Source organism: Lampetra fluviatilis, chromosome 5 (genome assembly GCF_964198595.1).
Source record: "Lampetra fluviatilis chromosome 5, kcLamFluv1.1, whole genome shotgun sequence".
Classification (NCBI taxonomy): Eukaryota; Metazoa; Chordata; class Hyperoartia; order Petromyzontiformes; family Petromyzontidae; genus Lampetra; species Lampetra fluviatilis.
Window position 1 is genome coordinate 13,575,055 of NC_136279.1, and position 121,896 is coordinate 13,696,950.

General features: G+C 47.6%; 5 protein-coding genes across 15 annotated transcripts; 3 read left to right on the top strand and 2 right to left on the bottom strand.

The window, feature by feature from the left end:
* The first annotated feature begins 6,566 nt into the window (after positions 1 to 6,566).
* LOC144932328 (NXPE family member 3-like) lies at positions 6,567 to 8,526 on the top strand. The gene is made up of 2 exons (XM_078856268.1): positions 6,567 to 7,234; positions 8,342 to 8,526. The coding sequence occupies exons 1-2, from the start codon at positions 6,901 to 6,903 to the stop codon at positions 8,524 to 8,526; spliced, it is 519 nt and encodes a 172-aa protein (XP_078712394.1). The 5' UTR covers positions 6,567 to 6,900.
* Positions 8,527 to 17,197: 8,671 nt separating this feature from the next.
* LOC144932593 (NXPE family member 3-like) lies at positions 17,198 to 20,430 on the top strand. Its single transcript, XM_078856811.1, has 3 exons — positions 17,198 to 17,214; positions 19,282 to 19,494; positions 19,768 to 20,430. The coding sequence occupies exons 2-3, from the start codon at positions 19,320 to 19,322 to the stop codon at positions 20,313 to 20,315; spliced, it is 723 nt and encodes a 240-aa protein (XP_078712937.1). The 5' UTR covers positions 17,198 to 17,214; positions 19,282 to 19,319; the 3' UTR covers positions 20,316 to 20,430.
* A 28,773-nt stretch (positions 20,431 to 49,203) lies between these two features.
* On the bottom strand, positions 49,204 to 77,594 carry LOC144932594 (uncharacterized). 9 transcript variants are annotated; one of them, XM_078856813.1, is made up of 27 exons: positions 77,106 to 77,594; positions 76,103 to 76,183; positions 75,276 to 75,493; positions 73,365 to 73,484; positions 73,104 to 73,226; positions 72,407 to 72,526; positions 71,623 to 71,718; positions 70,994 to 71,095; positions 70,630 to 70,743; positions 69,778 to 70,021; positions 69,119 to 69,234; positions 68,007 to 68,100; positions 66,538 to 66,629; positions 65,328 to 65,400; positions 64,109 to 64,281; positions 63,380 to 63,485; positions 61,512 to 61,583; positions 60,457 to 60,587; positions 59,992 to 60,101; positions 59,479 to 59,647; positions 58,853 to 58,957; positions 58,134 to 58,256; positions 57,607 to 57,876; positions 54,773 to 56,011; positions 53,494 to 53,597; positions 51,860 to 52,028; positions 49,204 to 51,587 (listed from the first exon to the last, which is right to left on the bottom strand). In XM_078856813.1, exons 3-27 carry the CDS (start codon positions 75,438 to 75,440, stop codon positions 51,441 to 51,443), a joined length of 4,377 nt encoding a protein of 1,458 aa, XP_078712939.1. In that variant the 5' UTR covers positions 75,441 to 75,493; positions 76,103 to 76,183; positions 77,106 to 77,594; the 3' UTR covers positions 49,204 to 51,440. The 9 variants fall into 9 exon arrangements, 8 of the variants coding, with proteins under 8 accessions (XP_078712939.1, XP_078712940.1, XP_078712941.1 ...); XM_078856814.1 differs by lacking the exon at positions 76,103 to 76,183 and having other exon boundaries at positions 75,276 to 75,460; positions 77,497 to 77,594; XM_078856815.1 differs by lacking the exon at positions 76,103 to 76,183 and having other exon boundaries at positions 73,365 to 73,481.
* A 2,426-nt stretch (positions 77,595 to 80,020) lies between these two features.
* Positions 80,021 to 89,811, top strand: MRPS22 (mitochondrial ribosomal protein S22). Of its 2 annotated transcripts, none has more exons than XM_078856821.1 (8): positions 80,021 to 80,166; positions 80,842 to 80,990; positions 81,971 to 82,135; positions 83,451 to 83,594; positions 84,913 to 84,996; positions 86,584 to 86,729; positions 87,297 to 87,405; positions 88,428 to 89,811. In XM_078856821.1, the coding sequence occupies exons 1-8, from the start codon at positions 80,037 to 80,039 to the stop codon at positions 88,524 to 88,526; spliced, it is 1,026 nt and encodes a 341-aa protein (XP_078712947.1). In that variant the 5' UTR covers positions 80,021 to 80,036; the 3' UTR covers positions 88,527 to 89,811. The 2 variants fall into 2 exon arrangements, with proteins under 2 accessions (XP_078712947.1, XP_078712948.1); XM_078856822.1 differs by lacking the exon at positions 80,021 to 80,166 and adding an exon at positions 80,189 to 80,390.
* Positions 89,812 to 102,103: 12,292 nt separating this feature from the next.
* LOC144932596 (ATP-sensitive inward rectifier potassium channel 10-like) lies at positions 102,104 to 121,106 on the bottom strand. 2 transcript variants are annotated; one of them, XM_078856824.1, is made up of 5 exons: positions 121,074 to 121,106; positions 109,648 to 110,337; positions 108,096 to 108,614; positions 106,337 to 106,447; positions 102,104 to 104,693 (listed from the first exon to the last, which is right to left on the bottom strand). In XM_078856824.1, exons 2-5 carry the CDS (start codon positions 110,311 to 110,313, stop codon positions 104,490 to 104,492), a joined length of 1,500 nt encoding a protein of 499 aa, XP_078712950.1. In that variant the 5' UTR covers positions 110,314 to 110,337; positions 121,074 to 121,106; the 3' UTR covers positions 102,104 to 104,489. The 2 variants fall into 2 exon arrangements, with proteins under 2 accessions (XP_078712950.1, XP_078712949.1); XM_078856823.1 differs by lacking the exon at positions 121,074 to 121,106 and adding an exon at positions 111,642 to 112,178.
* Between the last annotated feature and the right edge of the window lie 790 nt (positions 121,107 to 121,896).

A 121,896-nucleotide genomic window follows, 5' to 3' on the forward strand; every position in this document is an offset into this window, starting at 1 on the left:
TTTGACCTCCAACCATCTGTGAATACAGTTTGGGTGCGAGAAAAGAGGTAATTTTTTAACCATTTTACTGTGTTTTCGGAAAAACCGAGGCAACTTATTTTACTAAGCAGGATGTTGTGGTCTACTGTATCAAAAGCTTTGGACAAGTCAAGAAAAAGACAGGCGCAGTACTGCTTATTATCAAGGCTACTGTAAATGTGATTCATAGAGTCTAATGTAGCAGATGTGGTGCTGTATTTTTTTCGGAACCCAGATTGTTTTAGATGTAATAGATTGTTGGCGGACAGGAAACTGATAATTTGGTAGTTCAATAATTTTTCAAAAATTTTCATCAACGGGGACAAAATTGAGATAGGTCGGTAGTTATTTGGATCATCTTTAGGGCCCCCTTTGTGAAGTGGACGAACATAGGAATGTTTCCATTCTAGAGGAACTGATGCTTCTTTGATGGACAGGTTGAAAATATGGGCTATAGGTTTGTATATTAGGTGACCAACACTTAGTAGAGCAAAGACGGGAATACTATCTGCTCCGGTAGAGGAGGACCCTTTGAGGAAGGACAGTTGTTTCAGAACATTACTTTCGTGGATTGGCTGAAAACTAAATTCGCTTAATGTTTGGATAGGGGTTTAGGAATTTGCATGAGCAGGGGTGACTCCCAATAGATTATCAAATAGGGTACCAGCTTCAGAAAAATGAAGGTTAAAATTGTCAACTATTTTTTGGGGATCTGAAAAATATTCCCCATTTCGGTTAAGCTGAACGGGCAGATGATCTGTTTTGGATGCCTTTTCGATACATTTGATTGTTTTCCAGAAAATCCTGGCATTTCCATGAGATTCAAGGAGAGTAGAAGAGAAGTAGTCATTTTTTGCATGCCGTATTTTTTTGACGCATCTATTCCTTAAAATCCTGTATTCTAGCCAGTCATTAACCAAATTACTTTTCTGAGCACATGCCCAAGCCTTGTCTCTAGTTTTCATGAGTTTTGTAATCAAAGGATCAAACCATGGTGGACGATTGCCTTTAGTTTTAAATTTAACCAACGGAGCATGTTTGTTAAGAATTTGTAGAAACGTGTACCTGAAGGTCTCCCAAGCCGTAGTCAGGTTTGGAATATCACAGACCTTGTCAATATCCGAGTGAAGCACATCATTAGTAAATGCCTGTATGCTGAAGTGTCTCATGGAGTGCTTCTCAACCAATTTAGGGGGGGCTTTGTGTCTGGCTGATGATCTCACCCCAAAAATGAAGGAGTGATCACTAAGGTTATTACCTAGAACACCAGTCAGTGCGAAATTATGAGGGGCATTTGTCAATAGGACGTCAAGCAGAGATGACTGTCCCGGATTTTTTAGGTTGGGTCTTGTGGGGACATTTATTAATTGAAACAGGTTAAATTCATCTGCAAAATTTGTGGCCACGGCCGGCGGGTTTAGCCAATTCCAATTTAGATCACCCACTAAAACTATTTCACCTTTAGGGAGGCCCCCAAGAAGCTCTCTCAGTGCAGATGCAGCTTCAACATCCTTACCACTAGGCGGTCTATAGCAGCACACTACCAATATGTGTTGATTATTAGGGAGAGTTATTCTGAGAGCCAGACCTTCAAAGCAACATTTTTTTAAACAAGGAGTGAGCTGGTGAACATGCAATAGTATTACGAACATAGATGGCAATTCCACCTCCTTTAGATCCTCGGTCAAGCCGAAAAAGGTTGTAGTTGTCAATCGTAATCTGCAAGTCATTGACGGCAGGAGTGAGAAATGTTTCTGTTAGGCAAAATATGTCCGGGTCAAGATTTGCTACTTCTAGTTTTAGTTGACTTAATTTAATCAAAAGCCCTCTGATGTTGACATGTAGAACACCAACACCTTTTCTGCCAGAAAAATCTACAGAATTATATGAGTTCTTTACATTTGGGCCAGGATGAAGCTCAATACCACCCAGAAATAAGAAAAGTAGAATTAATAGTTTGCACAGGTATTTTCTGTGAAAGGATGAAGAGCGACGAACCTTGGACGAATAGCAGCAGCTCGCAGATGGTGTTATTTTTAAGAGCAGAATGAAGTTTGGAAGGAGTGCTGGTGAAGTAATGGGACAAAGATAGGGTTTAAAAGGATACAATGATGAAGTGTAGAAGTGTCTATAAGTTGTTTCATTAGCAGGTGTAGTGGCAAATTTAGCAATAAGTATTGACGCGAAGTAACGCGGGTAGCCGTTTGTAGAGTTGAGTGTGGCACTAGATATGGCCGGGAGGGACAGTAGTAAGATACACAGCAGGTGAATTGACATCTTTAAAACACTAAATTTAAACACACACACAGCTCACTCACACGCAGCTCACCCTCACCCACTCTCACGCACAGCCCACACCCATGCAGCACAACGCACACACGGCCGCACACGCCGCCGCCATCTTGCTGCTGTTGTTGTTGCAGCTGCTGTTGTTGTTGCAGCTGCTGTTGTTGTTGCAGCTGCTGTTGTTGTTGCAGCTGCTGTTGTTGTTGGAGCTGCTGTTGTTGTTGCAGCTGCTGTTGTTGTTGCAGCTGCTGTTGTTGCAGCTGCTGCTGTTGTTGCAGCTGCTGCTGTTGTTGCAGCTGCTGCTGTTGTTGCAGCTGCTGCTGTTGTTGCAGCTGCTGCTGTTGTTGCAGCTGCTGCTGTTGTTGCAGCTGCTGCTGTTGTTGCAGCTGCTGTTGTTGTTGCAGCTGCTGTTGTTGTTGCAGCTGCTGTTGTTGTTGCAGCTGCTGTTGTTGTTGCAGCTGCTGTTGTTGTTGCAGCTGCTGTTGTTGTTGCAGCTGCTGTTGTTGTTGCAGCTGCTGTTGTTGTTGCAGCTGCTGTTGTTGTTGCAGCTGCTGTTGTTGTTGCAGCTGCTGTTGTTGTTGCAGCTGCTGTTGTTGTTGCAGCTGCTGTTGTTGTTGCAGCTGCTGTTGTTGTTGCAGCTGCTGTTGTTGTTGCAGCTGCTGTTGTTGTTGTTGTAGCTGCTGTAGCAGCTGCAGCCGACCCAACTGCAGTTGCAGGAGTCATACACGAAGCAGCCGCAGCTGTGTGTACTACAGCAGAGCAGCAGCGGGCGTGCGGCCTGGAGGCGCCGAGGCCGAATAGTTGCGTGATGTGGACGTGGAGAGGCGAGATAAGGTGGTGACCACCTTCCTAATCTCACTAACACTCGGGGAACACTACACAGCGTGACCCAGGGCAGGTGACGGCTGCCTGGTCAAGAACGACGATCGGACACTTGAGGACTTCTCATGGCATCTTCATCCCGGAGTAAAACATCCCAGCTCCCTCTTCTTGGTTCTTCGCCTGAGGACGGCTGCTTGCGTTGTGGCCGAAACATCGTGAGAATTGCATTTTAAAATGTTTTATTTTTTTAATTGTATTATTTCCCTTCTACGTGACTTTACCGAAAGAACCAAGAAGATGAATCTCTGCAGTCACGAATGCTTTAAATCTAAATCCCAGCTCCCTGTTCACACTCCACTTATAACCACTCCGGCGTGGCCGGCTCCGACCTAGGCCACGCCCCCCTTCTAGATCCTTCGGGAAGGTCCGGGCCCCCAACCACGTGACCCCCAAGCTTCCCCCTGGGGCCCCTGGCCCCCCCTTTATCTGGTCACGTGTCCTGTTGGGTACACGTGACACCCGTCTCCAGCCCCCACACCGGGCAGACACGGTAGTGACGTCATGTCCCTACGTTCGGACAGTCCCGACATAGTAGTGACGTCTTATGTCCCTACGCTCGTACAGTCCCGACAGTAGTGACGTCATATGCCACTACACGTGTATGAGAGAACGAGAGAGAGAGCGACAGGGCTGTGTAATTCAGTGGAGAGTTGTGTGTGAGTGAGTGCTTTCAAACGTGGCTGTACGCAGGTGATATAGACGAGACAGGGATTTTGCACTGTGATTCTCTCGCGTGTGGTAAGTGTTACATTTGATGTGTTATTAGTTCATTTTTAAAATTATATAGTCACGTTTATTTCTCATTTTTTTAGAAGTTGTTCAAGAGGAGAGGAAAATGTTGGGTCTGAAACGTATCTCGGCTTTAAACACGAGAGTCAATGGGAATACAACAATCGTTTAATGGGTTTGATTGCAGAACGCATCTTGTTCGTAAAGCGAGGCACAGCTCTGCAATGGTTGGTGCATTACCACTAACGGCAGAAGGGTCTCCAATATTGGGGAGCTCTCGATGATATTTGATCTCTTCTTTCATACTTACCAGACGTGTTGGAAGAGGCGGACATACCCAGAATTTACTGTGACCTGCTGATAAAACTAACTTATACTGCTGAGTGGACTGAGGCGGGGGATGGTAAACAGTTGCACAATTGTTTCAATATTGCGTTGGGGAGTGGAACGATAAATGTTATCAGGCAGAAATCCCAGTTTAAACTTACCTTTGTTCGCATGCAACAGTTTGCTGTGCTGGAGAATGAAACGGTGAATATTACCAGTCAGAAATTAAAGTGTCAACTTACTTTGTTCGAGTTCAACACAACATGAGCTGCAGATTCTAGATTTGAAGCTTTCGTGACTGCAAGGATTCATACTCTTAGGTTTTTTCGGTAAAGTCACGTAGGTAAAAAATAAATAAAAAATAATAGAAGAAATAATAGAAATAAAATAATAAATCTATTTATTTCTATTATTTCTTCTATTAGTTTATTATTATTTATTTTTTACCTACGTGACTTTACCGAAAAAACCTAAGAGTATGAGCTGCAGAGTAATACAGAAGTCTTGCCGAGGCAGAGTTTCAAAAATGTTACCTATTTTGTAAAAGTTCAACATTCCACCCGGTGCAGGGGAGAGGGAGCTGTCCAAGTGGTGACCGGACAATTCTAGCGATCGAGTGTGCCACCCTTTTCAGGGAGAAAGATCTGTGATTTCAAGAATACAATAAAAAACTATTGGTGTCTGGAAGTGAACCATATGAAGGTTGCGTATTTGTGGTGTGGATTGTTTTATTTTGTTTTGGAATTTTATTGTTTTATATGTTTATTATTGTATTAGTTCCCTTCTACGTGACTTTACCGAAAGAACCAAGAATATGAATCCCTGCAGTCACGAAAGCTTTAAATCAAAATTTCACCCAATAGTTGATTGACTATGGCAGGCGATTACATTTCCACTTTGATTTTACCGTTTATACATTTACCCAGGGCTTGCACGTGTATGGTACATTTTTGAATGAGGGCCTCTGAACACTGGTCAGTGTAGGTTAGTAGTGTGTATGTGTACCAACATGCGTCCTCAGTGCTTGTGCAATTATCTAAGTCACTGTGTTTCACTTGTTGCTTTTTTTTACAGAATTTATCGCTCCTACAGTTGTGCCGCCTCGGCTGGTATAAATTTCTGCTCCGGCCTGTGGATTCAAAGGTGTAAAATTAAGTTAGAGATGAAAAACACATGGAGGACTCCTCTCAATACATATAACTAGTGCAAATCTTGACTTAAAGCTTTCGTGACTGCAGGAATTCATACTCTTTGGGTCTTTCGGGAAAGTCGCGTAGATAGAAAAATAATAAAATATTATTTTAGTATGCATTCCTTCTAGTTATCTTTTTATACCTACAGACATCCTTATGTGATGGTCAAACCTACAATTTAGCCACGTTGAGTGAAAACCCACATTTACGGTCATACGCTGTGTTCTGTTTGCAGGTTTTCACAATTGCAATGTGTTCTCTTGCAGGCAATGGAATCGGTGTCTCTGCAACAACAAAAGAACAGACCGGTGCATGTATTGTTTGTACAGCTTGTATGGCTTGTACTGTTTGCATTTGTAATCATAGTGATATCGACGTTCATATTGAAAGCAGGGTTTGGTCGGTATCCTGCAAAATCCAGTCAGGTAACTGCTTTCATTGTTCATTCTCCTCTTTATCCATGTGAAACCCCATGGGTAGGGTTCCTAAACTCCATTCCTCGTGACCCACCACCATGAACGGTCCTTGACATTTGACCAGATTACCTCCTTTCAAACACATATCAAGTGATTCCATCCTAAGCGTGCCTGATGATTGTCAAACACATCTCACATGGCCTAGAGTGCACCAATTCAAATGTAGACCTTGTGTATAGGTGTCTTGATCCTCATGATGCTCTTTAATTTTAATTGGTGCGCTGGGTCTCTAACACGCACAAGGTCTCTAACAATTTAGAACACTGCTCTATGTGTGCACACATAACACACACAATCCCTGTCTTCGTTTGAATCGGGGCTCAAGACTTTCCACGTTACAATGTTGATATTTTGAGTGGGTTTTGCTCGTGCAAGAACAACAATTCAGTCGGTGGTCGGAACCGCGGGCAACATTACTTACAAATTGTTGCGCCTCTGCTTAATCAAGCAATATGTTCAGCGACGTTCATACGACATTACCACCATTTACCCACGGTCTTACACACGTAATTTACGAAATGTATCATGCATAAAAAATCCGCCCAAATTAATTCATTATTTAATGCATCATTAAAGGCATAACTTTTATATCTATGCGGCTGATGGGTCAAACAAAGGTCGCTGAGCTCATTATGCAAAAAGACGTGCATGCGAAGCTAAAGGTGTTTTACATTTTTTCTCAGAATTGTTCAGAACTAAGTTCCAACCGCTTCCGAATCGCACGACCGAACCAGGACTCCACTGTACCTACATCTGATCCACCTGGCACCATAAGCAATGACGGCTCCTTCTGCGTTAGAAACGTCGCAAGAGATACTTGGATTAATAAAACCTACGTCAAGCTAACATCTGGGAAACCTCCCTTGGCGTCGGAGAAGAAAGAGAGGTGGCGCAATTTGACGTCCAGTCACCGGTCGAGCAGCTTCTTTGAGGTGGTGGATGCGAACAATGTGTTTCATCGCGGGGGTTACTTGACAGTCACTGTGTTCATGCGCGACGCGCATGGCATGCCCAAGCTCCGTGGCGGCGACTTTATTGCGGGGAGGCTTTTCAACAGTAAGCTGGGCGCGGCCGTGTCGGGGAGCGTTCACGACGTCGGCAACGGCTCCTACCAGCTGAGTTTTCCATTGCTCTGGACTGGCAATGCAACCGTCGCCGTGCGGCTGCTACACTCAAGAGAGGCGGTCAACGCCCTGAACTACGTGCGCGAGAATTTTCCGGAGAAGATAGCCTTCCAGGCCGTGTTCCGCGAGATACCCGAGTCACCCAAGACCACCAATTGCTACATGACCAGCGTGGAGAACTTTAACCTCACCAACAGCAGTAAGGGTAGAGGCGATGGAGTGATGATAATCATGATGCGGTTGTGCAGCGATGTTGAGTGCCAATCTGGCTTCTCAATTGCAATGAATAGATGGTTTTATCCCAGTCACCAATAACCGTGCAAAAAACACGTGGTATTTAGTTTTCACTTAATTTGGCCTCTGTAACATAAAAGTGTGGCCCTTAATGTGTGAGTAAAAACGGTCAACTAAAGAGGTTAGAAGTAGATTTGTGATATCACCTTATGCAGATAGTTCTCTGAAATGGGATTATACTGCTCTGAGATAATTTTTCATATGTACTTTATCTCATTACATGACACTGATAGAATTAGAATAATATTTTGAAAATTAAAAAAAATTTCAAATAACGCACATGACAATGGTGGTGATGCAGGTTATGACAAAGAAAGGGCAACTTCGTTGACTTGGGGCTTTGGCAGAAGGCCTTGGTTGCTTGACCAGACATCACGTAAAGGAGCATAGCATGAGATGAGAGGTGAGAGATGGGTAGGGGTGATCAGGAGGACGATCAAATACTGAGCACGATCTTGTAGTTGATATTGAACTCGATTGGAAGCCAGTGGAGGGATCGGAATATGCCGGTGATGTCTCATACAGGTGCAGTTGAGAAAGCTGGTCATGGCATTTTGGTGTTGGTGAAGATATAGATGATAATGTTGTAGTCATAGATGGCAATGATGTTGCAGGTGATGCAGATCATGGTGGTGGAGCAGGAGAGAAACAGGCACACATTCAGGCAGATGTAATGCAGGAGGACTTTGAGCTGATGGACTTGCTGTCAACTAGTACCAGCAGTATAAATACCAACCTCCTGGGCAGTTTGAGCCAACCACCTTTTAGCAACGAAAGATGGATAATTGATGCACACAACAATAGGCAGAGCCGGGACCACTAAAACACAGCAATATAGTTTAGTGGGTAATGTAGGTGGTGAATATGGCAGTCACCCCAGTCAGTTAGCCCATAAAACCTGGGACTGTCCCATGACCTGCCAAAAAGCTTTCAACACTTCAAATTGCCTCAAAGTGCACTTTAGCTAGCACAAACACCGTTACTTTGTGATGAATGGCTGTAATTGTTCCAGGTGGTGTTGTAGCTGATGCCGAAGGAGATGGAAACATTTGCAACCTGACCGACTCCAAGCTGTGCGAACCCTGGATGTGCATCAAACCAAATACATCCCTGTGCAAGTCTCTTCAACACTTCCATTCTTACAACTACGAGGCAATCCCTTGGGGAGATGAGTACCGGCATCTTTTTGAAAGGTGAAGCAAATGATGACAATAAGATGAATGATTTATTTTCTAGGATTGTAATTTATTTTCATATATTTTAAAAGACATGTACACTTATTTTTGTTACAAGCATAACAGTGATGTTCAATGGCCAACTATTGATGATGATCTCGCGTAGGATTGTCTCAGTTTTACATCGGAGCCTAAATTTGCATGGCAGTGATTTCTACCACCGCTGAAAAATATCTATATTACACATCCCCCCATATCAAGATTTGTGGATAAGTGAGAGGAGACATTTATTATAAAAAAATGAATAAACAATTTTTTACGTGTGCATATTTTGCTAATCAGAAACAATGTTCCATCGAGAACTTTGAGGCACAGAGCCAGGGAGAGGGCCAGGGTCCAAGAACTAGGCCATTCTGGCCAGTGCAGCAAGGAGGGTATCAGGGTGAAGTCGGGAATTAGGTTGGGTGGCAAGCCTGCTTGGGCTCCATATCAACAATGTCAGCTGGCAACAATGAACTGAGGGGGGCCAGCACCAGGAAAGCAGTGAAATTACTAGGCCCAAGGCAGAAAGGATCGGTGAGCTTTGGCACTCATGCGGGTTCAGAGACATTGAACCTGCTATGAGCTTCGATTTAAAGCTTTCGTGACTGCAGGGATTCATCTTCTTGGTTCTTTCGGTAAAGCCACGTAGAAGGGAAGTAATAAAATAATAAAAATAAAACATAATAAAACAATTCTCACAACGTTTCGGCCACAACGCAAGCAGCCGTCCTCAGGTGAAAACCAGGTCTGTCGAATCGACAGCGTCTGAAGACGCAACGTCGTGAGAATTGTTTTATTATGTTTTATTTTTATTATTTTATTACTTCCCTTCTACGTGACTTTACCGAAAGAACCAAGAAGAAGATGAAGTGCTGCCAAGGCCATTAGAGCCTGGCACTAATGACGTCAAGGATACCGAGGCCATTAAAGGACCGTTGATGAGATTGTAGGGGTGTCAGGGGAAGGATTCCCACCAATAGATGGGTTAGTGGGAGGGGTGATCGAGGAGATATAAGGAGAGAACGGGCGGGAAGAAGGGGCCTTTGGCGGGAACGAGATTGGGACGGCTGGGGACAGGTGTGAACGGAAGAAAAGGAATAAAGGACGAGACCCCTGCAATCTCGTGTCGGCTCCCCTTTACATTTGGTGGCAGTGGTGGGATCTTAATGGCTACAAAGAATAATCTCCGCGGGAAAGAGCCGAGGGAAGAGGAAGCAGGGGCCGGGGATCCTTCCCATCCTGGGCAACAAGGGGGCCTGCTATCAGAAGCAGCAGAAGGGGGCCCGGATCGCCTGGAGGACCCCATGGAGGACCGCATGGCCCGCGTGAGGGCACTCCAGGAGCTATTGCAGAGGCTCCCTATGGGGGGCCCGCCGGCACCTGGACCCCCACCCCCACGCGTACTACGGGAGGAGAGGCCACGGGACCTGGAGGCCGACCAGCCGGCCGGGCAGGAGCCGCAACCAACCTCGTCACGCCAGCCGCCGCCGCTCCCGCCAAAACCCCCAGGGCTAAACACCCAACACGGAGAGCAGGTGGCCGGACGGCCGCATCGGCTGGGGCCCGTCGACAAGTTTGTGGCTGAGGAAGAAGATTGGGAGGGGTTTGTCCGCCGATTCGAGGCTGCCTTCCACACTCTCGAGTGGACAGATGAAGAGGCACTACGAGCGCTGCCATCCGTTCTGGGCAAAGAAGCACTCTCCTCTTACACCTCCCTTCCCTCGCACAGCAAGTCCACGCTACAGGCGGCCTACGAGGCTTTGGGGGAGATATATTGCCCGGCGGAAGGAGCCTTTAAACGGTTCCAGGATCGCCAGCGAGGGGCTAAAGAATCCCCTTTAGCCTACAGGGGTGCACTGCTCGTGTTGGCGAGGAGAGCTTTCCCTCGCCTGGCTGAAGAAGCGCTCGAGGACCTCGTGGTCGAGCACCTCATCGCCTACGCTTGCCGCGCCGGCGTTGTAATGCCCGTGGTGACGCCGGAGGAACGCACCTCGCTGTGGGCTGCCCGGACCATCCAAGCCCACGAGCAGGTCATGGGCCGGGCGCCACCCGTGGGCCCGGTGGCTGGCGCGGCGGGGGGGAACAGCCGAGCCGTTGCCGCGGCGCTACTGGGTCCAGCGACACCAACCGCCGAACCTGCACCGTCGCCACAGGCTGCCTGTGGGGCAGCTGGGAACAGACCGCCGACGTCTGAGACGGAGCCATCGCTGCGGGAGGTGTACGCGGCGATCCGGGGACTGGCGGAGCAGAGGGACCAGGGGCGCGACCAGCCGCCGCGTCGCTGGCAGCCGCCTCTACAACATCGCGCCGAGCCCCCCCGACGGAACGCCCCGTGGGTCTGCCACCGTTGTGGTCGAGAGGGGCATGTGGCGAGGGGGTGCCGCATGGAGCCGGAGGCCGCCAACGTCACCTGGAACCCGCCGGGGCCGAACGCCGACAGGATCCAGGCGAGTGACGCCGTCCCACCCGGCCTCTCGGTCGGGCCGAGTAATTACAATTCCGACGCCGCGAACTCACCTGGAGTCTCCTCGGGGTGGGCGCCGGTGGTGTCGTTTCCCGGTCCCCACTGTCCTGGTCGGGGGAAGGGGATAGCGCCGGGGCCTGTGATTGCATCGCGACCAGAAGTGGCGTCGCGACCCGGAGTGGCGTCGCGAACGGACATGACGTTGCATCCGGAAGTGACGTCGCGGCCGAAAGTGGTGTCGCGGATCGCGCCGGGAATTGCGCCGGGGCCGTGGACCGCGCCGGGAATCGCGCCGGGGCCGGGGACCGCGTCGGGGATCGCGCCGAGGCCGGGGACCGCGCCGGGAGTCGCGCCAAGGCCGGGAGGGACGTCGCGGGCGGAGGTGACGTCGCGGGCGGAGGTGACGTCGCGGGCGGAGGTGACGTCGCGGGCGGAGGTGACGTCGCGGGCGGAGGTGACGTCGCGGGCGGAGGTGACGTCGCGGGCGGAGGTGACGTCGCGGGCGGACATGACGTCGCGGGCGGAGGTGACGTCGCGGGCAGAAGTGACGTCGATGCCGGGCGTGGCGTCGCGGGCGGGCGTGACGTCGCAGGCGGGCAGGGTTTCGCGGGCGGGCGTGACGTCGTGGGCGGGCGGGGTTTCGCGGGCGGGCGTGACGTCGCGGGCGGGGTTTCGCGGGCGGGCGTGACGTCGCGGGCGGGTATGGTTTCGCGGGCGGGCGTGACGTCGCCGGCGGGCGTGACGTCGCCGGCGGGCGTGACGTCACCAGTTACCTGCGACGCCGGCGAGTTGCCAGGGGCAACGGCCCGGGGGCGGAGGCAGCCCACACGATTGACATTGCGCCCTGGAGCAGGTCCACGGCCCGCCTCGCCACCGCTTTGCGGCAGAGCGAGACGGAACCAGGGGGACCACGCCCCCGTGACAAAGGAAAGGGAGGGGAGAAGGGAGGGGCTCACGGGAAGGCCCACCCCCCAGTCCCCACCGCCCCCTACAATGGGGGGCCCCCCCCACACCACAAGGGGGGCCCATCCTACGTCACCAAGGGGGGGCAATTTGCACCACATATAGAGCCCAGCCCGCAACCCAGGGGTAAGCTCACACTATGTAACAAGGGCGCGTTCACCCTGCTGCGACGCACTCCAAAGGGAGGAACCCCATCTTCAGTCCATTCACATCCATCCCCCATCATTTCACCATGCACCACAGTATAACGAGACGCCGCCTGGTCAGTGGCCGGACTCAGCCACACAATGGAGGAAGCTGGCAAGGCGGGTGGTAGCGGCCACGTCAGGAACCTCGGTCCTGGTCGGTGAAATCGCGGGAGTGTCGGCACGTATCTTGGTGGATACGGGTTCATCAGCCACGATCATCTCGAGCACCATGCACGAGATGCTGCCGGATAAAATCCGACCTTTCGTCCCCGTCAAGACAACGTTCATTGCAGCAAATGGAGGCAGCATGGGCTTCCTGGGCCAGGTTGAAGCCCCGATACAGATTGGGCAGCTTTCGGTAGCAGGACCCATCCTTGTCTCCGCAACGTTGCCCATACCCTGCCTGTTGGGGACGGACTTTCTGAGGCGGATGCCAATGAAAATCGATCTGGCCAATGGGTGGGTGGAAGTCCAGGGAACGCATCTCCATTTCCTAAAGGCGGAGGGGGCCAGCCGGGGTGTACCCTACGTGCAGGCTCTGGTCAGTAAGTCTGTCTCCATTCCCCCGGCAGCCCAGATGCTGGTTCCGCTGCAATATCGGTCCCCCCTCGTGACAGCCCGACCAGACTCACCCATCCTGGTGTCTCCGGCGTCAGCGGCCATGGATCGCCATGCGCTGGTGGGAGCCGAAACTATTGTACAGAGGAACCAGCATCTGTTCATTCAGGTGCTGAACACCTCCGATAGAACAGCGACGGTGCAGGAGGGAACAGTTCTGGCCCACGTTAGTCCCTTGTCATTAGGAGCCCCAGGGACAGAGCCCGAGCTTGTAGGCAGCATCAGCCAGTCCGAGGACAGAGGGGCCAAATCGTGGATGGACCAGCTGGCGGGGCCTGAGCCGGGATTGCCGCCTGACCAGAAACAGCAGCTGCACTCGTTATTGCAGGAGTTCTCGGACGTGTTCAGCCGGGGACCGTTCGACCTAGGGCGCACAAATCTGTCACAGCACCACATCAACACGGGAGATGCCGCACCCCTGCGCCAAAACACATATAGAATGAGCCCAATGTAAAAGGGCACATTCAACAAGCGGTGCAGGAGATGCTGCGGGCCGACATAATTTCTCCATCCTCGAGTCCCTGGGGGGCACCGGTGGTCCTAGTCAAGAAGTCAGATGGGTCACTGAGATTCTGTGTGGACTTCCGACGCCTCAATGCCGTCACGCTGGCCGACGCATATCCCCTACCACGTATCGACGACTCATTGGATGCACTGGCGGGAGCAAAATTTTTCAGTACGCTGGATTTATTGTCCGGGTTCTGGCAAGTCCCACTAGACGCGGACTCCCGGCCTAAAACAGCGTTCCGGACACCACAGGGCCTGTTCGAGTTCAACTGCCTGCCTATGGGCCTCCAGACTGCGCCGGCAACGTTCCAACGCATAATGGAGTTGGCCTTAGCAGGCCTCCAATGGGAAACGTGCCTCATCTACCTGGATGACGTCATTGTTTTCAGCCGATCATTCGAGGAACACATTGACCGATTACGTCAGGTGTTCCTGCGGTTCCGGAACGCGAACTTGAAGCTCAAGCCGTCGAAGTGCCACCTCATGCAGTCGTCGGTACACTACTTGGGCCACGTCGTCAGTGAGTCTGGAGTGGCTACAAACCCGGAAAAGACGGCCTGCATGAGGGCCTGGGCTGTTCCCACAACGGTTCCGGAGGTACGCAGGTTTGTGGGTTTCGTTTCTTATTACCGCCGGTTTGTGCCCGACTTCGCAACCATTGCTAAGCCCTTGCACGTGTTGACGGCGAAGAACCAGAGGTTTTATTGGGGCCCTCTGGAGGAAGAGGCATTCCAGCAGCTGCGCTCACGTCTGACAGATGCACCACCATTGGCCTTTCTGGATTTTGGCCTCCCCTTTATCCTGGACACGGATGCCAGCGATGTGGGCATCGGCAGTGTTTTGTCGCAAGTCCAGCAGGGTCGGGAGGTGGTTATCGCCTATGGTAGTCGCATGCTTTCATCAGCGGAGCAGCGCTACTGCGTCACACGTAGGGAACTCCTGGCAGTCGTTCACTTCGTGCAGCAATTCCGACCCTACCTGTATGGTCGCAAATTTACGGTCCGCACTGACCACGCGGCCTTGCAGTATTCGCTCCGCATCGACCAGCTTTCGGGCCAGCTGGCCAGATGGATAGAGCGCCTGCAGGAGTACAGGTACCAAGTAGTGCATCGCAAAGGGACCAGACATGCCAACGCAGACGCATTGTCCCGACTGGCGCCCCAGGGCCCTTGTGCATGCACCACAGGCGGGGCACGCTGCAAGGAGGCGAGGTCGGAGGGAACGGTCATCGCTCCCGTACGCACGGCGGAGGGCGCACAGGGTAAGGTCCAGCTGTCCGACCACGACCTGGGGCTGACCTTGGACGATTGGAGACGGCTACAGCTGGAGGAAGCCCCACTGCGAACGCTACGCGCCTCAGCAGAGGCAGGGGGGAGGAGTACATCGTATGGGAGGACCTCCTCATGCGATGGGACCCGACAGGGCGCCGGCGATGCCTGGTAGTTCCGGAGTCGCTGCGTCAACAATTGGTTATGGACGTACACGGCCGCCAGCTGCTGCACCTGGCGGGGCGGAAGACACTGTACACATTACAGGGTCGGTACTTTTGGCCAGGTATGACCGCTGACGTGCATCGATGGGTCGCTACCTGCGTCGAATGTGCGCGGCGAAAGCCGCCACCCTGAATAAGCCGGGCGCCCCTACAGCCCATCACGGTGACCAGGGTCAACGAATTGGTTGCATTGGACATCCTGGGACCGCTGCCGGTCACGCCACGGGGAAATAAATACCTGTTGGTCGGAGTCGAGTACTGCACGAGGTGGCCGATGGCGTGGGCCCTCCCGGACCAAACGGCACAGACCATCGCCGATGCCTTCGTGGGAGGCTATGTCCTTGATAAGGGGGCACCGGAGCGGTTGCTCACGGATCAGGGCAGGAATTTCTCCTCACAGCTATTGAAGGACGTCTGCTCTATCCTGGGCACTAAAAAGGTCCGAACATCTCCATATCATCCCCAGACCGATGGGATGGTAGAGCGGCTTAACCACACCATAGCGGCCATGCTGTCCCAAGTGGTGGACGAAAACCATTCCGACTGGGACCTCCACATTCCATCGGTCTTAGCGGCGTACAGGGTGGCCCCACACGCGGCGACGGGGTTCTCGCCGTTTTTCCTGATGTACAGACGGGATCCCGTTCTGCCTATTGAGGTGCAGCTGACGGACATTCCTGCAAGAGCCGACGCATGGCCGAAGGCACTAAAGACCTCTCTCATTTATTTGAGAGAGGCCCGCCAAGCAGCCGAGGCCGCATCGGCCACGAGCCAAGAGAGTAATGTACGGATACGGGAGAGGACAGTGACAGCCAAGCCCTTTAAAGTCGGGGACCAGGCATGGCTACACTGTCCTCAGGTGCCGGTTGGCCTCTCACCAAAGCTGCACCGACCCTGGAAAGGGCCGGTCGAGGTCATTAAAGCACTCCGACCGCAGTGCGTCCAGGTCCAACTGGGTAAGCGACGATGGTTTGTACACCCCACCCGCCTTAAGCCATACATCTCTCCACCGTCATCTTCACCAACATCACCACCAACATCACAGCCAACATCATCATCATCCCTACCCAGGCCAAGGTCGCCGACCACCACGCGCCGACCGGCAGGGGGTTCGGTGCCCTGTGTTCCCTTGTCACCTACAGCACCCCATGTGAGGCCTGACGGAGCGGCGGCACGAGCGGGGGCCGGAGAGACAGCGGCGCCAGGCAAGGCGACACCGGCACCACCGAACCAGGGACCGCGACGAGAGGGCCTTCGAAGGAGGGGGCCGCCACGGTCATCTGCTGCCTGTGGATGTGCGGGCTGTTACGGGATGCTGGCTGGAGACCTGGGCAGGCCGCGCAATTGATTTTGTTGTGTTATATTGCATTGTATGGTTGTGGGGGGGGGGGGTAAGGGCTGTCGTCACTGTCAGTGGTGGGAGGCATGGGGAGACTTAAATGGTCCATGGGGGAGGCAGAACCGAGGACGGTTATTTTTTCTCCGGGGGGGGGGGGTGGGGGTGATGTAGGGGTGTCAGGGGAAGGATTCCCACCAATAGATGGGTTAGTGGGAGGGGTGATCGAGGAGATATAAGGAGAGAACGGGCGGGAAGAAGGGGCCTTTGGCGGGAACGAGATTGGGACGGCTGGGGACAGGTGTGAACGGAAGAAAAGGAATAAAGGACGAGACCCCTGCAATCTCGTGTCGGCTCCTCTTTACAAGATTAAAGGGTTGTGAGATTATTGTTGCCCATCACTGAAGAGGTCAGGGGGCACCAAGACCTTGGGGCAAGTAGTTGGGAGTCAAAACTAGAATAAAAAACCATTCAGGAAAAAACTGGCAGAGAGGCAAGATTGAGGATTATGGAAAGTTTAAAGATTTGGCATTGAGGATTATGGAAAGTTTAAAGATTTGGCATTGTTGCATTCGAAGTGCACAAGCTCCTTCAAGTAAAGGGGAGGACAAGGAGATGGGATAGCAACATGTTGAAGATAAGCCATCTTTGGCAGCCATCTAGAAACGATGTGTAGAGTTTAAATATATACAAAATATGGCTGTCTTCCCGACAGACCTGTTCTTCACCTGAAGACGGCTGCTTGCGTTGTGGCCGAAACGTCGTGAGAATAATTTTATTATGTTTTATTTTTATTATTTTATTATATCCCTTTTATGTGACTTTACCGAAAGAATCAAGAAGATAGTTTAAGTGTATTTGCCATACTCTTGGGTCTTTCGGTCAAGTCACGTAAATAAAAAACAATAGATCACGACGTTTCGATCGCAACACAAGCAATCGTCTTCAGGTGAGAGATGTGTATTTGCCATGTTAAGGATTGGAACCACTTTGGCCTCTCTTGTGCTGATGACCCTTTTTAATTATCCTGTATTTCAGTGAAAAAGCTCAAGAACCTTTGAAGGCAAATGGGCAGTCGCAGATTTTTGTCGAAAGTAATGGTAACAACTGATTGTGGCTACATTCCCATGCAAATTTTCTCACAACCTCCACTCCACTGTTTATTCCTCTTCCAGAAGCCATATAAATGTGCTCTTGCTTGTTAACTTGTTGTTGTCTGTTCTCTCCTTTATATCTAACAGTGACCTATTACAATATATGATTTGTTTTAATACGTAAAACACTTTTTAGATAAAACAATGATAACAATGTCATTCTGAGAATAAAGTAGTTTGTTACTATTTTTTACCATATAGCAGATCATCGATTAGCTAGCGGCTTCGTGGGGAAGGGGGTACCAGATTTTCCAAAACGCCGGATAACCACATCATTATTCAAATAGCTTATTATTGCACACTCTTGTACAACATGTTTTTGGGTTTTATGTATAGGTTTTTTAAAATGTGTTTACTATATGAAATTGTCATAAGTAAACATGCAAATGACAAAAATAAATACCCTGTAAAAAGTTACCGTAATTACTATACCATTCCACTCCAATCTCTAAGACTCTGCATAGAGTTATGTACGTATGCTCTTGCTTTAACAACGTGTTTGACAATCGCCAAACTGATTTAAGCCTTTAGACCGGTGCTCCAGCAAACGCCGAATTACACGCACTTTTCGCCGAATTGCACTGTATATTTTCAGTTTTTAATACTGTAGTTATTAGTTATGAGAAATGTATATACCTGTAGTATTTTCATTGTTTAAGCTGTATGTAGTGTATAATGTAATATATATACAATATTTGACACTGAAATTAAGCATAGCTACTTTTTTTGTCACGCACATGGTGCCAATCGCCGGACTGGTACAGCCTTTGGAGCGGTTTTTCCGGTTTCGCCAGATCGGCCCGAGGACCGTTGGATAATATTGAAAGCCGGATAATCGCACACCAGATAATCGATGATCAACTGTATTTAGAAATATAAATCATCATCATGCAATAGTTCTGTCTAAATTACTGGAATCTTCAATGGTTTGGTCATGTGACAATGACTGGTACCAGCGGTGTCAAAATTGGTGTCTCTTGTGTAGAAGAGGCTTGTGGGAAGTTTGAGGCAGTCACCTTCCAATAACAGCAGAGGGCAGAGAAGTGACGCTTACAACAAAGAGCAGAGCACCGAGCAGCTAAAACAGCACGTTGGCACAGTGGGTGCCACGGGTAATGCATCTGTCAGTCATCTCAGTCGACCCAAGGTACCTGGGTTTGTTCCGTGACCTGCCAGCGAATGTTCGATACTTCACGTGGCCTTAAAAGTGCACATTCGTTCAGTTGTACTTACGAGGTGAAACGCAGACCTATTTTGTTCAGCGGAGCGATCTTCCATGAGATGTAATGATTGCTAGCATCTCGCATGATGCATGCCCCTTCCGACAAGAAAGGATTCAAGGTAAGTGATAGTAAATCCGATTTTATTTACTAGACAGTATTTATTACAGTATTACATGCAAATGTACAATATTTATTGGAATGAGTTTAACATTGCTTCCCTTTTTTGTTGAACCATAGCACATGTTATGTACAGTATGTACCAGAGGTGTGGACTCGAGTCATGTGACTTGGACTCGAGTCAGACTCGAGTCATGAATTTGATGACTTGCGACTCGACTTGGACTTGCATAACAATGACTTTGTCCCACCTATGAGATGTGGACTCGAGTCATGTGACTTGGACTCGAGTCAGACTCGAGTCATGAATTTGATGACTTGCGACTCGACTTGGACTTGCATAACAATGACTTTGTCCCACCTCTGGTATGTACAGTACATACAATTACATGTTGAGTTTTGAGATATAAACACGTCGAGTTACAAATGGGTCTCAAAAACGTAACACGTTCGTAAGTCGATGACGTGCATATTTACCTGCGACCAAACATGGGAGTCATCTCTCTGTGGGTCGAAACTAGAAAGCAATGATGCCCTAAAAAAATATGTGGTGACTACAATTGTTGCGGATGTCTTTCAGCCCAGTTATCCCATGGAAGCATGGCTCTGTGGATTAGGTCGGCCATAGCACTGGGATTGACAAGAGGCCTCCTGCTTGCGGTGTTGCGTGCAGATAGGGTGATCCCGTCCCAGCCTCGGTGTGAACCCCTGATGTCGCTTCAGCCCTCTGGCCACTACTTCAGAAATGAGTGGAACCCGCTCGGGTACACACTGAAGAGGTTCAGTCGCCGGGACGTGGTCACCTGCCTGCGGGGAAGACAGGTCTTGTTCTTCGGAGACTCCACCATCGTCCAATGGTGGAACCACTTGACCGCCATGGTCCCCAGTAGGTTGAGCATTGTACTACGCATGAAAGCTGCAGCTAATGCAATGATTGATCAAGTGATGCAATGAATAACGTGGCAGAGATATTGATTGGTCAGTGAATATGTATTTTGATGCGTTTTTATAATGTATTGACAGCTCGAGTAACGGATGTAATCCTCGGTCGTGATTTGATAGCGAGGATGTCTGTGTTGACTCCAGCCCACCCTCTCTGAGCTTCTTGCCTCCCTCGGGCTCTCTCTCTTTTCCCCCTGGCACCCCACTCCCCTGTTAGCGTTCAAGAAAATAGATCTGCACATACAAGAGATACACAGGCCCTTCCACGCCATTGACACGTACAACAAGATCACCATGAGGTACTTCCCGCATGCATACCCATTCATCTGCGCCAAGCTGCAGCGCGCTGTCGACTTCACTCCCTGCGCCAATGCCATCGACAACCTGCGTGGTGGGCAGGACACGGTGGTGGCCCTGGCGCTGGGTCCCCACTTTACACCATTCCCGCTGCGCGTCTTCCTGGTGCGAATCTTCAACATCCGCGAGGCCGTGGCCAGGCTGCTCAAGCGCAGCCCCAAAACGGCTGTGGTGATCAGGCTGGTGAGCACACGAGAGCTCATCCTCGATTATGCACGCTTCAGTAACTGGTTTCTGTTCAAGTTTAATGAGGCCCTGAGGGCCGCATTCCAAGACATCAAAGGCGTGGCTTTCGTAGATGCATGGGACATGACGGCATCGGTGGATTCTTACCAGCTTCACCCAAACAGCGTTATCGTCAGCAACCAGGTCAACGTCTTCCTGAACCACATCTGCAAGAAAGGTTAATGACACTATGTAAAATTATATAGCGAGGGAAGGCTTAATGATTCTTGACTAATTTTCATGAGGGGAAAAGTTGGGACGTGTGTACAACGTCCAAACGTGTTTGCTGGACACAGGAATGAACACACCCAGGGGACTCCTCGTGACCTGGTTCTGGAGTGGGGGGTGTGGGGTTGGGGTGTAGTTGTGAGGTGGGGGTATGGTGTGCGGTGTTGGTGGAGGGGTGGGGGTGGAGGGTGGAGTGGGGACGTGGGGTGGGTGTGTGGTGTGGTGCCGGATGGTGGTGCTGTCATGGTTGTAAGCAATGCTATAGAAGGGCCGATTCCAATCAGCTGTCCCCTCATGGTGCTCGCAGCCACAACAACAGCAACACGTGAAAAATATCAAACTAAGCTGGTGCCGGAGGCCTCTGGGGGACAGGCATTTATTACGTATCCCATTTGGAGCCAGGAGACTGAACCCACATCCCCAGGGTTCCTCCAGAAATGGCTCACCGCAGAGAGGCTGCCAATCCTCTGTCGAGAGCTGGATCAGTACCGCCTGGATCTTTGTGGTATTCAGGAGGTCCGGTGGACTGTTTCTGGCTCCAGTCCCTATGAGGGGTGGATGGTCCTCTATTGGGAGTGCCTCTTTTTCTAAATAAAAGAACGAAGGGGTCGTGGGAACGTGGCTGTGAGGTGTGGGAAACTCCAGGCGACTGTGGGCTCGCCTCCACATAAACGGGAGGCAAGGAATGGTGGTGCTGGTGACTTATGCCCCCACCAAAGATGAACATCAGTGGAGGGTTGCAGGCAAGGCCGATGAATCAGATGCCTTCTATGATCTGTCACAGCAGCTGGCTAAATCGTCCCCTCGGCATAGACTCGGTGACTTTAATGCCCGAGTGCATCATAATGCAGGCAGCTGGGCTAGAGTGATTGGAAGGCATGGACCAGTTCAGCTCAATAACAACAGCAGGACACTACTAGACTGCTGTGCAGTGCATGTGCTTGTAATTACCTACACTGTTCTTGCATTGGCGCATCCACAAAACATCATAGATGAACGCCGGGTCCAAGCAAGGACTATAAAGTTTCAAATTCATTTATTAGGTATAGCCCTGTGAGCCATTCGGCTCTTGAATCGGGTGCAACCGCAACAAACAAAAAACAAAAAGTGATGGAGTAGCGGACGCGGGCCCATGTCCTTGACACCAGGACCGACCATGGAGCTGATCTACCACTAACCATCGGCTTTCCATCTGTAAAATGCACCTACCATTCTTCCACTGTGGTTGTCGGTGTCCACCTCGGACCCCATTCGAACCCACGGTGGCTAGCTGAAAAAAGTTGCTGTACGAGCCACAGTTGTAGAACTGTGGCTCGTACAGCTGCAATGGCTGTTTTGGGTACATGGTCCAGACGTGGAGAATATTTTAAAGAGGGGAATGTACTTAACTAAATGAACCATGATTTTTGCGTGATTAAATATTTTTATGGTAACATCGTTCGCAGTGAATGTTATACGTTGTAGGATCTGAATCAGGGAAGTAGAAAAAATGCATATCTTTGACACGTTCTCAGTTACTACAATCAAATACGCTGTGCAACAGCATATGGAATCTGACATCCTGCACAGAAATCCGATGTCAAAGCTGCTCTCCATTACCCAGTGACACTCGCTCACCTACTTTCAGCCAATCATCATTCCACGCATATGATGCACACATTTCTCGGTCATTCCATCATGCAAACTCCAGTCATCCTCACAGCAGCTTTTGTTCTAACCATCGAACAAAGTCGGTCACTGCATCGCGCGCTTTCAGATTCACTTCTGTGGCCGTCTGGAATGCTCTTCCCATATTAGGAAGCCACTGGAGCTATAGGCGTTTAAATCTCGATTGAAAACTAATATCTTTAGAACTGCTTTTTGTGATTCGTTTTTTGTCCTTCCACACCTCCGATTAGCACGGTTGGCTACGTACGGTGCGAAAGAAGTTCAACATACACACATGCAGACTAACAGGAGGCCATGCATGATAGTAATATGACATTGTTTCCCAAGGCTGCTGTGTAGCAGTGGGCAATCAGCGACAGTGCCGAGTGGGAGGAGGGTGATCTTCATATCTGGAGCTTATTTCACAGAGATGTTCACAACTGAAGGCCAACCATGTCATCGTGACTCTCTTCCTGTACTTACGACAAGTACTCCGTCTGAAGGGCAACTTACTGTCGATGCGAGGTGGTTGGTGTGAATAGAGTTCGTGTTGTTGAATTATTTATCGTATTTGTTTTTTCGACTCTGTTCACCTGAGCCAAGTCGAAAACATTGTGCGTGGGTGCGTAGCGATTAGCGCTACGCTGCGCTACGAGCCCAGCGACCCGATTTTAGATTCCCGCTCACGGCCAACACCGGTGACGATTATCGTCTTCGATAATCGTTTTTGACTCGGTTCTGGGGAGATGTGTATTATGCAACTCGGATTTCTCAGTCCCATCGTGCTCTCCTCTCACGTGCGTATCGAGCACTCGTTGCAATCGGCGTGGACTTTATCACAAAATCTCCTCGCAACCCCTCAACACAACTCATCCGCCCCCTAAAGATAAGATCTTGTAAATTTTTGGGTTAAGGTTAAATCATTTTTAAACGCTGTTTAAGATTCTGTGTGTTTGACACCATTTTTTTCTGTTTTGAGTCGTTGCTTTAAAATGTCACAAATACGTGTTCTATGATTATAAAAAATAGTTTTAAAGTGTACAGGGCTGCTTCGAAATGCTCATTAAAATGGTTTTCAATAAAGTGTTTGATAAGTATAAATTCTGTTTGAAGGTTTTTCAACTGAGAACTGGTTATAAATGTATACATTGTGTTTTGTCGTGTAGGACAGGTCGTGTCCATGTGCAGTGCATATTTGGTTGCTATTATGGAGGGAAACATCCCCGTTGTACGTCGTTTCACTATACGTCGCAATTTTCTGGTCCCTAACCCCAAAGTATATCGGGGACCCCCTGTATATGCAGGTATCCTAAAAATGTATTTTCATATTCAGGTACCACAACATATATCAGTAAATGATTATTCTGTTTATAGTTCCTTTTATCAGTTAATTCTTAAATTGTCATGTTAAACAAAGGGTTTGTAAGAACAGTTTTTTTTGGGGGGGGGGGGGGTAGCATCAAAATCTAAATGAGAATCTTTGCTCCAACTCCCTGATCATTTTTAAATTCCGGAATCGACTTCAATATTGGATTTGACCATCCCGACTCTGTGAAGCATTCACGGCTGCGGGCCCGGATGTCGCCACCTAGCGGTAAGCGCCCGTACCTCGCAGGCATGCGTGTGCTATCTTAGAGATAACTCCACTATTTAGATTTTAATTCAAATGTCGAACACGTGGGCAAGATCCGAGATCTTGCCGTGCACAACGAGCACCTCACAGCCGCACAGCGGATGGGCTGCGAGACATCGTCCACCTTACGGTCCGGTTCTGATCCGGGCAGATTTTCACGTCTACTTCGATGTGGAAATTTTTACCCTGATGAAATGCATGCTATGCTTCCACATTGATGTAAGTTCGTGAATAAGGATCGTGACTTGGTAACCAGTAAATGCACAAATGTCAATGCGACTCCCATAAATGTCGAAGATGTTACGTACAGTTGATCATCGATTATCCGGCACGCGATTATCCGGCTTTCGAAATTATCTGTTGCTCCCGGGCCGATCTGGCAAAACCGCTCCAAAGGCTGTACCAGTGCGGGCACCGTGTGCGTGACAAAAAAGAAGTGGCTAAGCTTGATTTCAGTGTAAAATATATACCGTACATTATACACTACATACAACACATTAAATAATGGAAATATTGCACTATATAATTTTTTATAACTAATAAAAACATAAAATATACACGGTGATAATCCGGCTAAAAGTGCGTGTAATTCGGCGATCGCATGAGTAAGGCGATCGTCAAACACATCAAGTTGTTGAAACAAGAGCGGCGTCGTAGTACTACGTTAGCCTGTGCACAGCCTCAAAGATTGGAGTGGCAAGGTACAGTAAATAGAGTAACTTTTTTACAGTAGGATACTTATTGTCTATGTCTATGCCAATTTAATGTCGTAAAAATGTTAAACGCAAAAATATATACACACACCACCTATATACATAACGATATACAAGAATGTGCAAAAATAAGCAATTTGAAAAAATGTGATCCAGCGTTTCTGAAAATCTGGTGCCCCATTCCCGCCGCAGCTGCCGGATAATGAAACGATCTCCCGTATGGATGTTGAACTTCTTTGCACCGTACGTAGCCAACCGTGCGAATGGGAGGTGCGAGGGAAGGGCAACAAACTAAACCAACACAAAAAAAACAGCTTTAAAGAAATTAGTTTTCAATCGTGTAACTCATTATACGGGTTCCAAATATGCTAAGAAAAAAAACGTGGCTTTTGTTTCAGGGGCATTGTGCGGTTCTAATAGCACCAAGTGTTCCAAGTTGTGGTGCGCAGTGCGTCTGCATCGACGAATTCACCACGATGCACGTGCGTAAACGCGCAGCGCATCGTGTGCTCCTCCTGATGCAGCGAGCGCCTGGTAGTGGCAGACGCTGCCACCGCCGCGGTAGCAAGGTAGGAGAGGCTGTCGACGTCGTGACTTGTGGACACCAAAGTCAAACCATGGAGTGACTCAACAACTGTCCGCTTCGACCATTCACGGGGCAATATCATCGACACCGACAACGCCACACCGTGGCATCCATCCACATCGTATCAACGCCAGACGCAAGAAGGGAAGGAAGCCACCCTCCTAACGTACCGTCATATAGGAACCCGCTCCGGTGCCTACCTTACATTGATTCTGTCTTCCGTGAATACCTCACGGCGCAGCGTATGAACAACAGATATAGGCAGTGGCGGCTCCTGCAAAATCTCTCAGGGGGGGCAAATGTCTGGATGATTGATAAGGATAAGGTCCACCCATGCAATGGATAAATTAACAGCTTAAGCATGTAAAGGCAACTTCACTTCTTTAATATTAATGAAAAATAAAGTGACTCTTAACAATACATCTTGTTTGTTTCTATACTCACTATTAATACAATCCACTCAGTTTATTTTATTAAAGATTCCACTAGGTGGCGACAAATAATATTGTTGACTGAAACGTGCTTACGTATGATGACGTAAGCACGTTCGTGCGAGCCCTCCCGGAAGCCATAGAGAATGCATTGCAGCGCCTGCCGTTCGAAAAAAAACATCTTTGAATGTAAGTCTATGGGAACACTCTGGGCGATTCTCAGCCGGAGTGAAATCGCCCCAAAAGAGGCGGTACTCCACAGAACGTGACATGACGCTGATTGGACTATATGCAGAGGCACAGTAACGCCTAGCGTAACTGTGGTTGAATGAGATTGGTGGTGCGTCGCCCAATCGCCCTAATGAAGAAACCGCCCCTGGATATAGGGATACAAAGGCGGCCGGCGTGATCTTGGCTGAACCAATCCGTGGTGCGCTGTGCAGGATTGATGTAAATGGCACTCGTTCACAGCAAGTGCCCCAACAGTCCCACGTGGGCTACGCTTGTCCACGTACCGGCCTTCATAGGAGCTCGCTAACAGCACTTTCCCTCCCGACAGTCTGTTAAGGGGCCGTCCATAAATGACGTCACGCACCTGGGGGGGGAGGGTCAGACATTTGTGACGATGGGGAGGGGGGGGGTGAGAAAAGTGACGTCACATCAAAATGCGCAACTTTAAATAAATGTAGACAACACGTTCTACTTCATTAAATCGACTTTTTTAATAAATGTTTTCTCCTACAACATCAGAGTGCAGCGCCACATTAAATACGCACTACAATGACAATAGTTTAAAGCGATTTGAAGCATGTTTTTTTTTTGGGGGGGGAAGGGCAGAGCTTTGTGACGTCATATTTGAGGGGGGGGGTCTGACTTTTTGTGACGCCGTGTGACGACGGGGGGTGGGGGGGCAAAAATCGCGTGACGTAATTTATGGACGGCCCCTAAGGCTACACGGGGTTATCTTTTGCACCAAGACGCAGGCTCCCCCACGCTCTCACAGCGGTGGTGTCGTTGCCGTTAGCGCCCTCCGCTTGCGCTACGAACCCGGCGGGCCCGAGTTCGATTCCCGCTAACGGCCACCAACATCGGTGGCGATGATTTGAACCGGTCCCGGGCCTCCCCTAGGTCGACTCAGCCTCAAATGAGTGCCTGCTGCGAATGAGTAAACATCGCTACTGGAGAGACAAACGCGGCCACCCTCATGTGCCGTGCCGGCCTTCATAGGTGCTCGCTAACAGCACTTGCCGCAGCAGTCTGTGAAGGCTACACGGGGGATCTTTGTCTTTGTTACCTGTGTGCGAGGTGAGTTGTCGCAGCGAGCGAGCTTCACTACGAACTCGGTAACCAGAGTTCGATGCCCTGCTAACGGCCAATGCTAAGTGACAATTTATCTGAACCGGTCCTGGGTCTCCCCAAGGTCTGCTCAGCCTCAAAAGGCGGCATACCAATCACCTCCCTCGTGTGCCGTGCCGGCCTTCATAGGTGCTCGCTGACAGCACTTGCCCCGACAGTCTGTTAAGGCGATACGGCGGCGGGGGGGGTGGTGGAGTGTGGTCTTTGTTTTTTGCGCTCTCACAGACACTGCAGCCTTCTCCCGCGAGCCCTTGGCGTGTCTGCGTGTGTGGGCTCAATTAGGGCCACGAGTGTCCACACACACGGAGGGGGTGGGATGGGGTAGCGGGGGTGGGTGTGGGGGCGGTGGTGTTATGCTTCAGACCGCGACTTTGTCGACTCGCAGTGCGTCCGCCCCGATGTTGTCAGCGGTGAGCAGCGCAAGTTGTTGTGCGCTGCTGTTGTTCATTGTGCGTGCACGGGTTGCTGCTCGTGTACCGGCCCCAAAAGGATGATCATGAAGAAGACGACGAAGACGAAGAAAGAGGACACGTGGGTGCAGATGACGTGTAGAGAAACCTGAGAGAATCGAGGGGGCTCCGAGGCGTGGGCATCTGGTTTGTGTCAAGGAACATGGCGCTCTGTCACGACAGGAAGGTCTTTATACCCGGCGAGAACGCAGCAGCGGCGGCAGCGGCGGCGCCTGTCATGCGATCTGTGTCTGTGTCCGTTTTTTTCGCCTTCTATGTGGTTCTTTTTTTTGTGTCTGTGCCTTCTGTTTGTCATTATTAAGATTATAAGCCATCAATCTCACTTTTAAGGCTGGAGGCCTTTCTCCCACGAGGCCGTGAACTCTGTGCTCATGCAACTTTCGGCTGTTTCCGAGGAACGTGAGGGGGCGGTCTCCTCTCAAGTGTCGCAGCAGAAGGAAGCCCTGTGTTTCTGAGCTGAGCGTACAAAGTGGAGTATACACTACACATGAATTCATAGCACTCCAGTACAATGTGGTTCCCAAAATATCTGGACCCGCAGACCACTCACAACCCTCAAACAATTCCCCGGACCACTTTGCTCCAACAACATACTTTGTTTCGAAATGTGCTCTTCCGAGCGCCATAATTTTTCATTAAAAAGCCATAAAAACTATTAATTTGCTTTTTATTGAGCGCAGCATGAGATTGACTGTTGCTCCAAGGTGGTTTGTGAGGAAACAAACTCTCAAGTCTCTTCAGGAGTTCTGCGAACCACTTCACACGGCCGTGGGGTGCAGCAGTGGTGCCAGTGACGGGTCTCCTCGCAAACGCGTTGCTGTTGGGAGCAAAGCTCATCTACATGTTTGGTGGACCTGAACCAACTGGACATTCCAAATTCCCATCGTGGTGACAAGCGTGAGCAATATTCAGACGTTCTCATTACCCTGGTAGTGCGTTGTCTTTGAACTGTGCGCCTTTTGGCGTCATCTGGTCGAACACCATATGAGACTAGGCTCTAAAGAAAGCTGTCTCTGGTGTGGACCAATCAGTTTCAAAGACAATGCATAAATTATCAGAGTATTGTTTTTTGTTTGCATTTGACTGCAAGTATTGTGGTTAATGTAAGCATGATTCCTTGCAAAAGGTGCCAGTTTTGTTGCCAGAAAAAAGGAGAAAACCCCTATTAGAATATTCAGACGTTTTAACTTCTAAAATGCGGGTAATAAGGTCATGGGGTTGGAGGATTTGTCCATCCAAATGATAGCGAACGACGTTTCAGCTCGATTATTTATTGACGTCATATCATGATGTTTGAGAGAAACATGTTTCACATCTAGGAACACACAGGGAAATGACAGTATACAGCCTACAGACAAACACGCGTACATAGTGTAGGGTATCTCAAACTCCCGTTCTCGCAACCCACCACGGATTCGTATTCCAACGTTTACCAGTCCTCTCAACATTAAGTTGCAAATTACACAGGTACATCCTGCACTGCCTTATAATTAGTTACAATGCAGGATCTTATTTTGAATATCTATCTCGTCGGACACATAAGCACTACATTAGTCCATGCGACTTGTCGGTACCACCTCAGGTGCCATTACTTTAGCTATAAGGCCAGTAACAGTGAATTATGTAACAACTACAGTACTTGAAATGAGTGAGCTATCAAAGAATGTACCCGTATTAGCAAACAAATTAGTGCTGCTAAATTTTGCTAACTTAGAGGTGGCAACAATTTCTGCTCGGGCCCATGGACCAACATCCGCGAACACGAGTTTTCGTCTAGGTCACGTGGGACGTGTGACAATGATTAGACACGTGCAGCGTGTAACGACTTCATTGGCATTTGAAATGAGACGATTGACTCTGACTGCAGTTTAGAAAATCCTAAAATGTCCAGTGGCATTTATAACCTTTTGCCAGGGCAGCTCTTTCGCCCACTTCAGCAATTTTTTTTCTTGCTTTGGTTGTCCCACCTGATGACGGACGCTTGTGTTGCGCCCGAAACGTCGTGCTTTGTTTTATTTTATTTCTAACCACGTGACTTTACCGAAATAACCAAAGAGTATGGATTCCTGCAGTCACGAAAGCTTCAAATCAAAAATGTCCAGTGGCGGTTCGTGGTTCCGTATTGAGGAGGCTACAAACACCACGTCTGGTGTTCAAATCTCACGTGACGCGTGCTGGTGTACTCGTCGATGGATGAAACTCGAAAGTAGCGAGCGATTATGATGATTCTAAAGATGACGATGCAAAATGTTAATGCTGCTGCTGATAACAATCATGGGCTTCCACTGACCAGTCCTCCTGGGAAGCTGCCGTAGGCTGCGTTGTTGCCGTCTGGTGGAGAATGTGCTGATGATGATGAAGCCATTGTCAGCGTGTTCCAGTGTCTCAATGGGTCTGTATACGAGTCTTTGGGTCTTTACATACGTTTAAGAGTAATTATTCGTGTTCATGGTTTTCTACGCGAGAAGCCACCTGCCAACGCAATTCCTGTTTCGCAGTGAATCCACCTTTTTACGCCTTATCACCAAAATAGTAATATTCTAGCAGCCACTGCAACGTGAAGAATTCCCCATGTCGTCACTGACATTTCGCGGTCATGCTGACGTCACAATAGATGGCGCTCGTGCACTCGAGCAGGATGTCATCGCTCCATCTCCACGGTGGTCGTCCTCTCGGGAACCGTCGATCTCGTTTAAGGTAGGCCTACACTTGTTTATAATTGGCAATTATAAACGAAGCGTGTTTTAGACATCGTGTGTTGGTGAAGACTGAAACTCAGTTGTGAAGTGTTCTTGCGGCATTTTCCCAGTTTTAAGACAGTTTTGCAACGTAAACTTGACAAAGGCGCAGCACAAACACAGCACAGCAGCAAAAATACATTTAAACTTGTAACGCGCGCAGGACCCGTTCAGTCTTGAATATAGGGAACGACTCAAGAGGTGCGAGGAACCAAAGAAAATCGGGAAAGCAGCCCTCTGCGCTATAGAGCTCTGTTTTTCACAAGCAACCTGGCCACAAATAATACATCAACAAAGTGGCTTATCACGTGGAAATGTACAACAGCCAAATACTCAACGCACGGTGCTGAGTTAATGTTTCGATAGACTGGGGGAAAGAGTCGTTCGCAGCGATTACGGCTCACGGAGCGCGCACGTAGTGGTGCCAGAGACACGCTCGCCAGGCCGACTGTCTCCTCGAGAATGTGTCGGCCTGGGGGGAGATTTAGGTTAGAAATAATATTTGTAGCAATTTTCTGACCACGCTGGTCATCGAGGGTTGGTGAAGGGGTTCGGGGTGGAGGGGGGAAGGCAGGAGCGGTTCGCATATCACTCGCCATTGATGTTAGCCGTGGCTGGCAATCGAACTGAGGATTACGGGTTCTTGGCGCAGTGAGCTAACTACTGCTCCACCGCCCCTGCATCCACGAATCGTAAGTTGACGCGCAGTTTCGCATGGGACCCGCGCGTGGCTGCACGGGAGCACGTTGCTTAGACCAGCAGTAGACACGTAACAATGGCCGAGTCATCGACTCAATATATGATTCGGCTAACCATACGTTCTTAAAATCGACCGTGTATCAACGATTTACGATGTGTGCCAATTGTGTGCAAGTGACGTGGATATCTTCTTCTTGGTTCTTTCGGTAAAGTCACGTAGAAGGGAAATAATAAAATAATAAAAATCAAACAATAAAATATAATTCTCACGACGTTTCGGCCACAACGCAAGCAGCCGTCCTCAAGTGAAAAACAGGTCTGTCGGAAAGACTTTACCGAAAGAACCAAGAAGATGAATCCCTGCAGTCACGAAAGCTTTAAATCGAAATTTGACGTGGATATGTTCCATGTAGGGTCGAGGAGCGCAATCCAAACGGGACGCGAGATTGCGGCACGCCACCGGGACGTGCAGAGCAAACGAGACGGACATTACTAAAAACCCACTCACTATATATACACGGGACAGGTGTAGCCTACATTATGGACAGTAAAGCATGCATTTATCTAAACGGAAAAAAATCGTGCATACGCATGGATCTGGTAACGCTTCCCAAAGCGCGTTTGTCCTGGGAAGTGTTTAATCAGCGACCACGGTCGCGCTCGTGGCAGGGGCGCAGGGAGTGCCATGAATAAGGGTCATTGCTCGAAACGTCGCCGACTATATCAATACTTTTTTCGTTTAATGCCACGGTGTTGTTGACGAGTGTGTTAGCCCCTGGGCTGTCGCGCTGACCGGGAAGGGGGCACCTCGACCGGAAAAGCCGAGGCGGTGTCCTTCTACCTCTGGATTTGTTTCAAAGTTTTGGGTAGAGGCCGACCGAAACAGAATTTCTGGTTTCGGCCGAAAACGAAACCAGACCGAAAGTTAAAATGTGACTTTCTGCCGAAACCGAAATTATGCCGAAAGAGTCCATTTGCCAACTTTCGGCGCCGAAACCGAATGTCGGTCGCCCTCTAGTTTTGGGTACCCTCTTTGATCAACGTGGCCGGTTTTCTACAGCGTGGGTGAGAGTCTCTGAAAGCAACGCGACTCTGTTACCCTTTAGTTTCCTTCATATTGAATCGTCTTTGCGAGAGTTGTCGTCACTTCCCCGTTACAAAGCTAATGCGGACCCGTTTTCAACATTCATTGGAAAAATGTACAAAAAAATCGATTCGTGAATAGAACAGGAACACGAATCGTGACAATCGAAATTTCTGGGCTGTGAATCTTCCCATGGCTAACCTCTTATGCTAACGTTCTCCATAAGCGGTCTGATGACGACCGCTTATGTTGCGATCGAAACGTAGTTTTCTGTTATTTTCTTTGAACCTATCTACGTGACTTTACCGAAAGACCCAAAGAATATCAATTCCTGCGGTCACAAAAGCTTTAAGTCAAGATCTAAACATACAGTACCATATACACGCAGACACGTGCACCCGTTACAAATATCGGAGTAATCCGTGTCATTCAAAGCCAAGTTACTTTCAAGACAAATTCTACCTATACGGCCTGGTACCCGCCCCTCACCTCCTTACACTCACACACAGCGGCTTTTACAAAACGACAGCAGCGTGTGTGTGTGTGCGTGCGGCTCGAAGCGCGCCAGGGAATTTGTGTCGCGATTTCCTCTGCGTCGCGTCGCGCGCTATTGCAGGGAACACAGGCGTCGACTTTGTCGGTTTACCGCACCGGACAGCCCCCCCCACACACCCCCCCCCAACCCCCCCCCCCCATTCGCACTTCAGTTAAGCACAACAACGGAATATGTCGCAGGTCGCTTTCGTCGCGCACGATTCCTCTAGAATGGCCGAGACGTGTTTCGTTTGCGAGTATTCGGCGTGAGTGGCGGGTTTGAAGGGGCGTGGTTAATGCTGGCTTCATACTCTTTGGGTTTTTTCGGTAAAGTCACGTAGGTAAAAAATAAAAATAATAAAATAACTAAATTAATGAAAATAACTGAAGTAAATCACGACGTTTCGGAGGCAACACAAGTCTCCGTCTTCAGGTGGGACCGTCACAGAGACGGAGACGTGTGTTGCCTCCGAAACGTCGTGATTTAATTTAGTTATTTAAATTTATTCTTTTCATTTATTATTATTTTTTTACCTACGTGACTTTACCGAAAAACCCTAAGAGTATGAATCCTTGCAGTCACGAAACCTTCAAATCTAGAATCAATGCTGGCTTGCTGTCAACCCGTGCCACACAGCGAACTATCGACAACGTTCTGCGTCTACAAACCCGCATGGGGCGCACACGCAGCAGGACGCCAGCTGCGTCATCACGATAACAACAATGCAGCAGCCTCGTGTCCCGTCAGTCTGATTCTCGCGCCACGCCTCGTCACGCCGACCACTCTTCTCCCCTCCGTTCAGGTTCAACACTTAAGTTGTGTTCTTGGTTCTTTCGGTAAAGTCACGTAGAAGGGAAATAATAAAATAATAAAAATAAAACACAATAAAATACAATTCTCACGACGTTTCGTCCACAACGCAAGCAGCCGTCCTCAGGTGAAGGACAGGTCTGTCGGAAAGACAGCGTCCGAATGAACACCACCGAGCTTGGCAGCGTATATTTAAGCTGGGTTAGAGGAGGAAGGGTGCCTTGACAAAGGAATTTGCATATCAACAGAGAAATTTAGCATATTTATGGAAAATGCAGATATAGGATTAGTTCTTTCTGGTGTTCATTCAGACGCTGTCTTTCCGACAGACCTGTTCTTCACCTGAGGACGGCTGCTTGCGTTGCGGCCGAAACGTCGTAAGAATTGTATGTTATTATGTTTTATTTTTATTATTTCCCTTCTACGTGACTTTACCGAAAGAACCAAGAAGATGAATCCCTGCAGTCACGAAAGCTTTAAATCAAAACTCAAGTTGTGATTTACACGCTGCCCGTGCCCGATGATGGGTACAAGGTAAATGGGTCCCACGTGCGACAGAAAATCAGCGGTCGTGGCTGGGCGCGGCCCTCGGACGGGAGCGTCAGAACCATAGCGAGCGGCGGAATAGTCGCTTAAACAAAGACAAAGATCCCCCGTATAGCCTTCACGGACTCTTGGGGCAAGTGTCGTTGGCGAGCTTCTATCGCTTAGGCTACATTACCACACGCATTTTGGACCCGCATTAAAGCCCGATTAATACAACTGATTTAAATAGGTGTCATTGCGCGTTTTATACACAATTTGAACAGTTTTCATTGTCCCTACGAGTTTATACTTTTGAATTAAAACGTCAAAGTATAATATATGCAATATCTGCAAATGTAAGAGAGAACATTTACGGCTGGAATAAATAAAAAGTTTTAATAAATTATACTTTGTTTAAAAAAAGAAAAAGAACGTTTCTGACTTAAATAAATAAATAATAATTATATTACACAAACGATCTGCAACGGCGCATTTAAACCTGGGGCTGCATGGAGGACAACCGATGAACATGTGCGATGATCCATCATTAACGTCGTCCCCGAGGACAACTTGAACGTTGTTCTCAAAGTCATTTTGAGCAACACAGGATCATGAAGTCGCCAGACAATCGTACGGGCCGGTTCGGGGAGTGAATTCTGATAAAGCGATTCACTTGGCGGGGTTTTTGTATCTCTCATTCTATTCTTCTTCATAGGTAATGGTGTTAGCTCGATGATAGCCCAACTGAAAATGTTCGGTCGAAATTAATGCTTATTTGTTAATGACTGCATGTCTCGGGAACGTCCGTGTACATGAAGAGTACAGTATTAGAGTGTCAGATGTATACTGTATGTGTCCTAAAAAACAGCTCTTTTCTAATGCACTGGAGGAATGAGAGCCTCCCCACTAACGACGTTGTGGGTCGTGGATGTTAGCTGACCATACTTCACCACGCTGTTAGTGCAGTTTGGTGAAGGCGGGGAGCATAGACTTGGAAACATAGTACAGTACAATATATTTTTTACCACACTGCCGTCTGCCCGGCACATCAGCAGCCTACGGTACCTGTTGAACACCTGGTGGTCACCCATCCAAGCGCTTAGCGCCAGGATCAAAGCTGCTGAGCTCCTTGCTGAGATCTGGTTGATTTTGTCATAGGACAGATGTATATACATACAGCACAGATTATATTCTATAGATACTGCGGGGAGTGCAGTTGCACGTTTCTGCGAGATAAACGGAACACCAAACGTCTCAATATAATTCCAACACAAGATGAATAGCATACCAAATGAAACCATAAATAATAGGCTGACGTTTCAGACCATGTCCCCTCTTCAGAGCAGAAAGCTCGCAGGGCACCGCATTGTAAATAAAGTGCGATCTCATACTATAAGTCAGTCTCTCTGTTCTTAACAAGGGTTGTCGCCTGAAACGCCAGACTGATGTATATATATAGAGGTGTTGATTAGGAACGTGATTATTTTTGTTGGATTGTGCTTGGGAAACACTGCCAACTCAGTCCCTTAATATGTTTCGTTTCATATAAGTTTCATATAAGTGCACGCTTTGCAATAAATTAATAGTAAATCGGAACACGCTTCCTGTAGTCGCGATAGCCTCTCCCAAGCGTGGCAGCAGAGGTGTCAGTTCTGCATCTCGAGCTCCCAGACTCTCTGCGGCCACCCCGTGCGACCACGGCTCCTGCGCTCTCCGCTCAGCTCCGCGTCGTCTCCGTCCTGCAGGGCCCACGACACCAACAGGTTGAGCCTTTCGACTGTTTACAAAGAGCCGTATCAATCCATGATGTGTCTTAGCCTGCCTCTATGAGCCTCCGCTATTTACAATTATGTATGTTAGAAATGTACTATAGGTGCCTTAGTCTGACTCTGTAAGCCTGAGACTCGTATAGTCTGCCTCTGTGAGCCGCGGATATTAACACGTAACCGTAAGAATGCTAAATGTGCCATGTGCTCCGTGACCTTCAAGCATGAAGATCGAATCATATGCAGTGTCGACGTGTCTTTGTCTCTGCGAGCCTCTAACATTGGCACTGAACCCTGTGGATCGTACAGGTGTGTGCGTGCGTGCGTGCGCGTGCGTGTGCAGGTGTGTGCAGATGTGTGCGTGCAGGTGTGCGCATGCAGGTGTGTGCGTGTGTGCGTGCAGGTGTGTGCGTGCAGGTGTGTGCGTGCGCGTGCGTGCGCGTGCGTGCGTGCGCGTGCGTGCGTGCAGGTGTGTGCGTGCGTGCGTGTGCGTGCGCGTGTGCGGGAACCTGACCACTGTGCACGCCCCCGCGGGGTGGCCGTGCTCGGGGTTCTCAGAGGGGTCCCGCGCCAGGACCCCCATGAGGTGCGAGATGTAGCGTGCGGCGAGACGCAGCGTCTTGATCTTGGAGAGTTTCGTGTCGGCGGGGACGCTGGGGATGCGCTCCCTGCGACACGCGCGGTGTATAAAAACAAACGCGCCCTGTGTCGCCTGTGGCAGACTGAAGGGGAAATATACGTATGCATTTTGAACTTCTTTCGCACAGTGCTGTTCGCAAGCACCAAGGAATCAAAGAATGTCGGTACGGCCCACGAGTGAGTGGTGTGACCAGAACCACCCCCGGCACCGTTGTTTCCCCAATGCTGATGTTTACACTCCGCACCAGTTACTAATTTAAGGCTGAGTCAACCTAGGGGAGGCCCAGGACCGGTTCAGATGTTCGTCACTTGATGTTGGCCGTGAGCTTGAATCGAACTCGGGACGGCGGGTTCGTAGCGACTACACTGTGCTAACCACTACACTACCGCTCCCCAAAGTATATACCGCACTATGCACACGTACGAAGTATACACACGTAAATATGCACAGTGTACATATGAACGTACGCACCTATATACATGCTGTCTGCGTTGAGTCAAGTCAAATAAAGACTGAAGTCTCAGTGTGTGTGTGTACACGTGTTCCACGTAACGCAGACAGCGTTAATCTCTTAGCCCGTCACGTGGGACGTGTTTCACAATCATCGGGCGCGGAAAGTGTGGTGGGTGCTGACCATGAGCGCGATGCGCTACGGATCCAGCAGTCTGAATTAATATATAAACACAATTAATCTATAAGCACAATAAATAAAAAATACAATTAATATATAAACACACTTCATATATAAGCAATTAATCTATAAATACAATTAAAAAAATATACAATTAATATATAAACACACTTCATGCATAAACATACTTCATAAATAAACACAATGCATATACAAAAACGCATAAACACAATTCATGTACAAACACAATTCATATATAAATGCACTTCATATATAAACACAATGCATATATAAAGACACATATAAACAGAATGTATATACATATACAATTCATATACACACAATTCATACATAAACAATATATGAACAATTAATATATAAACAATGCATCTATAAACAATTCCTACATGAACACAATTCATATATAAACACAATTCATATGTAAACGCAATCGCTAATGTTATAACGAAAATTAGCGAAATTGTTCACCAAATATTTACAGAGAAATTAAACCCGGCAATCGTGGGATGATGCTTCAATCATCCCTATATTTAAAGAAAGCGATTACCCCCGACCTGAAGGATTACAGATACTTCTTCATTCTCTAATCACCCGTCATGCATTGTTCACGAAGCTTATTAGGAAGAGAATGACGAACAAATTAGAGGCGAGCCGACCACGAGAGTAAGCAGGGTTTAGTAAAAAAGGTTTCTCTACCATCAAAGATATAGATCCCCCGTATAGCCTAAACAGACTGTTGGGGCAAGTGCTGTTAGCGGGTATTTATGAAGGCCGGCACGGCACACGAGGGGGTGGGTGACCAACACCACTCCCGGACGCCTTCGTCTGCCCCGTGGCGTTGTTTACACACCGCCCCAGATACTCATTTGAGGCTGAGTCGACCTTGAGGATGCCCAGGACCGATTCAGATAATTGTCACTGGTGTTGGCCATGATCGGGAATCGACTCGAATAGCCGGGATCTTAGCGCAGCGCGCTAACCATTGCACAACAATCGACCACACACACACATCCTGTTCATCAGATTCTGGGAAATACTTGAAATGGATTCCAATTGCAGTGCCACTGTGCCTGGCCTCTGTATACTATGAAAGGCATTCGACTCGCTAGAAAGTGATGCGGTCATCCAAGCTTTCGAAAAACATAGCGTAAATAAAAAAAGAAAATATTGGAATGTATAAAATAAAAGCCTTTTAATAAAAAATTGAACAGCAGCGAAGAGATTCTACGAAGAAAGTACAGTACCGAAAAAATGCATAAGTACTTAAGATATCGACAAAAACATACATGTTTAAAGTACATACGAAATACATACATACTCAAAGTCCCAACAAAATACATACTCGAATTATCAAAAGAACAAATAAGTATTGTACTCAACGTATCGACAAAATACATATATACTCAAAATACCGACAATATACATACTCAACTTATTGACAAAATACATATGTACTGAAAGTACAGACAATATATACATACATACTCAATGTATCGAAAAAATACACTCAAATGATCGATAAAATGTACGTATACTATACTCAACTATCGACAAAATACGTTTACAAAATTGACTAAATACATACACCGCACCTCCGATTAGCACGGCTGGCTACATACGGTGCGAAAGAAGTTCAACATACATACATACTCAATGTATCGACAACATACATATGTACTTAAAGTACAGACAATATACATAATCAATGTATCGACATACATACATACTTAAAGCTGACGCTCTTTCGCAACAGTTGTTCACACAGCGACGTTAGAAAGATGTACAGTATTTAGAAACTCAGTTTGGAGAAACGAATGTATGCATCATAATAATGGAGGCAATATTATTGATTGATAATGTTACTTTGCTGACGACACGGTCCATAGACGCTCCACTGGGAATTAACGGCAGGAAGTAAGTTTATAGAGAAGGCTGAAAGCTGGACTCGGTGCGTAGCGAGACACGTGAGTGTTTGTGTGTGTACACCTCGGATAACCACCGAGAACGGTCAGTGGTGTTGATACCTGTACCTGTCATTGACACGTGCTGCAGAAACTCCACGGATCTCCCTTGCTAAATGTTGTATGTACCAGGACGATTGGCTAAACGGGATTATTATCCGTCGAGCAAATCACAATAATAATACACTTAACTGAGCCACCGCCATTCACAAGAATGACAGAACGCGAACTGAGAGGTGGGCCGATAGAATCACGTCTCGCGTGGCTCATTTTGACGTGAATCCTCTGCAGCGCGTCCTACAGTCGCGTGTTTGTGGTCGCGTGTCAAGAGACGAGATGGAGCACGGATCCGTGCATGAAGGCATTCGTCCATAACGCTGCGTGTCAATAATAGTGTATAATAGGCGACATTTTGGGCAATGGCCCTTTAACATAGCGCAATAGATAGATTCGTTTCCCGACGCAAACGCCTTACCTGTGTGGACGTTGTACAAACAAATTTCCCTCACTTTTATGCGGTTTCCGTTTGTGCGGTTTCGCTTACATACGGCTAACCGATTTCAACGAAAAATGCGCTATATGCAGTTTGAATTCACTCATATGCGGCTATGCGGTCGGACGTAGGACAACATTGGGTGTACTGTTTGCGCTATTCGGCTGCATGCAGATGTCTCGTACGGTTTCGTTTTTGTGTATGCGCCCTTTTTTCTGGAACGCGTTCGCCACTATGAAGAAGGCCAATTGCCCAAAACGTCGCAAATGATGTTTTTCCACATACGGCCACAGTTATTGACTAATGTGTTGAGTTAGTTGTGCTTGTGCACCACTGCCAAGGTAGCATCACGAAAATAGATTGGGAAAAAGCAGATAATCTTGCACCTGGAAACCGGGTTCGTCTCAATGACCGGATTTCCCATGAACTGCTCATTTCGAATACGATCAATTTTATTCGAATTACAGATACCTGCAACATCCATCGGAGCCATACAGACGCGTGTACGTACTTCAATAAGTCGTAACCTACTCCTGAGAAGGATGAACATTATAAGCGCTTACATTCTGTCGAATGAATGCATTTTAGATGCGGTGAATTAGTTGTGATGAGAAATACTCTTCACCAACCCAATGACCAACAACGACTGTGTGGTGTGATTCTTGATTCTTGTACGTGTGGCAGATTCTACCCAAATTTATAATAAATAAAACTAAACACATTCGTAAAAAAAAAGAATATATTCTGGATGATATGTGTCATTACCCGAAACGTCGTTCATTACATTTTCTTTTAAGGTCACAGTGTTATTGACGAATGTGTTGACTGTTGTTGTCGTCTGTGCTTGTGCTCCACTGCCAACGCAACAGCATCACCGATTTCATCTCGATGTTTTACTTACAACGAGGATGCTTTTGTCAACCGGTAGCGGCTGCTACATAGCACCAATCCCGTTACGGAAGACGCAGGGCAATGCCGACTCTGCTCAGCGTAATGATTTCTTCACGTTATTCAAAGAGAACCCTCGAGTTGAGAGTGCGAGACGTCGCCGGCATGAACGAGGTGGATGAGCAGCCCCAGTCTGACGTACCTCAGCTCCGAGAAGGCGAGGTTGATGCTCTGAGTCCGTCTCCTCTCTTTGCGGTTCCCGGGCGCACGCCTCCGCGTCGGGCCCGGGGCTGCCGTGGACTCTCCGTGCGAGGGGCAATGGCTTTGCCCAAATGCAGGCCCTGCCCCCAAGCCGTGCCCGAGCCCAACGGGCCTCAGACCAGAGCCTGCTCCCATCCCTGGCGCCCCTAACCCCGACCCCATACTCATGCCGCCTGGTCCTAAACCTGTCCCAAGTGCCGGCCCCGTACCTAAGCATGGCCCCATGCCCTGCCCTGCCCCGAGGCATGCCCCTAACCCGAGATTGAGCCCCGCTCCCATCCCAGACTCAAAACCAGATTCCGCCCCGGGGTCAGAGACCAGCCCTGTCCCGTGGGTCGCCTCTGGCCCTGTCCCGAAAGCGGGCCCTGCCCCGTGCGTGAATCTGAGCGCAGGCCCCCCCTGGAACCCCAGCTGCCCGTGGGGCCCCGGCTGGTGCAGGCCTCCCAGACCGAGGGGGGCACCCAACATGCCGTCCCCGTGCGGGAGCGACCCAGGGTAGTGAGCGGCGCCCGTGAGCCACGGGCACGGGGGTCGCTGCGTGGGGAATGGGCGGTGAGACAGGGGCTGGCCCTGCTGTAGGAACATGCCGGCGATAGTGGTGGTGATGATGGTGATGATAACGATGATGAAGGTTTTTGGTGGTGATAATTGTGGCGCTAACCCTGTGGTATATATCAGAATATTTCTTTATCCTGGAAAAGTGCCCTTATTGATGATGATTACGACCCTGCTGATACCGAGGCAGTTTCTAATCACGTAGTGGAAGTGATGATACAGATTCCGCAGAGACAGTTGTTGTTGATGATGTTTGTTTCTGGACTATTTTGGTGGCGATGATGACGATTCGCTTAGCGACCGATTAAGCTGCAGTAATCGCTCGAGCGGATCTTGTCGATGCGAACGCTGTCGATTGCATTCCTGTTGCTGCGACTGCTTATCGCTACATTGATACACAGTTTAAGATGACGATGATGGTGATGAGAATGCGCTTGGTCTTGATGTTGTCATTCTTGGAGGACCATCTGAAAGTAAAAAAACACACAAGCGCTGCTGTTGGTGGACCTGCGGGAAGTGGGATTTGTTTAATTGCTGTTCCCCTTCATGACGGACCTCCTCTTTACTGATACAACTGTAGCTGCCGTCTTCAATTAAACCACCCTTGCAACTGTTGATTCTATTGTCGATGCTGTAGTCCTCAGCAACATCCATTTTTGCTGATGTGGCTATAGCTGTTCTGGCCGTACTCGTGGCTACCGCCCAAGCTTGTCATCTCTTGACTAACTTTGATGCCGGCAGTTTGGGCCAACTCCAATGTCAGCGCGCTCGCCGACTGCTGAGCCGGTCACTTTGTCAACTCGCCATTCCGACAGCTACTAACAGCCGACCGATGCTTTCTGCGACCTCGTTACCATGCAGATCAACATCGCCACAATGGCGCTGTCTGCATGCGTTCAACGAGACGAGAAGTGCCTCGTGACGTGGTCCGTGGTCTCGTTCGGTGCCGTCGTCTCAACACCTCCACGATTTGACACGCATCCCTCCTACCTAAGTATACGGAGCAAACCGTGAGCTCTTCGTTGACGAGACTGTGGACTAATCTCAATGGGCAATGCATTTAGAGAAGCTCCTATACGTGCTGGATGTTGTTGACGGTGACGTCGTTACGTATGTTGAACTTCTTTCGCACCGTACGTAGCCAACCGTGCTAATCGGAGGGGTGGGGGAAGGACAACAAACTATGCAAAAAAAAGCTGTTATTTCTGTTCTTGTTGCTGTGTATTTGATGAAGGTGATGTTGATGATATTGCTGTATCATTGATGTCGATGGAGTTGATGTTAGTGATGTCGTTGATGTTAAAGATGTTGCTGTATAGTTTATGCAATTGATATTTATGGTGTTGATGTAGTTGATGACGTTGTTGACGAAGCTCAAATTGTTGTGGTGGTGTCGGTGGTTGTGGTGTTGACTGTTGTGGTTACGTGCGTGGCAGTGGTTATAGTCGTCGTGATAGTTGCAATATTTCAGTGGCGACTGTTGCTCTGGTGGTATAGTATGGTTGTTCTAGTGGTAGTAATTGGGGGAGGGTTGAAGTGATAGTGCTTGTGGTGGTACACGGATTGTCTAAATAAAGATTCTGATTTGTTAATGACGTGTGGTGGCCGATGTGTCGATGGTTGATGGTCGTTGATGAAGTGGTTAATTAGCGAGGTTGGCTACGTACGTCGCGACAGAAGCTCAGCATACATCGTGGTTACCGTGTCTGTGGCTGACACCGCGTGCATTGTTGATCGTCGCGGTTGAAATGTGCGGTCGATGTGGTGGGGGGTTTTTTTGTGTCGCGTCGCTCGCTAGTTGTTGTTGACGTGACGGGTGGTAAGAGGTGGTCGATGCCGCGTAGCGACTCGCGTGATGGCGTGGTGGGTGGGTGGGTGACGGCGGTGCTTGACGCTAGCGTTCGGAGTGTGAGGTTGTTTGGGTGCCTTCATGACTCTGACCTCTCGCTGTCCTCGTCTCGCCCCGGGGCGGCGGCGGCAGCTCCTCCTCTGCTCGACCTCCGTCCGGCGCTCTGCGCAACGACGTCGCCGTCTCGCCGCTCCGACCCCTGCACCGCACGCGTGGTGCGCTCCGCGTCTCTGCCGCGCGCGTCTCGCCGCTGACGCCGCGCAGGAGTCGCGAGGCGGGGCCACGGGCCCATTGGCGACGATTCGGCGTGGAGAGGCGCGGCCCTCCTGCCCCGTGGTGTCGCACCTGCGGCGTCCGTCCGCGTGTCCAACACGCCTGCCTCTTTCGCTGTCCGTCTACCAGCCAGACCTATAATGTCTCTACGTCGGTCTGTGTCCGTCTGAATGTTTACCCGTCTGTCTGATTGCTGCTTCACGTCTGTATGTTAGCCTGACTGTCAGCCTGCGTGTCTGCTTGCCTGTCTGTCTGTTTTCCTTCTCTTTCTGCCTATCCAGCTGCCTATTTGTCTGATAATTGTCTGCCTGCCTGTTACAATCTAGTCCGACGTGTCTGTGTATAAATCTGCGTATATATCGATCTGTGTGTCCGCCTGTCTGGTCTGTTTACCAGAGGTGGGACAAAGTCATTGTTATGCAAGTCCAAGTCGAGTCGCAAGTCATCAAATTCATGACTCGAGTCTGACTCGAGTCCAAGTCACATGACTCGAGTCCACATCTCATAGGTGGGACAAAGTCATTGTTATGCAAGTCCAAGTCGAGTCACAAGTCATCAAATTCATGACTCGAGTCTGACTCGAGTCCAAGTCACATGACTCGAGTCCACACCTCTGCTGTTTACCAGTCTGTCTCCCTGTCTGTCTACGGGCACTTTCGCGGGCCTGTCGATTTGTCTGGGTGTATATTTCTGTCTGCGCGTCGTTCAGTTCGACTGTCGAGTTTGTCCAGGGAACAGGGCTCGGCAAATACAATAACGAGCCATTTTTTTCGTCGAATTCGCTAATATTTAAAGTGCCGCAATGCACGTGAATACGAGACGGTCCTTAATCAAGAACTGTCACGAAGCAGGACTCAAAGAGCCGCACGTTGGCGAGCCCTGGTCCAGGGTGTATAGTTCTGCGCTAGGCTGTGTGGAGTCCCTGTGTCAACACCTCGACACGTCTGTAGTTGAGTGTCTGTGTGTATAGCTCTGGCCGGCCTGCAATGTGTATTTCGTCGTTTGTACTGCGGCTCTCCGTCATGGACTGCGCGCCCATCGTTCTCTCTGCCCATCTCTCTACAGCTGTGTTTGTAGCATCAGCGGATCCGTGGAGTTGTTTTCGATTGGCTTTGACCGAAAACGCAATGTTTATTCACGGAACAAGGTACTGGCAGATCGATAACGTGGACAAGAGAAATCGTATCGAATTTACCTCGTTTAAAGATGCGTCCGGCTGAAAATCGTGACTAACATTCACGCATTCTGATGTTGTCAATGAACTAAATACGTGTATATAAGTGTATAGACACAGTTGGACAGGTGATGTCTTTTTGGAATGTGGAGTAATTTCCCATATTCTATAACATACACAGTGTGTGTGTGTGTTCGATGTTGTGCCTGTGTTTAGTTTTGTGTACCGGATGCTTTCTGAAGTTCCCTCTTTTTCTCTGTCGGCAATATTAACAGGCATGGTAATAACATAATAATCATTGTATTTTAATACTCCACACTGCTCTTATATTGAATTCAAAGTACAGGACACGCTGCTACGCAGACAGATCCAAAACACGTCCGCGTATCTCCTGAAGCAATGTGTACATTATTTGAGTTGTGTATGTATGTGATAAGTATACAGTATCCACTTAGTTGAATGGTAAATAATACTTTACAACCCTTTGTCAATCCACTGTTCGAAGAAACTAAACAATTTTATTTTATTTTACCAGGTAAAGCGTTCTATTAGCTCTTTTGCAGAGACAACCTGGCCACACATTATAGCCAATCAAAGTGGCTCTATCATCAGAGAGTATAGTGTCAGCCGCATAATCTGAATGCGTCTTGATTTCAAATATGGAGGCCAACACCTTGAGGACACGGAGAAAAATCCACGCGGCCACAGGGAGACAGATACCACGCGAACTCCAAATATAACACAACAGGCATCGTCAGCATCCGGGATCGAACCACCCATGGACCTCTGCACACCAGACGAGTGAGATGCGATCTCGATAAGCGACGCCGCGTCCGTCACCGGGGGTTGTTGGACCAAACCTCATCCTTGGTCAGTGCGGACTGGCGAAGAGTGAGGGAGGCGGGCAGGACAGGTTTAGATGTCACACGCTACTTGACGTTCCCCAATCACTGCGCCACTGCTCTACCCCATACTCAATACAATGGGTTTATATATATCTATATATTATACAGTATCTATATATACTAGCAATGGGCAGCGGACGTTATTATAAATGTCAGGGGCCCACATTTCATAATATTGGTGGTTGGAATTTACAGTTAAATGTTATAGGCTGCGCGATAATTGCGCAAAATGTCACTGTTTTATTCATTTTCGAACATCACGAGAATTGACATCACTCAGCCACGATCGTCAACATCGGTGGTTCTCACCCGCGGGGGTACGCGGATCCCAGGGGGTATGTGTCAATGTCCCAGGGGGGTACATTAGGTGATTTAGAAATGTGTGAAATCATATCGTATACGTGAGGGTCATTGGTGAATAATCACGTATGAATCTGCGAATATAAAATAACTACGATAACATTTAAATGTATTTGGTAAACTAGAACGATGTAAAGGGCCTCGAGCTGAAGGCATCGACGTAAACGAAAGATACACGTGTGTGCGGTATACGTGAGCAGGAGCGGTGGCGCAGTAGTTAGCGCACTGCATGCAGCGTCATGAACCGAGCACACCGAGTTCGATTCGCGGCCACGGTGGACGTGGATGGCGAGCGATATCTGCGCCCATCTCGTCAACAGCCCTTACCCAGCGTGGTGAAACACGGCGTGGTGGGCAGTCCTTCGTGCGTAAACAATCGCGGGACCCTGTGGCCCGGTAACAAAATAAGCGCCACTAACTTGTGAATGCAGTGGTTCTCAACCTTTTTGTTATACCCCCCCCCTTCCTCCTCCCAATTATGACCACCGGTCTCCGCGCACCCCTGCCTCCAGGTTACGTACGGTGCGAAAGAAGTTCAACATTCACACGTCCACACTCGGGCCACACCGACACACAGCTACAAATCACCCACGCCCACGCCTCTTGTTCAGCGAGGCGTGAGCAAGGGACGTGTTTCGTTTTGGTTATTAGTTGATGTGGGTTTTTTTGTAGATTTGAAGTTTTCGTGACTGCAAGGATCCATACTCTTTGGTTATTTCGGTAAAGTCACGTAGATGAAAAGTAAAAAATATTTTTATTATTTAAAAAAATATATAAAAAGATGTATTATTATTTTTATTTTTCATCTACGTGACTTTACCGAAAGAATCAACGAGTATTGATGTGTTTTGTCACAGAAACGTGGCGCTGACTTTCCCTGCATGGTCTCCATTCCCCGCAGCCTGCGCCTTCTCAAAGGCTTTCGCCGTCCCTCTTTCGCCGTCCCTCTGTGGGATGGAGGTAGCGGACGAACAAGGGGGGGCACTTATAGCTTGACCACCGCTGCTGTAAAGGTTAATATCAGTGGTCCTTGTGCGTATAAACGCTCGTCGCACCAGACGAGACCGCATTGAGACCAAGGGTGGCACAGTCGGGTTTTTTACAATCGGGTTTAATTGTCTTTTTATATTAAACCCGATCATCTGAGATTGGGAGAAATCCGGTTTAATTGGTTCTAATTGCAGAACCGCACTTCTCAACGATGGGCTTCATCCATTCCAAGCGAAGGAACTCACTGGCGCCCACGATTGTGGAGAAGAAGCTCGTGTTCATCAAGACCAACCTGCCCGCCGCATTCTACGACTACCCCGTGCCCGATGCCCCCCCCCCGAGTACGATAGCAGCACCGACAAGGAAGCAGCCTTGGATCAGAGTTTCGTATTCATTAAACCAGGTTTTAATTCCCCGAAATCGGGTTTAATTGTATTAAAGAAAAAACCCGATGCCTGCCACTGGAAAAATCGAGGAAGCAGCCTAAGCCTTGGATCAGAGTTTCGTATTCATTAAACCAGGTTTTAATTCCCCGAAATCGGGTTTAATTGTATTAAAGTAAAAAACCCGATGCCTGCCGCTGGAAAAATCGAGGAAGCAGCCTAAGCCTTGGATCAGAGTTTCGTATTCATTAAACCAGGTTTTAACTCCCCGAAATCGGGTTTAATTGTATTAAATAAAAAAACCCGATGCCTGCCGCTGGAAAAATCGGTTTTTTTCCCACCCACGATTGAGACACGTCTCTCCATGACGGACACCCGGGATCGCGTGCACCTGTCCCGGCTGAACAAAGAGGAGCCCGAGCCTTGGTCGACCGTCGACCGACTCGGCCGAAAATTTGTAACACGAATCGTGCGGTGGTCGGGGTCATGAATATTTACATTTTGGGAGACAAAGGCGGTTAGGGCATGTGCGATACTGGACCCACCACCACCACCACCATATGCGCCTAACCGACCTTAATAGGTGCTTAATTGTCAAATGCCAATGAGCTGTGCGCAGCTCGGTAGAGTGTAATGAATTCTTGACCCGCGGGTGACTGCCGAGTCCGCACGCAAGACCGCGATTACGTCCCGATGTGTCCACGTAATTGCCCCGTGTAATTAGGGGAAATGGCCTTCAAATCGAATCAAAATAAAATCAGTCGATAAAACAGACCACAGAGTCGTCAACAAGGAAACCAGACGCACAATGGAACAGGACAACATTTGGACCACGTGGGGTTTTTTTTCCCCTCTAATACTTTCACCCACCTCATCCTCACACAAGCGCAATCTCGCATCCTCTTCTCTCCATCTACGTCACCTCCTCACGCATCTTACGAGGGCTCCAAGTCACGGCCCGTGAATTAATTAACTCGGTAACCACGATCCACGCGGTTTCGCTGTTATCAGCATCATGGAGGAAACGCGACAACGGGCGTGCTGTACTGCCAGGGTAAATATTCATATAATCAGATTAAATATCCCTTGCTGTACACGGCACAGACTGGACAACATTGCTTATACTCTCAGTAGCTGTTCACAAATTATTGAGGTTATATTTCCATCGCTGGAGACTCCGACGAAATCCTTCCAAAATCACAAGTGCTTCCCACTTGCACATTAATTTAGCAGATGCCACCCTTGCTGTTTTCATTTTATGGCAGCCCAGCGCACTCTGACCCCACTCCACGATATCTAGAGGTTGTCATGGACAGAAGTCTGACCTTCCAGCCCCACGTAAAACATATTTGTGAAAAGACCAAATCAAGAATCGCCCCGCTACCGAAACTTGCAGGAACGAACTGGGGCGACTCAGCCGATGTGTTGTGAACTGCCACCCTCTCGCTGATCTACTTGAGGGCCAGTCGCTGCACTCCAGCCTGGTCCGGGAGTTCGTACACAACATTTTTTGATTCACAATTATGTAACGTAATGCGCATCAATCAGAGCACTGAAACCGACACCAACTCCCTTGACTCCATCTTCTGGCGAACATTCTGCCACCAAATATCCACAGACATTCACATTATACCTCGCTGCTGACTCAAGTCCCGATCCCTCTTCTGGGATCGTGTTGGCACCATTCTAGAATCTCACCCAAATCTGGAAGAATGCTGGCAAACAGTGAAACATCGAGGATGTCCAGAATAAACAACTCGAGTGAGACCAAATGATCAACCTTCCGCGCTTTGACATTCTCCGAAGACACTGGCATTATCATCAACCGCATCAGAACATTAACAGGCCCGATGCAGGCACTTCCTTCACAAATGGAAAATTAAAGACAAGTCACAGTGTGACCGTGGCCATGCAACCCAAATTATGGACCGTATCGTAAAACCAGTCGTCTGCACTCATCCAATGGTGGAATAGCGAAACGACACAAACTCTTATGAATCCCTTTCCTGGCTAGCAGACCTCGACATGAGCATTTAGCTTCCGAACATATTGCTTGCATACACTGTAAAATAGGGCGAAGGAAAGAAGACACCAGAGGACGTCCATCACGGGGACCTGGCGTGAAATTAAATCATGCTTGAGACCCGTGCAGGATGGCGATGGCTTGGGGAGGTCTTCATCCAGGAGTGGTGAGTTTACCATGGCAGATGATGATCACCAAGCGGCTTTTTCTTTTAGGGAAAACCCTCCCCCTGCACAACTTCAGAGGTGTGCCATTACTGCTGGTCCTCGCTCCTCTTTCAGGAAATACATTTTCTTTATGTAATATTCACTTTGTTGAAAGACACTTATGTTAATCTCCTACCAATGTAATCGTCAGCACAATGTGAATGCACTTGTGTTTGGTTGGCGCACATGTCGTTCATGTCATCAGAGACACACGTCAAAACCTGCTTCATCGCAGCTGGATCATTTAATTGCACTTGATTACACACACATCTCCATGTAAAATAAAGTGAAAAACAATTTCAATGTATATCTAAAATAAATATTTCAGTATGAGCATTAACAAAAACAATTGTCTAAAAAATATTCAAGTAGTCATTTGCAGTTGCATACTTTTATGGTGGTTGTGAACACTTTGAGCGCAAGGGATTTGGTATTTTATGAAATATTACAACACCATTTTTTAAATGTTCTCCACCCTCGCCACTCTCCCAAATGTGCAGTGTCTTACAGCAGGGCCAGCTGTAATTGTCATGCACGGTAAATTGTGGCATTAGCAGGGGGTGGGGGGGGGGTAACGATTCACCTCCCTCGCGATTCAGTAATTGTGGCACGATTTGGGTTTACAATGAAATTCAATAAAAAAAAATATATAAAATACATCGCTGTGAATTAACTGGCCACTGGTGGACGCATGGGTCACAAGCACATTACAAACACCACACCTACAAAAAACATCTGATTTTTACACACGTGGGTTTGATGCATGCACCATCGGCTTAACACAAATATCAATATTCACCAACGAATTGACACATCGTCACACCCCTACTGCCAATCCCGTGCTACACACGCCACTGCTACACTACACATGGCTGTGGCCCTTATAAAATCAAGGTTAAATTATTCACACCGTTTAAATATTACTTTGTTACACACACACAGAGCTTGCTTAATGCCCTGTGCTTAAATTACACAGAATGGTTTTATATCAACAGAGATCATTTAATGTGCCTCAAGTCCTGAGTCATTTGCATAATTGTTGCGTACAATTTTGAAGTCAGTTTTTTTTTGGAAATTTTCTTCGTCCATTCTTCTGTCCGAGTTGCGCCACCGCAGTTTTTATGCAAGAGAATTGTCATGAAAAACGCAACGGTTAAATTGAAAATAGGCCCATGGCTAATTACACCAGCGCTACTCTATAACATATAAATAATCATTTAAGAACACTTGTCACACAAGCAGCACACGGGCCATGTACAGTAAATACAAGTTAGTGGGATTCCACACTCCATAATAAAACTACTGCCCTGCTCACTCTTATTTATTCGACGAGCCAAACTTTCTTAAATTTGGCTTCATCGTCAATGACTATCAGTATTAAGATATAATTTAACGCGAAGGCTGGCTTAATATCCAGTGTACTGTAGCGTTAGAGTGCAGGCATGTCAGTGGAAATATCCACATTTCAAGCTCATTTGGCCAGCTTTGTTAATACCCTTAAATAAAGAGCAAGATAGTCTTTGACTGTAACCATTAGAGGCCAGTTAATTCTCACTCGTTTGGGTGAAGTTGCCTCCTGCTACAAAAACGAGTAAACTTTGCGCACAGTAGAACTTGCGGTCATACTGCTGACAGAGATGCCAATGGGGGGTCTAGATTGATAAAATATCTGCTGGCAGTTTGATCGTCCTAAAGTCTGAAACGTCTCTTAATATTTTTCAGAATTGTCAATAATTTTCAACGTGAATTTTTGGTGCCATTTCTCAACAATGAGTATTTGTTATCTCACTTGTTCAAACAGCTGTATTATTATACTCCCCCAAAACATTTATATTCAAGAAATCCACAACTCAGCATGTAATGCATACGATTTATAAAAACTCACATCCTATGTACATCATCTTCTAAAGCCCCTGAAGAAAAATGTTATACCCTAACCCTAACTTTAGACTTTAGTGCATCGTTGGGGTATAAGTATCCTCCTGACCACAACAGCTGGTTTGTTAACCATTAAAATCGCTATGAATGACGAGATGCGATCTCCCTAGTATGCAGGAGGTCGTGGGTTTGATCCTCACCCTGACACCTGTATATATGGAGTTTGCATGTTCTCCCCGTGGTTGTGTGGATTTTTCTCTGGGTCTTCCAGTTTTTTCCTCCACATTTAGAAACATGCCTTTTGATTATTTGCCTGATATAAATTTCCACATGATAAGCCACTTTGTTGAGCTATCATTTGTGGTCTGGCTGCTTCTGAAAAAGGGCTTAATAGCTCAGTAGGCCTTTTCTGGTAAATAAAATAGTTTAATGTGACATTAACCTTCGCTTGAAAGGCATTGCCCCTTTTCCGTAGAGAACTCGGTCCGTCGCTCTGCCGTTTTCTTCCTGTAACGAATGGGCTTCACACTGCCTGTGCACTGCAAAGTCAATTTCCACGAATCTTTCTGAGGGCGGCGGCGGCGGCAGTGAGAGCATCACCAAACAAGGAGGTAGACGAGCAGGAGGTGCATGGTGAGGAGGTAGAGAGCGGCGACAAAGCTCTTGCGGGAGTGAGTGTGGGCTGCGCAGTAGCGAGCTCTTCCGCGTAGCCAGTGCCGCACACAGAACCCCACTCGCCGGACCTGAGGAATTCAAGCACGGAGGGAGCGCGTGTTGGCACCTTCCAGTAGGATACATCACGAGATGGGATGATAGTCGAGGAACACGATGGAATGGCCACCAATGGACAGGATGTGCTAAGGTTACAACCGCGATGATGGAGCAGTGAGATCAAGTGGATGAGTAAGATGGATTGTGACATCACAGGCCGCGAGGGATGGCAATGACATCGGTAGGCCTTCATCCAGCAGTGGAAAGATAGTGGCTGATGCTGATGGTGACAATGATGCCCTACCTGCCGGGTCAGTAGGTGGTGCCGTGGGTCATAAACCAGCGATTCTGCCTCATCTCCCCATTGCCCGCGCTCTCCAATGCAGCCATCACCATCGTCTGCATCACCTCCTTCCCAGTCAACTACCACAGTGTGCTGGTCTGCGGAGGAAAGTCCAAACACCCCTGCACTCCTGAAGAAGAAAAAAAAGAGAAAGTGATGAAAATATGGAACAGTTGTCGTATTAAGAGACTGATCTTAGGACTGTGGAGTTTCCCCAATAGTTTAAGGTCTCAAATTAAATGGAGCACTGCCTTACACCCACTTGAGCAGGGAGATTCTGTAAGTGATCCAAGAAATATGCCGTGAGTCAATATTCATTCATGAAGGATGTAATAATTTCAACTTGTAACGCACACAGTATTTGCTCGCTCTTGGGAGATAATTACTCGGAGTCACGAGGAACCACAGACATGCAGAACAGGCAAGTTTGCAGTGAGCCGGCACCAATTTCCCCCAAAGCTCTGCGGTCCTCTATATATGAAGGTGTTCTCAGTCAACTAACGAGTATTTACATGTGGGAGGAAACCGGAGCACCTTGAGCAAACTCACATGTGTGAGGAGGGTAACACTCAAAATGCCATACAGAAGGAACAAATGGAGTCCACATTTGTTGTACCACCTTATCCTGGCGAGCCAACGTATGGCACCTCGATAACCATGGGAAAGGATATTCGCAACATTTGAACAATCCACCAACCCTCGCCTCCAGTGCTGACTTACAGGTGTACACCACCAACGCCTGGTGGATGCTTAGCTAATGCATTTAAGGGTTTTTTTTGCACCAAGCAAACCAGAAAACCTATGCGTTTAAGAACGTCACTCTAAGACCCAGAAAGACGGGATTACAAACCTACGTGCGAGCATGCCATCTCTTGGTAACCTCGCAGCCCAGCTGGATTGGAAACGTTTCCAGTCTACATGATCTAGCAACCAAATTGCTGACTTGTTAACTTCGTCTCACAATGTCATGACAGCACTCTTTACTGACCACACTCATTTAGTCGCATACTTTCTAAGACACTCTGCTGTCCAACACGATCAAAACATCACTCTCAATCATTCCTGACTTGAACGCAATTTTTTTTAGGCCAACAGAAACATCTGTCGTTTTTTACTCGGGGGGGGGGGGAAACCTCTCCAATGAATGCTTTAACCATGTAACTGGGCCATTACACATTCTTTACTTTTTTCCCCTGCACTGGCCATACAGAGGCTGGTGTTACATCTGTTTTTCAGCTCCTTTATTTTAATTCAGCTTTGCCCTTCAAGGGCAGATGGCCCAACAGGACAGCAGGCATTCTTTGGACTCACTCACACTGTACCTTTTCCAATGTTCCCATAATTTACCTCGATTCAAGAAACACTTTCATCTTTGTCTACTCTCCGTTGATAGCTGCTTTGCATTTTAGGCCTTTGGGCTTATGCCCAGCAACCGCGATACAAAATTCATCATCACTCCAGTTAACACTTAGCAATTAATAATTTCATCCCCTAGTTAGAACAATGGAGATGATAACAATGGTGAGGTGCTTACGGTCTATTCTTATTGATACTACCTGTGCTTTACAAAGGTGTGTACGTGTAAAGAAACTTACCTGGCTTCTCCAAGGCGATGGAGGCCAGGCGAAGGCTCGGATGGCAGAGAAGGCTTGTGGCGAGGAGCTCCAGGAGGGCCGACATCTTCATATTGACCTTCCCCCTGACACAAAGGCACGAGACAAAATGCTGCATTAAGTTGTACAGACTAAAGGGGCAAGTGCTGTTAGTGAGCACCTATTAAGGCTATATGACTTCACAACCTTGGAAGGTTTTGGCAGTTCCACATCTTTGTCTCCCCAGCGTTGATTTTTACATACTGCATCACATACTCAATTGAGGCTGAGTCGACCCAGAGATCAGATTAGGTTCAAACACAAACTTACCACTTCAATTGGGCATAACTAGGAATAGAACCAAAGTCACCAGATGTAATGGTCGACACACATACCGACACACACATACTTTTATCAGACAATATCAAGCATTGCCAGATGATGCAGATATCAACAAATCACACATATATAAAGAAAGCTATAAACATGCACACATATATAATAAAATATATTCACACATCCAGCTATAACCAGCTACATACATAAACACACACACATATACGCAGCCCTTTTTCAATCCACTGCAGATTGAGGGCCTCACTATGCCTGTGGGTCACAGGAGTTGTTTTGATCATACTTCACCATGCTGGTCAGTGTGGGTTGGTGAAGAGGGGCCCAGGATTGCTTCAGATATCAGTCCCCACTAATGTTACCTGTAGTTAGGAATCAAATTAGATCATCAGGTTGATAGTGCAGTGCACAAACCACTGCACAACCGCTCAATCCAAACACAAACATATTTTAGAATACATAGACACAACCAGGTACGCACATACATTTGTCAAGCATACTTTCCTACACATACAGTTTGAATCATGTACACAAATAAACACAAAAGGACATTTGTTCACATGCATACATACGCATCATGGATGATTTTTGGATAAAATATATAGATCTTCGAATATTGACCGAAAATGTTTGCATCTTTTTTGGATTTACATTGTGTTATTTATTTATGTATGTTTGAGCTGAAGACAGTGACATCCTTTGATACCATGTGACATTGTTTTGGCTGCAAAATGGCACTCGTGAAGACATGTTCATGATGTCACTTCTTTTTCCAAAATAAACCGGAATAAACATTATTTTGGATCGTCCAAAATTCCATATCTAGGCCTGATTTTTTTTACGTCTCAGATTCATCCCAAAAGCGAGAGTTCATCCCGAACACAGACAAAAATATGTACACTAAAACAGACATTTGTACAGACATGCAAACCTGGGAGCACGGCCGATTGGCAAGCAGCGCAAGCTGCTGCTGCAGGGCCAGCGCGTGCACTCTCAGCTGCTCGTAACGGCCTTGTGCCTCCTGCAGGTTGTGTTGCAGACCTTGCACCTGAGCCCCCAGGGCCGCGCGTTCTCCATCGCCATCCTCCGCCTGCCGCGCCAGCGCCGCACGCAACACGGCCCTCTCCGCCTCCTCCCTGCGTCTCTCAGCGGTCGTCAGCGAACTCGACACCTGTGCCTCTTGATCTCTGATCATGCTCTCCTTGGCTGCCAAGCGAGACTGGAGCTGGGATGCTCTTGCAAGTGCCGCTTTGCGCTGCAAGGATGCGGTGTCGGTAAGCTCCCTCAGCTCGGTGTCTTTCTGCGCAAGGGCTGCTGCACTGATCTCAGCATTCAGCAGAAGTGTAGATATTTTGCGGTCCTTTTCTTGATGCAGTGCATGCAGGGTCGCTATCTCTCGATCCCGGTCTTGACATTTCACATTCAGCATCTTGATTTCTTGTTCTTTGTGCCTCCATTCCAAATGCAACTTTGCAATGTCTTTCTCCTTGTCTTGACGCTGCGTATTCAGTATCGCGATTTCTCGCGCCTTGTCCTGGTGCCGAGTGCTTAATGTCACCATCTCTTGCTTCAGTGATGTCATCTCTCGTTCCGTGTCCTGAAGTTGCACATTTAGTGTTGCGATCTCTCGTTTCTGGTCCTCACCTTTTGCTTTTAGTCCCGCAATCTTTAGTTCCGTATTCTGGCCTTCCGCATTTATCATGGCAATCACTCGCTCACTGTCTTTGTGTTTTGTGTGCATTGCCACAATCTCACGCTCTTTGTCTTCACGTTCTGCTTTTAGCATCACGAGTTCTTGCTCCTTGGTCCTGTGTTCCGTTTTTAGCTTCACGATTTCTCGCTCCATATCTAGCTGCTCTACATCTCGCGATGCAATCATTCGCTCGTTTTCCTCCCATTTCAATCTTAACGTCATGATCTCTTGCTCCATGTCCTGGTGCTTCATGTGCATCATCACAATCTCTTCCTCTTTGTCCTGGTGCTTGGCTTGGAGTATCCCGATATCTTGCTCCTTGAATGCACACTCCGTTTTTAACATCGAAATCTCTCGCTCTTTTGCCAGGTATTCTGTTTGCATCGTCACCATCTCCCGTTCCTTTTCCTGGAGAGTGGCCGATGTCTTTTGCAGCTGATCGTAGGTCTTTCTGCCCCTTTCCACCTCCACCGCCACCTGCAATTGTTGTGTCGTCATCATTCACAGCTTTTGTTCAGTTTGTATTCGATTTCATGACATACTATTGTACATTATAATTGTACGATTAACTAAGTGCTTACCATCTACTCCTATCACCAATGCATAATCCAACTTCTATCTTACCGATAACACCACCTTTAATTCTCATCCTAGATCTAACTCTACCTCTCACCGAATCCCTACCCAATTGTTGTGTTCCAATGAACAATTACATTTGGGCTGACCCAGCCAAGCAAAGTGTAGAGCCAACTTTGCCTGGGCTGTGGAGCTCGCTTTTCCAACGGGGCCACCCAATCTTAGCCGAGACACTGTCAGAAACAATCAGAATATCCCAGGGTAAACAGGAAAGGGACCCACATATCAGTGACGTAGGTCAGCATCAATGCTGGTAGCTTGAGACAGTGTATGCTAACCTAAGCACACATTTAACCATGTTTAAAAATCAATTATCTTTGGTCGTGGATGAGAGAGAAAGGGGTTTGGGGAGATGAAGAGGGGGTACAAGGTCATGCAGCCACATATCACAGCTGATACGGATTGCTCATTTTACCCATAGCCCTAACTATGGTCCAAACTCCACCCCTGAATCAATCATCACTCCTAAATGTGTCTTTAACCTTAACTATACCCCCCTTAACCTACTGCCGTCCCTAACAATACCAATAACCCTATAACCTACCTCTTATCCTTGCTGCTACCACAAGATTTCCCATAATTCTGAACCTAGTCTTACCCCTTACAATATCTCAACCCCTAAACTTACTCCTAACACTTATCGCTGTAGCCTTATCCCTAACATTACCCCAAAAGTCAGTGAGCTTGTATTTATAAGAGCAGAACTTAGAGGTCGGGCTTCAACACTGCAACAATGACATCATCTCTCAGAGGTACATATGTTGAACTTCTTTGACACTGCACATAGCCAACCGTGCTAATCGGACGTGCAAAGTTATGCCAAAAGTACAGTCGCTTGGACGGCACTGGCCATGGTGAGCGTTTGATATGAACTTTATCTTATCTTAATGGAACTTATATGGCGTTTTAACCAAGGCGCTTTACAAATAATTAACGGTACACATATGAATGTAATGGTGGAGATGAGGTGATTGAAATAGATGAGAGAAAGCAATGGGGAAATCTGTGATGCGTTAATTAGGCGAAAGTGAAATCGATGACAGTAGGTGATGATGCATGGATTAAACGAATAGGGAATGAATAATAGTCGTATAATGAGACTACTGTATTAAGAAGGAACAGTAACGGAGGTGGTTATGAGTGGGAGATTAAGGGGTCATGGGGTGAGCTAGGGGAAATAAGTGAGTTTTGAGTGATGAGCGGAAACTAGTGAGCAAAGGCGAGTGTTTAATGCGGAGCGGAAGTTTGTTTCAGTGAAGGGGGGCAAAAAGAGAAAAAAGCGAAAGTGTGATTGAGCACAAGGAGAAACACACAAACAGCAAAGATTGAGACCGCAGAGGGCGAGAAGGCACGTAGAAATATACAAGAGTGGCAAGATACAGTGGGGCAACACCATGAATGGATTTGTAGACCCAATCATTTGCCATGTCGCTCACCTTTCCCTCTAGACGTATGCCCTCTGCCTTGGCCTTGCTTGCCTCCTCCACGGCTGCTGCCAGCATCTCCCTGGTTTCTCCCAGTTGGCGCTCAAGGCCAGCGCTCGTCGCATCCCAGAGGAGCCGTTTGGCCTGGGAGTGGCGGGTGTGGGCGAGTGGGCGGGATTCTGGGAATCGATCGATTCGCTCCGATGGCTCCGTCACATCGCCCTGGCAAGTGAACGCCTCTGCCTCGGCCTCTTGCAGGCGGTCGGCCTCACGCTCACGCTCCTAAACAGTGGAGTGGAAATGATGTCAGCAGCAACAACAGCAACCACCACCGCATAAGAAGCTACAATTACAGCAACAAAAGCAGCAACATCTGCAGCATGACGGTGTAGTGTGGTGTAGTGTGGTGCAGCGTGGTTCATGATGGTGTCGTGTGGCTAATGATTGGTACAAGGTGGTGTGTGGTCTGGTTAATCATGGTTAATCATGGTTCAGCATGGCTCATGATGGTGCAAGGTGATGCAGGGTGATGCATGTGCCTGTAGCGTGGCAATGAGATGGGCTCGCTCCTCCATGAATGAGAGGTTGAGTCGCTCCAGTTCCTCAGCCAGATGCTCCGATTCTGCACGCGCACTGTTCTCCTGCTCCTCGAGTAGCTGAAGCTGCAGAACAAACATGATCATCAACGTTGCTATCATCATCAGCAGCAGCAACAATACCACCACCATCAGTGGTAGTAACAGCAGCACCAGCATTAGCTAAAACATCATCATTCTCATGATCATCTTCAACAGCCTCAGCATTAATACAAGCATTATGACACTCGCGCGCTGCATCCATTCATCACCATCATTCGTATCACATTCATCATGTTCAACGCTCTTATCATTATCATTATGACTCGTAGCAACAGCAGCATCAGCACTGGCATCATAATCATTAGTAGGATCACTGTCAGCACCAACCACAGTCGTCTTCATCATTATATGTATGAAAAGTTCCTCCACCATCCCATGCAGTATGACACTGCCACCACTATGATGACCAGCAGCACCAATGGTGCATCGTGGTTGGCATAGGCCCTGGTGCCACAAAATAAATTGGACCACCTGTCGAGATTCCCCTGTCTTGGTAGCCCAGTGCCGAGGCACCTCCAAGCCCGTGGGCCTTGGTGCAGTTACACTGCCTGCACGCTTGATGGCTAGGCCACAGAGCTGCACTGGCAGCGCCACTTCCACCATCAGGCTCTGTCGGGCACCTTAGTTGTTTTCAACGCCAGCTGCTTGTTGCAGTCGTCCACAGCCACCCGCAGCTCGGAGCACTCTGCCTCGCTGGCGCTCCTCTTCACCGCCGCTTCCTGCAGCTGCACACGGTGACAGCAACAACATCGATCGCATCATCAGCACCACCAGCTACAGCTTCACCAGTAGCAATATAAGCAGCCGCAGTACCATCAACAGCATCAATCATATCAATGCCACAAACATCACTGGTAGTAATATCACCAAAACCATGAACGCCAGTGTAACAATCAACAGCAGGACCATCACTCGCTCCGAGTTCTAAATGAATATTTATTCATCTCGTGAGGTGATGCCAACATCATAAATGGAATGTAATTGTGCATAAAAACAAGCACCTCATCCTTCACACAGGGAAGCACACAAACTCATTCTCAAAACAACTTTCCAACTAAAACCAGCAAAAAATAAGGAGCCAGCCTGCGTGATTCTAAAGTGTCACGAAGCAAAGTTTATGCAGGGGTAATGAATGCAGCTCACGTGCAGTAGTGAGATGGTTTGTTGCTTTGCGAGACGGTTAGACGGTGACGGCCAATGATGATGATAGGGATGTCATTTTTGAAACCGCTGATCTCACTATTACCTGTGTCTGGGCTGTACTCAACTTGGCGGAGAGCGTGGAGAGGGTGGCGACTGCCTCGGCGAGCGAAGCCTCCGTGGCCTGAAACCGAGCCGCATGGGCAGACTCAGAGTTCAGGGCACGCTCCTTCTCCTGCAGGGCCCCCTCAAGGCGAGCGTTCTCCTCCACCAGTCTGGGGTGTGCAAAATGCCAGCGAGGAATGGGCAAGTGAGCGACAGTATTGGGGGCAAGTACTGTTATATAGCACCTATTAAGGCAGGTACAGCCCACAAGGGGATGGTGAGACCAGCTCCAAATGTGATGCAGTGTGCTATTCACTACCCAGAAACTTCCCCACGCAGAAACTTCCCCGAGCAGACTCACAAACACACACTCGCACTGAGTAGCAAGCACTCATGTACACATACACACAAAGACAAAGCGAATGCAGTTAACAAGTACCTATTAAGGCAGACTGTGACCACACTGGCTACACACACAGAAAAGGATCACGTGCGGGGGAGCATGTGTGCGTACACTGAGATGCGGTCGCACAGGTTGCTCATGGCGGAATGGTGGCTCTCTTCGTCTTGGCTCTTCTCGTTCTGCAGCTGGCTCAGCTGGCTCTTCAAACGCTCGACCTCCGCCTGGGCCGAAAAAACGTCGTGATACGGCACAGCACATCAAGGCAAAGTAAGACACAGACATGACTGCAATTAGTAACTGATCGATCATGCACTTAGCCACCGATGGCTTGGTGTTGTTTGTTGATGACTTTGTTATGTCAGCTGATGGCTGTGATATTTGTTGATGGCTGTGTGATATTTTTTGTATGACTGCTGGTCCACTGTGTGATGTCTGCTGGTGGCTGTGTGACGTCCGCTGGTGACTGTGTGATGTTAGCCGATGGCTGCATGTTTATTGATGGCTGTTCTTTGCGCAGACACTGGTGGATGAACGGGGCGTGTGGTCGAATGGAGGGGCGGAGGCGGAGTCGAGCACCTGCAGTCCGTTGGTACGGACTTGTAGGCTTTGCCGTGTGTCCATCTCCTCAAGCTGCTCCTCCAGCTCCTGGATCTGCTGCTGTAGTTGGTTTCTCTCCAGCTCAAGGTCTCCTACCACGGAGCGAAGACCTGGGGAGTGGTGCCACTCGGCATTAATGTTGCAACATGCTGTGAGCCAGCACCAATTACATCCACTGTGAAGTACGCATGATTGCGGGTTCTGGTGGGTTATTAAGCAGGTCATACCGGGCATTGTTTTTAAGCAAAGACAGGGGAGGCAGCAAACACAAGCATTAATCACGGATTTGTTCAAATCGGCATAAAGGCATTTTAAAGAGAACCACACAATTCCAAGTTAATCTGATTTATGGCAACTTGTGGTTTTTGTCTTGCATCACTTTGAATTTTCAAATTGTGTCTTATTCCATCAATGTGAAGTTTGAGGAGAGAGATGTTTTTTTCACTCAACGAAATCCGTTCAGTAACTCCCTTCCTGAACAACGTTGTTTTTGGCTTTTAAGAATTTCAGGATTATATGTCAGTCTTGTGATAAAGATCTTGGCCTATAGAAAGTGACTCAGATATGAGGCATCAAATGCTATATACACAAGATCAGCAAAGGCCAAAGACTTTAATCTCAATAGCAAACATTTCATGAAGCTAATAATATGGCGATTTCACCCAACAATAAAATATACTACCTGTCAAAGTCATTAAGCCACACGGCATCATGAGATAATACACACAATGCTGTGTAGCCTAAACCTTTTTTTTTCTTTAATGGCCAATCCATACCTTGCAAGGACAACACATTGGTCAACAGTCCACTCACTGTGTCCACTGATATGTGGTGTGTTTTGGCCTTGCAAACTATTATGTATTTTATTTTTTCCCGTGGCTGGTGCGGATCTTGGTTTTGATTCAGATTTTTTTTTCAGGTTTCAACCAATGATCTGACACCACAATGGTAAACGTATGTAATAATAAAACCAACTGATGGGATATAAATGAAAGCACTTCTAAAATATCACAAGTAAATGAAGCCACACATACCTCGAACAGCGGAGGTGTCACACATCAAGGGGTATTCAGGACTGGGCACATGCCCCTGGGAGGGAATGGACACTGGAAATGTATGCAAAACAAACTTCAACATGAGGGCAAGGCACAGGCAAGACAAGACACAAGGCACAGGAAGAGCAAAGCAGGGCAAGGCTGGGACAGGGCAAGGAAAAGTTGGACAATGCAGGGTAGGCAGGAGGTGATACAATGAGCATGGTTGTAGCGATCGTCTATGCTTGGCCACATACACAGTCGTGACCGAGCGACAGAAATACTAATAATTTTCTAGAGGAGCTAAAAAGCCGCTAACTTGGCATGAATGCAGAATCTCCCCAAAAATGTATTTTTTAAAATCGGGGTGCAGAGATTAAGCTCATGTAATTGAACCAAAGCTTATCAAAGATTGTATCTGCATCTTGTCAAGGATGCAGAATCGAAACGTAAAATCAGACTTTTAAAGACTTACTTTTTTAATTTCAGTGATGAGTACGAAAGCTAAAGTTGACAAAAAGCAGACAAAAACTGCTGCTGGTTTTGAGCATTAAATGAGGCATTTTTTTACATAGCATAAATCTTAAAGGTAACAATTTGCAAACTTCAGCCATTGTACCCTACTATGACATAGCTTACTATATTTACCAATTGCCACATGCATGCAATGTGCAATAACTTATTGGAAGATGCAACTCAAAATAACAAACAGCTCTTATCTTGGATCTAGGCTTTGATTTTGCAGTTGACCGACATGAGTTTTAAGCTTTATGAGAAAGACTGTCAATTCACAGTTATGCACTCCCTCGTACCATTGCAGATACGTCACTGTACTGTCTTATAAAAGCAGATACGAATAATATGAGTCACATCACAGGAGTTCAATAAAGATGTCCCAGACCATCATTTGTCAGACAGCCTAGGAAACATGGCATAGGATGTATCTACAATGCATCCTCCTTCGATACAAATGCATGTGAATAGTATAGATGGGCAAAACATAGGGTAGAGCCATGATGAGGTGCAATGGCTGAAGTATTGGAATCCCCGTGCTAATGCAGTTGAATTCCATTCACTCAGCATGGTATAATGGGAAAAACTTACAATGCCATGCAAGTCCAAATATGCGGCATGTGAGTGCGCATTTGTGTTTGTGTGTGCACATGCGAGTGTGCACATGTGTGTGTGAAGGTGAGTAATTAAGACACCTGTTAAACCGTGGAAACATTTAGTAAAATATAGTGCAGCATTCTATGGAACTCCTGGAACAATGTTTTCGCGGAGCATTTCTTTAAACAAGAAATCTTGCACTGTTGTTGACTTCTGCCGAGTGTGGGCCATTAACGAATGGGTTTCCTGGTGTTAACGGAAAAAGCCCTCTACAACACCGTGGAGCATGTTCAGCGCAGAACAGTACACATTTTGTACAATATTCCACTGGTTACTATACACACGTAAGGACCTTTTCTCAATCCACTCCTGCATGAAGACCTACCCCACACAGTGCAGGTAATGGGGGCTATTTGACCATGCTTTACGACATTCGTCAGTGTGGGTTAGCAAAGACATGGTATCATCGCAATAGAATGGATTTTACTGCCCTGCCCTCTGCCGCCGAACACATTCCCTGCAGCTATGATATTTTGGCATAAGTGTCATCTATCCAAGATATATCCAGGTTTAACCGTGGTGAGCTTCAGAGATTTTACAAGACTGGGTACATTAAATGTGATTTGGTCATTGGCCCATTGAAGTCAGTTTGGTATACATTTTGTACAATGGTATGATGGTGGCTTTACACATCCTATTAAAATTCAAAGGCATCACAAGTTTAATGTGAAGGAAGCACTGTCCCAAACAGATGTTACCTGCATGATCCACACTGTAATCATCCCACAGGTCAGCCAAACTCTCGCCCTCTCCCAGAGGAGACACTTTCTTGGACTGCAAACTTCTTGCTTCACGTGTTGCAGCCTGGAATTACAGCAGTGGAATTATGGAAATTGAGAAATGTGGGAAGTGTTTGAAAATGGAAATTCTAAGATTTAAAAAATATGTATTTTGAACGTCTTTCGCACCGTACGTAGCCAACCGTGCTAATTAGAGGTTCAGGGTGGGAAGGCCAACAAAAGATTAAAACAATGGTATTAATTTAATGATGATGAAACTGACAATGCGCATGCTGATTGTGGTAAATGTTGAGCAATATGATTATGGTGATCATGATGGCAATGTCGATGATGGCGACTGCTGGTATTGATGCTGCTGATCATGACGGTGATAACAAAAATGAAAAAGCTTATTATGGTGGCTACGCTGATTCTTGTTCTGATAGTTATACGAATGCTTTACCTGCTACAGCTACTGATAATCTAGACAATGATGCGTGATAGTGATTAAGGCAGATACTACTGATATACTTATGAATACGATGGCAGGATCGGTGATGCTTTATAACAGTGATTGTGATGATGGAGTGGAAGATATTGCCAATGTTGACACTGCGCTCTTGTTGCTGCAAATTATGCTGCTGATGAGAATGACAAAAACTTCGACGACTATCATGATGACGATGTAGAAGATAATAAGAACCCAACCTCGTCATCGGTGTCACTCACAAGTCTGCCATCATTGGCTAGCTGCCCTCCAGGCTCATCTTCTGCCCTCAGGAGGCTGCGAGGGGCTTGTCCTTTGCCCGCCCCAGATGCTCCCCCAACAAAGGATGGATGCTCAGAGTACCCCGGAAACAGCCAGTCATCTTCAATCAGTCCTGTGTGGCGGGTGAATAGCAAAGCTCATCATCACCATTAAAAGGCCCCAACTGTTGTCAAATGTGAACCGCCAAAAGTAAGTGCAAGAGGAAGTGTGGGGGGGGGGGGGGGAGCCAGGTTGCCCCTCAATCGCAGACTCCATTCATCTGCTCGTAGGGTGCCATGCCCTTCAACGAGACACACAACCATCCATCCTTATTCTCACAATAAACGTGTTGCATCACTTGCGTGAGAATCAATTAAATTAAAACCCCTCAAATCAAAATTAACTGGAGGGAGAGCTTTGCCGGTTAAAGGGGAAAAATATCCGGCCTACACCAAAAAAAGATTACGCATAATTATTAACCATAAATGATATTCATATGTAATCAACACCTAACACATTTAATTAAAATACTATTATTAATCACAGAAAACTTAATATATTTACTCTTCAATTACACTTCAAAAATCACGATGTGGACTGTAGTCTAATCAATCACTTACGATCATAATCCACCACGACCCACAAGGCTGATCGTTAAACATAAACACATCTACACCGATTCTCAATGGCTTGAAGGGTTTGTTTTGGTAATATTTGCATGTGATTTGCATGAATTATAAATACTCACAAAGTAAATTTTATGCACTTAACATCACTAAATATTATTTATATAACTGCAAATAGAATTAATTCCTCCACCCACACCTTTAAAAAAAAATACATGACAAAATGGCCGTGATGACAAGTAATTGTTTCTTTGAACGTCGAGATAATGAACAACAAACTAATGTTGCCACCACACAGGACTAATGTTATGCCAATTCGATTAAAAAACACTTCAAAATGTATCTAGAGCCTCATTTTACACAAGTTGAAGGTGCCATACCTGTTTGGACGACCAACAAATCATGACTTGTGGTAGTCCAGATTAGAAAAGACGGTGCAATAAGTTGTGTAATAGGGCTGATGTAAGGAAATCAAACCATCACATGACTAATCTTGACCTTGGCCAAGAGATACCATTGTGTTAGCAAGCCTCGCAGGCAGATGGAAGCGTACCCTCTCTCTCTTCCATGGTCACACTGACCACCGAGTCCTGCGAGATGACACGATGGACATCCTTCTCGCCATCCTGGTGCCACCACAGGAAACCAAAATGTTTAAATTAGTAGGCTGGCTCAGGGAGATTATAACACGTCAAAGATACTGAGCTGGTACCAATGATATACTGGATTCAAATTCCGGTTTCAGCCACCTATGATAAAAACCAGACTCTTCAGTGTAGTGATTCGATGGGTTCATCCTGGTCGTGATATGCCACTCATTACTCCGTACAACCTATCTTGGGTATTACAATCAACGGATTACCATCTCATGGTTGTCCTGCCAACCCGTCTGGTTGGCACGAGGGATAGAACTATTGTCAATTTAGATTACAGGACCATCTTCCATGAGAACTTCGGTCATGCCGTTCTTGTCTCGTGTTATGTCAGACATAAAAATTCGTGCCACGGTGGCGAGATCTTATCTCCCTCGCCTGGTATGCGCATAGAGTCATGGGTTCGATCACGACCCCAATGCCTGTATATTTGGACTTTGTATATTCTTCTCCTCATCTGGATCCTCTGGCTTTCCCCTCCAAATGTAGAAACGTGCGTTTTGATTAGTTGGCTGCGATAAATGTTCACATGATAAGCCACTTTGTTGAGCTATCATTTGTGGTCAAGTCGTTTCTGAAAAAGAGCTCATAGCTCAGTGGGCTTTACCTGGTAGATAAAATAGTTTAAAATATGGTTATTTCGTAGAAGTTCTAATATAAGCATGGGTAATGAGTGGTTAGTGGTTGGATGCTGCAGGATTGTCGAATGTGGTGAGATGATGAATAACAAGTATATTTTAAAGCTGCTTTGGGGTGGTTCTTTGATTAAAGGAGTGAAATAAACTGGCATGATAATATTTTTTAGAAAATAACATTTCTTGAGAAAATAATACATTTCTTCTTTTTTGCCGAATTCAGCATCTTATTGCTTTAAAAATTAGATTTTTGACCCTTACAATACATGGTGAGCTCATAAGGATCATGACAGTCATGCAAAAAATTACAGTACAAATGAGACAGAAAAAAAGAAATACTGTAAAACTGAGACCCAAGAAACGACATTCTTGAATCAAGTCACGACCCCGAATCAGGATTGGAGGCTAAATCGTTAAAATAGGTGATTAAGACAATGGCCGTGATGACCAATTGACCTTGGATAGAAAGTCGCACCTTCGCCGAGTTGTGCAGCACCGCTTGCTCCAGGTCTAACTGCATCACGCGCTCCAGCTGCTCAAACACGTGCAGCCGTGATGCAAGCTCCTCTGTGGAAAAAGCACATTGCTGTCAGAGATCGCGCTAAACAGCACAATGGTTACAAGCAAGTCAAGGTTTACAGGCCTGCCAAAGTGGCGGACAGTTGCCTGGCTGTATTCTACTGCTGTGCTGAACAGCACAGATATTATCGGCAGTTCGGCTGGGTGGTTCAGCAGTGCTGCTCTGGTGTATTTCTGCTGAATCTATTGCGGTGCAACGATGCTTACCCATGTTGTACTGATATGTAATGTTGCACTGCTGTGCCATACATTATAATCTGTGTTCTGGGGTGGGGTGGAATAGTGGGAAAGTACATATCTTCTCTCTCCATGTCTGTGCGTGCCTGTTTGTGTCTTACTCTGTCATTCTCCCCGTCTGTGTGTCCTTCCTCTCTCCATATCTCTGTTTGGGTCATTGTGTATTTGTCTCTGTATTAAATATACATGCCCTTTGTGGTCCCTTTTTGTGTCTGTTTATTTGTGTCTTTTGTCGTTGTATCTGTTTATGTCTCTGAGTCTTTTCCTCTATAGGGTAGCGTGAAGGAAAGGGAGAGCAGGTCTGTTCTCTTTCTATAGACCTCTCCATCACTGTCTCTCACTAATTCTATACTGCGTGTGGCCCTGGGGCTATACTTACCAACCCCCCCTCCCACTGGGCCGTCTCTGTCTCTTGCAGTGTCTTCTGGTCTCTGTCTCCTCTGTGTCTCTGTGTGTCTCCATGTCCCCATGCCTCTCTCCATGTCTGTCTTCATTCAAGTTTTTATGCCTCTGTGTGTATGTCTACTCAATTCCCACGTGGGCTCAGAGCTCCACTTACATTTGAGGCCGCTGCGAGGCCAGAAGACACATAGAACTTCTCAGGGATGCATGAGCCCCACAGGCCACAATCGAACACCCTGGCAGGTGTGTGCATATGCAGGCCACATACATGTGTGTATGTGACGTTCAGGTCGACTCAGCCTCAAATTAGTACCTTGTGCGGTGTGTAAACATCGCCACTTGAGAGACAAAGGCGGCCGGGCATGGTGCTGGCCACCCACCCCCTCGTGTGCCGTGCGGCCTTCGTAGGTGATCGCTAACAGCACTTGCCCCAACAGTCTGCTAAGGCTATACGGGGGATCTTTGTCTTTTGTGGCTTTCATAGGTACTAACAGCACTTGCTACAACAGTGTTATGGCTGTAGGGGGGGGATCTGTGTTTTTGTCTCGCTACGTGTGCATATGTGTGCGTATGCGTGTGTGCATATGCGTGTGTGCATGTGCGTGTGTGCATGTGCGTGTGTGCACATGCATGTGTGCGTATGCGTGTGTGCGTATGCGTGTGTGCATGTGCGTGTGTGCATGTGCGTGTGTGCATGTGCGTGTGTGCATGTGCGTGCATGGATACCATTGTGGGCGTGGACGTGGGTGTAGCGGGACAGCTCCTCCTCCAGCTCAGAGACCCGGGACCTCAGAGACGGCAGCTCCACAGCCGAGCCACTCTGCATGGGAGTGTGGGTGTGAGTGTCTAGATGTGAACAAGTGTCCATATGCGAGTTTGTCCAGATTTGAGTTCGTCCGTGAACCTGTGAACCTCCACAGTGGACGTTAAACATCCCATAACGTCCTCCTTGAAAGTAGGCCATTGTTTTGCCGGCTTCACGGTCCGAATATGAAACATTATCCACAAATTACTCAATTTAAATCTGCATAGCAATCATAATCCCCTTAACTATAAAAACTTTTAAAAGCCCTCCTGAAAAAGAGTATTGAGACTGAGCGAGCTTTTCCGTGGTGAACAAGCGTAATAATATAATAAACTAGCAACCTGCACGTTCTTTGCATGTGACGATCCATCCTTTGCACGTGACCATCCAGATTTTACTTGCCTTCTCTGTATTGTATATTCCAATTCATCTCGATTTCTCAATGTTTCTGTTTCTCTATTGCTCTGTCCTCTCTCCCACCCCTCCCTCCCTATATATTCCTTTCCTCCCTATTTCTCTCTCACCTATCACCCTCCCTCTCCTTATTCTCACCTCTCTCTTTCCTGTCTCAATCTCTCAGGCCTCTCCCCAACTCTCGCTCCCAGTCCTTGTCGCTTTTGCTCGATCTCTTTCCATTTTTCTCTCGCTTTCCTCGCCAATTCACGCCCTTTCACTCTCTCCACTCTCGTTCTCCTCTCTGTTTATTCCTCCTGGATCTCCCCCCTCACCTCCCTCCTCTATATCTCTCCGCTATGACATTTGTGCCAGATACACGGCCGGATTGGAGGTGAAGAGAGACGTCAGCACGACGCACGACGCACGAACCCGGATCAATGCTGCGGAATGCAAGTGACCGATGTGCGTGGTGACGTCAATACCGCGCACGCGCACTTGCGTGCCAATCAGGCAGGAATCTAGACAATAAATCATTAAAAATATTTATGATACTATATATTATAAATATAAATATATATTCCAAATATAATACAGTATTATAAATATAATATACAGTATTATAAATATGCACAAATACCCTGAGGCTGCGTAGCTCATCCTCCAGCTGCCGAATGCGAGTTTTGGACCATGCCTTGGTCTGCAGGAACCGCGCCTCAGACTTGGCAGCCTCCTCCTCCCGTTCCCGCAGCCCAACTGCGGTCCACAAACCAGACACAAGCGCAGCCTTTTAGACTTTCAGCATTCACCAATCCAACTATCCCTACCATTTATCTCAGGCATGTCCAAAGTCCGGCCCGCGGGGCAATCACGGCCCGTGGGCAGATTTCATACGGCCCGCAGCTTCGATCTTATAATGTGTTGTTTATGGCTCACCAGCTCTGTCAGAATAAATACATCATAAAACTCATGGAAATTTAAGGTATTCTATACAGTTTGTTCAATGTTATCTGACTGAATGAAAGGCAGAATTGTGTTTTTAGAGTTTTTCCCATCTGCCTGAGTGGCTTATATTTGGTTACATTGTCAATTGAAAAATAAAGGTAATTGTGACAATGAAAATTGTTTTATAACAGTGTGTATTTCCACGTAACTTTTGTGGTTAAAACAATGTCAAAAGGAACTATTGGCCCCCGGGCATCCTCACCTTATCAAATGTGGCCCTCTTTGCAAAAAGTTTGGACACCCCTGATCTATCTAATCATCTAACCATTCAACCGTCACTTGAGTAAGTATTACCTTGCAACTCCTGAATCCTCTCCAACAACGCCTCTTGTTCGAGTGATGGTGGGCACGGCTGTAGCAGCTCGGTGTCTACAACACCTTCGCCTGATGCAGGGTGGCGATCGCAAGGATCATTCGGCTGAACTTGCTGGTCAATAGAGTTTTGGAGGCAGGCAGTGAGCATGAGCTTCTCGGCTTCCTGGTGGGACAGCGAGAGGCGTTGCTGCTCAAGGGCACGACGTCCACTCTCCTGCAGGTCCTGCAGGGACACAGTCATGAGCATCACCACCACCGTCACACTGTGCGGCACTCTGACAGTTCTTCCAAAAATTTGTGGATACTCATGTACAGGAGTAGCTTTGGTGGTGCCTTTATCGTGGTGTTGCAGCCATACCCACAGTTGTCATGTGTTATGCCGCAATGGATGAATGGCGTGCAATCTGCGCTCTGTTTGCTGTGTTGAAACATACACCATCACGGGCTCTCTGACGTTAACTTACTGTTACTAGTGATGTAAAGATGGCAGTGAAAACATTTTACTGAGCTGTTCATTCTGTCCATTAAACATGTTTGCCCGCTTTTTAGATTAAATAAAATAAACATGCATTTTGGCTAAGGGGATATATTTACTTTTGCAAATCGTTGGTTGCACTCGTCCTTGTCCTACTTTCGCTTTTCAAATGATAAGGGCAATAATGGACATACACTTTTAATACAATATACAGCAGTATGACGAAGACTGTGGATGCTCAACCAAGGCATGTAAAGGACTATAGGTGCTATTACGTGGCAGTATGTGCTCATGCATGGCACTGTGGGTACTCGCGCAAGGAATGGGAGCTTAGAGACAGAACTTGGGGCACTAACCACGATGGTCGCGTCTCGTTGATCCAACTCGGCCTGCAGGATCTCTACCACGTGTGTGCGCGCCGCCAGCACCTCCTCCTTCTCGTGCAGGTTCTGCTTCAGAGACTTGAGCAGCTGCGCACCGACACAATCACCATCATCATTAACATCATTACCAACACAATCATTACCAACACAATCATTGCCAACACCACCATCATTACCAACACCACCATCCTTACCAACATCATCACTATCATTACCATGATTACCAACACCATGATGAACATAATTAGCATCACCATAATTAATATGATCACTAACACCACATCATTAACTTCACTACCACCACTGCTGCCATCATTAGTTTGGTCCAGCGACATGCCTGCTGGAAGTCTTCGGCAGCGTCGTTCCGTGCCGTTAGGGTGAACACCTCCTGCCGGTGCCTCTCCTCTCGGTGCTGCAGCGCAGTCTCCAATGCCAGCACCTGCACATATCACATTGTGGTGGTGGTCGTGGTGGTGGGAGGGGAAGCCAAGACAGGCAGCTCGGTACAATGGCATCACTTGGCAGAGCACGCTCTGCACAGCGTGCACAGGGCAGCACTTTAACGTTGTGTAAATGACAAGAAACTCATCAGGCAGAAAAGTGGATATGGGCTGGAAACAAGCAAAAGGGTAATAACACATGCCCAAGGTGATGTATAGACCTAGATGCAATTATGACCATTGCACAGCACTTGCTGCACAGAAAGCAGAGCGCTTAGTGCTGTGCTGACACGAGATGAAGGCATTCCCATGCTTCACTTTCACAGTGAGCAGTGCATCACCTTGTGTCAGAGCATGACCCCAGAAGCAGACATCACAAAACTACAGACAGTCCCCGGATAACGAAGGGTTAGGTTCCCAAGAACGATCCGTAACCCGAATTTCCCATACCTCGAAAACTGAAAAATGTCCCCTCACCGTGGGACCTAGCACAATCCAGTCTCAGTGGGCCCTGAGAGTTCCTCACCTTCTGCCGGAGCTGATTGTTGCTCTGTCGGAGGCCGAGTGGGTCCCCCTCGCTCCCCACGGCAGCAGACATCTCACCCAGCTGATCCTGCAAGAGCTGAACACGCAGGAGCTAATGTGAGTGTGTGTGTCCGCCTGTGTATGATGTGTTGTGAAAGGATGAGAATGTGTCTACATGTGCTCCAGTGTGTATGCATGTAGATGTGTGTGCATTTGAGTACACGTGTGTATGTGTGTGCATTGTGTGTGTATGTAGTGGGGACCGGTAGTGCAATGGTTAGCGCGCTGCTCTACTAACCCGACAACCCTAATTTGATTTCCGCTCACGGCTAAAACCAGTGACGATTATCTGAACCAGTTATGGGCCTCCCCAAGGTCGACTCAGTCTCAAATGAGTACCTGGTGCAGTGTGTAAATATCACCACTAGGGAGACAAAGGTGGCTGATCATGGTGCTGAACGCCTCATCCCTTGTTGCTGTGCTGGCCTACATGGGTGCTTGCTAACAGCACTTGCTCCAACAGTCTGTTGAAGGCTAGAAGGGGAAGTTTTGTCTTCATGTGTATATGCATATGACCCGAGTTTGATCCCAGAACTAGCTAGAATCAGTGGCGAGTAATAGGTAAACTCATCTTGGGCATCTCTTAGGTTGATTCCATCTTAAATCTGTACCTGGTGTAGTTTGTAAAAAATGCTCAGGGTTGTGACCTCCGAGCCACCAAAGCCACCTTTGCCGTTGTTTATGTTGCTGAGCTTGTGCCTGTGTCCTGTGAGCATCTCACTCACCTCAATGACGCACATGCGGCCCTGGATGAGCTCATCCTTTTCACAGAGGGCCTCCTGCAGGGCTTGCACCTGGTGCTGCAGCTCCTGCACTGCACCACTCGCCTTGCTGCTCTGCTCATCCTGACAGTCACCCGGACACGAAGCAGCAGTGATTATTTTCACTTAATGGTCGGCACAAAGAAACTGATTACCCCACTTGCTGTACTACCATCTCCTGGCCACCTCAGAACGACAAGCTTGAGTGTTTAGCTCATTTGTATGGTCCATTAATCCTTGCCTCAAAAAAAAAATCCTCATTATTGATGATGTATTCAAATGTATGCGAGTGATGTTGTAGTCATGTCACTATAATATATCACCATAACTTTTAAGTCTCTCTTCTCTCTCACAAAATATTCTAATTGTCGTCGAGATAGCTCAGGAAATACAGCCCAGATAGATCTCTATAAAATAAAAGCTCTTCAGTTTTGGATTGCATCTTTAAAGCAGTCTATCCTTGTGCTAATTACACTATTGCGTTACGTCACAAGAAGTCACACCACTCCACCATTGCTCAGGGCTTCTATAACATTGTCAAGATGTATTGCGCGACAATCAACAATCATCATGAAACAGGCAGCAAGGAAGCAGAGCAATAAGCAGAGCAATAAGGCAGCAATGAAGCAGAAAATGGGGAAGCATAGTAGCAAGGGTGCACCTGCTGCTGTTGTTGTTTCTGTTGCTCCTTGGTCAACGCTGCCTCGAGCTCAGCAACACGATGTCGCAGCACTAGCAACTTCCCCCGTTTCACGCTCCCCTGATCGCTCGGCCGGCACTCAGCCTGGCACAGCATAGCACACAACAACAGGGCAGGGTAAACAATGGTCCGGTCAGCGTAGCTGGTGAAGAGAAAAACCGATGGATCGGCGGACACCAAAAGTTAAAAGTGAACAAGAAAGTAGCTGACAATAACAGTTACCTCATCTGAGGAATCGCTGCTTTTCAAGCGTCTCGAGTTCTCCATGCGGGCAGACAGCTTGGCTCTTGCCTGCAGCTTCACCTTGGACATCTTAGCTTCGTGGGTCTTTGCCTCCTCCTGCTGGAAAGCGAACACATGTCATGAGGAAATGGAGACATCAGTTTAAAGACCAGCTCAAAAAACAAACAGCTCTTATCTTGTAAACACATACCTAGGCTGTGTGTCCCAGACCAACACAAGTTTGAGGCTTCGTTAATAAGAAACAATTTAGAATCATAGTTACTCTGTTAGAGCAATCTAGTTGTGTGACTAAATTCTCACTGGAATGTTGTTAAATCAGCAAAGCCTCACTGCATCTCAAGGCTATTTTCACTAGAGTGCTATAATGAAGAAGCAACATACTTTGACTCTATTTTATTTCTTCATAGAAAGATGTCACGCCAGTGTTGGACAGCTAGGGACACATAACCTTGGTACACCTCTACAAGATAAGAGGAACTTGGTTTTAAGATAGAGTAGTGTCGTCTTTAACCTGAGGCTTCCCATACTCCAGCTCTCGTGATTCAACACGGTCCTTTCCACATTATGACTCTTCTCTAATCACATTAAAATTACACCGGGATATGCTGCATATGCCTCAGGATTGGTAAACATATCTCATATTAATTTAACACTTAAGCTTATGAATATCTCATATGGTGAATGTACAAAGTACCAGCTCAAATTAAGATCTCTAAATGGCAAGTGCAGCATGTACCAAATTAAGATCCCCCATCTTAATGTTAATTAAGGTTGTTACATCATTATTGATAAATGGATAATTGATTTTAGACTTGAATACAGTGCAATGTTAGTAACAAATGCAGAGATTGGAAAGCGAGATCGTTCAAACCAAATGGTGCGTTTGTATGCGATTGATCAGTGGCCAGTCACCGTGTGGTAGACTCAGAAATAAAAGACAAAGACACTGAGTATTTTTAATATTATGTTTCTATCCTTATTATAACCCATAATCAATCCATAGCTGATTGAAAGCCTCCCCAAGCGGTCACATATATATCATGGTCCTGTGATGGTACAATCCATCTTGAACCTGCACATGGGATTATATTATTTATTTCTATGGACATCATCTTAGAATGCGATCCATTCCTTCGTCACTCCATCATAATTCTCCACCACTGGCCATCATCCCCTCTTCTAGTCACATGTCCCGTGCCCAAGCCCACTTTATTCAAGTCATTATGTCTTTAAACCTGCATATTTCTCTAACCCATTTTTATTTCTCTCAGTGTAATCACAAGGATACCATCTCTCCATGCTTCTTCATGCACTTATTAGCTTAGTTCCATTTCTTTACGTAAAGTTAACGTGTTTGTTTCTGATCAAAATGTCATAACGGATAGTACATATTAAAAGTTTCTTCTTGAGAAACAATGGATTGCCGTTTTTGTTTATGAAGTTAGAATTTCCAAAACCGTTCACACCTGCTCTCATCTACTTCTATATGTCATCATCTTGATTCCAGTACACTTTCATTCAATAGCTGTCCCAGATATACAAATTGGGTCGCTCCAACAAAAGTAGCCAGTTTTTGCAAACTGAAATAAATCTGGCAAACCAATATTTTTTTACAAGCTATTGACACTACCAAATTCATATTCACGATCCTAATTTGAATTCGTTTTAGCTACACAACATGGGACACATACATACACATATAAGTACAAGGTCTTTATCTAAATTTAAATCAGCTTTCTCTATGTCAAGTGGAATGTGCATTTCACAAATGCATTCTCACAAAAATTGGTTTGCAAGGTGGACCTTGGTGGGTCACAAGCACTGTCGTTTGTAAAACCCTGTTTAACGGGTCAGGACTGGGAGTCTACCATAATCGAGAGGCAGGCGTACCTGCAACTGTGTCTCTTTCTGCTGCAGAAGAGAATCCCTCTCCTGCACTGCAGCCCTGAGCTGAGAAACCAGCAGCTCGCTTTGCAGAAGACGATCAGCGAATAGATCCCCGTTGACCCTCTCAATAGGTTCCATCTCGGCATGGTTCACCAATACAACCTCCATAGTGCTGGGTGACAGGTGTCCTGCCAGATAGAGAACACCAACCTTGTCTGGTTCTGGGTGAGAAAGTTTAGAATAATTATGTCAATGTCCATAGAAAAAAAAGTTGTGCGCTCCAGTGATAAATGAATATTTACATTCAAACACATGTAGATTATTGTTATTGAGTGACTGCATATTTTCAGATTAACATACAGTACTCCATTAGAATTTATATTATTACATTAACCCCCTCTGATCTTCGCACATGATAGACACACAGTGATGGCATCATCTTAGTTTATTCAAGACCGGAAAAAGGATGACTTCTTAACAATTCTGGCAAATCGCCTGATGAAGCTGGTGGTAATTACCAGTGAAACGTCGGATTCAAATTGTACATGTCGTGGGTATACTCTCCAACACAGCGGTGCACTAAAGTCGTAACTAATTGGCACGTTTTATGATAAACCTTTCTAATTGGCTGTCGGGTGATGGTGGGTTAACGACACATTCATATTTACGTTATCTAACCCAAAAACCTTTATTATGAATTACTGATGTAAGTTGTTATGTTCTAAAATGGCTAATAAGTGTGGCACTAATGTTGTCGAGTGTATGTTTAGAATAAGACGGTTTGGATTCATTGTCTATGTGCAAAAGCCCACAACTGTATTCACACATACTTGAGCTACTTCCAGTTACTGCTCAGGTGCCAGGGTAGAGAGCACTGCCATCAGCCAGCTCGCCACTGAGCCCAATCATTTCTGCGGCGCATTAACAAAGTGTAGGGTTCAAGCCAAAGACAGATATTTTATACAATTGCCTTCATCACTAGGTAAGAATCCAATCAGATCAATGGATTTATTTTTGAAAGAGAAATTTGGGTTTAAAGAATAACTACAAAACAGCTGATGCCATTGCATTAACAAAACAATGCAGAAAACGAAATTTGAAAATGTGCAAACCATTAATTCAGAAATAATATGGCTTAGAGTAGTGGTACCAACATTTTGTTTACCAATGCAGACACCACATATTTAACAAGTGGTTTGAACATAAAAAATTGTTTAATACTACAACAAAGAAAAGCCATGCGTACACTACACAGTCAACTCACACAGGCAGGTCAAAAACCTCCTTTCTGTACCACCATCTCCTGGCCACCTTGTAGCCTAGGAGGTTGTGGGAGTCTACATCAAATGTAGATCGATGCAAGCCTCGAAAATATCAACACATAAGGGCATCATGATAGGGAAACATATTCACTTTGTAGAAACTTCTTAAAAGGTATTATTCATAAACTAGAATGCGTTAACAATCATGCGATCAAAACATAGTTTTCTATTTAACTAAGTGCAGGACAGTTATAAGCCTCTTTTCCAAAGGGGACATGTAGCAGATTTGTAAAAAGCATAACATACGAGAAGATATCGATTATTTTAAGCATAGAGCGGTGGGAGTCTTGAAAAGGCTGCCCACACATGTCGTGGAAGCAGATGTACAGGGACTCGCCAATACTCGCATCGATCTGCTACTAACAATCGAACGAGATCGATAGACCAAAAAGCCGTCGTTTGTATTGTTCCGTCCTTAAATGACACACACAGCAATGCAACGTCTTAGGACCATAATAGTAATTGAAATGCGATTTTTTTTCACATCCCAAAGAGAATGTAAGGTACTCACATTTGTACAGCCCTGAGCCAAAGGTGACCATTCCACATTCCCGTTACAGGGCAAGTACAGCCACTCCTTCGCGCGATCATTATCAACATTCAACGAATTTCAAACGTAACGTTATTAACCCAGAATGAAAACGCATTATGACAACCCAACTGGACGTTTATGAGTAGAACGGTACTTTTAAATGTTTTAATCAATCGATTAAATGTCGATGCAGACTTCAACACAGTACGAAATCCACACCGGGTCGCCTAGATTACGTAGCCGAAGCCTACGCGAAGGCCGCCCGCAACGGTCGCGAACCCAAGCGGGGTGCGGGCGAGGGGCGCTAAGTTCTATAATCCGAATGTTGCAATTTGCAAAGACGACAACAACAAGCAGCGGCGTTGGCAACCTTCATTTATCCATCCGTTCTAAAGCGACGCAACATGTTTAGCGTCCGCATTTGACACGCGAATCCGGAGCGCGAAAACCGAGGCCGCTTTCAACTGCGGCGGCCAGCCGGTTGCATTTGAGAATCACAAACGCCCGCGGGGCAGTTGCGGGTTCATAATCCACGAAATAGGGGTGGGGATCCGTGCCCACAGGGCGTTTGTTGCACGTAAAGGTGAGCGCACATCCACACAGACACACCCACACAGGGGGGTAACGCCCACACCTCTCACCTGTGCCCCCCCCCCACCACAGGTAACAACGACGAAGATCCACCCCACCCACCCCCTCACCTCCCCGTGTAGTCTGAACAGACTGCTGGGGCAAGTGCTGTTAGCGAGCACCTGAGAAGGCAGGCACGGCACACGAGGGCGTGGGGGGCCAACACCACGCCCGGCCACCTTTGTCTCCCCACCCCCACCTCCCTCCCCCGGTGGCGATGTTTCCACTTCGTACCGGGTATTCATTTGAGGCTGAGTCGACCTAGGGGAGGCACAGGGACCGGTTCAGATAATCGTCACCACCAGTGTTGGTGGGCCATGAGCGGGTTTCGAACCCGGGTCGCCAGGTTCGTAGCGCTAACCGCTACACTACCGCTCCCCCACGTACACGTGAGCGCACACACACAGTCACACACTGTGCACACACACACACACAGTCACACACTGTGCACACACACACACAGCGGGGTAACCCCCCACCTGTGCCTACAGGTAACTCTCACGTGTCCAACACACAATGCCGTGGCCTTAAAAAGGAGAACGTCATTGGCGACGTTTCGGGCAACGGTCCTTCTCCGTAGCGCATGCAATTCTAAAGGGCATTGCCTGCAAAAACAAGATTTACCTTAATGTGTGCGTTGTGAAGGACTCTTTCCAGAAACGTCGCCATTTACGAATATATCTGGTTGACATTTTTAAGGCCACCGTGGTTATTATTCGCGAAATTTTCCACGCGTTAAAAAACGTTCAACGATTGTTACACATACTGATTAGAGTTGTGCATAGTGCATACCTTTAAACCCCTTATCAGTGCCTACCTTATTACAGACCAATTCAGACCTTATCGTCCTTATACAACTCAACTTTCATCTTACAAAGTCCCATCACAAGGGAGAACACACAAACAAACATAGACATGTTTTACTTTTTTTATCCGTATTAAAACGGCTGTACGCCGTATGCATAACTTGCCAACTTTCAGCATCGTCAAAACAACAAACCAATGCAAAATGCCAGGACACAAAAATGGGCTTTCTCTGTCGTCTCTTGTTCTCGTGTATTTTAACATTTGCGAAGTAATTTTTTGTATGGGAATGTTATAGCTTACAGCCGTTAAAGACCTCGTTAGTTGTGCAATTATTCACGTGTTGGTTACTGTTGTACTCACGCACCACGGATCTCGCTTGTAAAATAGCCGTGAAACTGGCTAAACGGGATTTGTGTGCCAAATAAATGAAACTGATGACGCGTTAGATCGAGTTTAGTTGCGTTTAGTTTATTAATGTGTCATCGGCTAATTAATGAGAGTTAAGAAGTGGGAGGAAACCGTGGCACCCTCAGATATCTAAGATGCAGTGTTTAAGCAACCAATACAGTCCCAATTAAACCACGCCGGGACCCTTAGAAACCAATACAGAGAAACAAGAAACAAATACAAAAAACTCAATCCATGAGCCAAATATAACACGAAACAGAACCCTATAAAAATATAATAACGCTAAGATACCATGACAGAAGCCCACAACATTGCATAACATATAAGAAACATGTACGATACATATAAGGCACATGAATACCCATCAAATAAACTAAGACTGAATCCCAACAAATTATGAGATCGCCCCCACCACCACACACTGCCCCCCCACACTACCCCCTCCCTCCCACACTAGCCCCTCCCCCCTACATTGCCCCCCTCCTCCCCACACTACCCCCTTCCCCTACACTACCCCCTCCCCCCCACACTACCCCCTCCCCCCCACACTACCCCCTCCCCCCACACTACCCCCTCCCCCCCACACTAGCCCCTCCCCCCCACACTACCCCCTCCCCCCACACTACCCCCTTCCCCTACACTACCCCCTCCCCCCCACACTACCCCCTCCCCCCCACACTACCCCCTCCCCCCACACTACCCCCTCCCTCCCACACTAGCCCCTCCCCCCTACATTGCCCCCCTCCTCCCCACACTACCCCCTTCCCCTACACTACCCCCTCCCCCCCACACTACCCCCTCCCCCCACACTACCCCCTCCCCCCCACACTACCCCCCCCACACTACCCCCCCCCACACTAACCCCCCCACACACTACCTCCCCACACACTACCTCCCCACACTACCCCCCCCCACACTACCCCCCCCCCACACTACCCCCCCACACTAACCCCTCCCCCCCACACTACCCCCCCCCACACTACCCCCCCCCTCACTACCCCCCCCCACACTACTCCCCCCTGTCGAGTTTCCGTTTCCGGGGTCGTGTCTCCTGTGACCTCGGCAATGGCGGCGCGCAGCGTGGGTCTCGTGTCTCGCCTCCCGGCTCCGTTGCCGGCGCTGCTGCAGCAGCAGCTGCTGCTGCGGCGCCACCGCCCGGGCCCCGCACCCCGGCGGGGGATGAGCGGGGACCCCGGTGAGTGGAGTCGGGACGCGACGTTTCGGGGGCACGGGGACCAGACGGGTGACGGCGCGGCGGCGCGACCGGCGTTTGTTTACGCGGGTAGCGCCCTCCAACCTTCGCGTGCTCGCGACATTGAAAGCGACTGAAGGCGGCGCGCCGCCCTCTCTGTCCGGGGCCGTTTCGTCTTGATGGGGCGACAGAGGAACGCTGCAATTTGGTTATGCCGGAGAGCCTTGGTGAGGCCTTCATCCAGCTGTGGGGTGAAAGTCGTGCCTTCTGGGGATGGCTGATGAGGAATGCCCGAGTTTCGAGAGACGTTTTTAAGGAGGGTTCATGGGCAAATTTAGTGCGTACTGTGTACACATGTACACAACATTCAGCGCCACCAGGCTGATGTGAGTGCAGGTGGTGTATATGCAAATACAGTAATTTCAGTCTAACCAATATCGCTTTGTGGCTTTTTTTACGTGACCTGTCAGCGAGCCTGCGACACCTCATTCGACCTCACTAGTTGACACCACCACTAAGTAGCGATTGCCGGTAGTTGTATGCGTACCCCCCACGTGTTTGTGCATCGTTGCATATGTGCGCTTGCGTGCGTGTCTACACGTGCGTGCATGCTTGCATTGATGTACCCGTGTATTTATTTGGGGCTGTGTGTGCCCATCGGTGCACATTCGTGTACAGGCGCAGCATCCTTGCAGTTTGCCGACGAGCGCGTGCAGTCTCTGCTGCGTCGGATGACCGGCCTCGACCTCAAGAAGGTGTTCCGCCCGCGACGGCAAGCGCTCAAGCCGCCCAAATACAAGCTCATGACCGACGCACAGCTCCAGGAGGTGTGTGAATGCGTAGAAATGAGTCTCGTTGCGTAGGTGCACTTCTATGTGGATGCGTGGGATTGAGTCATTCAACCCTGGATCTGTCTCCTCATCAGCATTCACTATGATACGTGATCTCAAAGTGCTCCTAGCCTGGTACATGTGCTGTATCAATGCCACTCACATGGTAGAAAATTATTTGAGTTTATGGAATGCACTTGTGATGGCATTCCTCAGCGTGTTTACTGTTTGTGTTTGAGGTGGATATATCTTTTTGAATAGGCATATAATCGATTCCTCAAATCACTCTCAGTATTCACAATATCGACTCGTGCATATAATAATAAAATAAAAAGTGCAAAAAAACTAATAAATTGTCTTGTTTGTCCATGCAAGACATTTATTTGATTTGCTCGTTTGGGTGGTGGTGGGTATAGCTGAAAATTGCCATTTTTATACATAACCGAACCCAAAAGTAACTAATCATGAATCATAATATTAGTCGTGAAAACCTATGTTTAAAATTAAGAATATATTGTTTATGCCATTGATAGTGAGGGGAACAGTTGTGCGTTGAGTAGCGTACTGCACTATGAACACATTCACCTCAAGTAAATTCACAGCCACTGCTAAAATGAAGTGTGGGTGATATCTCAACCAGGCTTGGGACCCCTTCCCCAACTGGTGCTCACTAGCATGAAGTATGGTCAAAAACTTCCATAACTGACATGGTGTGAGGAGGTCTTCATCCAGTAAATGATCGGCAAAGTACTCTATATTTGTATTACGCGCAATTTCGGTGGAGTTAATATAACTGTACAAATTATATAGTTCTTTATAATGTCCCATGTGTTCCAAATCCCATATCTTCTTTGCCTACCTTGTTCGCATTATCTCCCTATCGTGTTACCTCGTGAGTTTCCATGTCCTCGAGTTTCTGTGTCTCATTGTTTTTGTATCCCTTGTGTACTCGCCCTGGCCCCCATGTTCCCATTCAGGTGATGCGCAACGCCTACTCTGAGGCCGAACGTGCCCTGACGCCCTCCCCCATGCTGCCTGAGAGAACCCCGATCAATGACGTCCTCTCTCGGGACACCATGCTCGATGGACTTGAGGAAACGCCCATCGTCTTTACCGACATCTCGTACAGCGTGCCCCACAGGGTGTGTGCTGCGTGGGGTGTGTGCATCCCTGTTTGAGTGCCCGTATGTGCGCCTAGCATGGCATAAGCGACGTGGTGACGTCACCGCTACTTAATGGCGAACGGCGGTTGCTGTTGTTGAATGTGATCGTGTGTTTATTTGCTTTATTAAAACAATATCTACCTCAGGGTGCCAGACAATAACACTAGTGCGTTGTGAGCTCTATAATTTGGGGAAAGTCTGATGTTAATTGGCTGACTACCCTCATGGTGCACTCACATCTGATATGAGGGAGTGGTAACCACTGCACCATCAATTACTTACCAAAAAACTATGTGAAAATCATTTTAATAGGCATGTGCCAGAGGCCCTGAGTGGACAGGTATCAGAGGTCGCAAACGGGTTTTGATTCCTTACCCGTACCTGGCCGCACCAGGGTCACAAACGGGTACCCATACCCGGCCGGGTACGGGTAGCCGGGTAGGGTACGGGTATCGAGTACCCGATTGCGACCTCTGACAGGTATAGATGACAGTCTCTGACTAAACCCCGAAGACTACCATCGGGGATCCTGCATAAATAACAGACAGTTACTATGGCGGATCACATAGAATGCCCAAACATTTATTGGAGGCTGTAATTTTTTTATCGGGAGCTGGATCTCTGTGAAATACAGGATGTATGGTGCATATTTTCCACATCCTGTCACCATGAGCAGTGTACTGTACTCTACTTTGGGCAGGATAAAATTTCAATGCAAGAAAGTAGTTGTGAATAAAACATTTAGGTGGCTTGGGAGCCGAATGGTGAGGTGCCCTGAGATGCAGGTTAACTTAATTCCCCATGAATAGGTGGCAAAAATGGTCGTGGCAGTTGCCTATACTCTCCTCTGAAGATTAACATCTATGGAGAGAGATACAAGCTAGGCTGATGAGTCATATATCTTCCATCACCACCTCTTGTACTCAGTTTTGTAAGTGCTTGTTTAAGGGAGAGTAATTGCATGAGTGAGAGTGATGGTAATGATTGTGTTGAGGGTGACGAAACTTATGATGATGTTGATGTGGGATAGACTTCTGGTTGCTATTTTAATAAAGGCAGTATTGGTGATCATTCATCTTCACTATGGCAATCATTTTTAAATCCTGGATTTAAATTTGGGTCTTTATTAAATGATGCATATGTTGCAAAGCTGTCCATAGTGAAAGTAAGAGACGTTTTTATTGATGTTGGCAGTGTTGATTTCAGTGATAGTAGTGATATTCGTGATGTCCACAGTGATGTCTGCAGTGGTGATGATACCCCTGTGTTGATAGTGTTAACGTTCATGTCACAGGAAAGGTTCATTGTTGTGCGGGAGCCTGATGGGACGCTTCGCAAAGCATCATGGGAGGAGCGGGACCGCATGCTCCAGGTGTATTTTCCCAGACCTGGGCGCCGAATCATACCGCCCGCCGTCTTCTCTGGAGAAAACCTCATGGTAAGCTCCTTCAGTACAGTAAACTCCCTCACCATGGTGAAAACCTAATGGTAATCGCCCCAAGCACAGTGACATTAAATTATCAAATAAAATCAGAGTGGAGTTTTAACGGATGTTACTTTGCCATGTAAATAAAGGGGTCCAATGTATTTACTGAAGCATATTTTGTGTTACAAGTTGTGGGTGCTCTCTATATGTGCTTTGTGTGTACATGCGTGTCTCGCTAAACGAGTGATATATGTTCTGCGAAAATTGCTCTGTTCGCGGACACTTGTTAAACGATCATCGTTTTCCCATTGACTCTCATGTTAAAAGTTAAGATATGTTTCTGCCCCGAACTTTTCTGTCAACTTTTGAACATTTTTTTACATGAGAAATACAAATTACTGTATAATTTTAAAATAAAGTAATAAAATATAAAATGTAACACTTGCCACACATGAATAACCACAGTGCAAGATCCCCTGTATAGCTTATGATATCACCTCCTTACAGCCTCATATTTGAAATCATCACTCTCACACACTCTCTGCACTCAGTCACACGGGACTTTCACTCTCTTACTCTCTCCACGTCTCTATATACATGCACACCCCCCGCCTCCCAAGCCAAAGATCCCCCATATAGCCTTAACAGACTGTTGGGCCAAGTGATGTTAGCGAGCACCTATGAAGGCTAGTACAGCACACAAGGGGTGGTTGGCCAGCACCTCGCCTGGCCACCTTTGTCTCACTAGTGGCGATGTTTACACACCACACCAGGTACTCATTTGAGTCCGAGTCCTAGGAGAGGCCCATGACCGGTTCAGATAATCGTCACTGGTGTTGGCCGTGAGAGGGAATCGAACTCGGGTCGCCGGGTTTGTAGCGCCACGCCACTGCTCCTCACATCCATCCCTCCTGCCACCCACCCATATGCTACAGTGCCACCAAGAGGCCCCCACCTGCCACCCACTCCTCCCCCATACCCACCCAAAACGCAGTTCACACAGCACAACACAGCTGCGAAGAAAATAGCTGCGGGCCGTGGTGCGCCCCCTGCCGCCACGGGACGCATTTGTGTGTGATGTTCTTGATCCATCCTTGAGACAACCATTTTTGCGAAAGATTTAAACAGTGGTAATCCAAAGAACTTACTACGTGTGATCAGTGTGCATTTGTGACGGACTGGACTCTAAAGAGCACGTGATAACAAGGGTTCGGACTTACTGTATGCACGTGTTAGGGGTGCATGTGTGTTGTGTTCTTTGCTTATGCGGTATATATGCATACGTGTGATAAATGTGTGTGTTTGTGTGGGCACGTATGTGCATGCCTAGGCTTTGCTGTCGGCACAACGACATGAGTATATCCTCAACTGGTGCATCCTCCAATTCGAACCTGACTCCCACGACTACATCCAGGTACGCCACCAAAATGATCCTCCTGAGACGAGAACCCCTGAGCAATTAACCCCCTGAGCGAAGGACCACTGGGAGCGGGATCACCTAAGAGAAGGGGATTTCCCCCCCTGAGAGCAGGACCCCCTTAGCAAGGGACCCCTGAGAGTGGAAACCGCTGAGAGAGGGATACCCAGTCCTGAGGAGTGAACTCTCCCAAGATATTGGATTAGTCACTACGGCATGTCCTCTTGTTCTTTCGGTAAAGACACATAGAAGGGAAATAATAAAATTATAAAAATAAAACATAATAAAATACAATTCTCACGACGTTTCGGCCACAACGCAAGCAGCCGTCCTCATGTGAAGAACAGGTCTGTCGGAAAGACAGCGTCTGAAGTTTATATTATTTTATTATTTCCCTTTTACGTGACTTTACCGAAAGAACCAAGAAGATGAATCCCTGTAGTCACGAAAGCTTTAAATCGAAATACGGCATGTCCATTTTGTGCTGTCTGAGAAAGCGTGAGGAGCTCTCAGCCACAGCGCGTGAACACAGTATCTCACAGGCTCTAGCTCCGTGCATAAGACCTTGCCGCTGTGAGTACCTAAGGATCCAAATTAAAACGTCTGAACAGTTCATTTATAGCTCCAATAAGAGGAAACAAATGCCTGGGCTTGAACCCATTCTCTGATGTCTTTCAGTGTTGAGACAGCTGTTAAAATAAAAAAACATAGCAAAGTATGTATACATAGAGCTATTATTGAAAGCAGATTGGTATAAAATTATTAAATAAACTGGTGAGCCAGAGCAGGTTTGCGTGATTTTGGAAAACTAAACTTGGTCATGAAAAGCAACATGGCAATGTCTAAATATTAGTGTTTTCCATCAGTGAGTTTTAACTACTCCAGCCCAGATTGGAAACATTGACACTGTCAAGGGGAATTGAGCTAGAGCCAACATGCATGCAAAGAAGCATGGAGAGGTGTATGTTTGATGTCACTGAAAGCAAGACGAATGCAAAGATCAGGAAAAACAAAATAGCAACATCATATGGACTGTTAAAGAACATAAGTGGGCTTCACCAGGACATATGGTTAGTCGGGATGATGGATGCTTAATTAATGAGAATGGTGATGGAATTGCAGCCAAAGGTGGGAACACACCTAAGGGGAAAGACACTGAAGGGATGAAGCAATGAGATGACCTAATCCACCAAATAGCGATGACTTGTGGCATTGTGGGGTAATAATGACGGATGGCAACAATGTGGGGAGGCCTTTATCCAGCAGCTGACAGATCATGGTTGATGATACAAACATCCAGTCCTAAGGGCCAGAATACAAAATATTATTTTACGATTTGTTGTCAGTTAGATCCTAAATGTGAGAAAAAATGGATTGTAAGTCAAAACAATTAGGGATGTTGTAGTGAGTTCGTAACTTGCACTCACGTGTGCTCTTGCCGGAGAAAACATCATCGCTCCCACCTATACCAGCCAATCAAATTTCGGGAAGGCAAGCATCCATCCGACATTTCCGTTATAATGTCATCACTTGTGTGCGCAGGACATTGGAGGTTTTTGTGTTGGTGCCTGCCTGTCGTGATAGGTGCACGAATGCGTGTACGAGGACCTGTACAAGCGCGTTGCGACGCACACCCTGCACAGCACGCGCCACTACCCTGGTCTCGTGTGGTTCCTACTGAAGACGCGGCGCATCGACAGCCTACTCATCGACCTCATACAGAGAGACCGGTGCGTGCAACATACACATGCAATCTATACACACACACATACAAATACAATGGTCCCCTTCATAGCCTGTGTCGGTTCTTGGTGCAGGTGCTTTTCGTGAGCACCTATGAAGGCCTGCAAGCATGAGGGGGCAGAATGGCGAGCACCAATACCTAACTTCCTTTGTGTACCAAATTATGTTTACACCTACGACAGGTACTCATTTAAGGCTGAGTTGATGTTTGAGAGGACCAGAACTCGTTCCGATATCACTCGCCATTGATATTAGCTGTAGTTGGGAATCCAACTTGGATTAGACACATACACAAGTTTATACACACATATTTGGATGCACATACTTATACGTACATCCATCCTATGTATGGACACACAAAGCTATGTATTTACACTTCATGCCGAAGAGGCTGATTTACAACTTTCCGTTCACATGCATAATGGTTGTGTTGATAATACATTTTGGTGATGGTGATTGTGTTGATATAAGCAGTGATGTTGGTAATGATGTTGGTTGTGTCTGTGTTTGTGATGTTGATTGTGTCGGTGTTTATGGTGGTGATTTTATGGCAGGCTGGAGGATGCAGTAGACCTGGTCTCCATATTCCACCTCCTCCACCCAGAGTCACCCTTCAGCAAAGAGGCAACACTGAGCCGCCCCGAAGGGATTGACCTCATACAGGTGGCACAATCAATACCAATACCACCATGACATCAGTACCACCACAATCACCAACAACAACATCGGTACCATCAACATCGGTATCATCCCCATCAATCAGTACCGTGATCACCACCATCATCAAAATCAGCATCAAAATCACCACAATCACCACCATGATCACCACCACACCTTCATCATCAATATTACCAACTGTAGTGGTGGTCTATGGCTCGGTATGCGGTGTGGCATATGGGGTGTTGTGTTGTGACTTGGTACAGCGTGTGGCATGCTACAGTATTTGTAATTATGCATCCATTAATTTGTTAAAATGGATTCTTACTCTCACTTTACATGCTGTGAGTCATATATCTCAAATACACTTGACTATTTCGGCACATTACATGATGATGGTAGTAGCGCAGTCTTTAGTGCACTGTGCTGTAAATCCGCTGACCTGAACTCGATTCAGTAATTGATGTGAGTGGCAAATTTGATCTCAACCAGTCGTGGTCCCCCACTTCATCACGCTGCATTGACCAGTGTGTATGGCCAAACAAAACCCTGTGACGAGAACGTCATGCTGCAGGCCTATGTTTAGCAATCGATTGTCAAAGGGTTGTATAATATGATTATATGCTAATGTTTCACTTAGGCTAATAGAACGAGCAAAACTGAACAAACGGGAAATTAAGCAAACAATACGAATTCAACAAAATCATTGATTATTCAATTAAATCAAAACTTTTAATTGGGACAATTTATCGAATTGCTGGATGGGAGAATCCATGTCTAACATGCTGTTTGGTGTCATCAGTTTGGTTTGGTATGTTGTGTGGTTCCGTGTTGTATTTTGTGCGACGTGTGTTGTGTGTTTTGTCGTGTGGTGTTATTTTACTTGGTATGTGGTATGGTGTGTGATTTGTTGTGGCTTTTTGTATGTATGGCATGACGTGTGTTGTGTGTGGTATGGTATGATAAAGTGGTATGGCACATGGTCTGATGTGGTTCGACCTGGTATGTGGTGTGACACTTGTGCACAGATGTTCGCACGTTTGGACGCGGAGAATGGAGCTCGGATCCAGCTCGCTTTGCAGACCCACCAGGAGGTGCCTCAAGGAACTGCGAATAAGGCCACCTAGTGTGCCCCAGGCACTACCTCGCCTAGTGCACACGCTGTGCCACACTCCTCTGCACTTCCTTGCAAACAGTGCAACACACATCACACAATACGCACCGCGCAAAACCTGTGCACGCAGTGGTATACCATGCATGGATTAAAATCGTTCCACAATAACTGTAAAAGCATCAATAAAATTGTGTATAAAACATAAATCTTGAATGAAGTACACTTAAGCCTGGAATACTCATTTCAAATACATCAGTTAAGATTGGGCAAGCTGCGAAGTTTTCAGAATATAAATAAAAGTACTACTCATTTAAGTGGTCTGTTATCTACACTTTTCAACATCATAAAATCACAAACTGCCAATTTTTTTAAGGTGGCCTGGAAGAGACTATTTGAAGTTAGTGGTAGATCCCACAAAACTACTGTCTCGGCTAGTACTGGGTGCTGGAGATTTTACTCAAAGTTTGTCTTTTCCGACATGGCACACTGTGATTGTCACTACCTAAGTGACGTTGTACAATTGTGAACCTGTATTGGTACCACACTCGCTGGACCCAAAGCTTTGCTCGGATGATCTAGTTCGCGAGGATTGTGTACCCTGCTTCCAGTGACCAGCTGATTCGGACCGGAGGGCGTTGCCCTTGGGGCTCTCTCAGTCTGTCGCAAGGGCATCCACTCCCCACACCAACGCTCCTTTGCGTACCTCTAGTATCCTGGGAATTACCATTGAACTCTATTTCCCTCCAGCCTGCTTTCATCCTCGTTGCCAATAATTAATTTAACTGAGTCACTGCACATTCGACTGTTAATGAGCGACTCATTCAAAGACAGTGGCCAGCCACACTAATATAACCTATTCATATCTTACACTTCAAATTACCAGATAACTTAAAACAGTAGACCAGCTCCATCATACTCCGTAACTATCGTTCTTAATAATTTTTATATTGGCTGGAACCTCTTACAACAAAGTTCTTATCCTCAGCCTTCACAGCCAAATAAGTATCGTCATTCTTACAGCAGTGATAATGAAGCTGATGTCCTTTAGAAAACACCGTCACAGGCCCTCAATGCTGTTATCATAACCCAGCACGCTTGTTTAACCAAAGCCGTATGAAGCAATAAAGCCATCTGTACTCTGAACTACCACAGGCACTAAACACATGCCCTCGGCCTTGCACACAGCAATTATACAATTGCATTAACAGCATTTTAAATGGACTGATTCTGGCAACAGCCCAACAGAGAAACACAATTATCCCCTCCCTGAGGCTGTATTGTATAGGGGCCGTCCATAAATTACGTCACACACTAGGGGGGGGGGAGGGGGGTCAGACATTTGTGACGATGTGTGACGGGGGGGGGGTTAAGAAATGTGACGTCACATCAAAATGCGCAACTTTAAATAAATATAAACAATATAATTGTTATAACAACACTAATTTAGATTAATATTCATTAACTATTTCATTATTTAAATTTATTAAGATCAACTTTTATTTATTCCATGAAGGAGCATTTTGCTTCTCCATGGGAGAATGGAGAAGCATACATTTTGTAATTTTTTGAATGATTGTTATTAAACATTTTGATTTTAATGATTCTACCAGGGCTTTTCATTCTGTGGAATGAATGTGATTGTTATAATTGTACTCTCCATTTTGATCTTGATTTGAAGCTTTCGTGACTGCAGGAATCCATACTCTTTGGTTTCTATCGGTAAAGTCACGTAGGTAGAAAATAAAATAAATCACGACGTTTCGGGCGCAACACAAGCGTCCGTCATCAGGTGGGAAAAGCCTCCATTTTGCTTCGTTCTACTACAAAGTACTCTGGTTCTTTCGGTAAAGTCACGTAGAGAGAAAATAAATTAAATAATAGAGTACGACGTTTCAATTGCAACACAAGCAACCGTCATCAGGTAGAACTAAATTTGAGAGAGACAAGACAGACAACCCCAATGCTTCTGTGTCGAGGCCTTAAATAGAGAGGGGGGGGGGCAGAGAGAGAGAGGTGGGTCTGCAACTACAAAGTTTCAAGTATTTTTTTTATAGTTATATATTTTATGATAAGAGAAGTTCAATATAATATTTTGAACATCTGCAGTTTTAGTTAGACGTTGAATATTTTCAAGTGAATTTTATGCTAAATTCAGCTTTTCAACGCCTTTTTAATACGTGTTTTTCCTACAACATCAGAGTGCAGCGCCACATTAAATACGCACTACAATTGCAATAGTTTAAAGTGATTTGTAGCATGTTTTATTTTCAAAATGGAAATATGGTTTGGGGGGGGGGGCAGAGTTTTGTGACGTCATATTTTAGGGGGGTCTGACTTTTTGTAACGCCGTGTGACAAGGGGGGGTCAAAAATCGGCCAAAATCGCGTGACGTCATTTATGGACGGCCCTATATACAAAATAACGGACTGCACGGACATGTGTTGGCTACAAGGGTTTTTTTTACACTTTTGTGTTATTATAAATCTTCAATAAACATGCACAAATTCACCTTCTCACGGTGTTACTCTCATAAAGCTGTTGGATTCTTAGGAAGATTGCGACCCCACGTCATACCGATGCGGTGCAAACATCTAGCAGCAAGAGGAGGGAGAATGGCCTGCAGGGACCCCAGAGTCGTGGAGTGAGAAAGAAATTCTACTTCCTGTCCAACACTTCCCTTGTCTTGGTCATTAGTGCCCTCCAAAGCTCTTTCCTCGATATTGCCTCTCCCCACTGCATTTCTCTGGCATAGGGTCACTGGGCAATAGAAGCCTAGAATTCTCAATTGAGAATTGCTTCTGTGAAATGTGTACCGGAAATAATGGAATACTGGTACTTTAACTTAATGTGAGAAAGGTCCTTTTTGCTATTCTCTGGAAGCCTTGGGGTGAGGACCTATTATCACAATCCAAGCCCTCCCTACACCAGACGCCAATGCCACTGCCAATGGTCCCGCTTCTCAGGTATCCGATTCTCCAATGTACTAAGAACTAACAGCCAGGTCATCCCGACAAAAACGTTTGGGGCGGGGGGGGGGGTGAAACTCGGCATAATATGATAAAATAAAGGTTGATACACCGATTTTCCATTAAATGTGCTTTAAAAAAAGGTTTTCTGCATTCGTGTGATTGTATTGTGTATTGGGGCTGAAGCTTATTTTCCGTAGGAACGAATCTCCTGTTGATTGGAAATATTACGTAGTAGACCTCGCTTAGCGCTCAAGTTGCGTTCCTGGACAAGTGAGCGCTGATCGAATCCATGCTAAAAGGAGTCATACCATTGTGTACATGAGCATGCGTTCCCGACAGCGTTATATCTTATGTCTGAGCAATATACGAGGGAATCATTGGGGTATCGGTAATAATGCTAATAATACAGACGGTAACCCTTATTGTTACAATACACTTCACTACTACACTTTACACTACGACACTATACACAGACTCAAGCTCTCCCTGGGGAATTCCCAGGCCAGCCGAGCGATGTAGTCCCACCAGAGCGTCCTGTGGGCTGGCCCCGGGGTCTTTCGCCCAGCGGGATGTGTCCGGTAGATTAATATATATTTGTAAATGCAATTAGTGGCCGCGAATCGTCAATGGAATGGCCGTGGGTGGGGTGCTGGTTGTCTCCGAGTCTAACGTCGCCTTTCATTGGCTGAGCGAATGTAAAACAAAGACGACGGCGGTTGCGTTCCCTCACTAAGTGGGGTTTTTTTTTAGGTAAAAAATTTTTCTTCACAATAAAAATTCTCCAAGACAAAGAGGTACATAGGCCTGTATGTGTATAAAAATATCTACTGTACAGTATAGATTATAGTCGAGGACTTAAAAACAATTGAACTTTTAATTCGGCAACGTCGTTCACATTTCACGATTGAAGGCGTACACGGATTGTCCAGTCGTGTCACCTGGCGCAGGTGAGGTTCAACGCAGGTGAGGTTCAGCGCGCGTTCAACGCTGACTATAGCGCAGTGCCGCGTTCGGTTCGTCACACTCGGCGCAGTTGGAGGTCGCCGAACGCGCCTGCCTTGTTGTCTGCTCTCGATCAAGAGCCGTTGTCCGAAACGTTATTCTGCTAAATATTGTGAAAGTTACGACGGTGGCGATGACAATGGCGGCGAGGCTTCAGTCTTTCGGTTCCTTATTTACCACTGCCCTTTGCGGTCCGCACATTTCAAAAGGATAGACATGGTTATGTATTATTAACATGTTTTATTAACATAACATGCGGGAAATCGAAAACGAATTTTTTTTTCATTTGGTTACCGTTAATGCAAAAAAAACCTATTTTAACAAACTGACCACAGTTTTGCATTACGTATGTTGTTGAACTGCTTTCGCGCCAGACGTAAGCCAAGCGTGCTCCTCGCAGGTGCGGGAGAAACGCAGCAAACTAAACACAAAAAAGCAGTTCTTAAGAAATGAGTTTTCAATCTCGATTATTTACAAGTGCACAGCTCCAGTGGCGTCCTAATATCGGAAGGAAGAGCGTTCCAGACGGCGGCAAAAGCGCATCTGAAAGCGCGCGATGCAGTTGACCGTCTTTGTTCGATGCGTAGCCATAAGTTGCTGCGACGATGACCGGAGTCTTCTTGTTTTGGACCGCATTCTCTGCATCGCTTGCTGTATTTCCCTCTACGCATGCCAAGTTAACACTGTGCTGCGCGTAACTCGACGTATAGTTGTTGAACAAGTTACATTTTAATCGCCAAGCCTCGTTTCGTTGAGCTCACATCAAGCCAAAGCTGTTGTCCATCTGCGTCACCTCGACTGTTACCAGCTGCTCTAAGGCATCATTACAGCCCCGAGGGAGGGAAGGAGGAGGCTGCTGCGAGTGACCGTGGGACGATCTTCTCGTCCCTTCGCTCGAACCCCGACAGCGATAGGAGGCGAACACAATCGGCGCAGCCCAGGTGAGCCCCCCCCCCCCCCCATTTCACAGCACGAACGCAAGTTTCAGTGTCGCCGGAGCATTCCTCTTTGCCATGCAAACTGGCTTAGATTCATTTTCTCTTCATTTTACAGATGTGAGAACTGCCTCGTTTTGCGTGGCATTGCTTAATACACGGGGGGCTACAAAAGCCCCAAGGGAAAGGGGGGGACACAAACAGTGTAAGAATAAACTTCAACGTTTGTTAGTACGGTGAACAAATATTAAAATCGATTCTAGATTTGAAGCTTTCGTGACTGCAATGATTCATACTCTTAGGTTTTTTCGGTACAGTCACGTAGGTAAAAAATAAATAATAATAAAAAATAATAGAAAAAATAGTAGAAATAAAACAATAAATCACGACGTTTCGGAGGCAACATAAGCTTCCGTCTTCAGGTGGAACCGTCACTCACAGCACAATTGCTATAGCAATGATCGGCAACGGCGGAAGACTCAATTTTGCCGTGTTTCAGATCTGACTTGTGCTCGCCGATCATTGCTACAACGCTGTGGGTTCTCATGAGATTGTCTTTTCCGAGACCAAGGTAATCTGCAAACCTTCTGGCTACCATCAAAGGTTTGTACACGAAGCCATCCAGATATAGAAACACAAACATAACTTCAACCGTGATGATGGGTACAAACTGAGTAATCATTGGAAAGATGTTATTAACCATGAAAAAAAGATTTAGCTCCACATATTTGGACCATCTTATCTGACAGGTACTATTCTTTAGTTACCGTACAGTTGACTGATAGACAGCCAGTTTTGTTTTACCATGTTAAGCTTCTTCTTTCACACGCTGGTGGCCTGCTTTGAGTTTTTTACCCACCCAGCAGCATAGCAAGGGGCTGCTTGGTCCTGGCTTGCTTATCTGCCTCTGCCATCTACATTACAAAGGCTCAGTCCCAGCAGCCTTTCTAACCATCGCACAACAACTCCTCTCCCGCGGCCCATCCTGGCTCCTCCCCCCTTAACCAGTATATAAGGTTGGGTTTCTTGGGACTTTTCTCTACTTGATACGGCAATTGTGCTGTGATGATTCCACCTGAAGACGGAAGCTTATGTTGCCTCCGAAACGTAGTGATTTATTATTTTATTTCTATTATTTTTTCTATTTTTATAATATTTCTTTATTATTATTATTTTTACCTACGTGACTTTACCGAAAAACCTAACAGTATTAAAATCGAGACAATAGGTAATACAATTATCTCATTTCGTCTGCCATGCATTCTGCTCGACTCCGTCACCCCTGATGTACATCACGGGGTGGGTCCAGATGTATTGTGACCCCATTAAATTCTCTAAAACTTAACATTTTTAAAATTAAGGTTTATTTAAAACTAATTCATATGTAAAGGGAAAACATGTTTAGGGGTCAATGAATTGGGCCGTCACAAGACATCTGGACCACTCTCTACATGAGGAATAGCAGCGACGCCGTGACGATGAGGACTTGAAAGAGGGGCAGGGCCTTTAACTGGGGGGGAGGGGGGCTCAGACCCTCCAGCCCCCCATTCCCGACTGGGCCGATTAAGGAATTTGAGCCTAGATAGTGCTTGTGTAGTGACATAGGACGTTGGCCCGTACGAGGGCTGGGGGCCCCAATGGGGTGCCTGGGGGGTCACGTGGTGGAGGGACCCAGACCTCCCGTGAGGTGGGGGAAGGGAGGCGTGGCCTGGGCGGAGCCGGCCACGCCAGAGCGGATATAAGCGGGTTGTGGATGCAGAGCGGGGCTGTTGAAATCCGAAGTGAAGACGACATCATCGGTCCTCAAGTCCCGGGTTGTCGTCCTGGACCAGGCAGCCCGTCGCCTGCCTGGTCCACTCTGTGTCGTGTCCCAGAGTGTTAGTGAGTTGAGGAAGGTGGTCACCACCTCATGTACAGTGTTATATTACTTACCGTTTAATAAATAGTGTTGCCTCCAAGCTGTGTGTGTGTGTGCACCTAATTCGAACCCACTACATTTGGATGGGCGGCCACCATGCAAGGGGTTACCACATCGCTGCGTGGCTACGTGTTGGGCAGCAGAGGGCAGTGCAGCTCCATGTGTGTGTATTAAACTTGGACTTCTTTCGCACCATACGAAGCCAACCGCGCGAATTGGAAGTGCGGGGGAAGGACAACAAACTAAACACCAAAATCAGTGGCACAGAAATTAGTTTTCAAACTAGACTAAAAAGTGCATAGTTCCAGTGGCTTCCTAATATCGGATGGAAGAGCGTTCCAGACGGCCGCAGAAGCGCATTCGAAAGCGCACGTTGCAGTGACCGTCTTTGTTCGATGACCAGCCAAAAGCCGCTGCTGCGAAGATGACCGGAGTTCCCATGATGGTTTATGCTCCTTGAAGAGACCAGCAAGGTATTGTGGTTAATTTGTGGCAAGCACTTTGTAGTACTGTACAGTACGTCTATGCTCCAAGATACTGCATATACCCCACCTTTAACCCTTGGTGACCAGCTGACCAGCCTCAGAATTATGGTCCAATAATCGCCACATCCCTCATGAAGCAGTGGCTTGACAAAGGGGCTATACATGTACATGATGGCATCGTGGCCCAGACGTGGGAACCCATCACATGCGCGTACGTGCTCGTCCGCATCATTTTCCTGTCATCCCATGGACAATGGTTGCTCTACTTTTCTTTTTCATAGTATAGAAATCAACGATACTCCATCCGCGATAGCCAAGCTCTAGTCTATTACCAAATTGCTTTGCACCTCCGGGCTGCGCATTCCATCGTTAAATATGCGATGCGGTCTCATCTATGTGCGTGTGTGCGTGCAGGATTTATTGATGGACAAAAGGCACTAACGGTTTATTGGAACTATTCGGCAGCAGCACAAGGCGACCTCATCTTAAACCCTTCCACTTCAAACGCACACTCGCTGGCATTACGCAGGTGGAGCAATCATGTTCTCCTGGTTCTCTTCGTTCCTGCGCCCCCTTGTTGTCTACTCAATGAGGTTCTCCCCAATGCTGCTGGGGAACACCATCCCTATTTATGTCACTCGGGTTGCTGCCGGGTTACTCGGGTTGGTCGGTGTTGGGTTAATAGTAGATGATGATAATTATTACGTAGGAAGACCTGAAGGGGGTAGAGAATGGGAAGGAGGAAGAGTGGGAGGTGAAGGAGAAGGTCGAGACTGGGGAGGAGGAGGGAGAGTGGGAGATGAAGGAGGAGGTAGAGACTGGGGAGGAGGAAGAGTGGGAGGTGAAGGAGGGCGTAGAGACTGGGGAGGAGGAAGAGTGGGAGGTGATGGAAGGGGTAGAGACTGGGGAGGAGGAAGAGTGGGAGGTGGAGGAGGGGGTAGAGACTGGGGAGGAGGAAGAGTGGGAGGTGAAGGAAGGGGTAGAGACTGGGGAGGAGGAAGAGTGGGAGGTGATGGAAGGGGTAGAGACTGGGGAGGAGGAAGAGTGGGAGATGAAGGAAGGGGTAGAGACTGGGGAGGAGGAAGAGTGGGAGATGAAGGAGGAGGTAGAGACTGGGGAGGAGGAAGAGTGGGAGGTGAAGGAGGGCGTAGAGACTGGGGAGGAGGAAGAGTGGGAGGTGAAGGAAGGGGTAGAGACTGGGGAGGAGGAAGAGTGGGAGGTGGAGGAAGGGGTAGAGACTGGGGAGGAGGAAGAGTGGGAGGTGAAGGAGGGGGTAGAGAATGGGGAGGAGGAGGGAGAGTGGGAGGTGAAGGAGGGCGTAGAGACTGGGGAGGAGGAAGAGTGGGAGGTGAAGGAAGGGGTAGAGACTGGGGAGGAGGAAGAGTGGGAGGTGGAGGAGGGGGTAGAGACTGGGGAGGAGGAAGAGTGGGAGGTGAAGGAGGGGGTAGAGAATGGGGAGGAGGAGGGAGAGTGGGAGGTGAAGGAGGGCGTAGAGACTGGGGAGGAGGAAGAGTGGGAGGTGAAGGAGGGCGTAGAGACTGGGGAGGAGGAAGAGTGGGAGGTGGAGGAGGGGGTAGAGACTGGGGAGGAGGAAGAGTGGGAGGTGAAGGAAGGGGTAGAGACTGGGGAGGAGGAAGAGTGGGAGGTGAAAGACAAGGTAGAGAATCGGGGGGAGAAAGAGGTGGAGATACAAGAGGAGCTGAAGACTCGGTAGGAGGAAGTGGTGGGGGTGAAATAAATAGAGGTCAAGGTGGCAGCAGATGGAGAAGATCAGTATCTTTGATTAGACATGTCACTGGACGCAGTGCTCAAACTGTTAGGTCTGCAGCTACTCGTCTGGCTTCGGGTGTACGATTAATTTCTCGCCACTTTGAAGATTCTCTAACAGCATTACTTGAAAGTGCAGCTTTCCATTCATATGCAGGTGCAGATTACTACTTTACATTAATTGCATGTACAGCAGTAGTCGGGGGAGTTCTGGGTATAATTCTCGATATAGGATTCGGCGAACTGATGCGACAATGTTGTGGTACACATGGCCCAGACTCTCCGGGTGGAAATTCTGAAATGATATGTTTAAACATGTGTGAACATTACTTAATGATGAGAAAATATGAAACACTGACAAGAGAATTATTGTTTCAAGTCATGAAAAGTGTAGCACCAAGGCAATCGAGCTCTTTCTCACCGAATGAAAATGTGCCACCAGTTAATAGAAATGTACCCTCTCCCGTTGGAAATGACCAACTATTAAGTGAAAGATCGGAAGAGGTAGGCCTCACCACTGGACTCTCAATGAGTAATTATGAAACACCAACAAGAGAACCATTTGTTCCAGTCACAAATAGTGTAGCGCCAAGGCAATCGAGCTCTTTCTCACCGAATGAAAATGTGCCACCAGTTAATAGAAATGTACCCTCTCCCGTTGGAAATGACCAACTATTAAGTGAAAGCTCAGAAGAGGTAGGCCTCACCACTGGACTCTTAAATGCCATTTGTTCCAATTTTATGGCAATTGGTGATCAAAACAATACGACACACGTGAGTGATGTCGTCAGAGGGATTGAAAATTTATCTGAGGGGTTTGCGATGTTGAGAAGAGGTGAATTGTGGGCATATTGCGTCTCAGAAATCACATCGGGACTTTGTTCTGTGTGGGAAAGCCTTGATACCTTATATAACCGAATCAATGCAATGATGAGAAGCTATAATGGTAGCCAGGCTAGAGTATTACAACAGTTGCTATTGAGCGCACAGCAGCACATCGATGGGTTGTTAACGTTTCTTACACTGGACACAAATGAAATGTGTTCTATGTCTGGTCGAGTCAATGTTTTACGTTCTATTTGTAGTCATGCTTCTTTAGCCATATCTTCGCTGAATAATATTAGAAAAATACTAAGAGCAAACGGGATTTTTTTATGAGTTGCTATGTCTAACAGACCATAAACGGTTCGTTGTATGGTGTAATGTGTGTTGTTAAAGGGTTGTCGATCTTTCAGATAATGTCTAATGCTACATGTCCATGAACAATAGTAACAATGTTTCGCCTTGAGTCTAATTGTCGACGCTCAACTGACGTTGGCTGTAAATCACCACGGCCCCTTACGTTATGGCAAGCTTCGGGGCCACTTCCTGGAGTCGTGGAGTTCTGCCATTACTCGTACGGTACATTTAATTCAAGCGTGTTTTAAAAAAAAGTATTTTTAAATATTACTTATTATGGAATATTTGTTGCTATGTTTAATTCTATGTAAAAAAAAAATCGACATTTAATGAACTTATTTAAAACATCCTCAGTTATCGAAAAAAATGAAAAAACGTAATATCCTTAATTATTGATAACATTACGTGATTTCCAAATTTGAGAAATATAACGTTTGTTGCGGTCGGGCAAGTTGGCTCTGGTGCTCGCAGCCGGGTGCAGTTGGTCATGCACGGGTGGACAAAGCCTGTGGTCGTAACGCTGGGTGTTCGTCAGAAGGCGTGCGGAGGAGTTCAGTAACCCAATCGTCACTGCGACTGGTGATGCACGTGTAATGAGAGTGCGCCACCTACAGGACGACCGGGTGGTTATTACAGATACGTGTTACGTTATATTCTTAGTTTTTTTCGGTAAAGTCACGTAGGTAAAAATTTAAAATTAATAAAAGTAAAATAAAAAATAAAATAAAAATCACGACGTTTCAGAGGCAACACAAGCTTCCGTCTTCAGGTGGAACCGTCACAGCACGATAGCTGTATCAAGTGAGAGAAATTCCAAGAAACGGTATTTGTATATATACTGGTTGAGGGTGGGAGGAGCCACGTGTTACGTTGTCTCACGTCCAATCAGTAAGAGGGATTCCATCTGGGTGAAAAGCAAATGGGCAGAGCTAGCGGGAAGCCTGGAAAGCCCTCTGGAAGGTTCCGAGAGGGGCGTGGCTAGAGGCGGGGCTTAGCCCGCCGAGAGGGATATAAGCCGGAGATCGCAAACGGGTTTTGATTCCTTACCCGTACCCGGCCGCACCAGGGTCGAAAACGGGTACCCGTACCCTACCCGATACCCGGCTACCCGTACCCGGCCGGGTATTTGGTAGGGTACGGGTATCGGGTACCCGATTGCGACCTCTGGGATGAAGCCATGTTGCAGGCGCGGGTGGGTTGATTCTAGGAACTTGAATTGTGAGAAGAGACAAGACGTTGGGAAATGAGTGACAAACAGTTACTCACCGGTGACTCACGGCCTACCCGTACCCGGCCGCACCAGGGTCGCAAACGGGTACCCGTACCCGGCTGGGTACGGGTATCGGGTAGGGTAAGGGTATCGGGTACTCGGTTGCGACCTCTGATATAAACCGGAGCAGCAGAGGACTCGAGGTCGTCGTTGTGAAGAGCCTGGGTCTGAACGTCGTCACAGCTTGCGCTCCCACCATCAGCCACGTGGCGGGCTCCACCAGCAGAGCCTCTCCTCCAGAGGTCGCAAACGGGTTTTGATTCTTTACCCGTACCCGGCCGCACCAGGGTCGCAAATGGGTACCCGTACCCGGCCGGGTCCGGGTACCCTACCCGTACCCTACCCGAAATGAGTGCCAAACGGTTACTCACCAGTGACTCACGGCCTATCCGTACCCGACCGTACCAGGGTCGCAAACGGGTACCTGGCTGGGTACGGGTAGCCGGGTATCGGGTAGGGTACGGGTATCGGGTACCCGGTTGCGACCTCTGGGGAGGAGAGCGAAGCAGGCCGCGATAGGGAGAGAGGGAGAGACGCGTGCTGTACTGCAACTTAAGAATAAATACAACTGAAGTTAACCCGTGTCGGAGACGCTTATTACACGCGCATTGACTGGCGTGGCGGCCGTGTTGATTTGAACGGCGGATGCCGTTGCAGCAGATGCAGTTGGGGTAAAACGCATGCGCGTCTGACTGCGGAGACGTCGGGTGAGGCGGGGATCTGGGAGAAGGTGATGTGAACACTGATGGTTGAATGCTGACCGAGCTCAACTTTGGGACGACTGTTGAGCGGCAGATTGATTTGAGAGTTTCGTATCGAGCCGGATTACTTTTGTGTTTTTCCGGATTGATTTTGAGCCGGTTTGCAGACATCCGCCGGCTGATGTTGTGAACACGTGGCTCCAGACCGGTCTAGACGCTGCGTTGGTAGCTGCCGGCACGGAGTCCGTCCTGCAATGCACGTGCAGCCGTGCGTCGTCTGAGAAGCTTTCTTTTGATATAAACCTGACGTGTGGATGAAGACCCTAGGGATACCACTGTGTATGTTGATGAGCCCCGACAGAATATATATAAGGGTCTCGCTGCACGAGAAACTAAAAATTATGCCCCATGCAGGATGGGTTTGTACCGGCTTGTCAAAAAAGAAACATGTAATTACATACACAGTATATTCATGCGCGATGACGAAAGTTATGAATTACTTCACTTACGGGCGCTTATAGTTTGGCTACGAAGACAGAAATTGCCAGAATAAGAACCAATGCCACCCATTCCATCCACTCGCCTGCTCTTTGGGGCCGTCCATAAATGACGTCACGCGATTTTAGACGATTTTTGCCCCCCCCCCCCATCGTCACATGGCGTCACAAAAAGTCAGACCCCCCTCAAAAATGACGTCACAAAGCTCTGCCCCCCCCAAAATAAAACATGCTTCAAATCGCTTTAAACTATTGTTATTGTAGTGCGTATTTAATGTGGCGCTGCACTCTGATGTTGTAGGAGAAAACATTTATTAAAAAGTATATTTAATTAAGTAGAACGTGTTGTCTCTATTTAAAGTTGCGCATTTTGATGTGACGTCACATTTCTCAACCCCCACCCCCTCGTCACACATTGTCACAAATGTCTGACCCCCCCCCCCCTCGGTGCGTGACGTAATTTATGGACGGCTCCTTTGTTGATAAATGGGTGACCACAATCGAGGTGGTGGCATAGGGGCGAGAGAAAGGGGGAGCGAGTGGGACCGGAAAGAATGGATGGGCAAGGGAGAATGGGCACTTGAGTAGAGGTGAGCTGTCACAGAGGAACGGAAGGAGGTCAAGGAGGGAGAACTGCTTAATGTACAGGGGGAGTTTATTCCAGTGGGGGGGGGGGGGCAAGGAGGGAGGACGGGAAACAGCCGAATGATTCTCCATTCCACACCGCATCTATTTGCTTCTATGAGATGATCGTGCCGAACGTGTATGTACGTTTGCTGGACATGTATCACACAGGGCCACTGTGTTTGCAAATACCTTGTCTTCTTAAATGAGTTCTGCCTATTCCAGTGGAAAATGGCTTGGCAAACTAGTAATAGAAACACATACATTAAGCCTAGTTCCTTTGACAAATGTATCCCACGACCTTGCCATGTTATAAAGTCTTTCATTGTTGTACTCATTGAGGACGCAGTTTATGAGGAAGGTTTTATTTATACATGTACAATATCCCACGACCTTGCCGTATTATCAAGTCTCTCATTATTGTTATACTCATTGAGGACGCAGTTTATGAGGAAGGTTTTATTTATACATGTACAATATCCCACGACCTTGCCGTATTATCAAGTCTCTCATTATTGTTATACTCATTGAGGACGCAGTTTATGAGGAAGGTTTTATTTATACATGTACAATTGAACCATTTCCCCTTCTTGGAACCGAAAGTGCAGTGACTGTCAATAGCAGGAAACTCCACATGAACCCAGAGAGGTCGTAAAGACTCAACACGACAGACAATCCCACAACCTTACAAAGTCTTTAGACGGCATTATGGTGGACAACCTCTACAGCTTCAAACACAGTGTGATGGAGGAGGGGGGGTTAAAATGATCGCAATGACGAAACTAAAACTGCATCCTACAGTTGTCCACTTCCAAGACAATGCGTTTATGTCGTCCAAAGCGGGAATTAAATAAACAAGTTAATATTCGGCAGAAACGCGAATATTTGGTATCCCGTTAATCCAAATTCTATTTTGTCTGGCGCACGTTTTTTTTATTGCAGTTGAATCAGATTCTATTTGTGTATTTTACAACTTTCCTCCAAAATGGACCGTTGCCCAAAACGTGAATCCACTATACGTTGATTTTTTTTTCTTCCAGTCACAATCAGGGCTACGATATTAGGGCGGTTTTATATCAGTAAAAAGTTGGGATTTATTTAAAGATAACATGAAAAACACATCCTTTCAGTGCTGTTTATACGCGCGTAACATTGGGTGCCTTGTGGCCAGTTTTGTCTTGTGCAATGTTGTGCGTTTTCCCATGAAAAATAAACACGGCCGCAATTGGCATCCTGCAATTACGCATTTACTTTGCCTCAGGCTTTCTGCCTCAGCGAGGTACCTGGACGTAGTGAATACCGAGCCACCCTTCATATCCTTTCAGTCATTCAAACAATCCCCTTGTTTGCTCGCTTACAATATTTTATTTTCTGATTTTCCTATGAAGCAGCAAAAATTTGTGTTGAGCTCTTGCACGCGTATATGCTTTGTATGTAGGCATGTCGAGTATGTTTTTGCATGCTTAAATTAAGTACATCTCATTGATATTAACACCCGTATGTGATCTACAGTACAGCCAAGGAAAGCATCAAGTCCATGCGTGACTTGACATTCTGTGTCGAGATATTTAGAAAAGATAAAAATCTTTCCCCGGGCAAACCGCAGATTCTTCAAGGCTCTAATGGTCAGAAGTTAGTCTGGGATGTTTGGACAATTTGTTGTATTTTCGTGCATGTACACGCGTATTAGGCAAAGTATAAAGTGCTAGTATACCGTTAATCTGCTGCTACTGCAACCTACAGTTACAACCTCGTTGGCTCTGAAACCTACTTTCTGTACTGCGCCCCCCCACCAGCTCATCCAGTCACAGCGACGCCGGGATCAAAACTTGGCGGCTGCTGCACCAGGGAGGCAAACGCATCGCAGATTGCTGCCAGCAGCAGTTTTGGCGCCATTACAAACCGGCAGCGGTGGCAGACGGTGGTTGCCCAATTACAAACAAACTGGCGGCCAGTGGCAGGCAGCCCCGTAGCTTCCACGAGAAGTCAGCAGAGATCAGGGGACAGGCGGCAGCAACAACCAAAAGATGTTGTCCAATAATGGCACCGGGAAAGAGAGCTGACATCGGGAAATGTACGCGACAGCAATTAGTGTCACCAGAGGTGGTGCTGGTGGCAAGTTGCATCACCAGGGCTGGCGCTGGTGGCAAATCCGTACTGCGGACACCAAAACTGGAAAGTGAATAAAAACTCTAAATAGAGCCTGGCAAAGCACTGGAGGCGGGGCTAGGTTTGAGTCAGTGGCATGGGTGTTACTGGTTGGTTATTAGACGTAAGATTGGCGTTTGACTTGTGTGCACCATCTTCAAAACTGTTCAGCACTGGTTCCCATCTATATTAGCACGTGACCTTTTCAGTTTTCGGCTCATTTTTGTTTCTGGTGTTTACAGCATCACATTTAAATAATCGGCACATTTTATTGTTCAAGATAACGCCACACCATGTCAGTTTGTCATAAACACTTGAGCAATCATTAACCGCAACTGTTGAAAGTTGTATCGATCAGTGCCCTTTAACCAAAATACCCCGTATTTCTCTCTGACAGTGGCGGCTCTGTTACGAAATCTGGTGGCAGGAAGCTGGGGTATAATCAACGATGTTACCACTTGTGCTCAGGGGTGGAGTACTTTCATACGTTGCTGACGCGCACTACTTCACAGTCCATACCGCCCTCCCTGGGGCCCAGGGCCACCCCGTTGGTTCTGAGGCCACCTTCCTGGGGGAACGGTGGAGGGAACGGCGGGAGGGGCCGCGACGGCGGTGACGGCAACGACGAGGGCTGCGGCGCCGCGTGTCGCTCACCTACACAGCATGGCATCGGCACGTGGACCACCTGGGGGCAGACACGGACGCGACAGGGAGACGCCACTCCTGCTAGTGGTCACAACTACAACTGAATCTGCAGCATCTGGTCTGTCACTCGACGAGTATGTGGTACTTTGCATACTGCCAGTATTACAGATGGCAGCAAACGTACCGGCAGTATTTTAGTACCAAATTCAGTTTCTTATTATAATTGTGGTCAATCTTCTTCCCAATTTTATTCCAACAGATTTTCTTGGCAACATGGAATGAATTATTTGTTTTTACACGAGATCAACTCCAAATGTGTGACGTGTAACCACTCGTGCCACTTGCATCAAATGTTTGCATGACAATTCATGTAAATCTAACTATTCTGTTAATGTATTCGCTCAATTTTAACCCATGATTATACATACTACTAAGTTTTTAATATATATAACTTAAATATCAGAGTTGGAATTAGCCAAATTAAGTGACAAACAAAATTGTGTTTTTCTTATGCAGTCAATGGTTAGCGAACCGAAACATTGAACACACTACAGTATATTTAACACCCCAATTTAATCATGGATGGACATCCAGATTCTTACCCACGATCCCAGCATCTGACTCAGTGCTCTTATACCTAAGCCAATCGGCCACCCCCTCCACCACGAAAGGTTTTAAATTAATATTTATATTAATATTTCGTACAAAGTACATCAAAAAAACACCGTGAAAGTAGCCGGTGTTCAGGAACATGCGGTCATGTGCCGTGCTCACCATCACACAGCGCCCGGAGTTGTGTGTGTGCTAAACTTTGAGCACCACAATTAAATATATAATTTGAAAAGTAATCATTAGCTTCACGTTGGGCATGTTTAATAACTGTTCTCCCCCTCGCCCCGCCAGTTGCAGAGGCCAAAGACAATATTTAGGTTCTGAAGATTCATGTAACACACTGATTTAAAGAGCCAAACTAAGGCACCCGTGCAAGAATTACAATACTATAACCAAATAACCCAGAATGTGTACGACTTCATCAGATCTCTGTGGCTAAGTGGGGTTGAACCTGGATAGTACTTACTTGGGCGAACACCATGAAGAATCCATGACATATGCTGCAGGGTCATGTTGTGGGCAGTAGGAGGCAGTGCAACCAATTCCATTGACATACTGCTCTTCTATGCCAGTGTTTCTACAATTTTTTTGCCCGCGAACAGCTCAACCGATGCAAACATTACACGGACTACACAGCCCCCCACCCCTCATGACATTTAGATCGGAGGGTTATGGGAGTTTAATCAGGGTAGTTTACCTAACTTCATAAAAAAAAATAAGTTAAATGTTAATTAATGTCCAAAACAAAAGGTATAAACATTGTCATTATTTCCCTGTCAACCTGCATTTGCATCAACCCACGGACCGCGTGGAGGACCGTCACGGATCACTGGTGACCCAGATACCACACTTTGAGAACCACTCTTCTATGCGAACATGTCTTTGCATCCTGCCTTCACCAACCCACATGGACCAGCATGATCCAATATAGCCAAATAACCCCCACAACCCGCGAGGGATGCAGAGGCCCTCACCCAGTAGTGGATTGGCAGACGAGTTGTCCACGAGTGCATCTACATGGAGGGCTAGGGTAGAAACATCAGAATGGCTTTAATGTGGTGGAAACTATACCTCATCAAACCGGGAGAGGTCGGCCGTGTACTTCCCGCTGGGGGAGAGGGAGATGATGGGAGCGAAGTCGTAGCCCCAGAGCACCTCCTCGGGCAGGTACGAGGTTCTCACCTGCACGTCGTCACCACCAACATCATCGGCACCATTGTCAGCGTCATGAGCAAACATAATCATTATTCTTCTTGGTTCTTTCGGTAAAGTCACGTATAAGGGAAATAATAAGATAATATTAGGTGTTAATTTTATTATTTCCCTTCTACGTGACTTTACCGAAAGAACCAAGAAGATGAATCCCTGCAGTCACGAAAGCTTTAAATCGAAATATAATCATTGTTATTATCATCGGCACCACATTATTTTATCATCAAGATCAGCAGCAGCATGGTGATCATCACCGTCATTGTGGCCATCAACATTATCACGTCATCAGCTTAGGTGAATGTAACGGCAGTCGCAGACACTGCCGATAAATCAAGCAGAAATTATAATGTGGCACTTATTCCAGAGGTTAACCAACCTTGTGTATACAAGTTGGATTTTTCGAGCATCTAAATGCATCTGCATCTCGAAACGCTGAATTACGGGGAACTGCCAACGGGGAGGTGCATTGTTTAAGTGATCGAGTGAATAAATAAGCTGCATAGGTACAAGAGAGTCATGAGCATGGGAGGAAGGTCTTCACCTTCTATTTAGACGGGAGCAATGAGTCTACAGCATGGATTTGGATATTAAAGACCATCGGGCGGCAGCAGCAGCAGACAAGGAGCAACCACCACCTGAGTGGAATTTGATGGAGGGTTTTGAGAAAAAGCCTTTCATGCCCAAGTGGAGATTATCTGGTGGTGAGTGGAGTGATTATGAAAGTAGGAGAGGTAGGAAGTGGTGAGTTCATGGAGAATCATGGTGGTGGTTTTGCAGTTCACTCACTCTTTGCATGGAATTGTAGGATAAGCAATTTGAGAGGTAAGACTGTAACCAGGAGAGAAGTGTCCCGGAGATACCGATATAGTTACGGATATATTCATGACAGATAAACGATCAACAATCTAGTTTTTACTTCAGACAGTGAAAATGAAAAACATACAAGTCCAAAACAAAACACACCTCTGAGATGGTTTTGAAAAGTCACTGGGATGTGCATTCACATGGGGGTTAAAACGACAAGGCCATGGCCATGGGCCACAGTAATAGCCCAACATCACTGTGAATTTAACTTGCTGAAGATAGTTTACATTACTGTGAGCATGTCCACAACTCCCAAGGTGACGATCAAGCTACCCACAGCCACTGTGTTTGTTGTCCTTCCCGCGCACCTCTGATTAGCTTGGTTAGCTACATACAAGAAGTTCAACAAAGATACAGTGATGATGACGACTATGATGCACCGATGAATTGACAGTAGTGGTAGTGTATGGCAGTAGTGATACCGGCCCATTGCGGACCCTGAACAGAAATTATTCTTGTACTGAGATGAGATGACAGAAGAGATGTAGACAACAGATGTAGCTTTTAGTGAGATAAGAAAAATATAAGACACAAATATAGATGTAGTGAGATGAGAGGAGAGATGCAGATAAAATAAAAGGCAAGATAGATGAACTGGTGTTTACATTAATGATCCTGCTATGCGTAATTGAGCCAATTATTTGATGCAACCCTCTTTCGTGAATCTGGGGCCTATTGAGCTGGCCGGCACCCGAGAGCCTTTGCTTCATTTGCCCGCCCATGCAGAGTACCGCCACTGGCACCGTGCGGGAACCTGGCAGGTGGCGCTCGTCGCCTCCACGGTGGCGCTGAGCAACACCACGAGCTCAAAGTCCCCGAGCGGCCCTCGCCCGTGGCCGTGCCCCACCAGCCCGCGCTCGCTCCCGAATGGCCGCTCACGCGGGCCGCGCTGCGTCCCCTCCTCCTCCAGCAGCCAGCCCAGGGGGCTCCGAGGAGTGTCCAGAAAGTGCCGGAACGTGATGGGCAGTGCCAGGAAGGGGCTATCGTCGACGCCGGTGGCGTCGGCCCGGAAGTCGACGCTGGCCTGCTCGAGGGCGATGGGTTCGCCCTCGGCCGTGACGCGCGAGTGCAGCAGTTTTCCGGTAGCGCGGCACGCGAGCAAGAGCCCGCGGCGCCGTATGTCGGCCACGCGCACCGACAGGCACGGGCGGCCCTGGCCAGCGCTGCCGCCGCTGCCGTACCACGACACAACGGCGCGCCGACTGAAGCGGACGTTCTCGGCGCGGCTCTTTGGACGTGCAACCTTGGCGAGAAGAGCGCCGGTCACGAACACCTACGCAGGGAGGGCGAGGCATTGACACAGTAGAGGACGTTGCCATTGACAGTGCTGCCGTGGACGACCATGCGATCACAGACATCACCACCCTGGCTGACAGTGACGCGTATGTTAAGACTCGTAGCGCTGGCTTTAAGAGCCACAACGTTGATGAAGGTGGCCGACTGGCTCAGGGTGAAGAGCATCCAGCTGGCTCCATGGAGTTGTCGGGTTCGAATCTGGGTCACCACCCCAGATCTGGGTCCTCAAGTGTCGAGAGGTCATGCTCTTAGTTTGCTCACCAAGTGACTGTAAAAACAAATATTACGTTAAGTTTTCATTTTCACATAATTGCCTCGATTTCCAGCTTTGTGAATTATAAACACATGGGGTTGACTGCCATGTGATGAACATTTATGTGTTGTAAGGTGTGGGAAAGTGTGTCTCCTAGTGTGAATGAGGTCCGTTAGAGGAATTTCAGAGCAATGTTTCATCACCTTCTGCTGACTGTTCTCTAATATACGGGGTGATGCACAAGCTTTGCGAGAACTACGATTTGACCCTTCATCTCAAAACATGCTGCCGAAAGCACAGCGAGAATAAAAACTATAAAATGAAACTGTTTGATGTCAGAGACGGAGCCTTGACTCTTAGGTTCTCAGCATTGCACATCCCTGTTATCCAGTGTTCTAGCGGTATGGGTTTGTAAATAAAAAAATATTTGAAATTTACAAACCCGCTGGGCTGCAAGGTGGCCATAACATGACAGAATTGCAAGTGGATGCATGCACCCATCTGTGTGGACTTTCGAGTGTTGTTATCCTTTCGCAAGCATGATGGGATTATCCCGGTTACTCCAACTTTCTTTCATGCAAATCAAAACGCACATTCGTGGAAAACAGAATTGGCACAAACATCCCAATGCAGGATACCTCCAGAACAAAAATTGGTCCTGATACTCAGTGAGGCTTTCCCCAATAAACACATGACATGGCATGGAAGCGCAGTAGCAGTCGGGGCGAGCAGCAGCAGCAGCGCACGGGTCCTGCACCTCGAGGATGGTGGTGAGCACGAGCTGCACGATGAGCAGCGCCGTGGCGGCCGGGCACTCCTCCGTGATGCAGCGGAAGCCGTAGCCAATGGTCGTCTGGGACTCGAGCGAGAAGAGAAACGCGCCCGTGAGCGTCGCCACGTTGGACACGCACGGCGTGTGGTTCGAGGCTTCTCCGGGCACCGGCGGTGTCTCCGCTTCTGCGTTCCCCCCAAGCTCCGACGTTGGCGGCAGGGGCGTCGGCGTAGGTGACGCGGCGACGCCGCCGATGTCGCCGTGCCAAAGCGCGAGCAGGTACCACAGCAGACCGAAGACAAACCACGTGCCGGTGAACGCGGCGCTGAAGAGCACGAGCTTGTAGCGCCAGCGCATGTCGACGAACGTCGTCCACAGGTCGCTGAGGTAGAGCGAGCGTCGGCCCTGCACGTTCCCAAAGCGCACGTTGCTGCGGCCGTCCTTGGTGATGACTCGGCGACGCGGGGTGGACGGGTTCAAGTCCAGGGCGGCGTCGGTCTGTGTTGTCCGGCTCAGGAAGGCCTTGGCTCGGACGTCGACTGCCGGAGGCAGGAGACTTCTCCTGCTGCCGCTGCAGCTGGCGGCACCACCGCCAATGTCGCTGCTGCCGCTGCTGCTTCCGCTGCCTCGCCTGCTGCGGGCAGTTGCCATCTTGCGGCAGAGGTGTGCGTAGAGCTGCGATTGTATTGGTCGTGGTGGTGGTGGCGGCGGTTGTTGTTGTTGGGTGTTGTTTGTGTGTGTGTTTTGTGTTCAAGCAGTGTTAGTGTTGAGGACACGAGATGCATTATTAAAGCATGCACACACACACGCGCGTTACACATGTAGAGCACACACCACCCTCACTACTACTGCCAACACTGCGGTCACCAAAGTCGTTTCCACCATCACAATCACCTGCACCTAAGCCTTCCCCCCTGCCACCATCCTCTGTTCTTGCAAGAACATTCAGCTCCAACAACCCCATCAGAATTAGAAAAGCCATCATTGTAAGCGCCATCATCATCAATACCAGGACCTTAATCACGGTCATTGGCACAATACCCTTCATCATCACCATGTACAATATACGGTCTGCTGGTCAAGAGCAAATACTGTACGGGACCTCCTCTATCAGCATTAGAATCATGATCGTCACAGATCTCACAAACGCCACCACAATTATGAAACGAACACTACTACCACCACGTTTCCACAGGACCCATCCCTACGATCACCACTGCCATCACAACTTTTGCCGAAATCACGAGAGCGCCGTCAGCATTGTCATCGCAATGCTCACCAATACAAGCCATATCAACACCGACTTCAGCACAATCGATACCACCAAAACGCAGTCACCACTACTCCAATCACTTCAGCCAGTGGATTCGCTATCGAGTGTGTAGGCAGTGCAACTGCGCGTGGGTCCCACGGGCCAGAGGGGCCAAGGCGCCGGGCTAAAATGAGGGGGGAAAGGAAGTTGGGCAGGGAAGGGCTCCTGAATCTCATTCCTCCACACCAGGGCCCATGCCAACCACGCTACGCCACTACACGTCCTCAACTGCATACTGTCATCGTTGCTGGCAACATTATCGCACGGACACAACAATAATGACCACGGTCACCACACCATTGGTGCCCGTCTGTGAGCACTTTGACTCCACGCTGCATGGCGATATTAAAGACCACGTGCGTCGCCTCCACCACTGTCATTGTGCGCGTGTGCGTGCTGGGGTAGCGGTTGTCTCTCTTGCGCTACGAACCCGGCGACCCGAGTTCGATTCCCGCTCACGCCCAACACCGGTGACCACTACTTGAACCGGTTCTGGGCCTCCCTTAGGGCGACTCAGCCTCAAATAAGGACTGCGCCTGGTGCGGTGTGTAAACATCACCACTTGGGGAGAGAAAGGCGGCCGGGAGTGGCCCTCGCTCACAGTAAATGCCCCCAAGTGTGCCGAGGCCATACGGGGATCTTTGTGTGTGCGCGGCGCGCCTCGTACCTTTACCAAGTGCTGCTTGAAGAGTGGCAAGGGCCACATGGCTTATTGTTGCAACCGTCGCCACCACCACCGCAACGACCGTGCACCACCACGACAGCCACCACGACACGGTTCAATTGTCTTCACCGTAGATCGCTTCTCTCTTAGCGCGGCTTCCCACTCTCTCCGCGTAGAGATCTCTTCACGTGGCTACTCTCTCTCTTCACGTAGGTATCTCTTGTCTCTCTCTTCACGTAGGTATCTCTTCTCTCTCTCTCTCCGCGTAACTCTCTCCGCGCGGCTCCTCTAGACGTACTTTGCTCTCTCGTCTCCGCGTCGCTCCCTTTCCCCACGTGGCGCTCTGTCTCTCCGTGGCTCTCTGTGTGTGTCTCTCTCCGTGGCTCTCTGTCTCTCTCCGTGGCTCTCTCTCTCTGTCTCTCTCTCCGTGTACCCGGGCGCGAACTCGGAACCCGCCAGCTCACGGCGCTTAGCCTCCCCGAGCGAGGCCCGTGTCGTCACGGCGCTTTAATAATTCCGCACAAGTTTTTTTTCGTCTTCTTCTCAAACCACATCTGGTTTGGGGAAGGGGGACCGCTGTGTGCGCGCGCGTGTGTGCGTGATGTGTGGGTTGTTTTGTCTTTTTGTCTGTGTGTATGTATGTCTATGGCTGTTGTATTCACACGGGCTGGGGAAGGGATGGAGTGATGCGGTACGGGAGGATGTGGGGCTGAGTGGACTTGCCGACGACTGCTACCAGCGGTGTCAAGATCGGCCTCTGTGGAGGAGGAGGCTCGTGAAGGAAATTGCTGCTGCTGGGCAGTTGGAGGCAGTCGCCCTCCAGCAACAACGGAGGGCAAAGGAGCGACGCTCACAACAACTAGCGGAGCGCAGGGTGGATAAAATACAGCAAGTTGGCGCAGTGGGGTGGGGGGGGGTACAGCTGGTGGGGCATCTACCGGGCATCTCAGTCAGTCAACCCATGGCACCGCTTTCTCCTGTCAGCGAGCCTTCGACACTTCACGTGGCCTCGAAGTGCACCTGGCCTGGCACAGGCATCGTGGTGATGTCACTTGGTGGCGAATGGTATCGGTATTGGCTACGTCTATGGCTGTGTGTCTATGGATGCGCACTGCACGTGTGTGGCTCCGTGTGTACCCGGGGGAGCGGTGGTGTCGTGATTTAGCGCGCTGCGTGCGCTACGAACCCCGGCCAACCCCAGTTTGATTCCCACTCACGGCCAATACCAGCGGCGATTTATCAGAATCGGCCCTGGGCCTTCCCTAGGTCGACTCAGCCTGAAATGAGTAACTGGTGTGATGTGTGAATATCGCCCCAAAGGCGGCGAGGCGTGGTGCTGGCGACGCACCAAGTCGTCGCCTTCATAGTTGGTTACGAACAGGATCTGCCCCAAAACTCTATATGTTAAGGCGACACAGGGGATATCTGTACGCCTGTGCGTGTAGTCTCGTGGTTCGTGCACTGCGTGACGAACCCGGCGACCCTGGTTATTTCCCATCTCCCGGCCAACATCAGTGGCGATTATCTGAACCGATCATGGGATTCCCCTAGGTCGACTCAACCTCAAATGTTGCGGTGTGTATTACAAAAAAATAACAACCCAGCACTGTGCTTTGTGCTGGCCACCCCACTCCCTCGCGTGCCGGTGCCAACTTTCATCGTCGCTGGCGAATAGCACTCGACCTCACTGTGCACAACGACGACTACGACGACGACTACTACTACTAAAGTATCGCAGAGTCGAGGGTGGCCGGGGGGTCCTTGATGTCAACTACACGCGAATTCTATTGACACAAATCGCCCGGAATGCGCCCGATCTCGTCACATTTGCGCACGCACCGGGGACATGATGATGATGTGGACAGAGAGGGGAGGAGGTGTGGGGGGGGAGAGGGGAGGGGTGTGGGGGGGGAGGGGGAAAGGCGGGGCCACCGCCCCAGGCGCCCCTCCTGTTTAGGGGGTGGGGGTGTGGGTGGTGAGGGTGTGGGTGGTTGGTGTGGGTGGTGGGGGTGTGGGTGCGGGTGGTTGGGGTGTGGGGGGCGGGTGGTTGGGGTGTGGGGGGCGGGTGGTTGGGGTGTGCGGGGCGGGTGTGGGTGGTGTGGATGGTGGGGATGTGGGGGGCGGGTGTGTGGGGGGGGGGTGTGGGAAGCGGTAGTGTAGTTGTTAGCGCGCTGCGCTATGAACCCGGCCACCCGGGTTCGATTCCCGCTCACGGCCCACACCCAGTGACGATTATCTTAACCGGTCCGGGGTCTCCCCTAGGTCGACTCAGCCTCAAATGAGTACCTGGTGCGATGTGTAAACATCGCTACTTGGGAGACAAAGGCGGCCGGGCGTGGTGTTGGCCACCCACCCCCTCGTGTGCCGTGCCGGCCTTCATAGGTGCTCACTAACAGCACTTGCTCCTACAGTCTGCCAAGGCTATACGGGGGATCTTTGTCTTGTGGTGGGGGGGCACCACCCGGATGTCTCGCCCAGTCATTATAAACAATGCGACGCAGTGGCGGCTTGTGGCTCAAATCTTTGGTGGGGCGGTGCTGGCGACGCCGCAACAGCAGCATGGGAGGGATGGGGGGGTCGGGGAGGGATGGGAAGGTCGGGGTGGGATGGGAAGGTCGGGGTGGGTTTGGATGCACGACGGACGGACAGAATAATCCCCTGTGGGCTGGTGTAACCAGGAGGTACCTACCAGTCTTGTTGCTGTACCACATCCGTCCGAGGGTACTTCTCATGCATTCACGGAAACTACAAGCTCCACAAAGTCAAGTTAAGCGTGTGGGGCTTGTCTTCATATAACATCAACTGGACAAACACCTTTGGGCTGAGTCAAGGGACTCAGACCTCTTGCGCCAAGGGAAGCCTCCAGAAACAAACGGAGATTGTTTTATCTGACCGTGTGGAATGCTCTCTGGAGAGAAGCAGCCGTTTCTCTTGTCAAGAACTGGAACGGGAGTGTGCAATTACTGCTATAATGAGCCAAGAATGTATGTTTGTGTGTCCCGCGTGTGACGTCACTCCACATATTGCACCTCTCCAGCATTAATATTCATGAGCGGGTGGATTTTTTACACTCGCGCAGAAGGTCGAGCGGAATTTTTTTTTTCGCAAATTCGCTTTAAGTTTGACGTTTCTTTATTGAAAGTGAATCTAATAAATCATTCTACGCAGCAACAAAGTTTATTTTGTGTCTTTATTTCTTCAGCACTTTAGACAAAATGTAAGTCTAATTTATGCTTCTACATTATGGTAAAATAGATATGTCTCGATGATTTTCCAGATACTGTATTGAATTCCAATTTATTTCAACCCCAGCGACCGAAAGCAGAAGAGAATAAAGTATCAGAGCAGTGAATTTTAACAAATTGAAGGTCAGTTATATACAGTGCTACAGTGAACTGAAGTGAAGTGTTTGATGACTTCGTTTTATGCCAGATTCACTGCCATTAATACAGTGCTACAGTGAAATGCAGTGAAGTGTTTGATGACATACTTTCGCGCAAGATTCACTGCCATTAAATTGACACAAGATACAATTATACACTGCTCAATTTTTTCGAAAATATTACAGCTTCCGTCCTAGTTGGGAAGATGTGTTGAACGTATTGTTGGTTGGGAAAAAATGTTGAACGTATTGTGGTCCGTGTCACCACAGATGGTGGGCAGTCCTCTGCTTGGGTCAGGCAACATCAGACGAGTATATCAAATCACATTTTTAAATAAAAAGTATGGGATTTTACCAGGTATATCGCACTTATACTGGTAGGAACCTCCTGGTTACACCAGCCCACAGGGGATTATTGTGTCCGTCCGTCGTGCAGGGAGGGGCTGGGTGGGGAGGGAGGGGCTGGGTGGGGAGGGGCTGGGTGGGGAGGGTGGGGAGGGGCTGGGTGGGAAGGGTGGGGCTGGGTGGAGGGTGGGAGGGGTGGGGCTGGGTGGGGAGGGGCTGGTCACCCTGTGGTGCCCTTATAAAACTCAAAGTTTAACCTACTCACGCCGGCTTGTGCCCGCCCTCACAGTCGGGCATATTTGCGGAATACACCACGCCGCCGTTGACCCTGGCCATTGACCGAGGAACCCAACGTTCCTACCAGCTCCCTCCGCAGGAATGTGTTAACGATTGTTATTTTTAAATCCTTTATATTAAGTTCACTTGCTTGCTTGCTTGCGCGCTTACGACCATGCAAATATTTCGGTCGTTTTTTAACCCACTTCCCGTGATCCAATCGAGCTGACATTTTGCACACAGCCTCATTGTGCGTGACAATTTATTTTCGTGAAAATTTTTTCCCAAAATTTTACACTTTTTAGGAAAAAAATAATTATATTTAATTACCAATTGCTTAATGGTGGCAGGCAATCATCTGACCCATAGGTGGCAGCCATCTCAAGCCAGAGGACGAGAGGACTCTAGCCGCCACGCATATAAAGGATTTATAGTGAAAAACTTTGTTTTTACGGGTTATTTTTTTCGGAGGCGACCTGGCTACACAAGATAGCTCGTCTAAGTGGCTTTTGTGTGGGAATTTATAGTAGCAGCCAAATAATCTAAACGCATGTTTCTAATTTAGAGGGAAACCCCGGAGGACCTGGAGAATAATCTACACGACCACGGGGAGGGAGAACACGCAAACTCAAAATATGCAGGCGTCGTCAGGGTCCGGGATCTTATTCATGCCTCACATAGCAGGCAAAGGAGATAACATCTTGTCACCGCGGAACCCCAAGAATGTGTATGGTATTTAACTTTGAGGTATTATTTGAACAATGCTTCATAAAGCATGGAGAACATGTTTGGTGATGTCGTTCTTATTTTGGCATGTATCTCCCGTCTGTTCGTTTGGTGCTCTTGCCGTCGTGAGGAAGATTTTAGACGGAAAAGTGGTTAGGGAAGGTCAAAAAATGTTTACGAGATGCAAAGCGTTAAGGTCTTAGAGAAGATGTAGAAGGTTTGATCTCCTGATTCACGTGAGCGCCTACCTCTTCCAAACGCCACATGAGGAAATTCTCATAATTTTGTTAATTATTTGGTATACAACCTGATATATTTGCAGAACCTGAGGTCATGAACTGTTCACCAAAACGAGTGCTCGCTCATTCTCTCCGTAGGAGAGCGGGGCGCGTGATGCAGCACAGCGCCGTGTACTCGGTTTGAGTCGTTCGTCTCACAAAGCCGTCCGTGCCTCAAGGCTCCGGCGGAGTGCCCCACCGCCTTTTGGACTCATCGTGCCATTTGCGCTTCGTGCCAGCAAACGCCAAGAACCCGACACGGGAGTGTCGGCATCATCAGCCAACGGTCAATCCACTGCTGGAGGTACACATACCTGTCACGTATCTTTCAGCTGTATCCCTCCGCAAGATATCTCCCTGTACATTCTAGATGCGGCGCTTTCATTTCGTTCGTCTTAAGCGAGCGGTGATTGTCTTGGTGAGGGTTGCCTGGGAACGTGCCTGTGAGCGGAATTTGGGGTGGTGGGAATCGGTGAGTAGTGGATAGTTGGTGAGTTGTGAGTGGGGCTGAAGGAATGGGCGGGGGGGGGCAATAGGGGAGATTTACCCGTATGGCACGGGCTACCCTCCTGTCATCATATTCTAGAGAACTCGACATTTCTGGTACCTTGATGAAGCCAAGAGGTTAAGTTTATGTTGTTTAACCAGGCGAGAAGCGCAGAGACAAGGATAAGTATAATTCCCAAGAGTGACCTGGGGCACGAGTTTACCAGCAGGGGGCGGTGTTTGAGTATTTTTCGCTGTAATTGTCGAACTTGGCTCACTTGGTCTACGACGCCGGCACGCAGTGGCCTGCTCCTGCGAACGACGTCAGGGCATCCTGAACGTCCGCTGTGCAACAGGCGGCGCACATCGTCATGGTCACACACGCTCAAAAATCATCTCTATTTTATGAAGGGCCTTTCATATTGAAGTATCTCAAAGCGCTGTATATATATATAAAAAAGAAAATACACTCACAAGTCTAGACAACATCTAAGCGAAATAGAAAGCTGATAATGACTGTCAATGACTTCGCTTGAAATTCCAATAAAATGAAGAACCATGATAAAAGCGAATCATAATTAGAGAGTTATCCAATAAATATTCATCAGGACGGCCACTGGATTCGAACCGTAAACACCTGCAACACTATAGACGATCGTGACTGGACGAGCCAAAGTGACGTTCACTGATTGTTCTAAAGGGCAGAGATACATTAATACTGGTAGGAACGAAGTGGACCAGACCACCAATAGATTATATCGTCCGTCCGTCCGTCTGTCCGTCCGTCCGTGTATCAACATCGCCCGCTACTGCAAAACACTTGGCAGGACCCTACAAAAACCTTTTGACTCAGTGGGGCTTTCCAAGTGTAATAATACATTATGTTTATATTCTTTGGTTATTCGTTCCTACCAGCCCACCCCGCAGGGTCCTGTTCTTGGCACGATTAAAGAGGATTCGTCAATAAACCAAGTAATTAGCCTGTCGTGGAATGGGATGCTGAAGCCAGTAGAGAGCCCACGACCGGTTTCACGCCGTCATGTCGACTGTTTGTACTCTAGCGAGGCCCGATACTGTTTGCGAACATCTATTAAGGTCGGCATTTCACACGTGTCCGAGAAGTAACTTCGTATGCGGCAAATCGCAGGAAACACTTTGTAGACCCGGCGTGTTCATATGAATATACTGTTCGCAGCCTTGAATTAAGGTAAGCCCGTAAATGCACGTAAACACACACGCGCATTCATGAAAACCGTTGTATTATTTATGTTATAATGATAAACAGCCACTTCACAAGCGCGTCTTACTGATTGAGTTAATTGCTCATTAGCAGGGGTTTTCATATGAATTCGACGCGAACGAGACGTGATTTTTAATTAAGTTTGTTTTATGACCGTTCCCGTTCAACAATTTTCGGTTTTGTTTGAGCCGTCAAATTCAATTTGAGGGCTCAGTAGTTCACATCGGAACGAGTTGTAATTATCGCGGCCACAAAAAGCGCGTTCGTGAATCCTAATGGGCTCTCTGCTGGCTAAATACAAGATCGGCGCAGGTGTTGTAATCTTTCAAGTGTGTACCGTATTCTCGGTGTCTTCTGTAACGTGATTCAATGTTTGGCCCCTGGTTTCAATTTACTTTGGCGTTGCTCTGATTGTTATTTGTGTCATTGTTGTAATGTCATTGAGATATTCTAGATTTGAAGCTTTCGTGACTGCAAGGATTCATATTCTTAGGTTTTTTTCGGTAAAGTCACGTAGGTAAAAAAATTTCATTAATAAAAGTAAAATAAAAATAAAATAAAAATCACGACGTTTCGGAGGCAACACAAGCCTCCGTCTTCAGGTGGAACCGTCACAGCACGATAGCTGTATCAATTTTTTACCTACGTGACTTTACCGAAAAAACCTAAGAACATTGAGATATTACAAACCGGTACCAATCGTTTACGGATGACTTTGCTGATTGTGTAATTTTGGTGACCCAGGCCACGCTTGCCAATGCGACTTATCCTGCATAGCTGTTTTAGTTATCACCTGCATGGTTATTAAAGAATATAAACTCGAAATTTAAAGTCACTAGAGGGACATGGCACCTCAATCGTTGCTCGTGTTCAAGCAACGAATCACAGACGTTTGTTGTCTCCCACGAAAGAAACATTGACTCTCAATGGACATTCACGTGGTTAAGTAAAGGACCAGTGCTGTCTGGTTACAAACTCACGACCCAGCTGCTAGAACCGTGGAAGCGCGGTTGTAATGAATTGTACGACACAGCAAGCGAATCCGGAGTATACGGTCGACTCAGCAACAGAAGCAGCAGCATTGACAGCGGCATCATAATAAGGATCATCAACAGCAGCGGTGTCATCATTAGTGGTGGCGTCATTATAACAAACATCATCAGCAGCAGCAGCCTCACCATCAACATTGCCACGATCAGCCATATCATCATGCCCTTTTTTCACAAGTAAGGTAAAATGAACACTACCTTTTTAGTCTGTTTCTACTCAGGAAAAGAGTATGAATCCTTGCAGTCACGAAAGCATCAAATCTAGAATTAAGTTAGTTCAAGTTTAGTTTGTTTACAGTTGCTAGAAAGTTTAATGTTTCAAGTGTATATACCGTTGGTTGTAATTTGTTCAGTAATACTTACCGTAGTTTGATGTGATAAAACACAAGACGGGAAACCCGCCACCGACGCACACAACAAAAAGGCGTGGAATTCCCACCACTTGGAGGGAGGGAAGCAATCGCGGTTGTCGCATTTAATTGAAACTAAAGAAGCAGCAATGGCACTGAACACACGGAGACTCATAGCTGTGGGCATCACATGCTGCGATGTCGCCCGGTAGCGCACTCGGTCGGCTCTTTTTCGGCTTCAGCGTCACACTCTACCACCGGAGGCAACTTACTTGGGCCCACTGGTGATGAGGGCTACTGTGTAATTGATTCGTGTGAAACTTAAGGCCATCTAGAAGTATTCTTCTCTGACCCTGCCCTATAGGTTAAACGAATCGACAACCTCCGGGCCGTCATTTTTTCGTGCCCAAAATAATAGGAATTGTTGGGTTTTCCGATGTTACTAGTTTAGAGCACAGACACGACTAAAGCCCTTCATCTTGAACATCATTAGAATGTACATCACTCGTTCAAGATCTTATTCGTATGCTATATACGCATGCTATGTGTGCACATACATGGTGATGTATGTGTGTACATGTCTATATGTACGTGCGTAGATATATAAATTGTCTATTGATGTACACATCCATGTATGTTAATGAATGTATATACGTGTATTTGTGCGTGAGTATATACTGGTGTACGCACGTGCGTATCCTACATGTTTGAGTATGAAAACAGTGGTCCAGATGCCTTGCGGCTCCCAATGAATTGACCCCTAACATGTTTTTCCTTAGCTCATTCATTTCTGTTTTCACACCCATAGCTTTAGAGACTTAAATGGGGATCACAAGATAATCTGGACCACCCTGTACTGCATATTTGGGCATACACGTGCAACACTTTTGTCAATCCACTGCTGGATGAGTACCCTCCCCACGTTGTGCCTGTCGTGGGATATATATTTGACCGTGATTCGCTGCACTGGTCAGCGCGCGTTGATGAAGTCGGGGAGCAGAGACGTGTGTATGCATAGAAGTACAGTCCAACGATGGAGTTATTTGTATGAACTACCTCTGCAGACCATCAGGTAACACTGCCTTGCAGCACGTGTCTGTGTGTGTGTGTGATTGTATACGTGCACGCACTATCTGCATGTGTGTGTGTGCGCGCTAACAGCACTTGCCCCAACCAGTCTGTTACACAGGGAATCTTTGCCTTTATCTTTGCATACGCGAGCATATGTTCAGTACATGCGACAGTGGGTATATAAAGCTGTGTAACACGCGCGTGCGTGTGTGTGTGCTTGCGCCATACGTACACGCAGAGCGCGAAAGTGCCGTGTCCCCAGGGACTTGAGTCACGGCCCCAGTGTTCGCGTCGCCCGTTCCCTTCGCTCTCGAGTAGAGAGAAGCTCCCGTGCCGTCACCCTCGCCCTTGATTAACATTGTGGAGGGGGGCGGGGGGGCTAATTGGACCCCTCATCACAACCCACCCCCCCCCCCAACTGCATCCTTCAACGGCACAAACACAGGGCACCACCAGCATACTTGTAAGTTTCCATGCAGCATCCATCCACGCGTGCGTGCACACACACACACAGGTGTGAATGGGTGAATAAACTCGTGCGTCTGTGTGAGTGTTCAATGTCATGCGTGTGCACGTACACGCACGTGCAGTGAAGTGTTGTTGTGGATTGCTCACCAAACGCACCGGTGTGCTGAAGCAGTAGTAACATTGGAACGTTTTTTACTGGTAGGAACCACCTGGTTCCACCAGCCCACATGGGATTATTGTGTCCGTCCGTCCGTCGTGCATCCAAAAATGGGAGGGGTCGGGCTGGGTGGAGAGGGGTGGGTGGGGAGGGTGGGGAGGGGCTGGGTGGGGCTGGGAGGGGCTGGGTGGGGCTGGGTGGGGAGGGGCTGGTCACCCCGTGGTGCCCTTATACAACTCAACGTTTAACCTACTCACGCCGGCTTGTGCCCGCCCTCACAGTCGGCCATATTTGCGGAATACACCACGCCGCCGTTGATCCTGGCCATTGACCGAGGAACCCAACGTTTCTACCAGCTCCCTCCGCAGGAATGTGTTTTTACGCGACGTTATTAAGCGGCTCTGTCGGGTAGAGGACGGTGTACGACACA

What these genes read in the sequence shown, in the direction of transcription:
- LOC144932328 (XM_078856268.1), top strand. Translation starts at nt 6,901, where the DNA reads ATGCGCGACGCGCATGGCATGCCCAAGCTCCGTGGCGGCGACTTTATT. An exon ending in CTTTAACCTCACCAACAGCA is followed by an intron (nt 7,235 to 8,341) that starts GTAAGGGTAGAG and finishes TAATTGTTCCAG; the next exon opens with GTGGTGTTGTAGCTGATGCC.
- LOC144932593 (XM_078856811.1), top strand. Translation starts at nt 19,320, where the DNA reads ATGTCGCTTCAGCCCTCTGGCCACTACTTCAGAAATGAGTGGAACCCG. An exon ending in CTTGACCGCCATGGTCCCCA is followed by an intron (nt 19,495 to 19,767) that starts GTAGGTTGAGCA and finishes CTCCCCTGTTAG; the next exon opens with CGTTCAAGAAAATAGATCTG.
- LOC144932594 (XM_078856814.1), bottom strand. Translation starts at nt 75,440, where the DNA reads ATGGAGGTTGTATTGGTGAACCATGCCGAGATGGAACCTATTGAGAGG. An exon ending in GACCATGGAAGAGAGAGAGG is followed by an intron (nt 64,282 to 65,327) that starts GTACGCTTCCAT and finishes CCCGCCACACAG; the next exon opens with GACTGATTGAAGATGACTGG. An exon ending in TGAGTACAGCCCAGACACAG is followed by an intron (nt 58,958 to 59,478) that starts GTAATAGTGAGA and finishes CACCGTGTGCAG; the next exon opens with CTGCAGGAAGCGGCGGTGAA.
- MRPS22 (XM_078856821.1), top strand. Translation starts at nt 80,037, where the DNA reads ATGGCGGCGCGCAGCGTGGGTCTCGTGTCTCGCCTCCCGGCTCCGTTG. An exon ending in CGTACAGCGTGCCCCACAGG is followed by an intron (nt 82,136 to 83,450) that starts GTGTGTGCTGCG and finishes TTCATGTCACAG; the next exon opens with GAAAGGTTCATTGTTGTGCG. An exon ending in TCTCTGGAGAAAACCTCATG is followed by an intron (nt 83,595 to 84,912) that starts GTAAGCTCCTTC and finishes GTGCATGCCTAG; the next exon opens with GCTTTGCTGTCGGCACAACG.
- LOC144932596 (XM_078856823.1), bottom strand. Translation starts at nt 111,680, where the DNA reads ATGTGGCCCTTGCCACTCTTCAAGCAGCACTTGGTAAAG. An exon ending in TCAAGCAGCACTTGGTAAAG is followed by an intron (nt 110,338 to 111,641) that starts GTACGAGGCGCG and finishes ATACAATCGCAG; the next exon opens with CTCTACGCACACCTCTGCCG. An exon ending in TGCTCACCACCATCCTCGAG is followed by an intron (nt 108,615 to 109,647) that starts GTGCAGGACCCG and finishes CTCCCTGCGTAG; the next exon opens with GTGTTCGTGACCGGCGCTCT.